The sequence below is a fragment of the Mytilus edulis genome, chromosome 14 (genome assembly GCF_963676685.1).
Source record: "Mytilus edulis chromosome 14, xbMytEdul2.2, whole genome shotgun sequence".
Taxonomy (NCBI): domain Eukaryota; kingdom Metazoa; phylum Mollusca; class Bivalvia; order Mytilida; family Mytilidae; genus Mytilus; species Mytilus edulis.
Window position 1 is genome coordinate 2209113 of NC_092357.1, and position 144179 is coordinate 2353291.

Genomic DNA, 144179 nt, shown 5'->3' on the forward strand with positions numbered 1-144179 from the left:
TCTTTTCTTGTTGGATTTTCCTGTTCTACTTGTATGTTTCTATTGTCACCTGACCTTTCTCCGTCCGAAACTAGTAGTTTTGATTGGTTTCCTGAATTACGAGTGCTATCTTGTATGACTGTCTCATAGTTTTCATCGTTGCATTGTGATTTTGCATTTTGCTTACATAACTGACGTACTAGTTGTTGGCTCATATTCCCGTCTATACTGCTAATATTAATTGGTACGGTTTCAAATTGGAATTCAGAACTGTTCAATCCTGTTTTGAAACTTTTAGTGGAAGACAAACTATCCGATTCTGAACATTCTGACCATTTTGACCATTCTGCCCCTTCTGGTGTTGTAACTGACATTGAATTTTCTTTTGATTGATGTCTTAGTTTTTCTTTGCTGGCCGGCAATGATATGGCTTGTGACATGACTGGTAGATCTTTGCTTGTTAGCGTTGTATCATCTACATTTATAGTTTTCACTCCTTTTAAAAGTGATCTGCTGAAGGTTATTTCTTCCAATGAGAAATCTAAAATGAGGCGATATGTCTAGTATTATATAATAGTATAATTCAGTATGTTCGTTCTAAATTAAATATTGTACAATGTAAATGTTTTTTCTAACTTATCTAGAACAAATGGGATGTAAAATAGTTATCATATGAGAACGCGATGTGTCATTGTAAGATCATCCCAATGGCCGGAGAAAATCAAGTCCGATATATTCTCTCCAATTAAACAGTAGTTTATTGATATAATACAAACGGATATATGTGAGCTTACAATTACTATAAATTGTCAAATTGTAAGCTGAATGTTAACCATAAATTGCTATACATGAAAAAGACTACCACTGATTTTTTTTTAAATTTTGCACACAAATTAAAGTTGTTCTTATGAAGTTAACGTGTATGCAAAATTTCATGTCAATATAAAAGCATTGCATTTTGATCATATTGTATGGGTTTCTTTCATATTGGCTGTTTCAAAATAACTCTAAAGATAATGTAAATAGATATTCCATTATCAATTGTATTGATACGTTTGCAGTAATCTAATTTATAAAAAAATGTCCTATTGTTGTTAATAATTCACATGTTCTGTTTTGCATTTATTTGAAGATTTACCTTGGTGTCCACCCAGCCAGTCTTTTGATTCACGGTCCATATATGAAAGACCATTGTATAGTTCTATTCCATCGGTCGATATCCTGAATCTAGTGGGACGTTTTCCAACCAGATATCTTGCTATTGTCGTTTTCCCTGTACCCTGCTGGCCAGCTAACATGACCCTTGCCTCAAAATGGGGATAACTTTGTTCCTCCAATAGACTAGCAAATACTTGCGCTGACTTTGTATCGAACTTTTTAACTTCAGTTGGAAGACCTAAACATCAAAATATTTGACTGGTTGATTAACAATTGATATATTTTACAAATCTAGATTTTATTATTTCTACTAATCGGGCCTTGGTATGTTTAAGAGCGGTTCGCGTATGATTTTTGAAGTATGTAATTTATTCTATTGTGTTTTCACAATAGTTGTAAACCGGTTTTGGCTGTCAGTATATAATGAAAATTTGAACGAGATTTAACTATCGAGGTTTGGGCAGTGACCATTGTCGTACGTTTCTGTTGTACTGAAGTTTAATTTTCATATAGAATTCTGTTTTTTTAATGTATTGAAGTTGTATGCAAAACATTAATGTGTTTTGTATATATTTTGTAGATGTTTGATTGCTGTCTTTTACCGGTATTGTTGATTGTTTGATGTTTATTTACAGGGATTTGTTTTCGTAGATGCATGGTTGCCGTATTCAAAACATGAACTGTTAATGATGTTTGATATACGTAATATTGTTATCTCTGGATCTATAGTTATTAAAATTGAGATGGTCATTGCGCCAGTATCTAAATATGTATTTAGATTTCTATTATGCCTTTATCGTATAAAGGTACATATCTGAATATTCTCAGATATGCATGCTTTACAAAAATCTAGAGAGAGATTTGGCACATAAATACTTTATGTTCGTTTGAACACAGTGAATTAAGAACATAATGTATTTTATCGGTAAAGCAGAGCCGCTAATCTTATATAATGAGTAATACTGATAGACCATATTTAAGAAGAACATCAGTGATTAGTCATATGTGGCTCAATAGAAATTATATGTTTCATTTTTCAAATGTTTTTTCCTCTTCTTGAGAAGAGAAAATTCCTGATTGCATGTGATATTCTTACATTTCGGGTTATATTTCGATATCTTTATATTAGTTTACTTCTGAAAGAGAGACGAGAGCTTCCAGAGGGACAGTCAAACTCATAGATCGAAAGTAAATTGACAACGCCATGACTAAAAATTATAGAACATGTCTATTTTGCAGCTATAGCAGCAATATAAAAGAAACCGCAACAGTTGTATACCGCTGTTTGAAAGTCATAAATCGATTGAGATAAAAACAAATCCAGGTAACAAACTAAAATCGAGAAAAAACATCACAACTATAAGAGGAAGTCAACGAAACAACAGAAACACTGAGGTAGACAAAAACGACAATGCAACACACACAGAAACAAACCATAAAATATCAACAACCTTCATAAACAATCAGAGAAAAAAATTACCATGTGCAATACCAAGATACAGGAGTCGACAGATTATAGTTCCATGAAAGTGCATTTGTACATAATAATAATATTTAGTTTCCTTTTAATTTATGTATTTAGAGGATTAATAAGTTTTCAAAGATCGTGTATAAATTCCCGTGCAAGGTAAAAAAAAACATCAGTGTACAAATGAAAATGTGCTGTCCCGTTTGCAATACGTTTTCTACAACCGTTTTGAACACATAATTAACTGACGGATGTACACTCATTTGTTATGGGCTTTTATTTGAATGCTATTATGTTCTCAAAAATGAGAAACAATAAGAAACATTTCAAAAATAACTTTACATTTCTTTTTTAAAATCAATTGTCTGTAATGATGGATTAGATAAGTAAATTTCTTAATTGATTAAGTTGTGTATATAGCTCAAAGTAGGCACTACTGTGCTATTTTGTGACGTTAGCTTTTATTGCTAAAGTAACCCGGAGAGCCCGTGGAAAGCCTTTAACTTTCTCTTGTAAAACTAGCAATTTAGATTCGATACATGTACGAGCAGACCTTTCACGTGTGGGACTCGATCTCAGAATCGCAGTGTTGACAGGTTTCAGAAACAGTAGTTCGACCATGAAGACACATCGGTCACGGAGTCACCCCCTCAGTTAAATAAACGCATCAACACTTTTATTAGTGCATTTGTTTGCACCGTTTCCTTTAACTTGGATGGAGAGTTGTTTAATTGTTTTATTGTCACTCATACCAAATCGTCATTTATCTGTATCGTGAGCATCACTTATACATTTGTATTTCTGACTATTCAACTTCTTCAACAAGTAAGGCTTTTCAGTATGCAACAATAGAAAAAAATACTAACCTGGTAAAAGATTCTTTTCAAATGCCTGCAATAAAAAAAATGAAATAAATGTCTTTCTTTTATATCAATAATTAAAAAATCAGAAATATATACAACCTAGGTGAGATACACCTTTATAGTATACACTGATTATGCATATTTAATTGGGAACATTAGCAGTCAGAGGTTTTACATGTTGCATCCTTTGTTTTGTTAATGTAATTACTACATTGTACTCGTTTATAAGTGTCATTGGCGAAATTGCGGATAGACGAAACATTTAAGAAGTACAGTTGTGTACAGTCATAACATGAACAGCATGTTAGCTTGGTCTAAGTAATTCGGTTACTCCCAAAAAACAGACACGATATAAATTGAACGTTTGGCTGGTGTGCTCAACACTAAAATAAATTGTTACTAGGACCGCTCTACATGTTTTTTTTTATATATATTTTTAAATGACCGTGTTCCTTGAAATATACAATACTCATTATTTTCATAGTGATTAATATGATCTAATATTATAACACAATGCTGACTGATGCACCCCTATTTTTGACATTTTTATCTTTTTATGTCTGTTTGTTTTGTTCACAAATCGTTGTCAATATATTGAAATTTGATGCAACTGTCGTACACATCACAGGTTAAGCTAGCTTTATAAACCAGGTTTAATCAACTATGTTCTACTTAAGAAAAGTCAGGAATATGACAGATGCTGTCAATTCGTTTGTTGTTTGTTGTTTTTGTTGTTTTTGATTTTGCATTATGATTAGGGACTTTCCGTTTAGTATTTTCATCGAAGTTCAGTATTTTTGTGATGCTACTTTTACTTTGAAACACAATCTTATAAATATCTAATGCACTAAATGAATATGAATCAATATAACATGAAAGTTCAAAAATTCAAAGCTTTAAATACTCAATTTCAGTTATGCATTTGCTTAAATATAAGATCTTGTTGTTCAATTTTTGAAAAGTGAATACTCTGCGAATAGGATTTTGCTTTTATTAAAAAAATATAAAAACAAATAAAAAATGTAATATTACCTCAAATAACGTTCTTATAGCCTTATAGCTGGTCAAATCTATTGGCTTCTTTCCCTGAATCACAAAAAAATATTATGATAAATCGATGTCAGCTGAAATTGAATAAAAGTTCGTTTTACAAATGCAATTGTTTCAAGAAAAAAGGGGTGGTAAAAGCAAGAAACTATATTGGGTGCCTTATTGATACTGAACAACATATAGAAAAGAGAGAGCAGGAATGTTAGTGTGCATGAGAAAAATACTTGTCAAGTTTGAAAAAAAGAGTAAAATATACCAAAAACCTCCTCAACAGTTTAAAATACAACATAACGAAACAACATTGCCATCATTAATCAATTTTATTGATTGTGCCGTAATAGGAAGAGCAGATATTTCTGTAGACTTGCATACCAAAGACAATAACAATCAAAACCAAGGAGTAAACAATGACTCATCAAACAATTAGATATTTACATCAACAGTTACAAATAATAAACTAGAAACAACAAAAACTCCACATAAAACCGAGAGTGAAATCATGTGCTCAGGAAGAGTCAGCATTTCAGCAACGAAACCCGTCGTGAAACATTTGTATTAAACTAATAAAATGTTGACATTTGCACAGTTAATTGGATGTAATTTACATTTTTCATTTTTAGCCATGGCGTTGTCAGTTTACTTTCGATTTATGTGTTTGACTGTCCTCCTGGTATTTTACATCCCTTTTTAGCTCACCTGGCCCGAAGGGCCAAAGTGAGCTTTTCTCATCACTTTGCGTCAGGCGTCCGTCGTCGTCGTTGTCGTCGTCGTCCGTCGTCGTTAACTTTTACGAAAATCAACTCCTCTGAAACTACTGGTTAAATTAAAGCAAATTTGGCCACAATCGTCATTCTTGTATCTAGTTTAAAAAATGTGTCCAGTGACCCGGCCAAACAACCACGATGGCCGTCATGGCTAAAAATAGAACATAGGGGTAAAATGCATTTGTTGGCTATAACTCAAAAACCAAAGCATTTAGAGCAAATCTGACAATGGGTAAAATTGTTTATCAGGTCAGGATCTTTCTGCCCTGAAATTTTTCAGATGAATCGAACAACCTGTTGTTGGATTGCTGCCCCACAATTGGTAATTTTAAGGAAATTTTTCTGTTTTTTTTTATTATCTTGAAGATTATTATAGATAGAGATAAACTGTAACAGCAATAATGTACAACAGAGTAAGACCTAAAAATAAATCAACATGACCAAAATGGTCAATTGACCCCCTAAGGATTTATTGTCCTGAATAGTCAATTTTTAACAATTTTCAAAAATTTGTTAATATTTACTAACATTTTCAACTGAAACTACTGGGCCAAATTATTCAAAAATTGGCCACAATCATCTTTGGGGTATCTAGTTTACAAAATGTGTCCGATGACCCGGCCATCCAACTAAGATGGCCGCCAGGTCTAAAAATAGAATATAGGGGTAAAATGTAGTTTTTGACATATAACTCAAAAACCAAAGCATTTAGAGCAAATCTGACTTGGGTTCAATTGTTGATCAGGTGAAGATCTGTATGCCCTGAAATTTTTCAGATGGATCGGACAACCCGTTGTAAGGCTCCTGCCCCTGAATTGGTTATTTTATGGAAATTTTACTGTTTTTTGTTATTATCTTGAATATTATTATAGATAGAGATAAACTGTAAACAGCAATAATGTACAACAAAGTAAGAACTAAAAAACATGACCAAAATAATTAATTGACCCCCTAAAGAGTTATTGCCTTTTATTGTCAATTTTTAACAATTTTTATAAAATTAGTAAATTTTTACTAACATTTTCCACTGAAAAAACTAGGCCAAGTTCATTATAGATAGAGATAATTGTAAGCAGCAAGAATGTTTAGTAAAGTAAAATGTACAAACACATCACCATCACCAAAATACAATTTTGTCATGAATCCATCTGCGTCCTTTGTTTAATATTCACATAGACCAAGGTGAGCGACACAGGCTCTTTAGAGCCTCTAGTTTACAGTTATAACCTTTTCTTTTTATTATTTGGATTATATACTACCATAATTCTGATATGATTTGCATATCTGCAAATACTGGAACTTGGTTGGTCCATTAACATTTTTTTGTTTTCACTTCGATACACCATGCTGCTGACACTATTTTCGTAACCTTAATTGTGATACATTCATGCGCGCTACAGAAGCCAGAAAAGAGGTTTTATCAAACTGAGATGATAGAAAAACACCAAAAACAAACAAATATCTGTCAATTCTGTTCTCATAAATAATAGAAAGACATTGAAAAATGTATTAGGCTTTTATAATGTATTAATAACCAATAACATTTACATCATTAAAGAGCGTGATGTATTAACTTGACGTCATATGAATGAATACGGTCAGGATTAAGATTATTCCGTTTCTTGTACGCCTCAAATTTGAAAATGCGTAATTTAGAATAACCATTTCACAAATGATATCGGATATGTTCCTTACTTCGTAACTACAATCCCCTTCCCTTTCATGAATTTGACCTACCGAATTAGACTATTTACTGGATTTGTAATCACATAAGCAACACGACGGGTGCCGCATGTGGAGCAGGATCTGCTTACCCTTCCGGAGCACCTGAGATCACCCCTAGTTTTTGGTGGGGTTCGTGTTGTTTATTCTTTAGTTTTCTATGTTGTGTCATGTGTACTATTGTTTTTCTGTTTTTCTGTTTGTCTTTTTCATTTTTAGCCATGGCGTTGTCAGTTTGTTTTAGATTTATGAGTTTGACTGTCCCTTTGGTATCTTTCGTCCCTCTTAAATGATGTTTTGAGGTAATGTTATTTCATTTTAGATTATTTTGCATTAATCAAATATCAAAAGTTTTCAGAAGAATGACATTTAAGCCTAAGAAAAAAAAAAACAGTACAAAATGTGCACCAAATTTGTACAGATACTTTAATCTGAACACACAATTATGAATATTTGACTTTTTTCATTTTGTTGACTATTTTGTATTAACAAGGTGGTGGCTTACTCCTAAACTACGAAATTTCAATTTAGCGTTTGAACAACACCACTTACCTCTATGGATATAACGAGCAAGTGGTCTTATACTGGACGTTAAAAACCTTAACTCAAAATGGGATAGAATCAAGCGTTTTATGTAGATAGAAAAACGAAAACAAAAGATAGAAAAAATGCATGCACTATCTTCATACATTATGCTTAGCCGCAATATTTCAAACAGACGTATAATCACATTTCCCTTAAGTGTGCATGTCATAGATACTTCAATAATAAAATTAGATGATTTCGAAACGGCACCGGGAATGTGGGTTATGAATCTGAAAACAAGTAAGACAAATGAATTTTTTAATGCATTTAAAACGTTTTGGGAATATTGGGTTACAAGTAAGGATCGATTTAAGATCAGTCAAGAGTGGTGGGATGCAACACAATCAAAGATTTAATATCTTATTACGGAAATTAGTCAAAAACTAAACCATTTATCAAAACAAAAAAAGTCATTGCTTAAGAAGAAAAAAACAGCTTGAAACATCAATCGAAAGAATCAAATAAAGCATGTGACAACATTTAGTAATCGATAATAGAATTAAGAAATATGATATAAATAAAACAGTTTCTGCAAAAATAAGATCATGAACTAAATGGGCCGCAGATAAAGAGAAGACGACCAAATACATATTCAATTTAGAAAAGAAAAGAACGGGCAAAACAAATTATGACAACGGGTAAGAAAGGAAAAACGGTAAGTATACATGTGACATTGATTCTATCTTGAATGAATAAGTAACAATGTATACTAAACATGATATACAGACGAAGCACTTTCTCACTTTTATTGGACACCATTGACTAGCGGGGCGAGTAATCGAAAAGTATCTCAATACAAATATATCGATTTTAAATCATGAAGTCACGTTTAATGCAGGAACCATTGAAAAGCTGGAATGCGTACGGTAAGTATTGGCTTCGAAAATTTGATGATAAATATAATGATGCCTTTTTTAACTGATTCTTACCTCAACATTTGTTATGTTTGGATCACAGTCTCTGTTTAATAAAAAGGTAACAACTTTCTGGCTATTTGTCTGTGCAGCTATATGTAACGCAGTCTGTCCATTCTTGGAAAAAAATAAACATGAAATTTGAACGATTGTTTTTACATTTAAAATTACATTTTCATTATTGGGGTTTTAAAACGAAGTACAAATGTATGATTACAAAATAGTATCTTTTTTAAAAACTTTTTCTAAGTATTATCTAGGTAGAGTATTCAAACTGTTTTATGTAAGATAATGTTTAAGTAACATGTCCTTCTAATGCTGTATTTACAAAATCGTTTATAGCAAAAAAAGGTGCATTGTATTTTGTAATTTGTTTTAATTCAATTGTCTGCAGAGGGAAATTGTAAATAGTTTGTTTGATTTCACTGATGATGTTTAAAGCCTTAAAAATCACTACTCGGAGTGTGACAGATTATAGGGTAAATCATTATCAGTCCGTGCTTCTGTAAGTATTTTGATACTACAGTGACGAGTAGATAATGAGGAAAAATTGTTATTGGCAAATATCTGATAGTGATATAACACAAAGTGCGACAAGTTCGAACTTGAGGTTCCAACCTCATATTTATGCCTTTTGTTTTTATTAATTTGATTAATTATATAAAGTCAAGTTACAAATAAACCCCAAATTAAAGCTATTGTCTGAACATTAATTTTGGAATAGTGGTTCTTCCAACGTAAAGGAAAATAAATAAGCTTTTGTCAGTTAAAGCATGATGTTGGAATACTCAGGTATCGACTTTGGCAGTTTCTACTGTACATACAACATGTACAAAATAAGGTTTTTATGCTGTTATGTTCGTTTCAAGATACGTTAAGGTATGCTTTGACATGCCATGATGGTAACTTAATTTGAACTTAGGATGTCAGAGTTATATCATTGTCATATAGAATGTATACCACAGAGAAATAATGTAGCATATAATACGCACTGTTCCTGCTATCGCCAGGAAACAAGTCATTCGGTTTATTGAGTACTTACAATGTCCTGCAGATTCTTTTCACATCCAAATTCAATCAAAATCTGTATTACTTCTGTTTCAGTATTACTAGCAGCATAGTGTAATGCATTCTTTCCATTCTGAAATTATATAACAATCTTTTTGTTAAGATAGAGGCAGTTATTCCTATGACATAAGTCTGTATGGAGACATACAGTATTTACGCAAATGTTTTTTTTTCTTTCTTTCTAAAATGTGCAATATATCTATTGTATCTTCAAAACACATTACACAGTTAAAATGGCTTACTTTTACCAATCGTGACTTAGATTGACAGTATTGTCATTGCCACACCACAGGTTCTGATATTTTTAAAAGGGTAATAATCTAAATGGTGTTGAGTTATTTTATTGTTTATTACATTGAGATATATTTCAAGGTAAACTGTCAGGGTACAATATATTTACAGATGTAGGTGACATTGAGAGTGTCTGCTTGCATACTTGTATCCAGTGTAACTTCAGTTAGTAGTACATATAATTACGAGAGAAGAAGGGTTTATTAACCTTACCTGTAAATATAACAAATGTTTAAAGATATGGTATACGAACGTAGATGTCTTGTACATAGATGTTTTTATGAGATTAATGTCTTAATAAAATGCATTTTTGGATTTGCGTTTGCATCAAATGCATATTCCAAGTCAAGTTTCCGTTTTAAATGTTCTTTGGAGATTCCTTTGTAATTCTACTTTTTTTCATGGCATGATTAATTGAGTCAAATATGTCTTTACCTCCAGAGTTTTACATTAACTTTCTATTATAATTTTTTTAATTTTATAATCTCCACAAAATGTTGAAACAAAATCAACATATTTTGTGAGATAATCAATAACGTGCAACACATTGTAATGCTAAAAGAAATACGGTAAAATTGAGAATGAACATGGGGAATATGCCAAGGAGACAACAACCCGACAATAGAGCAGACAACAGAAAAAGGTCACCAACAGGTCTTCAATGCAACGAGAAATTCCCGCAGACGGAGGCGTCCTTTAGCTGGCCCCTAAACATATATTTATACTAGTTCAGGGATAATGAACACCATACAAAACTCCAAAATGTACACAAGAAACACTAATAAAGGCCAGAGGCTCCTGACTTGGGACAGGCGCTAAAATGCGGCGGGGTTAAACATGTTTGTGAGATCTCAACCCTCCCCCTATACCTCTAGCTAATGCAGAAAAGTAAACGCATAACAATACGCACATTAAAATTCAATAGAAGTCTGAGTCTGATGTCAGAAGATGTAACCAAAGAAAATAAACAAAATGACAATAATACATAAATGACACCAGACTACTTGCAATTATCTGACATGCCAGCTCCAGACTTTAATTAAACTGATTGAACAATTATGTCTTTATCATATGAATATCAGGCACAATCCTCCCCGTGAGGAGTTAAGTATCATACCATCATAGCATATATGAGAGGAACATAACCCGTGTCATGCCAAAAACTGTTTTTTGAATAAATGTGTTTAGTTCCGATGCAAAGACCCTATAAGTGAATCAATATTAACGTCAAACTATGCAGTTTTTAATGACCTGACAACAGTATCGTAACTATATCCCTTCTTATTAAGTCTATTCAAAGGTTTTGTTAGTTTTTGAGGTGAATACTGACACCTTTATGCTTTATAAAGAATATTTCCATAAAAAATTGGATGTGAAATACCTGAACGTATAAGAAGTCTGCATGTTGAGCTATATTTACGAATGATGTCCTTATACCGATGATAAAATTTAGTAAATGTTTTGAATAGTTTGTGATATCGAAAACCCTGGTGTAATAATTTTTCAGTAATACATAAATTTCTCTCGTCAAAATCTAAAACAGTGTAACATACACGAGCGAAACGTACAAGTTGAGATACATAAAAACCGTAAGATGGTGACAAGGGAACGTCACCTTCTAAAAATGGATAATTAACGATAGGAAATGAGAAATCATCTTTTTTTATCATAAATTTTAGTATAAGCTTTCCGTTAATGATATAGATATCAAGATCGAAAAAAGGGCAGTGGTCATTGTTAGTATTAGCTTAGTCTAAAGGAAGTTCAGCAGGATAAATGTATTTAATATACATACTAAAGTCGTCATTATTGAGAGCCAATATATCATCCAAATATCTAAAAGTATTATAATTTTAAAAGTACACGAAAAGTAAAACACCCATATCTTGAAAATTATACAAAAATGGTGTTTATAATACCGTCTCAAATCTGAGGTACCTGCAAGCTCATTACATGTTTATTTTTATAAACTAAAGTCTCGTCAACTTGAACGTTTTCTTCTGCGTTAACATCAACAAAGTGCGTTTGATTTTAAACTGTTTGATAAAGACACGTTTAGTGTCAGTATTAAACGCATACCACTCCACTATGTCATTGTACTTAGGTCACATTGATTCGCCAAACACATGACCAGTGAAAAAATAATAATTATAAGTAACCTTAATTTAGTCATAAAGATTGAAATTGCATATATGATACAATATGTCTATCATAATACGTAAATTAGTATTTCAAAAACAAAAAAAAATAAAAAGGATTATTCTAGAGGTGGCGTGAATCAGATGTGGATACTTAAAAATTCAAAGATCTTTTAGAGTACAGACAATCTAACTCTCTTTCAGTTTGTAACAGTATTAAAACATTTGACTTTTCTACTCTTTACACAAGTATTCCACATTCCTAACTAAAATACAAATTGAAATAGTTGGTATTGCTTTGCTTCATAAAAAAGAATGGCCAACGTAGATATAAGTATCTTGTCTTTGGGAGGGATAAATCTGAAACTGATATTATCAAGATGCTTGATTTCTTGATTGACAACATATTTGTTACGTTCGGAGCACGTGTTTTTCATCAGACTGTCGGCATTCCAATGGGAACAAACTTTGCCCCTCTACCTGCCGACTTGTTTCTTTATTATTATGAGGCTGACTTCATGCAGGAACTTCTTAGGAAAACAGATAAGAAATTAGCAATATCCTTTAACTCTAATTTCCGCTATATAGATGGTGTTTCACTAAATAATTCAAAATTTGGTGACTATGTGGAACTTATCTATCCCATCGAACTAGAGATAAAGGATACTACAGATACAGTTATGTCGGCCTCAAATCTTGACTTACATATAGAAATTGACAATGAGGGTCGGTTGAAAACAAAACTTTACGACAAAAGAGATGATTTCAGCTATCCAATTGTGAACTTTCCATTTCTAAGTAGCAACATTCTAGCAGCACCAACATACGGGGTATATGTCTCCCGATTGATACGATATTTCCGTGCTTGTATTTCCTATCCTGATTTTCTTGATAGAGGGTTGCTGCTCACAAGGAAGCTATTAAACCAATAGTTCCAAATTGTGAAGTTGAAATCATCCCTTCGGAAATTTTACGGACGCCATCGTTAGTTGGTTGACCGTTATGGAATAATTGTTTCACAAATGATGTTTTTGGTGGGGTTCGTGTTGTTTATTCTTTAGTTTTCTATGTTGTGTCATGTGCACCATTGTTTGTCTGTTTGTCTGTTTGTCTTTTTCATTTTTAGCCATGGCGTTGTCAGTTTATTTTAGATTTATGAGTTTGACTGTCCCTTCGGTATATTTCGCCCCTTGTTGATGTGTATTATATGATCTTGAATAAAATGTGTAAATTAAAAAAAAAAAGACATTGCATATACATGTGTTACGAGTTTACAGTTTAAGAAGGTTATAATATTTCTATAGTTATATATAACCCGATATCTCTATGAGTTTCCCATTTAATCTTTTTATCGTTGAAAACTGTATCTAAAATCATCCCTTTATCCTTGGTTGCTATCAGACGCTTTACCTGTAAAGTTCTTGCTATGGTACTCTCTTCGAGGGCCGCGTTCGAAGTATAAATAGTAGGTAGCTATTCAGTTCAAGTTGTCATTTCTACCGTAGACAGCAGACAGTGAACATCGGAAAGGAAGTAGTTTATAGCAGACAGACGGTTTAGTTTAAGTAAAGTGAAGTGCTTGGAAACTGCGGACAGAATAAAGAAAGGGCTGAGACTTTTGGTTCGGTACAGATTGTCCAAACTGGTCTGTTGCTAAGGTTTTGCGTCTGACATCTCTCACTATTGCAATGAGTGTTAGCTGACATACCATGCCTTAGTGCTACCCTATTATTCCGACTGTTATAGACATTTTTATTAAATAAAGTTTCATACGAAAGTTTACACCAGTTTAAATTAGTTCCAAACTTTCTTTTCAATAGGTTTGAGCCCCGTTTCGTACATTCAGGCTTCAGACTAGTTCCTTACATTTAAGTTCAGACCAGTTTCATACATTTCGGTTTCAGACCAGTTTCATATATTTATTTTTCAGACCAGTTCCATACATTTAGGTGTCAGACCAGTTTCATACATCGAGGTTTCAGACTATAGTGAGTTCGAAATAGTTGGTTTAAACAGTATCGGACTGAAAGGGTTTTAAACAGTTTTTAATTTATCAGGTTCAGGTGTGGTTGATAGTTTTTGAAATTCGTTTTATGTAGTATAGTATTTGTTTTAATTTTGATAGTGATAGTGTAAACGTCCCAACCCGGTTACACGGTACGAATGGTGGCTTAGCGGTGGGATTTGTCTAGCTTTTCTGTTGAGTATTTAGTGATTGTCTATGACTGTCTGTCCGTCGGGTGGGGACGTTAAATCTGAGGTCCCTCGTTCAGGGAGTACCACGCGTTTTGCACGTTAAAGAACCCTCTACAACAACTCTTTTGAGGGGTCCGTAAGTGGCCTGTTGTGAGGCAAAATTGTTTTTGGCAACCAAATTTTTCAAGTGGTATTCCAAATAGAATATTTGAAATGGTTATCTGGTCAAAATTTGATTTTTGAAAGTTCAGTACTCAGTTGCCTATAGGTACAAATGTGAATTAAAGTAGCATATTTTGAAAATTGAAATTTAACAAACAAAACAGAAAGAATATGCTAGTCGAAAGAGGCTGACAGGTACCCTGGAACTGTGAATAGGATAAGGTATCACTAGGTCTGACGCTTGTCGACATATTGTTGTTGGAAAGCCATTAGTTGGTTATCAGGGTATAACCCACGGTGTACAAACAGTTGCTGGAAGAGGTATTCTGCGGAATGAGTAGAAAAAATCGAGATTAAAAGTAGGACCTTGGTATGGTGTTAGCTAGTGTAAACGTGGACCGTTCTGATTGTGTTTTGATTTATTGAGTACAATATTGTAAACTTATGCGATGACGCATGAAATCGGAGGCGTTGGTAGTGTTACGAATTTACAGTTTAAGAAGGTTATAATATTACTACAGTTATATATTTCCCGATATCTTTATGAGTTTCCCATTTAATCGTTTTAACGTTTAAAACTATATATAAAATCATCCCTTTATCCTTAGTTGCTATCAAACGCTTTACATGTAAATTTTTTGCTAGCGTGCTCTCTTCGAGGTCTGCGTTCGAAGTATGAATAGTAGGTAGCTATTCTGTTCAAGTTGTCATTTGTACCGATGACAGCAGACAGTGAACATCGGAAAGGAAGTAGTTTATAGGTGTTGATATTCGTTTTATGTAGTATAGTATTTGTTTTAATTTTGATAGCGATAGAGTAAACTTGTTATTGGCTTTCGAACTATTGTTCTGCTTTTAAAATCCCAGGAAACTGGTACGAACCCGAGGATAAATATATCTAAACGTCCTCGCCCAGTTACACGTTACAAATGGTGGCTTAGCGGTGGGATTTCTCCAGCATTTTTGTTGAGTATTTAGTGATTGTCTATAATTGTCTGTCCGTCGGATGGGGACGTTAAATCCGAGGTCCCGTGTTCAGGAATTACCACGCTCTGTGCACGTTAAGGAACCCTCTACAACAACTCTTTTGAGGGTCCGTAAGTGGCCTGTTGTGAAGCAAAATTGTTTAAAACCGGTTTTTGGCAACATAATTTTGCAAGTGGTATTCAAAATAGAATATTTGAAATGATAATCTGGTCAAAACTTGATTTTGGAAAGTTCAGTACTCAGTTACTTATAGGTACAAATGTGAATTAAAGTAGGATATTTTTAAAATTGAAACTTAAGTATACAATAGAATGTAATAACGACGCTTTTGTAGCGATATAAACAGAGTCCAATGATTAATTTATTGTGGAAGGAAGAGAAACGACACACAACATGACGTCTTCTCATTTAATAGTATAGATCTATGTAAAACGTAAATAATTCAGATTGTAACTTGTGCCCTTTTGTTCAGTGAATGATTTGTGTGCTCCTGCCAAGCAAGAATGAACTTTTCGGAGAAAAAATCTGATATGGTCTAGCTACTCCGGTCCATTAATAACCATAATATACAAAATCAAACATTGGTTGGAACAGCATTTAATCCATCAATGGTATGATTCCACAGAACATATACATCACCCTGATCGCTTGACTGACACGACACATCAATTGAATAAATTGAATCGTTAAGAAAATTACTTCGTATTTCTCATACTTTGCTTCACGACAATGTTGAACTTACTTAAAGTAACACTTCAAATGGACGCATGCTACAACAGGGAAGTTGTTTTGTATATCTTCTTTAAGCTCAGGGCTGATCTGATATACACGTAAGGTCAGTGAAACAATACAAAAAGTTTCTGCTGAATATTTTGACAATTTTTAAAGGTAACTAACCCCTCACAGATACTTTTCATTTGAAATTGATGATGCAACCTGAGTGTTCCAACCAATGTTTGATTTTGTTTTCTTGAAAATAATCGGCATCACACATTCATGGCTATTTAACTAACTTACATTTACTTACGGACGACAACATTTTGACCTTTTTTATACAATTGATTAACCGCCTTTTTTTCTGTGATTAAGTAAGCGATCATCAGATTGAGATATCTATTGGGTGTCCTTTTGCGACATCGTGTATAGCTAAGCAAAAGCTAAGCAAAAGCAGATGTGCGCGTGTTAATCCCCACCCGTTTATTTTTTCTGGACCAATTCAGACTTGTTTGCTCATGTTTTGGTAGATTTTCTCATAAAGTCATCAGCTCGGATTAGCTTGTTGAGGCTTCATGATAATTCATTTTGTGTTATGTTCAGGGATAACTGAAACTGAATTCATTAGATTTTACATATTTAATGATTATAATGACATTATCTACATAAGACTGTCCTCCACTCTTTTCTATGTTTATTATAAATTGTGGTACCCCGAATGTATTATGATGAGAAACTCCGGTCGTTAACCATGGATTGATATAGCTGTAATAAGAGTAATAGATGTTCAAAAAACCCTTACTGTTTGTCTCTGTGTCGCTTTTGGCTAATATATTTCCTACGTAAAGCCACACCAATTTAATTTCTTGTTCTACGGATTTTTGGACTCCAAAAATTGGGGCGAGCGAGCGATTTGAAAATTTTAATAAAAAAATATTTAATTTGCAAATTTTTGAGGCGAAGCTTGAAAAGTAAAGGCGAGCGATTATAATTTTTTTTTGTAAACATAAAATAGTAGGTTTTGACAATATTAAATCTTGATTTTACACTTGTACTTTCACATTTCTTTAATTTATGAAGTATTTTTTCCTTGTTCACCAAGAAATAATTGAATAATTAGAATTGGTATATGTTTGTGTGCCAATTAATGAGACAATTCTTCATCCAAGTCATAATCAGATTAAGAACAATTTTATAAGTATCCCTTTTATGAGGGCTCAATATAAGTTATAATGTATTTTTTTGTAAATAACACTTTTTAGTACAAAAGGGCTCATATTTTCCCAAAGAACTAAATATCTATCTGGTATTAAATGGTAAAAACATGTCCAAGAATTTTGTGATATTCCTGGACCTTAGCCATGTTTAACACATTTTATTTAATACTATTTAAAAATTAAAGTGGACCCCTCTAGTTATTTAAAATATGATGTATTTCTCCTCTTTTTAAGTAAAAAATTCTAAGTTTTTCAAATGATTTGTTTAGAACCACTATACAAATCCTTGGTATTTCTTTTCTACAACAGTAAAATGATCCCATATGTGCCCTGTCTGAGGGAGGATTGTTCCCAACCCGATTATACCAAATACAGGTCATAGTAACAGGTTGGGCTCAAGTCATGAAACATGGGGTGGTCCCAGGTTTGTGGGATAAACACGTTTTTCTGGGGTCGAAAAAACCCACAAAACTGGGGTAAAAAACTTCGTTCATAGTTTTCACATAAACTGTGAAAAACCGCACCATGTCAGCTGTTGCGGAAATCTTTATCCAACATGAACTTTTGTTTACGTTAAGTTGTTTGCCATGGCAATATTTATTCTTTTGTGCAAGTCTCAGGACAAATGGGCTTCAGAAACCGGAAGTGTCAAAATCAAGTCAATTATCAATAATATCATATCATTTCTTTACTTTCTAGACAAATTGTCTTTCTCCCTTACATTGCCGACTAACATTACTCCATCTTGAACAACAATGCATGAGTAGTATGAAACAAAGCTTTCTATTGGTTGATTAATCTTTTGACTTTTGTTAAATTCTATGGAGGGCATAATTAACAAAACAATACCAAAAACTGTTTTTTCATTTTGTATCGGAGATGCTGAAATTATCTCCCTTTGCAAGAATAAAGAATGACTCAAAATGAACTATATTACTGTGTAAGAACAGAATAATTAAGTGAAGATGTAAATGAAACTATCTTATGATGATTTAAAATATAGTTTCCAACTTACTATATATTTTATAGAATACTTTGCTATTCTTATGGAAGAATTATCGATAGAGCGGACCGTGATAGGTTTGCGTTCGGACAGTACCTGGTCATCCCGAATATGACGACAGTTTCCAAACGGATAACTTCCGTCAGCGTTGGTTCACTGTCTGGTCACTGTTTGATCTCTGTTGGGTTACATTCGGTAGAATCGGGACGCAGTCGTGACAGACTCTGTCGAATTTTACCATGCAAAATATACAAATCGGATTAGAATCGGATTGAGAATGGGATTAACGGGAAAAATTCACTTGGAAACGGTTGCATATCTACGCTTCCTGAACAATATATGATTGTTGTCGAGATTACATATTTTTGTTTACAAATTTTAATTAAAGTTTGAATTTCCATCTACGATTCACAGGATCTTTATCAGGCTTTTGACGAATTTTAATCGGGAATGGTCCGGTCAAGGACGGCAGTAAACATCGTGAATGTGCGACCCCAGCTTAACGGTCAACCAACTGGTGATGGCGTTCTTAAAATTTACGAAAGGATGATTTCAAATTCATCATTTGGAACTCTTAATTTAATAGCTTCCTAGTGAGCAGGAACTCTCTATCTAGAACATCATGATAGGAAATACAAGCACGGGAATATCGAATCAACTGGGAGATATATACCCCGTATGCAGGTGCTGCTCGAATGTTGCTATTCAGAAATGGAAAGTTCATAATTCGAAAGCTGAAATCATTTCTTTTATCGTGAAGTTTTGTTTTCAACTGACCCTCATAGCCAATTTCTAGATGTAAGTCAAGATAAGTTGTCTCAAATTCTTTTGTATTCATCCACGTGAACGTTGTTGCAGTTAATCATGTTTTTCTTTGTCTAGTATGTTCTCCTATTTATTTGTATTGTAGTCCTGTAATATTATGTTGTCATTTTAATGTTATATTTAACTTTGCCATTAAAGTGCGAGGTTTGGCATGCCACAAAACCAGGTTCAACCCACCACTTTTATTCCCCCTTTAAAAGTGTCCTGTACCAAGTCAGGAAGATGGCCATTGTTATAATATTGTTCGTTTCTGTGTGTGTTGCATTTTAACGTTGAATCGTTTGTGTTTTCTCTTATTTGTGAGATATTGAGATCAGATGTGGCACGGTACTTGTCTATCCCAAATTCATGTATTTGGTTTTCTTGTTATATTTGTTATTCTCGTGGTGTTTTGTCTGATGCTTGGTCCGTTTCTGTGTGTGTTACGTTTCGGTGTTATGTCGTTGTTCTCCTCTTATATTTAATGCGTTTCCCTCGGTTTTAGTTTGTTACCCAGATTTTGTTTTTTGTCCCTGGATTTATGAGTTTTGAACAGCGGTATACTACTGTTGCCTTTATTTTGCAGAAGAGAATTGTACATTAAAGATTAATACATATATTGACTCAATTTATTATTTCAGATATACTTAACTGAAATGTAAACATCTCGACTCAAATAGCTTCCATTTGTGATCAGCTGGAGGATAGTGTAGTTATGAACCTTGGAATTATTACATACTATGTAACCAGTTTTTTTTTTTGGGGGGGGGGAGGGGGATAGGTTATAGTTTTTACGCATCATGGATTGGGTTTACAAATACAAATGCATGAATTTCACAAATATTCCATCATAAGTGTGTGAAACTTGGAACATGATTTAGATATCAAAATAGTTCGGAATTGGTTGTCTTTGGTTTTCTCGTAATATAATTTGAACTTGAATATATGGTAAGAATCAACATAAAATATAATTAAAAAGGGTACGTACATGTATCTAAAATTATTTAAAAATTTTAATTAATTAACAGATGAAGTTTGTTTTATAAAGAATGTATTATATAGAGAGTAATTCTTTCACCCATTTGTTTTTCTCTGGCAAATGGGAGATGTTTTATAAAAGCAGGGACCTATGTGTCAGCTGCTTTATACTGCTTATATGTTAGGTATTCAATATGAAATAAAGGATACAATATAAACAATGACAAAGTTACCGACCAAATATCTCAACATGGAAAGCTACATCGAAAGCTTCAACAACACGACACATTTCATCAAAAGTAATGTTAAACTTAGATAACAGAAGGTCCATTAGATTATGTCCAACTGACAGTACTGGTGCCGTTACTCATTACAAGTAGACACTCGGTGATAAATGGAATATATTGAGTAACTTATTGTTACAATCGAGATGCAATTTATTTTAGATAAGAGCAGTATAATATATGTCATTTTTATTTAAAGCAAAAAAAATCATAATGGAGCCCTGAAAACCTGTCACTGGACGAAGTTATGATTAAATAAAACTTTGATTAAAATGTCTTATAGGCAGCAATCATGTATCATAAAAACGAAATTCGCAAAATACCCAATCAACTACAAAGTTTTGATAACATTATTTTTTGAAAGTTTCCGCCATTAAAATGTTAACAAATGAAGTCTCATTTAAAGCACAGTCCGACTAGAAAAGTTTTTTTAGAAAAGTATTTTACATTTTATATACCCTTGAAATTATGAATTCAAATCTTATTTCCTTTATTTTATTGTTTTCTAGTATTTGATTATCACAGTTTTCCCGTTTCCACTGTTGTGTTGAGCCCATGAATTGTGTTGTATTGACAACAACGATTTTATGTAGAGGCAATGATGTCTTTAAAATTGCCAACACTTAATGAATTGCGTCGGCATTACATGTGAAGACGGATTTGTTTACAAGCCTAACCAATGCAGTTAATACGATGTATTCCCTTCATCGGTATTGAAATTCTTTTGAGAAAATCATATGTCTGTGTGATGATAATGGGGGTATACTATGATGACAGAACAAATGCACAACATTTAAAGACATTACATCATAAAATGCACCAATTATGATCTAAAATGTTTATAAGTTTTTTTTGTATGCTTGTGCGACTATCTTTAACTTGTGTCACATTCACTTATTTCGATAAAAAGAAGAAACATCAATTATTATGCTATTGATTTATCGAAAAGTGCACTTTATCATATATAGTCAGAACACGAATAATAGTTTATACACAAAGCAATAAAACGCAATTGTTCATATATAGTCATTTCAAACGCAATTGTTCATATATAGTCATTACAAACGCACTCGTTTACATATATTCAATACAAGAGCTCTTCAGTTTTTATAGACAGTCGTTACAAATGCGCATGTTCATATATAGTCATTTCAACTGTTCTTGATCATATACAGTCACCGCAAACGCACTTGTATACGTATAGTCAATACAAGAACACTTTCATTTTTATACAAAGTCATCACAAACGCGCTTGTTCATATATAATCATTACAACTGCAATTCCTGATATTGTTTTGTTACATACGCACTTGTTAATGTATAGTCATCTCAAATGCACTTGCTCATATATATAGTTGAATACGCACTTGTTGATATAAAGTATTCACAAAGGCACGTGCATTATAATAGTCAATACACAAACACTTTATGACATTTTTAGTCATAATTAACCTCATTGTATCATGTTTATACATAGTCAAAACACAAAAAAAATAATTAATTGCAAACAAAAGTTCAAAAATCAAATTCAAAAACCTAAAACAAAACATATTTGATATTTAGTAGAAACAAAACAAAACAAAAATACTGGTTCATTATGTTTGACTTTGAATTAAAGTAAAAGTTCGGATATGTTTTAAGATGTTTTTTACAAGATGATAACAGCCCCAACCAAAATTTTGATGATAATGCTTTATTAGAACTAGTATAATCATTTTTAGTGTAGAAAGTTAGATAATAAAAACACCGAGCTCTGAGAATTATTAAAACGGAAAGTCCCTAATCAAATGATCAAATGTCAAAACCAAAAACCTCAAACATACCAAATGAATAGACAACAACAGTGATAAACATGATAAATGACGTGACGTTGAAGAGATGAGTTCGTTTTCCGTATGTCATACTTTTGATAAAGAACAATACATAAAAATCTGACAGTTGTTTCTTACATAAAAATGGTATCTATATGATTATTAGTCTTTAGGGAAAATAGATATAAGCAGAATAACATAATATAAAAAAAATGGTGTTCAATAGCGAAATGTTCAGGGTTGAAACAAAAAAGTGCTTGAATTGTGAGAGAAGACAATTGTTACACATGCATATGGTACACATGTTACACATGCATATGGTACACATGTTACACATGCATATGGTACACATGTCATGAAACAATTTCAAAACAACGTTTTACAGAGAATGCACTGATTACTTAGTTTATGATGGCAAAAGTTAAACATAAAAGCATTTTAAAATTTAAATGTCAAGCTTTCAGCTTACAATGAAGTACTGTAGGTTCCTTCTCTTCTTAATAATTTATTATTTTTGTAGCATTCTGCAGTTATACGTCACATGAAATTGTTGTTTAAATGAAAGGTAATCAAAACAAATCTGATAACGTGTTTTCTACCATTTTGACATGTTTACCAATGTTACTAAATGCCTGTCCGATTTTACGCAATGTTGGTTTCAGATTGTGCAACCGGCAAAACTTATTTCTCCATTCTTCTAAAATATTCTTGTTCAGTCTTACCAAATCTCTGTCTGCTTGTCTGTAACAAATCTGTTCCCACGTCTCAAACTCCATTTCAAGTTCGATCAAGAAGTGAAGAGAGCTTTTTCCAATTAATGGGGCCAATCTATCGATGTGTTCTTCCGTTGGTACTATATCCCATTTGTCATCTAAAAGACAAACGACAAAAACTGACATGTAATACACCAATTAAAGTATCACTTCTATTTTGTTTTGCGTTGACTTCGAAACTGTTATTTTGAAATTAAGATTGAATTCAAAAATAGTAGATTGCGGAAGACATTGTACATTTTATTTTGTTTTAACGATTTAAATCTGTCGACATTCGTATTTCCCTGTACTTGCCGAAAATATTGTATCGGTCACTGTGAGCTTATATTCACGAAGACATGACTTCTTTTACACACATTTGATTTGATGACAATCATTTCCTAATGATGTAAGAATATTATTATTTTTACGCTTTCTACTCTTCGTCCTTTTGTTGAAAACTTATCATTATGTCAGTTTGTATGGACTTCCCCTTTTTGGCAAAACACTTAAATAAAGTGATGAAGAAACAAACAACTTCCAAAACACTTAAATAAAACGATGAAGAAACAAACAACTTCCCAAACACTTTAATAAAGTGATGAAGAAACAAACAACTTCCAAAACACTTAAATAAAGCGACGAAGAAACAAACAACTTCCAAAACACTTAAATAAAGTGATGAAAAAACAAACAATTTCCAAAGCACTTAAATAAAGCGATGAAGAAGTAAACAACTTCCAAAACACTCCAATAAAGTGATGAAGAAACAAACAACTTCCAAAACACTTCAATAAAGTGATGACGAAACAAACAACTTCCAAAACACTTAAATAAAGCGATGAAGAAACAAACAACTTCCAAACACTTTAATAAAGTGATGAAGAAACAAACAACTTCCAACACACAGAAATAAAGCGATGAAGAAACAAACAACTTCCAAAACACTTAAATAAAACGATGAAGAAACAAACAACTTCCAAAACACTTGAATAAAGCGATGAAGAAACAAACAACTTCCAAAACACTTAAATAAAACGATGAAGAAACAAACAACTTCCAAAACACTTGAATAAAGTGATGAAGAAACAAACAACTTCCAAAACACTTAAATAAAGTGATGAAGAAACAAACAACTTCAAAAACACTGAAATAAAGCGATGAAGAAACAAACAACTTCCAAAACACTTAAATAAAGTGATGAAGAAACAAACAACTTCAAAAACACTTTAATAAAGTGATAAAGAAACAAACAACTTCAAAAACACTGAAATAAAGCAATGAAGAAACAAACAACTTCCAAAACACTTAAATAAAACGATGAAGAAACAAAAAACATCCAAAACACTTGAATAAAGTGATAAAGAAACAAACAACTTCCAAAAAACTTAAATAAAGTGATGAAGAAACAAACAACTTCAAAAACACTTAAATAGAGTGATGAAGAAACAAACAACTTTCAAAACACTTAAATAAAGTGATGAAGAAACAAACAACTTCAAAAACACTTAAATAAAGTGATGAAGAAACAAACAACTTCATATGAAATATTACTATCGAACAGACATATTGGTCATATGCTAGTGTTTTAGTTAACAGTTGGTATATTCAGTGTTTTCGTTAAGTCATAAGTGAAAATCAAACTGACATTGTTGTTACAAATATAAAAACGGCCAAAAGACAACAATTTAACAAAAAACAAGCATAGAAAAACATAGACTTAACAATGCGAACAACGCCACAAAACGTCTTAATCTCAGTTGCTCAGAAAAGGTTAACATGTCATGCTAAGCTTGTGACACCAGTCGTACAATCCTAGTTCAAACCTGATGATATTTCAATTTCTTACACTTATTTGTTACACTTCTTTAAAAGGAATATTTATACATCTGCACCCGCCTTGTCCCAAGTTTATTATTAACCGTTCTTAATTTAGAAGTATTACAAAGAACATGGTTAATAAAGGCATGTGTACTGTCTTGTTTGTTAAGTCGTAAATGATGATAACACATATCGTGTATGTCGGACATTTAAATTAAGCTAAATCAATATTTGCTCCTGAGACAACCTGTTAACAATCAAAAGAATTATCAGTAAAACAAGACAGACTGTACGTAGACGTGAATATTTCAGATTTTACACTGCATTATTATAATGTCTTAAGAGGTTTCGTGATGAATTTCTATTTTCCGAGAATGCTTTTTTCTATAATTATTACATCAAATATTCGACAAAGTGTGAGAACAGTTTAAAAATGTTAAAAATCTTTATCCTGTTAGTTATGTAAGTTATTGAAAGCTAATACACGTCAATGTATGTTTAAGTTAATGAAAAGAAATATTTAAGAACGCTGTTTTATATTATATATTGTTTTTTTCGATACAACACGATGCGTATATCAAATTAACTTATGTATTTGGTTTCAGATTGTGCGACCGGCAAAACTGATTTCTCCATTCTTCTAAAATATTCTTGTTCAGTCTTACCAAATCTCTGACTGCTTGAATGTGACAAATCTGTTCCCACGTCTCAAACTCCATATCAAGTTCAATCAAGAAGTGAAGAGAACTATTCCCAATTAGTGGGGCCAATCTTGGCAAAATAAACAACTTCCAAAACACTTAAATAAAGTGATGAAGAAACAAACAACTTCAAAAACACTTAAATAAAGTGATGAAGAAACAAACAACTTCCAAAACACAAAAAAAAAATGATGAAGAAACAAACAACTTCAAAAACACTTAAAAAAAGTGATGAAGAAACAAACAACTTCCAAAACACTTAAATAAAGTGATGAAGAAACAAACAACTTCCAAAACACTTTAATAAAACGATGAAGAAACACACAACTTCATATGAAATATTACTATGGAACAAACCTGTTGGTTATATGCTTGTGTTTTATCTAACAGGTATATTCAGTGTTTTTAAGTCATAAGTGAAAATCAAAATGACATTGTTGTTACAAATATAAAAACGACCAAAAGACAACAATTTTACAAAAAACAAGCCTTGAACACCATAGACTAACAATACGAACAACGCCACAAAACTTGTTAATCTCAGTTGCTTAGAAAAGGTAAACATGTCATACTAAGCATGTGACACCAGTTGTACAATCCTAGTTCAAACCTGATGATATTTCAATTTCTTACACTTATTTGTTACACTTCTTTAAAAGGAATATTTATACATCTGCACCGCCTTGTCCCGAGTCTATTATAAACCGTTCTTTATTTAGAATTATTACAAAGAACATGGCTAATAAAGGCATGTTTACTGTCTTGTTTGTTAAGTCGTAAATGATGATAACACATATCGTGTATGTCGGACATTTAAATTAAACTTCTACGTACCTAAATCAATATTTGCTCCTGAGACAACCTGTAAACAATCAAAAGAATTATCAGTAAAACAAGACAGACTGTACGTAGACCTGAATATTTCACATTTTACACTGCATTATCATAATGTTTTAAGAGGATTCGTGATGGAAATGTGTTTTTTGTATCTATTTTCCGAGAATGCTTTTTTCTATAATTATTCCAATTACATCAAATATTCGACAAAGTGTGAGAACATTTAAAATGTTAAATATCTTTATCCTGTTAGTTATGTAAGTTATTGAAAGCTAAAATACGTCAAATATTCGTTTAAGTTAATGAAAAGAAATATTTAAGAACGCTGTTTTATATTATATATTGTTTTTTTCGATACAACACGATGCGTATATCAAATTAACTTATGTATTATCATATTAGTACCTTGCAGATGGTATGAGGATTTTGTATATTTGCATTCTCCGTGGCATTCTTAATGCTTTTAAATGTCAACGAAAATTTGTTCCGACAATTTCTGAGAATTTCAAATTTCAGTTTCTCCGGTTCGTCACTTTGACTTTCTTGGTCACAAACATTTTCCCATTCAGCGTAAGTCAGTCCCAGGTGCGTAGCCAGTTGTCTTATCTCATCTCTGTTGTACAGCAGAGATAATCGACGTAAATGTAGATCTGATGGAATCTCTTTCAAAAACGCTTCAGTTGTAACTGTAACATATATCATAATGTCACTACACAAGTTTTGGATTTGTAATATCTTTGATAGTTGAAAACACATTTCTGGATTTGCCAATTGATAAATGTATGACACTGTGTTATACAACTACGAATTGTTAACGTTTCTTTTTATCCTTGGCTGAGAATGTTTTTCCAAAAAAAAGTTAAAAAAAATAAAATTGGAACTTCAAAGAATGTTGAGATACGCCAGATGCGCGTTCCGTCGACATTAGACACATCAGTGAATACACTCATCTTAAATACAAGGAATATATTTTGTATTTACGCCAGACGCGCTGTTCGTCTACAAAAGACTCATCAGTGATGCTCAAATCAAAAAAGGTTAAAAAGCCAAATACAGTACGAAGATGAAGAGAATTGAGGACCAAAAATTCCTAAAAGTTTTGCCAAATACAGCTAAGGTACTTTATTCCTGAGGTAGACAAGCGTTAGTATTTCAAATATATCAATGATCAGTCTTGTCAGCACAGACGTTCAGATTAAAATAGTGTGAAAGCCAAGCAAGTATAAAGTTGAAAAGCATTGAAGATCCAAAATTCCAAAATGATATGCAGGATACGACTAAAGTACTATATGGCTGGGATAAGACAATCCTAAGTATTTCAAATAATTCATACTTTTAAAAACAGTTATTTTATAAATTTATAAATAAGTATACCATATATTTGATACTCGTGTCAACACCGTAGTGTTGACTACTAGACTGGCGATACCCTCGTGGTAATCAATCGGTTCTTCAGACGATACTTTGATATTATAAATTGATTGATATCCATTCAAGCATTTGTCTATGAATGACACAGTTTCTTAATCTGTTTTCATGTGTTGTTTGTTCTGGTTTGTGTATACTCATTACAATACTATAATTAAAGCCTACATGGTAGTCCTTGGACATAATTTCAAGTGAAACAGTAACATCGTCATGGATGAGATTATACACAGGAAAAAAAGTAAAATCACAAAAAATACAAGTGATGACTATGTTTGCTTCTTACAAATACAAGTGGTAATTATGTCTGCTTCTTACAAAAGAAACTGAAAAAACAGTACCTGGACACTCTGGTTCACATTTGTCGTCTCCCTGAAAAAAACATGCGGATACACGTTGCATTCATAATACAATAGAATTGACATGAAAAGGCTATACAAACAAAAAGATGGTAGATTATTCTCTTCATAAGAAAATACCTAAACCAAGTCAGCAATATGACGTGTGTTATCCATTCGTTTGATGTGTGTAAGTTGTTGATTTTGCCATTTTGCAATTTAATTAGGAACTTTCCGTTTTAAATTTTCGTCGGAGCTCAGTATTTTGGTGATTTTTCGTTTTACTCTAAAAATCAAAGGTGCTGTATCTCCTAAAAATTAACATGTTTTGTCTTTAACTAATTTCCAAACGATGATCTATCACACATTTGTTGTCCAGTAGTAATTTTTTTTCACTTAGCTGTCAAATCCAAAGCTTATTGGATGTCTTTAGCGCATATGCTGCACTACATATTCAAGTTAGGGTGGAAGTTAATACGTCTTAACCTGTTGTATTTCTTTGCATCTGTCATAAGCAAACATTTGTACATGAACTGTTAGTTGGCTTTTCGTCGTTTGACTATATGACCATTGCATTGTTAGTATTATTTTTGACTCATGAGTTTGGGTATCCCTTTGTTATATTTTGTTTATAATTTGACACAAACTTATTCTTTATATACCTTTCCTTGAAACCATGATGTGATTATATTTATGTTATGTTCAATCCCATGTGAAGGACATATCCATATGTTGCTTATGTTTTTTAGTTGGCTGACGTCGATGATACATGGATTATCTGGTGAGTTACAGCAAATTCTTGTAACAAAGGCTGCGTCACTGGTGTGACTGGAGTCGCTGCTTGTTCTGATATACAACTGACTTATTTTTTCTAATGCAGATGTTAAACACGCAATAATGCTGTAAGCCATATCCCTCGAGATCAGTGTGTTTGTTCTAGCATGAACAAGACGGGCAATAATCATGTCATCTTCGCAAGTAATGGACATATCCAAAGAAGGATCTAGAGTGAACACCCCTGACTTGTGGAACAGCATGTCATTCTTGGACTCTCCGTAAGTTTTCACCGCCCATACATATAGACAGTAACTTATAAATCTAAATGATAATGCAGGAGGTATCATCAATGAAGAAGACTGAAAAGCTATGGCAATACTTCTGTTAGCGATGCCAGCTGACTTAAGGTACCCAGTATCATCTTTCGCTCGTACCATACTTGCGATATAATAAAAGTCAGCAGGTATACGGTTGTGGTCTGAATCGTATTTCCTTGGTTCGACCAATATATCGAGATGGGTCATGACATTCAGTAAATAATCTTTATCATTGTAAAATGTCCGATATTTCTTTTTCTTCCAAATTTGTTGGATAACTTGTTTTGAGACCACCCCTTTCTTGCCCATTACATCCCATAACTCTTCTCTTTCTTTGTCTCCTTGACAGAAACTTCTATCAGTAACAATAGACTTAAAAGCATCAATTAAATGGGTTGGAGACAAAATAACATGACGGTTTAATCTGTACTCATCAAAGTATAACACCTTGCCTATGGCGTGTTGAAATTTCAGGAATACTTTTAACTCAGATTCTGTCAAGGATCTTATAGGTTGTAGTAAGTTGATTTTCTGCAAATGCTCCATTGTAATCAGTGGAATATTGCGTTTGATTAGCGATGCAAATTCTAGTTCTAAAGGAATAAAGCATTTTGGAAGAGGTTCACCCCATGTTGGCTGCATCTTCGATTCCCTGATTATGATATTCTTTATTTTTGCCAACTCTGGATCACATTTGTCTTTAGCGTTTACAAATATCTTATCTTTAATAACCAAGTGCTGCATAAATGGTGTTTGTAAAAACATGTGTTTGATTTCTGCGAATATCTCCATTCGTCTCTGTTTAATTTCCTTCTTAAATATATCAAAACGAATATGTTTTCTTCACAAAAGTATATGTATATCGTATATATCAACTACAAATTACTTGATGTGTAAATGGGGAATATTTTATAATATATCATACCATGTAACATTCACATTATTCCAATTGACACACTATTGGTTAAAGCAAACCGAGAATATCAAATATAATTGATTAGATAAAAAGGAGTAAATAAGAACGAAAACGAACAAACATATTACGATTCAGTGGTATAATGCTAATATCAATCTATTACAAACAACTCAGGAAAATGTTTTCTATTACCGGAGCTGTAATGTTCTTAATCCGAGACAAATTGTATAGGAAACTTATACAAACGCATATCTTACAAGAGGCAAAGTATATATAATAAAGCCCTTTATAACTTGCTGTGCGGTGTGAGCCAAGGTTCCGTGTTGGGGACCTATACTAATATTTACCTTTATTAATCGTTACTTGGATGGAGAGTTGTGTCATTGGCACTCATACCCCATCTTTCTTTATCTATATAGTTTAAAAGCAAAAAGAACTTGGAATACTGATAATCTACGGGCAGTGGGTATATAATTCATAGTAACGATGGCTCTTTAATTACACTTTTACACCAAATTTATTGACTTATGTATTGTTTTGTTTTTCAATGGTGTTGATTTGAGCGTAACCTATACACACTTATGCATTGACATATCGAACACAATCAAAACATTATATCATTTAATATACTTACAGGATGTAACTTATCCTTGTGGGTCAGAACAATGATAATTCTAGGAAAACCTTCAACACTCCCTTTACAGTATGTTACAATTGTATTGATCCAAAATAGCAGATAATCTTCAAAATAAACAGAATTAAGTTTGTGTCTATATTTTCCAGACCATATAAGTATTTGGACCTCACGCGTACGGTCCGGTCCGTATACGTATATTCGTATGGTCCGACCATACGCGTACGATCGGACCGTATGAATATACCCGTATGGTCCAGTACGACAGGTGACACTTGCTACAACAAGTAACGTTATATTTTTTACATTTAAAAATGTACATGTTTGCAGTGCATGCATATTCCTTTGCATTTGCATTTTTGTTGTAAAGTCATGTTGCTAATTTCTTAAACAACTGTCCTCTCATAGTATATTTACTCCAGATATCTTCAATTTTAGTGATCATAATTCAATTAATGTGTGACTGATCGACATGCTAAATACAAGAGATTAACAGGGTTGATCAGCGTGTTTTTTAAAATATTTAGAAAATATACAATTGAACTTTTTTATATTAATTTGAGAGTTGAGTTATGTTGATCTGTAATATGCATTTGTATCTAATAAACTTGACCAACTTCTCAATATTATTCAGACCGTACGCGGAGGTTCCGACCGTATGAGTATTTTGAAAAAGTACGCATACGGTTCAGATCGTACGCGTACGGTCCAAATACTCATACAGTCATGAAAATATACACTACTTATACTTATCTTCTATCAACATACAACGCCAATGTTGATTATTGTATAATGGATCAAATTAAAAGGATTTGACAGCATAGTAGACCTTTTCAACAATTGTCTACACCTAAAGTTGAGCACGTCTACGACAGGTAAGATGTGAGGGGTCGTCTCAAAGTAAAAATTGAAAATAATACTTTACATCACTAAGAGATGTAATGCTTAAAATTTATTTGATTGACAATGATATAACTTTCCAAAAGAGTAAAATGGCAAGGATTTTTCTGTACGATGAAAAAAAACCAACAGATATTGTTTTTCTTTCTGATCGACAAAAAACGAATCAAAAATGAAGACGAAGCATAATTTCCACCGTGTGAAGGCTGTACACAGTATCAACATTTTTAGAACTTGGTTCAGGCACACAAAACATGCGACGGGGTTTTACTTATCTAATTAGATAAAAAAAAATACCTTCCTTATGCTGGTCATAGACGAAATTTTAAAAAGAATCGTTAGTACGAAAAAAATTAAAAAAAATTATAAAACCGGCAAAGATTTTTCAAGGAAAAAAGAAACAGCGAAACAATGTCGAAACAAAATATAAATATATAACCAACGATCCTTGATCAACACGGACCCCATTAAACTCTACTGCTAAGCAATTCCCGCTTCTTGCAAGAACCTCAGATCTCATTTTCGAGAACATGGGAATGGGTCTACGATAAAAATGACAGCGTCTATTGTTTTTTCTGAACACGGGCAATTATATGGGACAATCAGTTCGACCATATAATTAGATAACGAGTTTTAAAATTGACGACCGGTTGAGTAGTAATTAGCCAATGTTTACATATAGATTACACATAAAGTGAACTTTCATGATCGCAGAAATAGTTTAAATCGTCACATAAAATATGTCTCAAATACAACAACAAATAACCAGCTTTATTTCTACCGCTAAAGTCGATAAACTGTCAGGCAAAAACACAAATAATGCTGAGGAATCAGCATTTACAGAGAAAACTGGAGATAAACAAAATATCTTAATCCAGCAAAACGTCTCCACTCTTGTCTCTCTAGTTCTTCGGACCATAGTATTTGTATTGAAAACGAACTTGAACCCTGAAAAATGTGCATAAAAAATCTGACCTTACAGAGATAGTCATCGAGATATTTAAATCATTATCCGAAAACTTGAAAAAACAAATTAAAGAAAAGATTTTGTCAAGTCAAGTCAGAAGTCGAGAAATTAAACACCAATTATGATTCGAAAATATCTCACCTACATGACAAATTAAACACTATTGAGTTTGAAAATGGAAATCTCCTCGAAAAAAAGACTAGCCTGCATTCTGATCTTAGAAAAATGAGGGAAGTCGTTGATGAAAACAACAAGAAAGCCACTGAAAGTGTTCGGCTTAGTAACTGGAATGAACAATACTCACGTAAGAAAAATGTGAAAATAAACCACTTACCAGAAAATCGAAATGAAGACCTACCACATTCTCTTCTTATTGAACTAAGGAACCAAGTCAAATTAGACGTCAACCCGTCAAAATTGGTTGCAATGCATAGAATACCAGGGATAGAAGGAAGTCCAAGACCAGTTCTTATAAAATTCTAAGAATGGATACCAAAATTTCACTTCTGCGTAAAAAGAAGGCTATAAACGAAGCACTTAAAGTTAGAATTGGTGATGATATAACAAAACTCAATCAGGGTCTCCTAAATAGATTGTACCAACATAACAATATTATCAGTTCATGGTATTTTAATGGTCATGTATATGGATCAGACGAGGAAGGAACTAGACATCGGTTTGAAATATCTGACAACATAAACAAAAAACTGAAAAAATAAAATGTTTGTATAAAATCACTTGAACCTGCTTTTCATGTTTGTTTGATATTGTCAAGTACCATATGTATTTTTTATATAATTCCTGTTCATCTATAATTATTTTGTTGTCTACAACACCAACTTGAACCTTTGGATGATATTTGTCTCTTTGTCTCTCATACCAATCAACTATTTTTATTTTGTAACTATTTTCCGGAAAATATACGTTTCCTACGTATTTGGTTTAATTTTAAAAATACTCATATTTTCGGTTAGCTGTAAACATACAAATTTAATTATTTACTTCCACAGTTAACTCGTTTTTACACATGATATTTACACTCAAGTAACTGGATAATGGTTGCAATAATGAAGGGTGTCACATACATCAATATCCCTCAATATACAGTATTACCATAATCTAAAACATAGATAATCTTAATCATTTGACAAATTGTGTTTCTCACTTCTGTCTGCACTCGTAAATTGAAAATTAAGTCAAGCTAATAAACTTCTGTCAAGCATATTCTATAGATTAGTCTAGTCAATTTTACTGCGCTTTATTCAATTTTTGTCTGACATTCAGACCAAGTGTTATCCTACTTTTGCTTATTTAATTTGCTTTTGTTTTGTTTTCTACATTTCACATTATAATTACTGCCATACATCTTTGTAATTCAAAAACACAGATTATTGCATGAACACAGACGTTGCTCATTTTTTCAATAGTATTACAGTATCACAAGATAAATGTAATCTGATATCATCAACATCTGTTATTTATTAATGTTTCCCTTTTGTAGATATGTTATGTGCATGTATGTTTTGTTTTGTACTTTATCTCGTCTATGTTTGAGTGTCCTGTTAATTAATGTATACGTCAGCTTTCGGTTTCAAAGATCTGTCAAAAGTGTACATCATGTGCTTATGTTTCACTATATATTCATTATAAGTTTTGATAGTTTTGACTGATCAATGTTTTTAACATTAATCTGTAAATTTGTAAAATATATTATTATTCATAACATAATTATCCCTATAATCATAAAAAATGTTTTTATCCTAAGGCTTTTCTACCTCAGTCATAGATTACCTTAGCTGTATTTGGCACTTTTAGGAATTTTGGATCTCAATGCTCTTCAACTTCGTACTTTTTTTGGCTTTTTCAACTTTTTTTGGATTCGAGCGTCACTGATGAGTCTTTTGTAGTCGAAACGCGCGTCTGGCGTATATATAAAAATTTAGTCCTGGAATCTATGATGTGTTTATTTACAACCACTGGGTCGATGCCACTGCAGGTGGAGATTTATTTCCCCGAGGGTATCACAAGCCCAGTAGTCAGCACTTTTTGTGCTGACATGAATTATCATTGAAATTGTTATATTAATAAATTAACTGTTTACAAAATATTGAATTTTTAGAAATACTAAGGCTTTTCTACCTCAGGCATAGATTACCTTAGCTGTATTTGGCAACACTTTTAGGAATTTTTGATCTCAATGCTCTTCAACTTCGTACTTTAATTTGCTTTTTTTTCGACTTTTTTGGATTCGAGCGTCACTGATTAGTCTTCTGTAGACGAAACGCGCGTCTTACGTATATATAAAATTTAGTCCTGGAATCTATGATGAGTTTATTTACAACCACTGGGTCGATGCCACTGCTGGTGGAGATTTATTTCCCCGAGGGTATCACAAGCCCAGTAGTCAGCACTTTTTGTGCTGACATGAATTATCATTGAACTTGTTATATTTATAAATTAACTGTTTACAAAATATTGAATTGTTAGAAATACTAAGGTTTTTCTACCTCAGGCATAGATTACCTTAGCTGTATTTGCCAACACTTTTAGGAATTTTTTATCTCAATGCTCTTCAACTTCGTACTTTAATTTGCTTTTTTTTCGACTTTTTGGATTCGAGCGTCACTGATTAGTCTTTTGTAGACGAAACGCGCGTCTTACGTATATATAAAATTTAGTCCTGGAATCTATGATGAGTTTATTTACAACCACTGGGTCGATGCCACTGCTGGTGGAGATTTATTTCCCCGACGGTATCACAAGCCCAGTAGTCAGCACTTTTTGTGCTGACATGAATTATCATTGAAATTGTTATATTTATAAATTAACTGTTTACAAAATATTGAATTTTTTTAAATACTAAGGCTTTTCTACTTCAGGCATAGATTAACCTAACTGTATTTGGCAACACTTTTAGGAATTTTGGATCTCAATGCTCTTCAACTTCGTACTTTATTTGGCTTTTTTCAACTTTTTTGGATTCGAGCGTCACTGATGAGTCTTTTGTAGACGAAACGCGCTTCTGGCGTATATATAAAATTTAGTCATGGAATCTATGATGAGTTTATTTATCCTCAGTAGTATAATACAGCTTTTATTACTGGTTGCTGGAATTGAGTAAAATCCAGGTCCAGATCAGAGTAACAAAAAAAATTTGAAAATAGTACAGATCAATGTGTGTAGTTTACTTCCTAAGTTAGATCTCATTAACAATGAAATACACGAGTATGACATTATTTGTATATCAGAATCTCATCTTGACAGGTCAATTACTGATGACCAAATTAAATTAAATGGGTTTCATAAACATATGACATATCTGTAAGCAATCTTGAATTACTTTGGGTTGAAGTGAGGAATTGTAGTAATGAAAAATTTTTAGTTGGTGTTCTATACCGTCCTCCAAACTCAAATTCCAATATATGGGACTTATTTAGTGAGTCAGTAGACAAAGCACTTGATTGTAATTTGCCAATTTTCCTTTGTGGTGATTTCAAGTGTGATATGATGTCAAACTCAAGTAACTCTTTTAAAAAGTTACTTAACCGGTTAAACTTGGAAAATGTTGTTTGGGAGTGTACCAATTTTACAACCCAAACTGGAACTTGTATTGATTTATGTGTGACAAATCGCAAAAACTTAATTAAATCAGTAACTGTACTTACACCGATATGCAGTTCTCATTCTCCTGTTTCAGTCGAAATTTCATTTAAAACTTTTAAACAACATTCGTTTAAAAGACAAATTCGAGATTTTAAGCGTGCAGATTATGACGGTCTTAAAAACCAGTTGAATGATACTGACTGGGATGATGTTATTTTTAAACAAATAATATAGATAATGTTTATATGAACTTTGTCAAAACAGTCGAAAGTACTGTCAATAGATATATACCTACTAAAACTATTACAGTTAGACCAAATGATAAACCATTTATGAACAACTTCATAAGAAACAAGATAGGACATCGTAATAGAATTCACCACAAAGCGAAAACTTCAAATAATCCACTGGAAAAAAATTAGAGAAATTCGTAATGAAATTATCAGTTTATTTAGAAAGGCAAAATATGAATATAAGTGCAAACTGACATCATAACTTATTGGAAAAAATATTCCTCCTGGTAAATGGTGGCGCATTGCCAAGTCTGTATCAAATTTGACTAAAAACAGAGATCCCCCCCTTTTTTGGAACATGATGGCCACATTTTAATACAGAGATCATTTTGCTGATATAGCTAATATTGATATAGAACCATAAATTCCTGATAATAACGAGTCTCCTCAATGTCATTTAAACAAATTTGTCATCACTGAGAAAGAAATTTTAGACCAGTAAAAAATTTTGAATGTTAATAAACCAGCTGAACCTAATGGTATCAGTCCTAGAATTTTAAAAGAGGTTGCTAGCTTTATTTCTAAACCATTAACTAAGTTATTAAATATGTCTCTATCAGTTAAACAGGTTCCACTGTTATGGGAAATTGCACATGTTAATCCTATTTTTAAAGGGAAAGGTAGTCCACATTCAGCTCTAAGCTATCGTCCAATATATGTTACTAGTATTGTTTGTAAGACTATGAAAACAGTTTTATTTAAACATTTGTATAATTATATGAGGAGTAATAACCTTGTCTCAAAGTTTAAATCTGGATTCCAACCAGGTGATTCTACTGTTAATCAGTTAATCGAAATATATCATAAAATTATTAGTTATATGGATAGTGGTAGGGATGTAAGGTTTGTATTTTGTGATGTATCTAGAGCTTTCGATAAAGTTTGGCATAAAGGACTTTTATTTAAACTTAAACAATCTGGCTTAAATGATCAGCTCTTATCTTGGATAGAAAGTTATCTTTCGGATCGTCAACAAAAGGTAGTTTCAGAAGGCTTTTCGTCAACTCTAAGAAGTAAACATGCAGGTAACCCCCAGGGATCAGTTTAAGGACCATTTCTTTTTCTTATTTAAATAAATGATATAGTAAATGACATTGCTATAATATTAGATTTTTTGCAGATGACACCTCTTTATTTGTCATAGTAGATGATAATCATGCTGTAGCGGCTGCTTCTTTGACTTATGACTTGGATGTTATCTAAAATTGGGCAAAATGATGGGCTGTTCAATTTAACTCTAAGAAAACTAAAAATATTGTATTTACTAGAAGGAAAAGGGAGCATCCACCTGTATTTTTGGGGATAAATGGCGAAGAGGTTGAGAAAATAAATATTCACTGTCATCTTGGGATAACATTTCAGTCATTAGCTTCATAGCACGCGCATATTGATATTATTTATAAAAAAAACATGCTCTCGTCTTTCTGTGCTTCGTGAAGTTAACACTTATTAGATAGGAGTTCACTTATACGTATTAATTATGCTTTTATTAGACCTATATTAGAATATGGTGATGTTATTTGGGGCAATTGCTCCTAGCATGAGACTGAGCTTCTTGAAAATATTCAGATAGAAGCTGCTAGAATTATTACAGGATTACGACGTAATTCCTCCAGACAAAAACTTTATATTGAATAAGGTTTAGAAACTCTGAAGAATAGATGTAATAAACATAAGCTTATACTATTCTACAAAATATTAAATGGGATAACACCTGCATACTTATATGAGTTAGTCCAGCCATATCTTCCCGGACAAAACCCTTATACTTTGAGGAATGAAAATAATACTTTTCACCCGCCTCTTGGTAGAACTAGCTCCTATTTTAATAGTTTCATTCCTTCCACTATACGACTTTGGCATAGTCTTCCTTTGAGTTTACAACAATCACCAAGTTTGGGTATATTTAGAAGTGGACTGGATAAGTTTTATAGACTGATGATATATTTAGACCTTTCAACTATGGGATACGGAAACTTAATAGAAGTCATTGTCAACTCAGAAATAATGCTAGCTACATTAAATCTCATTTGTTTAATCAGTTCTCATCCGAGAACACTTTTTGCACAAACTGTAACCATCCTGTTGAGGATAATCAACATTTCTTTTTTTATTTGCCCTAAGTATAATGATGTAAGACAGATCCTTCTTGATTCCATTTACTCCACTGTTGATAATGTTGACATACATATTGAATTACTACTTTTTTGGAAACAGATTATTTTCATATGATATGAATATTGCTATTTTTAAATCTGTTCAGAAATATATCAGTTACACTCAACGTTTTGTTTGAAACTTACTTAATTTTTGTTTCATCTAGTTTTATTTTTTTACTTTTTTTCTACACTCCAACATTAATTCATTTATTCCACTAAGCAAGCTTAGTGTCTCTTTCAAGCCATATATATATATATATATATATATTTCTAATGACTTATAAAGGATATTTGCATGTTTCAACGTACTCTAAATAACTGATGATTAATTGCCTATCTTTTAAATATACTTTGCATTTAGTAAGTAACACTGTTAACATATATTTTCTCGTGTGTGCTCACAAGTAGCATGCATGTGCCACTATATTGCATTATTTTAAATACAGTTGTTGTAATTGAATTATACCTTGTACATCTATTATGGAGAGAGCTTTTATAGGCCGTATCTGTTGCTCAATCCTTTTCATATCTTAATGAATAAAATATGTTTAAAATCAACCCCTACTTAGCACTATCCACAAATAATTTACAATGACAAAGCTCTATACACTACAAACTCCTCAGAGTCTGAATTGACCAGTTTGTGTGCTCGACCAGTAAAATCGAGCACACATTTTACTCGACTAGTCTCGACATTGTCTCGACTGTACTTAACTGTACTTAAGTGTACTCGACTAGGTCTCGACTTTACTTAATTAGTCTGATTCAGTACTTGATGATCTTTGTGTAGTCTGAAATGGTCTTGACCAAGGCTCGACCTGTCTCGACCTGTCTCGACTAGTCTCGACTAGTCTCGACTCAGTCTCAACCAGTCTCGACCTGTCTCGACTAATCTTGACCTTCAAATTTAGTTTTGACTGGTGTAAATCAGCCCATCTAACTAAATTAAATATTGATCTTACAAAATTCAAGCGTATTAGGTAGTTTGATTTATTGCTGTGAAATGAAAGAATTTAATTTTACAATATGTAAAAAAAAATTATTATATGAAAAATCAGATAGGCATCTTTAATTTTTTTTATAACTTTTTCAAATCAACTTGGATTTTCATCAAACTATGCAGCTATCTTAGATATATGTCAAGCTTATTGAATTCTATTTCATTTAGTTTTTTGTTGTATTGCTGTAAAATGTAAGAATTAAAGTAATCTTGGTAAAAAAAGCTAGGATTTGCAATTCGAACAAAATAGAGATAGTACACTTTAATTTTTTTAATAACTTTTCCAAATCAACTTGGATTTGCATCAAACTATGCAGCAATCTTACATATATATCAAGCCTACTAAATCCCAGGTCATTTTGTTTTTTGTTGTATTGCTGTCAAATTCAAGAATTAAATTAATCTAGGTCAAAAAAGCTAGAATTTGCAGTTCGAACAAAATAGAGATAGTACACTTTAATTTTTTTTATAACTTTTTAAATTCAACTTGGATTTTATTGAAACTATATAGCTACCTTGGTGATGCATTCATCTTACTGAATCCCAGGTTGTTATAAAGTTTGTTGTATTGCTGTCAAATTTAAGAATTAATTTAATCTAGGTAAAAAAAGCTAGGATTTGCTGTTTTGACAAAATAGAGATGGTACACTTTAATTTTTTTCATAACTTTTTTAAATCAACTTAGATTTTCATCAAGCTCTACAAATATCTTTGCAATATATTGATCTTACTGAATCATAGGTTGTTATTTTGTTTGGTGTATTTCTGTCAAATTTAAGAATTTAATTAACCTAGGACAAAAATCTTCGATATTAGAAATATATCTTTTCTCATAATTTGTGAAAAAGTATATCTATAATAGTTATATAATTCCTTTAATGTTTTATTCCTTTTGGTATACACTTTATCAATATATCAAAAAGGGATGAAACATTAGAAATTATTAAAATAGTTCTTCTGATTTGTGGTGATTTATAAAGCAATACCTTCTGCTTGGAGCAAACTTATTAAAAAGATTACATCTACCAGAGAGTTTTAAATTCTAAATAACATTTATTCAAAGTTGCAACATCCTGTTAAATCTAAATCGCAGGGCTTTTAATTCACTAGATAAGTAATACACGAGTTTAAGAAAAGTAGGGCTTTCTTTTTACCTGTAAAACTCACGTGTACTGATGTAATTAAATCATGTATAGTGCCATGTCATTAAATTTGACAAAAAAATATTTTAAAACTTCATAACAACCTGGGATTTAGTAAGATCACCAAGGTAGCTATATAGTTTTAATAAAATCCAAGTTGATTGAAAAAGTTATTAAAAAGCTTAAAGTGTACTATCTTTATTTTGTTCGAACTGCAAATTCTAGCTTTTTTGACCTTGATTAATTTAATTCTTTAATTTTACAGCAATACAACAAAAAACTAAATGAAATAGAATTCAATAAGCTTGACATATATCTAAGATAGCTTCATAGTTTGATGAAAATCCTAGTTGATTTGAAAAAGTTATAAAAAAAATTAAAGTGTACTATCTCTATTTTGTCCGAATTGCAAATCCTAGCATTTTTTACCAAGATTACTTTAATTCTTAAATTTTACAGCAATACAACAAAAAACTAAATGAAATGGGATTCAGTAAGCTTGATATATATGTAAGATAGCTGCATAGTTTGATGCAAATCCAAGTTGATTTGAAAAAGTTATTAAAAAAAATAAAGTGTACTATCTCTATTTTGTCCGAATTGCAAATCCTAGCTTTTTATACCAAGATTACTTTAATTCTTAAATTTTACAGCAATACAACAAAAAACTAAATGAAATGGGATTCAGTAAGCTTGATATATATCTAAGATATCTGCATAGTTTGATGAAAATCCAAGTTGATTTGAAAAAGTTATAAAAAAAATTAAAGATGCCTATCTGAATTTTCATATAATAATTTTTATTTTACATATTGTAAAATTAAATTCTTTCATTTCACAGCAATATATCAAACTACCTAATAAGCTTGAATTTTGTAAGATCAATATTTAATTTAGTTAGATGGGCTGATTTACACCAGTTAAAACTAAATTTGAATGTCAAGATTAGTCGAGACAGGTCGAGACTGGTTGAGACTGAGTCGAGACTAGTCGAGACAGGTCGAGACAGGTCGAGCCTTGGTCAAGACCATTTCAGCCTTCACAAAGATCATCAAGAACTGAATCAGACTACTTAAGTAAAGTCGAGACCTAGTCGAGTACACTTAAGTACAGTTAAGTACAGTCGAGACAATGTCGAGACTAGTCGAGTAAAATGTGTGCTCGATTTTACTGGTCGAGCACAAAAACTGGTCAATTCAGACTCTGAGGAGTTTGTAGTGATAGTAACTAGTATGTTGAATAAATTCCATACGCAGGTATGTACTGCTTAAATGTTGATACATCTCCGCTTATTCAAAAAGTAAAGACACCAACTGTAACGCGGTATCTTGATTTTTTCCTTCGACCTTTGACATCCATATGTTTTTACCCCTCCCAAAATTGAATATGTACATCTGTTAAGGTTTAGATCGTTTTATAAAAAGTCTCGACCGTGTTGACAAGTGTGATAATAGACGGACAGACAATCTCGTCATAATGTTTCATAAATTTAGAAAATCTTTTACAGATACACATTTATTCTTATTCATGTTATTGACATGCGGCATGCTATCATAAAGTTGAAGAGAAACCTAAACAGGATGCGGAATGATTGCAATATTTTTTTAATCAATTCAACGAGAAATGTCTTGTAAATACATGTAATAAGAATATTGTATAATAGAGAATTATTTGTATTTACTGTTTATATTTTTTATATCTTCTGTAGTCATATATAACCGCCAAACCGAATTTATATATCGTAATGATAATCAGACGTGTTTGTCTTTGAGACGACCCCTCCATTATATCTGTAAACTGTAGGTGTCATTAGTCGGTGTCGAGAGTTGTTGAAAAGGTATATTAAGAATCACATATGGGAATCACGTATGAATACTATTTCTTTCCTATATTTGGCACTTATTCTAAGTAGAGCCTATTTAAATTAATGTTAATTATTTTTTTATTAGTACCTTTTGCTGTTTTCTGCCCACTCTTTCCAGGGAGATATTGTTCAGGTGGACAAGGATCCTCTAGTTTTCTACTTCCATCTAATACAATTATGTAAATCGCTCTGTAAGTCAGAAATGTCTGATGAGTTGAATAGAAAACATCCTGCCCTCCAAAATCCCAGATAATTATAGGTGCTATGTTTTTATTGTGTAACAGCTTTTTCCCAACCTTAACAGACTTCTCAAAGAATTTTTCTTTTGTGATCGACACTTTGACCTCTTTAACTTTCTTGGAAATACCAAAAAAGTGTTTTAGCTTTCTGATTATTACAGGTTTAGTAACAGTTTCTATGTGCACATCTCCAGTAAAACCTGACTCCGAATGAAGATAATCTGGGACGCTCGTCGAAGTATTTCTATCAGATAGAACTTTATGGGTGTATTTGTCATCAAAAGTGTCAATGGGTTCCTGTGTGGCAGGTAGATCATATTTGTTTGGTTCATCCACATTTATAAGGTAGTCTGATAAATTACTGTCTTCGACTGATCTACTTGACGGGCTTACTGAACAGGCATGACTACTATCATGCATACCTGCTCTATAACTGATATCTCTGTTTTCGTCTATCTCTTTGTGTTCAGGCTGGTCATCCGATAGTTGTTTGAGTTCATCGTCAGGATTGACATGCTTGTTTAGAAGGTGATGATTTGGCCGGAATGTATCATTTAGACTTTCTGTTTTGGAAGTCGTATTTGACAATTGACCTCCAAAATCCGACCATTTAGCTGTTGCATCAGACGTATGTGAATCATGCGTTTCATGTGTTTTTGCTGGTCCTCCAGATGCAGGCAAGGGAGTGTCTTCTTTATCTAATATATTTTGACTGATTCCCTTTTTAAATGTTCCTTTCTTTAGTGTTTCGTCTTGTATAAGAGATCTGGTAATGGTTAATTCTTCCATTGTAAAGTCTAAATAAAGAATAAATGTTAATACATTGAATGATACAAATATGATTGGTCGAAAATAAAATAATCCCTCTGTCTAATAGGGATACACAAAAATGAATAATAAACAACATTGTTTCTCACGATATTGATTTTTTTAGAGTAATTCCTTTTCCCCAAAATGCCCTAGATATCAATTATCTGTGACATTTCTATGTTAACCTATACAGAGATGTCTTATGACTGAAAACACATAATAAAATTGAGAATGGAAATAGGAAATGTGTCAAAGAGACAACAACTCGACCAAATCAGCAGACAACAACCAAAAAGGCCACATATGAGTCTTCAATGCAACGAGAATCTCCCGAACTCAGTGCCTTGCGAAAGCTGGAGCTGGCCCCTACACAAAAAATGCATACTTGTTCAGTGATAATGGACGTAATACTCCGGTATATACACAACAAACTAAAATTAAAAATCATACAAGACTAGCAAAGGCTTGGGACAGGCGCAAGAATGAGGCGGTGTTAACAAATAGGATCAATATGATCAATGAATATATGAAACATAACAATGTTTTTCTAATTTCAGATTTTCTTTTTTCTATTTTTATTTTTACCTTGTTGTCCACCAAGCCAGCAGTTTGTTTCTATGTCCATGAATGACAGACCATTGTATAACTCTATTCCATCAGTTGACATTCTGAATTTTGTTGGTTGTTTACCGACAAGATGTCTGGCGATAGTAGTTTTTCCAGTGCCCTGCTCGCCAGCCAACATGACTCTTGACTCAAAATGGCGATAGCTTTCTTCTTCTAAAAGACTAGAGAACACCCTCGCTGATTTCTTATCGAATTTCTTAACTTCAGCTGGAAGTCCTGAATTTTACATTAACATTTACTACTTTACAAATTTAATAGACGTGATCATAAAATATCCTTATTTTTTTTTAAAGTAAACAATATATTTTCAAAACGGTTTTGGAAAATATTTCTGCAGTCCTTGACAAGATACCCACACACTGAAGCTGGCCTAGACTACACGAAATTCAAGGCTTTTTTTTTAACTTTATACCAGACTTTGCAAATCATGCGTTATTACGTGTATATACAAACACATTGTAATTATTCATTCAATCAAAACCAAATCATAAAAACTATACATTTTCGTAACCAGAATTTTAAGATTTGTTGGCAAAATAGGTTAAAAAAACATTCAGTAAGATTGACAAAATTTGTTTAATAAGTACTAGGAATTCGACAATTTCGACTGTGTTATTACCGGTCATAAGTCATTTTGAATATGTCCAAGATTCGTCAAACTAATTAGCAAGGCCCCATTTAAAAAAGATAAAACTGATATTTATCCTTTTCAAAGTTTCTGACTTCTCGTAATGAAATGGAGAACGGTTACTCATATATATGTATCACCAAATTGTTTCACATGTTTTTGATTTAAGAATGATTCACATATCGTCAAAAAACTTACTATTTAAATGAATTAATGAAAATACGCTTAAGTAATTTAAGTAACTTATAAAAATTAAGACCCGATGTTAAAATGCAGCCAAAAGTGTATCAGTGGAATAATAATGTTTTTCTTAATTCTCCTTATGTAGTAGCTCTAGATATGAACGATTGATAAAAATGTATATGAAAATTCGTGTCATCGAAGTACTTACTATATCTCGCAATAATAGCTCAATGACATAATTGAGTTTGTCAAATTAATGTATCCCAAAATTTCACTGTTTCATTTTGTCTATGTGTTAACTTTTACTGCAATGTATCTTGTAACACGATAGTGTCGCGTTGAGAACCTTAGTAACATCTTTGATCAGTTAATATACGGCTTGTTTCAATTGTAATTTTCCCTACCTTCATCCCAGAAGGCCTCTATTACATAGCCTGCCTATTGTATTTATTGTTCATTTGTTCTCGTCCTGAAAGAGCATGCAGTATTTGCCGATGGACGTAAACCAACCAACAATCAATGTATCAACTATATGGTTAATAAACGCATCGGTTGTTTTCTGGTAGCGTGTTCACCCCGAATATGGGACGTCGTTGGTTCAAACCTCGGCCCGGTCAACCTGTAGACTTATCTATATCTCTAATATATGACCCCCGTAACCATATTATAAAAGGAGACCTTAAGATCGTTCGTCAACGAGGGTTAAAATCATCCCGCAGTAAAAGACCAAAATATCGTCCCCCGTCAATCATTATTTGGCATGAATGTCATAATATAATCCCCAATTCATCCCATACTTACTGTTCGAAATGAATAAACTGCGAAAGAGTTGACAGGAAATCCATAGATTATTTTTTAATTCAGTAATGATATACGTATACAACATTTCAAAAGAACATTTACTCATAACAACCACCATAATGGCCATATATCTCGTATAAAACATAGATTAAAAGAACATAGAGGTTTTGCAAAGGAAAATCGCGAAATCACCAACATCGAAATTGATTCCATATTTGAGATAAAACAATCTGTAACTTACAAACTGTGAGCTACATATTTTCAAGCAGCAACGAAAGTTCCTACTATATACTAGCTTCCAAAGCTTCACAAAATACCTTACAAATATATGTTTATTTCGCCTACAAGTCATTATTTTACTACTCAAATGTCTGCTCTACTTACAAGTACACTTGGTACAATCGAAAACCTTTTCCCCTGCGAACATAATGTGTGTCTATCTGACAGATATTTCAGGAAGCAGAATACAGTTTTTGTTTAAACTAAAGGTATCAATAGCAACTAGGCAAATCATTTAATCTGATGTTTACTGAATGTTGATTGAACCAATGGAGGACTTATAATTCACAAAAGGGAATCCCTGTCAAATAATATGTGTTTGCATGTGGGATTTATTGATTCCTCATTTGTTTTCGAAACTCATTCACAAGACAATTGTAATTTTAGCAAAGAGATGATAAACATGTCACACCTACTTTGTCTCTGAATACGGACATTGGTAGATCAACTTTAGAGTTGGACGTTCTATCAGAGACATGGGGGCTTCAATCAATTCTGACAAGGTGTCCAGTTCAATTTGATCTTGTTAAGCTAGAAGGACTGCTTCATACTTTGATATTTCCTCAATTTTGACACAGATGGACGATATTTAAATATATGACAAACGGAACAATTTCAGCTTCCGAATTATCCATTCCCCATTTCTCAGCAGTAACATACCCTCTGCCCCTTCGTATGGTGTCTACATATCTCAATTGATACGTTATGCACGTGTATGTTCACACTATACGGATGTCATATCAAGGAGTGTGCTCCGTACACAGAAACTGCTACAAAAACGTTATAAAAAGGAAAGATTTAAAATGACACTCCGTCAAATTTATGGACACCTACACTAATTGGTTGATCCATACAATGTGTCTGTGTCTAAACCAACTATGGTCATAATTACCACGTCTTAGATTGTAATTTACCATTTTACATCGTCTGGTCTTTTAAATACCGAACATGATCTATTCCCGTATATGACTGTTTTGCTGAGTGTGATGATCAACATAATTAAAAAGCACACTATTATTAGTTCTTGAATGAAATTTATATTGGTATTAATATTGATGTTATTCAGTAAAAAAATCAAACTAAATAATATTTGTGTACTCATATGCACATTTTTGGCTATAGAATTTGTCGACAACTGTATCGTGGCACATCATAAGGTCATGTTAAGAAAACTACTCACCAGGTACAAGTGTCTTTTCATAATCCTGCAAGGAGCGTTAAGACTTTAATATTTTTTTGTATTTTAAAAATATGTATACAAATTAGAAAACACAGGATAGTGGATATATATTTCATGACACAAAGTCAGTACACATTTTTTTTTAAAGAAAACAATATATTAAATACTATGTTGATTCAGTAACATTCTCGGTATGACACATCTTTGAGATCATTCTTAAAATTCGTTAGCACGTTTTAAATCTTCACATACTCTATACATATTTTTTTAACGTATTTAAAAAGCGATATAAATCTTACCTTTATCAACCTCACTATGACGTTGCTGTTGGCTACTTCTATTGGCCTTTTCCCCTAAATCAAACAAGTTTTTTTGTATTAAAAATTATAACACATTCATCATGTTCATTATGTGTAACATTTCAATATTGTAATTTTTGAAATACTGCTCCTGACTCAGGACAGGCACATTCATAAATAATGTGGCGGGATTGAAAATGTTAGTGGGCGCTTAACCCTTCCCTTATCCTTGAACAGTGGTACAATAAATCAATACAAGAACTGCGGAAAACAATAAACAAGCAAAGCATACGATCAACTACATCAAATAACAAGCACTCAATTACAGGCTCCTGACTTTGGATAAGCTCATATAGAATGTTGCGGGGCTAAGCATGATAGCAACCGCCAAACTCTCTCCTTATTTTGGACCGTGGTGTAGAATCTAAGAGCAAACTATAAAAATCAGTTGACATAGGCTTAACCTATACAAAAAAACGCCAAACTCTCCCCTTATCTTGGACCGTGGTGTAGAACATGAGAGCAAGCTATAAAAATATGTTGACATATGCTTAACTTATCGAAAAAATCGTCCCTTCTATTGTTAATTTTAGTATGAAGTTCCATGTGCAAAACTGACATATCTAAATATAGGAAAGGAAAGTTATAACGTCTAGAAAGTATTTCCTCATCAAGTAATCCGGCTGTATGTCCTCATAAAGTATTTTGGAAGTATGTCTTCTTCAAGTAATTCGGCAGTGTGTCCTCATAGAGTAATCCGGCAGTATTTCCTCATCAAATTATCCGGCAGTATATCCTCATAACGTTATCCGGCAGTATGTCCTCATCAATTAATCCAGCAGTATGTCCTCATCAAGTAATCCGGCAGTATGTCCTCATCAAGTAATCCGGCAGTGTGTTCTCATAAAGTAATCCAGCAGTATGTCCTCATCAAGTAATCTGGCAGGATGTCATCATCAAGTAATTCGGCAGTATGTCCTTATAAAGTAATCTGGCAGTATGTCCTCATCAACTCATCTTGCAGAATGTTTTCATCAAGTAATCTGGCAGTATGTCCTCAATAAGTAATCCAGCAGTATATCCTCTTAAAGTTATAAGGCAGTATATCGTCATCAATAAATCCAGCAGTATGTCCTCGTCATGTAATCTGGTAGAATGTCCTCATAAAGTAATCCGGCAGTATGTCCTCATAAAGTTTTCCGACAGTATGTACTCATCAAGTAATCCAGCAGTATATCCTCATCATGTAATCTAGCAGAATGTCCTTTTAAAGTAATACGGCAGTATATCCTCATAAAGAAATATGGCAGTATGTCCTCATAACGTAATCCGGCAGTATGTCCTCATCAAATAATTCGTCAGTATATCCTCATAAAAATATCCGGCAGTGTGTCCTCATTAAGTTTTTCGGCAGTATGTCCTTATAAAGTTATCCGGTAGTATGTCTTTATAAAGTAATCCAGCAGTATGTCCTCATCCAGTAATCCGGCAGTGTGTCCTCATTGAGTCATCCGACAGTATGTCCTCATTGAGTCATCCTTCAGTATGTCTTTATAAAATTGCATTGTTATTGACGTGTTTATATTAAAAAAAGAAAAACAAAATTTTCTCTTCTGACGTTTCCAAATTGAACGAATTTAACAAAAACTGTTTTTAATTTTATAATACCGTGCCAAAGGACAAGGCACGATAAGGCCCGTTTTGCCATCCCCCCCCCTTCTTTTTTTTCTTATTTCTCAAATTTTGTTTGGGAAAGCTTTTTATCACGTTAAAATATTCCCTAAGGTTTGAAGTTTGTTTTGATGAACTTAAAAACCATTACTTTCAGAAAAATGGTAAGGTGAGAGGGGTAAAAGAGCACATCAACGCCAAAAAAAGGAAAACATATGTTCTACGTGACCCAGAGAAAATTACAGCAATTAAGACAGCAAAAACAATGATAATGACAATGGAATAAAAGTATACCTGAGTCACAATGGCATAAACACTAAAAAAACTAAAAAATCGTAGTACGAAAACCCTGCTAAGTGAACAATAAATACGATATTTAAATAATATCAGAAAGTTTACCCCCCCCCCCCCCCCCCCCCACCCCTTTTCCTCATCTCACCAAGTTGTTAAAATTAGGGGATTTGAAGTTCGTCTAAACAAACTTCAAGCATCAGGGAAATTTTTAATATTATAAGTAGCTTTCCAAAACAGAATTTTAAAACTTAGAACATAGGGGGGGGGGGGGGGGGGGGGGGGAACGGGTCCTGTCGTAAACAAACCTTTGAAATTATCCTCAAATTTTTTTTTGTCTTATTAATTGCGTTATCTGTGGAACACATGTACATATTCAATACGATCCTTCCTCAATCAATTTTCGAACGAGCCGAAAGACTTAATATAAAGGTTTACCTCATAGACGTTTGGTTTAATTATAGATTTAACTTCTAATATATTCTTAAATCAATAGCAAATGTATATTCTATTTGTACTTACATGATCATTTGGTATATTTGGATCACAATTATTGTTTATCAAAGATTTGACCATCTCCGGATCTTGTTCAGCAGCTACATGAAGCACTGTGTTTCCAGCCTTAAAAATGTTCAGAGCAAAATTGAAATATATGATTTAGGAAGAACGATATTGTAACGTTATATCTGAAATAGCTATATTTCGCTATTAAGAATCTCATGTCGGATGCTTGTATCATGACTTACACAATTTAGGAACCACTTTTTTTTTTATTTTGAGAAGTGCTGCATAGGTGGCAAAGTATAGTTAAGCAAGAGAAACACATTGTGATAACTATAGGCATTGATTAATTGAGAAAATTAAGAATGGAAAAAGAAAATTTGTATAAGAGACAACAACCCGACGAAAAGCAAACAACAACAGAAGGGGCTAGTTAAGTGATGCTGGAGGCCATACTATAATTCAAAATTTATGAACTTAAATTAAAATTCACATAAGGCTTAAACATGTTAAGGTGGCTCGGGCCTGAGAAATTAAGAATGGAAAAAGAAAATTTGTATAAGAGACAAGAACCCGACGAAAAGCAAACAACAACAGAAGGGGCTAGTTAAGTGATGCTGGAGGCCATACTATAATTCAAAATTTATGAACTTAAATTAAAATTCACATAAGGCTTAAACATGTTAAGGTGGCTCGGGCCTGAGAAATTAAGAATGGAAAAAGAAAATTTGTATAAGAGACAACAACCCGACGAAGAGCAAACAACAACAGAAGGGGCTAGTTAAGTGATGCTGGAGGCCATACTATACTCCAAAATTTATGAACTTAAATTAAAATTCACATAAGGCTTAAACATGTTAAGGTGGCTCGGGCCTACTCGAAGTTTCTGTCAGAAGTGCCATATTTTTTATTATTTTAATCTTTACAGACAGTGAGTCAAATTTGTTAAAAAAAAGTATGGGGTCCCAGACCATTCAAGCTCAAAATTTTACTTTTCAACAGGTATGCAAAAGGGACCTTTTTTCAATGAAAAAAGAGTTGTTGACATATTTTCATCGGAATGTCGAAAAACTGTGTGTGATACTTGGTCCAAAACAATAATATATTAAGCTAAAATATAGCTTAAAAAATAAGCAAAATAAAAGATATAGATCACCAATAAGAAGGAAACAAAAATTGCCTTTAAACCCAAAATGTTGACGGCAAAATGGTGATCTTGGGTGAAATGTCATTTTGAGCCTTCACAGATACACATTATCAGAAAAATATTTGTTTAGTGACAAAAATACATTATTTAACATTTTTAATAAATCAAAATATTCAAAAATAATAGCGAATTTACGACAATAACTTTCTGAACATGAGTCTGCAATACGTTGTTGTAGTGTTTATCATAGGTATCGATGTTATCATAGTTGTACTCGATTAATTAAATGACCCAAAGTTCATATGTAAGCGTTATAAATTTAAAATACAGAACTACAATGGACCTCTTAATCCTTTCATGAAATTTGAACCTCGTTTGGCATACCCTTCAATAAAATCTTAATAGCTCCTTGTTTTTTTTTGCTTTTGTTGCCATGTAAACTATGATACTTGTCACATTAGATATTGATAGATAAACTCCTATTTACATGATTTATGCAGATGCAAATTTTGATTTGCTATATAACATATTTATACCATACCTTGTCCTGTAAATTAACATCAATACCATTACCAATAAGCAAATTGAACATTTCTGTGTTGCCTTCACTTGTTGCAAGATGCAGTGCAGTTGAACCATCCTTGACATAAAAGAATGTTACATTCGTAAATAATATATGAAAAAGTTACAACATTAATAGTGAATTGGTTTAGGGTTGCAGTTCTCATCCTCAAATCAGTATGGTTTTACAAAGTTAAATAAGAAAAACTTTGAAATTGACGAATAAAACCACTTACTTTCTTTTAATCTGCACAATGCAATTTGAAGTTTTGCCAATTTTTAGAAAATTTTGGAAACGTTATATCTGAAATAGCTATATTTCTCTATTAAGAATCGAATGTCAGATGCTTGTATCATGACTTACACAATTTTGGAACCACTTTTGTTTTATTTTGAGAAGTGCTGCATAGGTGGCAAAGTATAGTTAAGCAAGAGAAACACATTGTGATAACTATAGGCATTGATTAATTGAGAAAATTAAGAATGGAAAAAGAAAATGTGTATAAGAGACAACAACCCGACAAAGAGCAAAAAATAACAGAAGGGGCTAGTTAAGTGATGCTGGAGGCCATACTATACTCCAAAATATATGAACTTAAATTAAAATTCACATAAGGCATAAACATGTTAAGGTGGCTCGGGCCTTCTCGAAGTTTCTGAAAAATTTTACTTTTCAACAGGTATGCAAAAGGGACCTTTTTTTCATGAAAAAATAGTTGTTGACATATTTTCATCGGAATGTCGAAAACTGTGTGTGATACTTGGTCCAAAACAATAATATATAAAGCTGAAATATAGCTTAAAAAATAAGCGAAATAAAAGATATATTCACCAATAAGAAGGAAACAAAAATTGCCTTTAAACCCAAAATGTTGACGGCAAAATGGTGATCTTGGGTAAAATGTCATTTTGAGCCTTCACAGATGCACATTATCAGAAAAATATTTTTTTAGTGACAAAAATACATTATTTAACATTTTTAATTCATAAAAATATTCAAATATATTAGTGAATTTACGACAATAACTTTCTGAACATGAGTTTGCAATACGTTGTTGTAGTGTTTATCATAGGTATCGATGTTATCATAGTTGTACTCGATTAATTAAATGACCCAAAGTTCATATGTAAGCGTTATAAATTTGAAATACAGAACTAGAATGGACCTCTTAATTCTTTCATGGAATTTTGACCTCGTTTGGCATACCCTTCAATAAAATCTTAATAGCTCCGTGTTTTTCTTGCTTTTGTTGCCATGTAAACTATGATACTTGTCACATTAGATATTGATAGATAAACTCCTATTTACATGATTTATGCAGATGCAAATTTTGATTTGCTATATAACATATTTATACCATACCTTGTCCTGTAAATTAACATCAATACCATTACCAATAAGCAAATTGAACATTTCTGTGTTGCCTTCACTTGTTGCAAGATGCAGTGCAGTTGAACCATCCTTGACATAAAAGAATGTTACATTCGTAAATAATATATGAAAAAGTTACAACATTAATAGTGAATTGGTTTAGGGTTGCAGTTCTCATCCTCAAATCAGTATGGTTTTACAAAGTTAAATAAGAAAAACTTTGAAATTGACGAATAAAACCACTTACTTTCTTTTAATCTGCACAATGCAATTTGAAGTTTTGCCAATTTTTTAAAAATTTTGGAAACGTTATATCTGAAATAGCTATATTTCTCTATTAAGAATCGAATGTCAGATGCTTGTATCATGACTTACACAATTTTGGAACCACTTTTGTTTTATTTTGAGAAGTGCTGCATAGGTGGCAAAGTATAGTTAAGCAAGAGAAACACATTGTGATAACTATAGGCATTGATTAATTGAGAAAATTAAGAATGGAAAAAGAAAATTTGTATAAGAGACAACAACCCGACAAAGAGCAAAAAATAACAGAAGGGGCTAGTTAAGTGATGCTGGAGGCCATACTATACTCCAAAATATATGAACTTAAATTAAAATTCACATAAGGCATAAACATGTTAAGGTGGCTCGGGCCTTCTCGAAGTTTCTGAAAAATTTTACTTTTCAACAGGTATGCAAAAGGGACCTTTTTTCATGAAAAAAGAGTTGTTGACATATTTTCATCGGAATGTCGAAAACTGTGTGCGATACTTGGTCCAAAACAGTAATATATAAAGCTGAAATATAGCTTAAAAAATAAGCAAAATAAAAGATATATTCACCAATAAGAAGGAAACAAAAATTGCCTTTAAACCCAAAATGTTGACGGCAAAATGGTGATCTTGGGTAAAATGTCATTTTGAGCCTTCACAGATGCACATTATCAGAAAAATATTTTTTTAGTGACAAAAATACATTATTTAACATTTTTAATTCATAAAAATATTCAAATATATTAGTGAATTTACGACAATAACTTTCTGAACATGAGTTTGCAATACGTTGTTATAGTGTTTATCATAGGTATCGATGTTATCATAGTTGTACTCGATTAATTAAATGACCCAAAGTTCATATGTAAGCGTTATAAATTTGAAATACAGAACTAGAATGGACCTCTTAATTCTTTCATGGAATTTTGACCTCGTTTGGCATACCCTTCAATAAAATCTTAATAGCTCCGTGTTTTTCTTGCTTTTGTTGCCATGTAAACTATGATACTTGTCACATTAGATATTGATAGATAAACTCCTATTTACATGATTTATGCAGATGCAAATTTTGATTTGCTATATAACATATTTATCCATACCTTGTCCTGTAAATTAACATCAATACCATTACCAATAAGCAAATTGAGCATTTCTGTGTTGCCTTTACTTGTTGCAAGATGCAGTGCAGTTGAACCATCCTTGACATAAAAGAATTTTACATTCGTAAATAATATATGAAAAAGTTACAACATTAATAGTGAATTGGTTTAGGGTTGCAGTTCTCATCCTCAAATCAGTATTGTTTTACAAAGTTAAATAAGAAAAACTTTGAAATTGACGAATATAACCACTTACTTTCTTTTAATCTGCACAATGCAATTTCAAATTTTTGCCAAATTTCAGAAAATTTTGAACAATTACCTTTTTTTAACAAACAAAAAAAAACAAAAACACACCCAATTTATTTCTTGGTAAAAGAGTGATATATGAAGATCATTTTGTTGAACATGTCAGACCTAATCAACCCGACTGTTTAGTGCTTTAAATGTCTATAATTTATGTATATATCCTTTTAACAAAAAGCATTGATCTCCCTGTACTTTAGTGACCAGTTTAGAAAATAAATCAAGTACATGTATGGCCAATTTTTAAACAATGAAGACAAACTTACATTATTTTATAACTAGCTAGGGATTACAAAAGATGTATATAATAAAAGAAAGTACAAAAAGGAACAAAACCTTTAATCATATGAAACAATTACAACAAATCATTGAACATTACTGAATGATATATCTGATAATCAACATGTTCGAATAATGCTGAACGCAAGCCTAAAATATTTGGTTTTATTGTTAAATGAGATTCGACTTCAGGGTACAAAAGTTCAGGAAGACAACAAGACAAGTAGATCTGAATTCTTTTTAAACCTTTACTCGGTACTTTAAAAACACTATTTGTGCACGAAACACATAATCCATTTTTTGGATTTGGTTGATTTCTAATAAATATAAAATGACGTGGTATCAGTGCTAATTAGACAACCCTCCACTGATTAACAAAAATGTCTTCATCATATTAAAATAAAGAACAAATCTTCCAGTCATCGTCAAATATATAAGAAGGACATAACCCGTATCATGCCAACTACTGGTCTTGGAATAAGTTAGTTTATTTACAATAGAACGACCATATCAATAATTCAATATTAATTCCAAAATATGTACTCTTTAAAGACCTGACGTAAAGATATCATAGTAACTATATCTCTTATTAATAGATCTAATCGTAACTAAATCCCTTATTAATAAGTCTGTTTGTTAAATATAAAAAAAAGAAGATGTGATATGATTGCAAATTAGATAACTGTCCACAACAGACCAACTTGACAAAGACGTTAACAATTATAGGTCACCGTACGACCTTCAACAATGAACAAAGCCCATACCGCATAGTCAGCTATAAAAGGCCCCGATAAAACAATGTAAAACTATTAAAACGAAAAAACTAACGGCCTTATATATAAAAAAAAAATGAACGAAAAACAAATATGTAACACATAAACAAACGACAACCACTGAATTACAGGCTCCTGACTTGGGACAGGCACATACATAGATAATGTGGCGGGGTTAAACATGTAAGCGGGATTCCAACCCTCCCCCTAACCTGGGACAGTGGTATAAAAGTACAACATAAGAACGAACTATCAAAATCAGTTGAAAAAGGCTTAACTCATCAGATGGACGTGGCCGTGTACTTATACATCCCGAAATAAAAAGACACAATGAACAGATCTGAGAGTACTCGCAGTTATCTGACAGCTACTTCAAAGCCACTAACAACTAATAAACAAATCATGCTTCTAAGACTAAACTATCAATCCTTACAAATCCAACATCCAATGGATTTAGTGTAAAGACGTCATAAACAGCCAGAGAAAAACATGACCTTGTGCAATGCCAAGTTACAGGTATCGAAAGATTGTAGATTCATGAATATTTATAATATGTATATAACATACTTGTTATATTAAGTTAGCTTTTCATTTACTGATACCACAATCAATATAAATACAATAAAAACAATATTCAATGATCTAATAACAGTGTTGAATAGGTAACCTTTTAGAATAAGTTTATTTAAAGTAGCGACAAGTTTACATGGATCATTTCTAAATTTCCTGGCACGGTTAACAATATTTCCTTAAAAATGAGGATGTGCTATCCCGTTTGAAATAAGTATTCTACAGGTACATCCAAACTTCAAAACCAAATCTTTATATCTATGGAAAAATTCAGTAACGGTTTTAGGTTTAAGGATGATGGTCGAGGAAATTTGGACTGCCACTAGAAAATGAGGGTATATTAGATAGAGACAGAAATTGTGCCTTGCAACAGGCCACCTATAGACCCCTCAAAGAGTTGTTGCAATGGTTCTTGACGTGCAAAGAGCGTGGCACTCTTTTTACACGAGGTATCGGATTTAACGTCCCCCTTCTGACCGGACGTGACTGTGAACTTGATACATTCCGCACAGCAAATAGGACACCCCTTTTCGGCAAGCGTTTTACTGCCGGACGGGAGAAGACCAAGTGACCATCTTTCTATACCCCAGTCACCCTTGGGGTTGTTAAAATATGATGAAATCAACAAATTCGCTTTTTACATGTTTTAGGAGATGACTTTGAATTTTGACCGTTTGACCTTTGTAACGATCATCAGTCCACAATGTCAAAATTGAAAGTTCAAAGGTAAAGGTCAACCTGAAAACCCTTTAAAACACACTATTTTTTTTTTTAAATAAGGTCAAAAATACATAATTCGCTTTCTGGGACATGACTTAGACCTTTGACTGTGTTTACCTTTGTAAGTGTCTTTAGTCCCTTACGTCATTGCTGAAGACCTCATAGGTCTAGGACCTTTGGTTATATAGTAAAAACTGATTTTGTCTTTTCAGAAACCTAAAACAGGAGTTATGCCCTTTAGAGAAAGATAAAATCTCTGGTCAAAATGTAACAAAATTCCGTATTAATGACCCAAACGTTCACCACTATTCAATCGCTTCTGTGAGTATTTAGGCTGCTGAGATTATGCCATGACAAGGTATTAGGTCAAAGATCAAGGTCAACATACACATGTTGAGGTATTCTTCAAAGTGACTTGAATTGATGATGAATGGTGAAGATCCTAGGTGTCTACGACTTACGGTTTCTGAGTTTTGGTGGCCAACCGACACCGGTTACTTTTCATAGGTGCACAACCCTACCAATGAGTCGTTGAATATTGTTGATCCAAATGTAGCGAGGAACTGGGGTCTGGTCCTAAACAAATTTCTCCCCTCGGTTTTTTCTACCTATTACGGTTATGGTGTTTGAACGATAACAAGCTTTTTGAGTTTAAAGGGGATTACTCCCAACCGTTAAACAAATTTAGATTCAAAGAGAGAGTTCCGGATATGTATTCATAACGCCAAAAGTGTGTACACGTCTCACGGCTAAGGCTTCTAACTCCGTCAAAGTTTGGCGGAAAAAAAGATAATAATAGTTCATTTGTATTTAAAATGTCAATTGTTCTTTAACAATTGAGAGGTCTTTCCTTTTGTAATGTTAAATACATGTTCCAAAAGACGTAGAATGTATTGGACACGCAAAAAAACTGTTAAAATATACTACGTTTGTTAGGAGATGACCTTCACTCTTGACTTTGTGATCTTCTGTGAAGATCATCAGTTTACAGCGTCATAGCAAAAATCCCCGTGGGTCTAGGACCTTTGATTCAAGAGTTAAAGCTTATTTTACCTTTAGGGAACCGTTAATGGCTTTTTACTATTTCTGTAAGATTAACCGTTTTTGAGATATCGACCAAAAAGTAAAGGTCAAGCTGCAAAACCTTTAAAAAATTCCATTAAATAAAGGCAAAAATACATAATTCGTTATCTTGGACATGACCTTGACCTTTGATTGTTTTACCTTTGTGAGGGTAATTAGTCCACATGGGTCTATGACCCTTGGTTAAATAGTTAAAGCTGATTTTGTCTTTTCAGAAACCTAAAACAGGAGTCATGCCCCTTAGAGAAAGATAAAATATCTGGTCAAAATGCAACAAAGTTGCGCATTAATGACCAAAACATATATCACTATTCAACACCTCTGTAAGTAGTCAGGTTACTGAGACTATCCCATGAAAAGGTGTTAGGTCAAAGGTCAAGGTCAACATACACATTTGACCTTGATGTATTTTTCAAAGTCACATGAATTGATTATGAATGGTGAAGATCCTAGATGTCAACGACATACGGTTTCTGAGTTTCGGTATCCAACCGACACGGTTTACTATTCATATGGGCATAATCCTACATGTACCAGTGAGTCGTTGAATATTTTCGATCCAAATGTAAGGAAGAACTGGAGTCGGGTCCTAAACAAATGTTACACTTCAGTTTTGGAAGATCACCAGTTTATAATGTCAGTGCAAAAGACCCAATGAGTATCGGACCTTTGGTTCAAGAGTTAAAGCTTATTTTACCTATTGGGAACCGTTAACGGGGGGTTACGCCCTTAAAATATGTCAAATCTCTTCTGTCACTTTAACATTTTTTACTGTTTACTATTTCTGTAAAATTAACCGTTTTTGAGATATCGACCAAGAAGTTGAAAGGTCAAAGGTAAAAACTTTTAAAACATATTAAAAATGATTTAAATAAGATCAAAAACATATAATTTGCTATCTTGGACATGACCTTGAACTTTGAGTTGTTTGCCTCAAGGTCATTAGTTCTCAATGTCATTCCTAAAGACCCCATTGGTCTAGGACCTATGGTTATATAGTAGAAGCCGATTTTGTCTTCGAAGAAACCTAAAACAGGGGTTATGACCCTTAGAAAAAGGTCAAATCCCTTTGGTAAAAAATTGAACAAAAAAAAGTAGCGCTAAAATGACCCAAACATTTTCAATTATTCAACACTTCTGTAAGTACTTAGGTTGCTGAGTTTATCCAATGACAAGGTGTTAGGTCGAAGGTCAAGGGCAACATACACATTTGACCTTGAAGTAGTTTTCAAATTCACATGAATTGGTGATGAATGGAAAAAATCATAGGTGTTTACGACTAGCGATTTCTGAGCTTTGATAGCCAACCGACACCGTAAAAAGCGTATTGTATGCTAATCAAAAAAACAAACCATATGGTTTCAATTCAAAAAGATAGAAATTACGGAGATAGTTTTTACTTCCGGTTTAAAAGATGTTACTAACGGTATTGTTTGATAGTTTACTTGACACTAATTCCAAAAATATAAGGTTCTATATACTTTTACATAAACTAAGAAATAGCTACTTCCGGTTTAGAAAATGTCACTTCTGGTGTTCTTTTTCAAGGTTACATTGCTTGCAACCTAAGGCAAAAAGTCCCTTGGTTTTATTGCCGTATCACCATGGTGATACGGTCTGATTAGTCAGATGCTAGACGTCAGGTTCGGGTAAATCTGTTAATGGTATTTCATTGGTTATAAATACTATTTAATGGCTGCTTCGTGGCTGTTTCCGGAATGATTATGGGGGAAATGACATCAATTTTCGAGCTAAAATTGTATAATATTTTCTCTAATTCTTACAAGAAATATTTTTATTCTATTTTTATGGAATCAATGTGTGGTTCGTTTGATCTCAATTCCGTATTGGTCAAAATTCGATTATGACATTTTTGTTTGCTTACTTCTGAATTTCCTGTTGTGACGTCACATCAAAAGACGCCTCGCGTTTTAAATTTAAAAGTTCAACTGTATCGAGTGTATAACTATCGTATCAAACTCGAATCAGTGGTGGTAGAATCTATATTTAGCTGATTCTCAGTGTCATTAAACCGGGGAAAACATAACACCCCTTATATAAAATTAACATAATTAATTAATTACCAAATTATAAACTTGTATTTTAACATACCGAAACACTTGCCTCGTGGTGGTTATCTGAACAATGATATATAATCTAGATTTGTGAGTTGTATTTCAAAAATGAGTGCGCTCTGGGATCTGTTATACATCATGCACATAAACGCGTGAAACAAGAAAATCACACTTTATTGTGATCGAAAAAATGAGATACATTATGGTTGCACTTTGTAAAAACAGCTGTTTCACAAACCACGCCTCATATAGGGAGATATGTAATATTCAGAGATATTGTGTTTTGCCTACGTACTGTATATGTATAATTTGGGAATTCTACTAGTATAAATACAAACAAAAGCCAAGCTAGAGATACACACATACCTCAATGAAATGATTACTAAAGTGATATAATATACATATGTATTAGCTATTCCATATTCACAGAAACAACATAATATTCAGCAAATGTGATGCCCAAGTGGCAAAAACAGAGACAAATTCCCAGCCCCTAGGTAATAAAACAGATAATTTAACATGTTAAGGATATGGTTTTATCAATATAAACGTCTTCTGCAAAGAAAACAGGAGTTCGCAGTCAGTATATAACACAAGTGTCATTCAGTTGAACGAAATAATAGATTGTAAAAGAATATATTACAATGGTCAAGATTTGCGATTGGTACGTGAAGGATCTCGTATCGGACCATAAATGTAATTGAAAAAAAATTCTACTTCAAGAGATGGACGAATCATACCAAAGGGACAGTAAAACTCATAAATTTAAAATAAACTGACAACGCCATGGCTAAAAATGAAAAAGACAAACGGACAAACAATAGTACACATGACACAACATAGAAAACTAAAGAATAAACAACACGAACCCCACCAAAAACTAGGGCTGATCTCAGGTGTTCCTTGTGAGCAGCATCCCTCTATCAAGAAAACCATGATAGGAAATGCAAGCACGGGAATATCGTTTCATTTGGGAGATATATTCCCCGTATGCAGGTGGTGCTGGAATGTTGCTACTTAGAAATGGAAATTTAAAATATGTGAAAAAATCATTGAATTTTTAAAACGCTGAGCAAATCCGAAAAAAAACATGTCTGTCAAAATGATTCAACTTTCTCAACAATACTCTGCAGTCAGATTTTAAACTGATTAGACAAAAAGAATTGTACATCTTTGTATTGTTTGATATATTTACATGAACAATTGTCAGTATGCTTTCGTCTACTTCTAAATTGATCAGTCAGACTTTCCTTCCTTGTTTTGCTGTTTTCAAAAATGGTTTAATCTAACCTACTGTATAGCGATACGGCTACCACTCTTTGCTCTGATATTTATTAAATAAGATTTATCATTTTTATAATTTTAATAGTTTTGACAATATTGATAGTAACGTGTGTTTCTGTAGTTTTGTTGCTCAGTTCGTTTAATCATTTTCCGTTCTTATATGTAAACAAAATATCATATCTTGTGTTAATTTCCAAACAGTGCAGTTTATGTAATTTTGAATTCAGAAGACCTAAAAACATCCGTGACAAATTAGTGACTTCTGTATTAGCAAAGCAGCCTACTCCATCGCCCGGTTGCCACAAACAATGTGGTCGAAGGAATTGTGTGTGTTGTAAAGTTGCCAATACAAGCAGTTTTTTCATCACCTCTGTTACTTAACAAAATTATACCATCTACTCTAATTCCAACTGTAAAACGGAGAACTCAATTTATATATCAACATGTGACACTTGTGGCATGCAGTATGTGGGAGAAATAATGAACACATTTAATATTCGGCTCAATAACCATCTTTCATCGTACAAAACCAACAAAAACTGTCCTCTCACAAGACATCTTCGTTCAACGAAACATCGTTTGATAATGTTACTTTCCAAATTATAGAAGTCAACACCGAGTGGGACACCACGGCGAGAAGGAGAAGAGAACACTTTTGGATCCACCAACTCCACACTTTAGAACCTGATGGTCTTAACGAAAAAGACGAGAAAAGATACAGGAAAGATAAAGAATAATTTAAAACAAAGCATCGTCCTTTTTATCCCGTAATATTGGTCAATGGACGTTGCTTACATCAACTACCAATTATGTATTTTTAAGACAGCTAAATCCAAGTGCAACATATACATTCAGCTGCAAAATTTTCCTATTTTCAAGGCAGCTAAATTAAAATGCAACATAGACATTGAGCTGCTAAATTTTCTTATTTTCAAGGCAGCTAAGTGCAACATATACGTTGAGCTGCAAAAGTTTGTCTAGCAATGGGTGGGGGATACAAAAAATGATTTAACAAGAATCATGTACATCCCATATCAATTTGGTCTTTTTAAATTTCTTAGATATGTATTTTTTCAATCATTTATCATATTTATAACAAAAAAGTTGAAATAATATGCATTTTGTTCTTAAAACTGAGAAAAATCACAAAAATACAAATTTGACAGCATGGTAAATTTTACACAAAAAAGCATCAAAATATGATAAAACTTTCTTATATTAACACATACCTATAGTTTTTTTAAGTAAAATTTATTCAGATAGGTCCACTTCATCTTTATAGAAAGTATAAAAAAAAGTTTAATTGTGGAACTGTGATTTTTTTCACGATAATAGCCCAAAAATAGGTAAAAATCGATGAAAAATGGGGAAATCATCAAAATTGGGCTTTTTCAAAAGGCTGTATCAAAAAAAGAAGTGCACCACCATATGATTTTTTCTTCACCAATTATTTTGTTACCATCTTATAAACCCAGAAATCAGGTTAAGCAAAAAAGTTTAATTCTAGAAATTTTTGGCTCCTCAGAGGTGTACATCCTTAAGAATCGAATTTCGGATGCTTGTATCATGACTTACACAATTTAGGAACCACTTTTTTTTTATTTTGAGAAGTGCTGCATACAAAAAAAATGTAGGTGGCAAAGTATAGTTAAGCAAGATAAACACATTGTGATAACAATAGGCATTGATTAATTGAGAAAATAAGAATGGAAAAAAAAAATTTGTATAAGAGACAACAACCCGACGAAGAGCAAACAACAACAGAAGGGGCTAGTTAAGTGATGCTGGATGCCATACTATACTCTAAAATATATGAACTAAAATTAAAATTCACATAAGGCTTAAACATGTTAAGGTGGCTCGGGCCTACTCGAAGTTTCTGTCAGAAGTGCCATATTTTTTATTATTTTAATCTTTACAGACAGTGAGTCAAATTGATTAAAAAAAAGTAGGGGGTCCCAGACCATTTAAGCTCAAAATTTTACTTTTCAACAGGTATGCAAAATGGACCTTTTTTTCAATGAAAAAAGAGTTGTTGACATATTTTTATCGGAATGTCGAAAAACTGTGTGTGATACTTGGTCCAAAACAATAATATATAAAGCTGAAATATAGCTTAAAAAAATAAGCAAAATAAAAGATATAGATCACCAAATAAGAAGGAAACAACAATTGTCTTTAAACCCAAAATGTTGACGGCAAAATGGTGATCTTGGGTGAAATGTCATTTTGAGCCTTCACAGATACACATTATAAGAACAATATTTTTTAGTGACAAAAATACATTATTTAACATTTTTAATTAATCAAAATATTCAAAAATAATAGTGAATTTACGACAATAACTTTCTGAACATGAGTTTGCAATACGTTGTTATAGTGTTTATCATAGGTATCGATGTTATCATAGTTGTACTCGATTAATTAAATGACCCAAAGTTCATATGTAAGCGTTATAAATTTGAAATACAGAACTAGAATGGACATCTTAATTCTTTCATGGAATTTTGACCTCGTTTGGCATACCCTTCAATAAAATCTTAATAGCTCCGTGTTTTTCTTGCTTTTGTTGCCATGTAAACTATGATACTTGTCACATTAGATATTGATAGATAAACTCCTATTTACATGATTTATGCAGATGCAAATTTTGATTTGCTATATAACATATTTATCCATACCTTGTCCTGTAAATTAACATCAATACCATTACCAATAAGCAAATTGAGCATTTCTGTGTTGCCTTTACTTGTTGCAAGATGCAGTGCAGTTGAACCATCCTTGACATAAAAGAATGTTACATTCGTAAATAATATATGAAAAAGCTACAACATTAATAGTAAATTGGTTTAGTGTTGCAGTTCTCATCCTCAAATCAGTATTGTTTTACAAAGTTAAATAAGAAAAACTTTGAAATTGACGAATATAACCACTTACTTTCTTTTAATCTGCACAATGCAATTTCAAATTTTTGCCGAATTTCAGAAAATTTTGAACAATTACCTTTTTTTAACAAACAAAAAAAAACAAAAACACACCCAATTTATTTCTTGGTAAAAGAGTGATATATGAAGATCATTTTGTTGAACATGTCAGACCTAATCAACCCGACTGTTTAGTGCTTTAAATGTCTATAATTTATGTATATATCCTTTTAACAAAAAGCATTGATCTCCCTGTACTTTAGTGACCAGTTTAGAAAATAAATCAAGTACATGTATGGCCAATTTTTAAACAATGAAGACAAACTTACATTATTTTATAACTAGCTAGGGATTACAAAAGATGTATATAATAAAAGAAAGTACAAAAAGGAACAAAACCTTTAATCATATGAAACAATTACAACAAACCATTGAACATTACTGAATGATATATCTGATAATCAACATGTTCGAATAATGCTGAACGCAAGCCTAAAATGTTTGGTTTTATTGTTAAATGAGATTCGACTTCAGGGTACAAAAGTTCAGGAAGACAACAAGACAAGTAGATCTGAATTCTTTTTAAACCTTTACTCGGTACTTTAAAAACACTATTTGTGCACGAAACACATAATCCATTTTTTGGATTTGGTTGATTTCTAATAAATATAAAATGACGTGGTATCAGTGCTAATGAGACAACCCTCCACTGATTAACAAAAATGTCTTCATCATATTAAAATAAAGAACAAATCTTCCAGTCATCGTTAAATATATAAGAAGGACATAACCCGTATCATGCCAACTACTGGTCTTGGAATAAGTTAGTTTATTTACAATAGAACGACCATATCAATAATTCAATATTAATTCTTAAATATGTACTCTTTAAAGACCTGACGTAAAGATATCATAGTAACTATATCTCTTATTAATAGATCTAATCGTAACTAAATCCCTTATTAATAAGTCTGTTTGTTAAATATAAAAAAAAGAAGATGTGATATGATTGCAAATTAGATAACTGTCCACAACAGACCAACTTGACAAAGACGTTAACAATTATAGGTCACCGTACGACCTTCAACAATGAACAAAGCCCATACCGCATAGTCAGCTATAAAAGGCCCCGATAAAACAATGTAAAACTATTAAAACGAAAAAAATAACGGCCTTATATATAAAAAAAAAAAAAATGAACGAAAAACAAATATGTAACACATAAACAAACGACAACCACTGAATTACAGGCTCCTGACTTGGGACAGGCACATACATAGATAATGTGGCGGGGTTAAACATGTAAGCGGGATTCCAACCCTCCCCCTAACCTAGGACAGTGGTATAAAAGTACAACATAAGAACGAACTATCAAAATCAGTTGAAAAAGGCTTAACTCATCAGATGGACGTGGCCGTGTACTTATATATCCCGAAATAAAAAGACACAATGAACAGATCTGAGAGTACTCGCAGTTATCTGACAGCTACTTCAAAGCCACTAACAACTAATAAACAAATCATGCTTCTAAGACTAAACTATCAATCCTTACAAATCCAACATCCAATGGATTTAGTGTAAAGACGTCATAAACAGCCAGAGAAAAACATGACCTTGTGCAATGCCAAGTTACAGGTATCGAAAGATTGTAGATTCATGAATATTTATAATATGTATATAACATACTTGTTATATTAAGTTAGCTTTTCATTTACTGATACCACAATCAATATAAATACAATAAAAACAATATTCAATGATCTAATTACAGTGTTGAATAGGTAACCTTTTAGAATAAGTTTATTTAAAGGAGCGACAAGTTTACATGGATCATTTCTAAATTTCCTGGCACGGTTAACAATATTTCCGTAAAAATGAGGATGTGCTATCCCGTTTGAAATAAGTATTCTACAGGTACATCCAAACTTCAAAACCAAATCTTTATATCTATGGAAAAATTCAGTAACGGTTTTAGGTAATTTATGGTAACGATATCCCTGGTTTAATAATTTACCAGTAATACATAGATTGCATTCGTTAGAATCAAAAACGTCACAACTGCATAGCGAACGAACTGTGAAAAATAAACACCGTAAGATGGTGCCAAACGAACATCACCATCTAAAAATGCAAAATTAACAATAGGAATCGAAAAATCGTCTCTTTTGTCATACATTTTAGTTTGGAGTTTCCGTTTAAAACCGAAATATCTAAATCCAGAAAAGGACAGTTATTACCGAATAATTTTGATTTATTAAAAGTAAGTTCCTTGGGGTAAATTTTAGCAGTATATTGAGAAAATTCTTGATTATTTAACGAAAACATATCATCAAGATAACGGTAAGTGTTGTTGAATTAACTCCATTACCAACAAGTTCAGTTCAGTTCGTGTGGTATTTTATTTTTTTGATTACTCTAAGTAAATTCGGTTCAACGTAATGCTTCCTGCCATTTGCATTTTTGTTGTGACTATACGTCGTAAAACGACATGAAAATTAGCATAGCGGAACGAAACATACACTTGATCTGTAACTCATCATGGTAGTCTCACATATAAAAAAAAAACACGAAATCTGAAGGCGTATAGAAAAAAATCCGTAAGATTGTGATTTTTATCAATTTTCAACGTTTAAAAACCTTTATTTTCAGCAAAACGTAGCGGAGAGGAACACAACTTAAACTCGACCTGTAACTTATCATGGTCAACTTACATTCCGAAAATCAGCCCAATATCTGAGGGCGTTTTGAAAAAGTCCGTGTACTGTGATTTTCAACAATTTTTCAAAGTTCAAAGTCCGTAATTTCGGCAAAAACTAGCAGAGTGGAACGAAACTTTACCATGATTTGTATTTTATTATTGTTAACACACATATTAAAACTCAGCTCATTATTTGAAGGCGTTTAGAAAACAAGTCTGTACAATGGTTTGTTGTGGAATGAAGGAATGACGGAATTACCGACAAGGGTAAAACTATATCACCCCGACAACTGATAGAATGACTGAATGGCGAAATGACGGAATGACGAAGGTGAAACTATATGGACCCTACAACTTAGTTGCGAGGCCATAAACAAAGCGAAAAATTATGGAAACATTGGTAGAAGACGGAGGCAAAATATAGCAGGCATTTAAAACTATGTTAGAACATTCTGTTAGTATCTGGAACATACAAAACCATAAATGCTAGACTAATACGACTTCCCCGGATGGTGACAACCATGATACAGAAAATAATGAAGTCGATGATGTTTTCTAGATTTTTCTCCCGCAAGAACACTCAGACATAACTTTTAACAAACATGGATGCTCACAATATAGCTCGATTACTTTTGTCAAAGTATATATGTTGCAGTTAATAAGTAGTAAGAAAATAAAGATCTCTCAGTCAATATAAAAAGGGGGAAGTCAATTCAATTTGAAGAAATCAAACGTTATACTATGTTAACAAACATTGTTATTTGTCGTTGCATATATAAACACATAGTACATAGTGTTGTGTCGGTTTTGTTGATCATTTACTAACCTTGTCCTGTGCATTTAGATCAATACCAGCATCAATAAGCAACATGGTGATTTCCGTGTTTCTTTGTCGTGCAGCAAAGTGAAGTACAGTTTTACCATCCTATACAGTATGACATACAATAGTCTTAACATATCATTTAATCATAACGATAGCAGATTATGTCAAATAAGAGAATAAAACAACACCGTGTCAATAAAATGTTATCCGTATTTGGTACAACTTTTTTGAATTTTGGATCCTCAATGCTCTTCAACTTTGTAATTGTTTGGCTTTATAAATATTTTGACATTAGCGTCACTGATGAGACTTTTATAGACTAAACGCGCTTCTGGCGTACTAAATTATAATCCTGGTACCTTTGATAAATATTATTAAAAAAATAAACTGCAAAAAGCTTATTATCATTTACACGAATGTGTATGTGTTTGTGTATTATTTTAGTTAACGATTAACGTGCAGTGAAAATTAATTAGGTTAAGGGCGGTGATATTGTCGCCGTCATATGGTTCAAATTGGGTACAAAAAGATGTTCGATCAACGTTGACTATCGAAACATAACCAACGGCAAGATCAAATACTGGAAGTCATCTCCACCAATCAACGTCTTCCCTAATATGCAAAGCATATACGAATTTTTCACGTTTAAATTGCATTATTTGTAAGATTTAACACTAGAATTGTTATAACATTGTGTTTTTTCGATATATAGTGACCTCAACATTTGAAACATTTTAAAGTCAACAACATTTTCCATGGTTCTCCATTCTGCAGTGCTTGTTATGGAAGATATCAATTTGTCACTTATCACTTATGTTGCAACCTTAAATGATATTTTACTAAAGAGTAACCAAACACACTGCATCAAGTGTTGTCTAGTTTGAAATCATATATGATGCAGTGCATTTAGTTTTTGTCATTGCAGATACGATTGCAAGTTTAACTTATGACCCACTGACCTGATTCTGTATATTGAGATCAATACCACCATCAATCAGCAACTTGACCATTTCTGTGTTTTTTTCTAATACAGCAAAGTGCAGAGCAGTGTTACCATACTGGATAGAAAAAAAAACATAATTGTAATTTTAACAAGATATAAAATAAAAAAAGGAAACAACTTATAACATTTAAGGAAGTGAAACATCATAGACTCGGACTAAGCGTAAAGTCAAACTGGTACCCGATATATCATATTGTTGTCGTTATCTTTAAGTGCAGTATTAAAAAGGGAGATTTGGTTAAATTGTCATTTATTATCAATCGTACGATCTTCAGCGTCACTGATGAGTCTTATGTAGACGAAACGCGCGCCTTGCGTACTAAATTATAATCCTGGTACATTTGATAACTATTTACACCACTGGGTCGATGCTAGGTCGACGTTTCGTCCCCGATGGTATCACCAGCCCAGTAGTCAACACTTCGGTGTTGACATGAATATCAATATTGTGGACTTTTTTTTTTATAAATTTCCGGTTTACAAAACTTTTGATTTTTCGAAAAACTAAGGATTGTCTTATCCCAGGCATAGATTACCTTAGTCGTATTTGGTACAACTTTTTGGAATTTTTGATGTTCAATGCTTTTCAACTTTGTGCTTTTTCGGCTTTATAAATATTTTGATATGAGCGTCACTGATGAGTCTTATGTAGACGAAACGCGCGTCTAGCGTACCAAGTTCTGGTATCCTTGATAACTACTTTAACAATGAGAACAAACCATAAAGAATGTGGTGGGGTTAATCATTTTAGTAAGTGCTCAACCAGGGTCAGTAGTTTGTAACTTCAATAGTTACTACTTTACTTATGGGTATCCACACATACAATAGCAAGCATAATTTGTTTACTTTGACATGCACATATGATGCAGTATATTTGGTTTTTGTTATTGCAGATAAAGCAATATGATTATAAGTTTTACTTATAACCAATTGACCTGTCCCTATATATTGAGAACGAACAGCATCGACATATTGTATGGTGCATGGATGCAATTTGACTTGATGAAGATACATAAACAATATATTGTTTAGGGAACAACTAAAACCTGACTCAAGTGCGGTATCTTTTCGCTGTGTTAAAAACTGATTGGTGACATTGATGTTGTTAGTTTACAGAACAGTTTTAAAAGGAGATTTGGTTTGATTGCAAACGAGACAACTATCAACCTACGTTCATATGAAGTAAATGGAAACATTTATAAGCAACCGTACGGTTACAAAAAAGAGAACAAAGAATAAAAAAATGTGGCATGGTTAAATATGTTTAAACATGCGCTCAACCCTCCCATAACCTGGGACAGTGATGCAATCTCTATAATAGTAATAAAACTACATAGTGTTATCCATTGTTTTGTTTTTTTTCAAAACCATTAGCTTGGTTTATATATTGAAAGGCACTCTTTATTTGTTTGATGCATATGCTTTCATGATTATAAAGATACTGTTATACATATAAGACGATGTGGTATGAGTGCCAATGAGACAACTCTCCATCCAACCCTAGGACAAAAACATCATTATTATCAAGAATAATACGCAGATTTGCAAACAGTAAATTTTATCAAATGAATATATCATAGATATACATGATTTAATTGAAATGATGACTACCTTTAGATAAACTCATCATAGATTGCTCCTTGTTGAAGGCCGTACATTGACCTATAATGGTTTACTTTGAAAAAAAATGTTATTTGGATTGAGAGTTGTCTCATTGCCACTCATATCACATCTTCTTCTATCTAATTAAAACAAATGCTAAAAAGTCGGACGATATATATAACTATTTCTTTTAGAACAACATCACTTGACAACGGCTACAGCCCGGCTGAAATGTTGATCAGGCGAAAACTAAACACATAGGTTCCAATCTGACAATGATAAAGTTAGTAGGAAGTTGTGACACTTTTCAATTCTCACTGAAAAGCCTGATACTAAATTGTTAAACATAAATTTAAAACAATTCCTAATGAATTACAATAGTAAACTGAAAGATAACACAGCAGATGAATCTTATAAATCTAAGTGAGGGAGAACATCAAAACCTCCAGACGGCCAGGTTAAATTTATAAACACAGATCAACTGCCCCATTCATGGTAACATTTATCAGTTCTTATATCAGTAATTTCACACAACCTGAAGACGATATTATAAGTCAATGAACTACATCTAACTCTAAAGTCTTCGAAAATACCAGGGTGCATATGTTGACTATTAAGTTGCAATTCTTATTAGATGCTTACGTTACTATATATTTCTTCTTTATTTGAAAACTGTTTATAATCACTTTTGGTTGTTAATTTTATTTTGTTATAACGTATACGGGGAGGTTGATTTTAAGGGAAATAATTATGTGCAGTTCAATATTCTTTTCAAAACAAGCAGAAACATAGTTACGACATTTTACATATAGTCCAGCTGATTCGTGCATTTTTTCAAAAGAATAGTGGGTTTGATGATAAAAGCATGAAACTTTGCACAATGGTAGATCTATATATTGTAGTCAATTTAAGCTACAATATGGCGACCGTTTTCAACATGGCTGCCAATCAGTCAAAATATCAGTTACCAGTTTTAAATTACAGCAAAAAATATTCAAATCTAATATTTTTAAAGCATAACAAATGTGATTTAATGTTTACAGTAGGTCATGGCGGAATTTAAAACTTTACAAAAAAAAGGCAAACATTTCAAAATGGCTGCCAAAAATGTAAAAACATTATTTAACTTAAACATGGCTCTGTTGATATTCATTTCATTCTTCGAATTGCTATTTGCAGTTGATACTACGTTCTAAGGATTGTGTTTTGATATTTTAATCAAATAACCATAAATGGAAACATTCGAACGTTTTCATGACGCCTTTATGATTTGTTTGACTGTGTACCATCTAAATCACAAATGATGATTTGGTACGATTGCTTATGAGACTAATCTCAACAAGAGGCCAAATGTCACAAAAATAACAGCTATAAGTCACCAGACAACCTTCAACTATGAGTAAAGTCCATACCACATGTTCTACCTCTCCTTGTCGGATTCATAGTACACGGTTTTACAGATATGGCAAACCTGATTTTATTTGAAACCTTAACATTTGGTCTAATATAAGATAACAATATTAAAAAAGATATTGGTATACTTAAAGAAGATGGGGTGTCTAAATTATAATCCATAGAATCTTTTAATAATTTGCCAAATGTAGTTCATATCCTGCTTGTTTAAAAACATTAATAAAAAAATGGGTCACCGGACTTATTTTCACACTACAGGTTGTGTAAAATTGTCAAGATTTTGTATAGATTATGCATGGAAAACCCATTTTTTTCGCCATAAAACGCAAACCACACCATAGAACTTTGAGATAAAATATGAGAAGATAGCTCCAATATTATACTTTTAGATAAGAAAAAGCAAAAATGGGGTCACCGGACTCGTTTTCTTGCTACATGTAAAAATGGGTAAATGCCTAACACATTCTATCGTAAAAGTAACACTATTTGAATTATCTGCCCTTGCATTTGAGTTGCCTCCCCTTATTTGACAAAGTTGGATAAAAATGAACCAAACATAATAATTCTTATTTTTGTAAAATGCAATCATAAATATGATCAAACATGGCATTTTCTATATAATAATGAAAATTCTTACACACGAATTACCTTATACTATAAAAATTTGCACATTTCATCAAAGATCTAGACCTTGTTTTCTAGTATTTCAAAATCCAAATGGAGGAAGACACCCTATCTACCTTAACATATACCAATATGTTTCTAATTTGATTATACTGAATATGCATGACTCATCAAGCTTTTTAACCAATAACACCTGCTGTCCCTCCTTGAACACCTTAGATCATCCCCTTGTTTTATGAGAGGGTTCATGTTGCTCATGGTGTCTTCCTCATCTTCTTTAACATTTAAACAACAACATATTTTAACAGCAGTTTTAAAAATGTGTGCCAAGTTTAACCCATTTAGTTTTTGCACAACTATTCACCACATTTGAAAAAGAAATGTACATAAAATCATAATCCTCCCACATTTTTATCTACCGCTAGAGTATCTTTCAACCATATTGTATGAGCTCATTCAAAATGCTAGTACCTTTGTGATTAGTATCGAATAGGGTATATATCCACTTCCTATGTATGTGCTGTATTTGTACGGTATTATTAATAACATTCAACACCATAGCCAGGCCTTCTTATTTTACAAGTGTTTAATTATATTCATTGCTTGATCTACATATACCATTTGCAAGTCACGTTTACAACACTAGAACTGTATAGTTAATGGCATATCAAATACTATAGCACTCATACATTATGATAAACCACAGAATAAGCAGCATAATAACACCTTTATACATTAGAAGGGACCTTATCTTAATCTTCTAACATACAAATGTGTACTTCATTCATTAATGTTACAAATCAGTAGAGGTAACGTGGACTCAATTCATGCTAATTAATTCTTTCTTTGAATGTAACATAGTTTACCACTGCCTCAGTTAAAATTATTTTAGGATCTTTGTCTCAAAATGCGAAGTAAACATGCTATAACTTCATGGATATATTTTGTTCATGATTCATGAGAGCCTTTGAAAAGAATCTGCTGTTCACGAAAAACTATGTTCAATTACAGCTTTCTAACCAATCACATACTAAGCTTCTCAATGATGACATACTAAATATATATCTAAAGCAAAATGTTCACAATGTTCCACTGGTCCAATTTGGCATCAGCACTAACAAAGGAAGATTGATCACAATTAATAATTGATACATGTCAAGGAAAACAATTGACACATTGCTGGATTGTATTTAGAGAATGTCGATTCGTAGTGACATATTTGACCTCTTACTGAAACATTATTCAATGCGGATGGCCATTTGTCTTGTAGGCTTAAATGCGTGGAATGATGTCAAGACATACTTAATATTTTCATTGTCATCTGCTTCAACCCATCTTTGTTATCATTTTGTTGACTAGATGTAAGTATGAATCGCATTGTTATATTTGGTTAGTGCTAGGATAATTCTTAATCTATACAAATATTTCTTGTTAATATGTCATAGCATTAGTACAATCAGTTGTGCTGGCACCTTATATTTTGGTCAAAGTATCAGAGAATATAAGAGAAATACAAACATTTTGAACCATTTGGTAAAGACGAGTTATTCATTTTCGACAGAAAAAAATGCTGAAATAAGGCAATGTTAGTCCTACGTGTGTGTACCGATTCTCTAGCTGTAGTTGTTGGTAATTATGTCCATGGCTGGTGTTGTAAAAACACCAGAATTCGAGACAGGTTTTACATAGTAAATATTGAATAGATGGAATCTTCTAGTTCAGTAACTTAGTTGGATCAAACTAGTTCATAAACGACATCATGACTACATCATGTCTGTGTGAAATATCTGTATTTGCAGCTTATTCATGTTTCTTAGTCATACAAATACGTTGTAGTTGCCCTGTTTAATTGCATCAACAAAATAATATTTGACTAGATGAAGTAACTGCATTGCCTGTGGTTATGCCAAGCACCATATAACTTCAATTATGTTAAGATTATTACGTACTATGTCATCTTTCACCTAATCATAAAGGAGATGTTTGAGACGAGAAGTTTTTATTCTAGTTTAGATATTTAAAAACACGCCAGTGTCTACACGTCATTCCTGTTGTAGGCTACATTTCTTCAAGAAGGGTATCACAGTAAATTTTTTCGCAAATATTTTAATGTTGAGAGAGCCAATGTTGCTTTGCTTAAGTATAATATGTATAAATATGTGGCATGTAGCGACCTACGTCGTAGCCATATAGCTACCCAGCGTGCAATGCTCTGACGTTTTGTAAATAAAATGTATTCATTGAATTATTTTTAAAAGTATCGACAAAATTGATACTAAAATGTATTCCTGTAGTTTTTTTGCTCACTCTATGCAACCGTGTTTTCTGTTATTCTATGTAAACCATATCATATGTTGTGTTAAATTACCAAAATAGTGCAATTTCAGTAGTTTCGAGTACTTATACCAGTATGCTTTCATATAATTTTGATTTGGTTTAAATTTTCAGTACATGTAAGTTGAATATTGTTGATGTTTTATGTTTTTGTCGTATAATATTATCTCATCACTTTTAAATTGTCGTTGACTGTAAGCTTCACCAGTAGAATTGTTACAATTTGCACTTGTGTTTTCTCGATATATTGTGACCACAACCTTAGGGAATTTTGTTTTAGTCAGCAAACGTCTCCAGTGTTCTGCATTTTACAGTGTTTGTTATGGAAGACTCTAATTTGTCACTTTTCACTAATTTTGCAACCTTACTTTAGTAAAGAGTATCCACGCACACAATAGAAAGCTAATTGCGTCTAGTTTGACATCACGTATGATGCAGTAAATGAATGTTTTGGTATTGCCGATAATTCAATATGATTGTAAGTTTAACTGATAATTCACTGACCTCATTCTTTATATTGAGATCAATGCCACCATCAATCAGCAACTTGACGATTTCTGTGTTTTTGTGATTTACAGCAGAGTGAAGTGCAGTGTTACCAAACTGGAAAGAAAAACAAAATACAGAAAGCTAACTTTGTCTAGCTTAACATCACATATGATGCAGGTTTTTGTTATTGTAGATAATTTAATATAAATGTAAGTTTAACTTATAATCCATTGACCTTTTCTGGTATATTGACATGAATGCCACCATAAATCATCAACTTGATGATTTCTGTGTTTGTGTACATTACAGCAAAGTGAAGTGCAGTGTCACCACTTAGGATAAATAAACATAATTAGAATTTTAACATGATATGAAATAAAACAACTTATAACATTAAAGGAAGTAAAACTCAACATAGACTCGCACTTAGCGTAAAGTCAAACTGGTACCTGATATATTACATTGTTGTCGTTATCTTGAAGTGCAGTTTTAAAACGGAGATTTGGAAGATGTGGTATGATTGCCAATGAGACAATTCTCCACAATAGACCAACATGACACAGAAATTAACAACTTAGGTTACCGTATAGAAATACCTTGCAGTATATAGGCATATTTGTTTTCTATTCATTATTTTGTATATAAGTTATGCGGTTTGTTTTCTTATTTGAATTGTTTTAAATTGTTCATTTATCATTTCATATATTACCTTATATGCAGAATAGCTTTATTCATTCTTGAAGGCTGTTTTGGAGACCTATAGTTATTTCAGTGTTATTTTGTCTCTTGTAGAGTGTCTCATTTACAATAATATCACATCCTTTTATTCAATATTTCAATTTATACATTTAATAATCATTCCAATATACCAAATCAAGTAGACCTATTAGTTACACTATGTATCATAAAAAAATGGCTTTCCTAGTGCATGTACATGTACTTTTAGTATTAAAAAAACACAAACTTTCAAAACTTGACTTTGACAATAATATCCATAATCAGGTAACTTCAACCTTGATCACTTATCACTGAATTTGAAATTAGGTTGAGATTTTTGTTGCAATCTGTATCAATCTAAGTGATATCTAATTTTACAAAACAATATTCATCTGATTTTATGATCAGTAATATGGATCTTTATGATACTGTAAATTCAGAAATTATTGTGATGTTTAAATTAATGCAAATAATGCGAAAGGGTTTTTATCTCAATGATAAGAACTCGTATTCTGATAACTGAATATTAAAGATCTTTATGCAGAATTTTTGATTATTACAATAATTGAACTAAACATTTAGTCCTTTCGTAAAAAATTGTAATAATTTCAGAATTTACTATTATAGGTAAATATGTTATCAGTTATATGTAGCGTGGTTAGTGAGACACAAGATGTTTTGTTTGGTTGCTGTCTCATTGAACAAAACTAGTTTATTTCTCATTATGTCCAGAACATATAACTTTTGAAATATAAACAGAATAGCATATGGATGGACAACAAATGCCAAATGATGTAAAATAATTCAAGTGACCATTTAGGTTAGAGGTTAAAGATGAAACAAAGCATGTGCATTTACCACAACTGCCACTTGGTATTATGATTTCCAATATTTCCAAATATCATTAGCTACCTTCTGTATTAAAGACAACTGCATATCATGAATCATGTTTTCAGAAAAAATCACTACAGGCAGCTAAGCAAAATAATTAAATTAAAACAGCTCTTTAAAAATAAAATTGAAACATTTTTGATTTGTATTCCTCATATCATATGAGATCAAATTAAGGTAGCACAATACAAAGATTTTTTCACTGCCAATCAGACAACTTTAAACTGATGTAATTCATTCCATCCTTCTTTATATTTTATAAATGAGGTACCAAAAAAAAAGAAGAAAGATTAATCTTTCAAATTGTGATAATTTCATAATGACATAATTATTACATAATTAATTATTATGTAATTAGTTGCTACATTGTGATGTCCACACTTGAATACATTTAGCGTCTTTGTTCTTCATAGCATCTCAAAATATTTCATAGAATCTTGTACAACACAGCTTGACCTCCAAAACCGTGTCTCAGATTTCCAAAAACATCAAAAGAACAAATTTTATACCCAATTGAATTTAGTGGTCTCTTATGAATTGATGTTGCAAACTTCATTGGAGATTTATGAGAGAATGAAATACAATAGGAAAAATCTGAGACACGGTTTTGGAGGTCAAACTGTGTTGTGCAAGAATCTATAAAAATTTTTGGGATGCTATGAATAACAAAGAAGCTAAATTCATTCAAGTATTGACATCACAATATAGCAACTAATTACATAAGAATTAATTATGTAATAATTATGTCATAATGAAATTATCACAATTTGAAAGATTAATCCTTCTTCTTTCTTTTAGTACCTCATTTATCAATTTTAAAGAAAGATGAGTGGAATTACATCAGTTTAAAGATGTCTGATTGGGGATGAAAAATCTTTGTATTGTGCTACCTTAATAAGACATTTATTAACATTGTTAATTTCAATATAATAGTAAATGTTGAAATTAACATGTACAATCCTTAGCTGATCAGTTCCATATATATATTTTCATTACTTCATTATTTCTATATATTAATATGCTTCTTCAGTGGGGTTTTTACAAGACTCAATAATCTATTCATCATTGGGACAGGCAGATAAAGTAGGTCATTTATGATCTTGTATTTTTTTATTGATTTTGCCAGCAGTAAAGAATACAGTTCCAAACTATAATTGATCTTTGGCTTCTTGAGAGCATCGATTCTGACAACACATTGCATATAGACACCAAGTGTAGATTGATTCTCATATGGATTATGACAGTGCATGCAATTTGATTATTCTATACATGTTGATGTAGTTCCAAATATTGTTTATCTTGGCTTCTAATGTTGTTCGCACTGGTTTTTTTTAATAACGAAATATAAGTTTTGATCGAGGACAATATCGTTCATGATTCTTCTAAATACTCTTGTTTATATTACGGCTTACTTATGTACAATTTTGAAATCAAAAATGTAAGACTGCAACAACACTATCTACACACTTTAGACAAAGAGCAATGATTTTTTTATTATTCAGGAAAACATTTATTGTTATAAAATATTATTATTTTCTTCCCCCGGGCGCTTTTTTTTCTATCTCGGGCGGTTTTTCTTTTCTCCGGGTACTTTTCAGTAGGACCGTGTGTACAGACTTATCTGTGCGATTGGGTAATTTTAAATGTGTTGAGATATACAAAAATTTTAATTCATTTTGCATATCTGAAAGATATAATCGTTTCGGGTGAAGATCTGGATTTAAAATATTTTTTCGTCCTATGCTTCAACAGATATTTTTTTCAGCAATTTGGGAATTTTATTTTAGACAAAAACTATATGTTAATGTATATCATTTACTTACTATGCTCTGTGCATTTAGAAAAATACCAGCATCAATAAGCAACATGGTGATTTCCGTGTTTCTTTCTCGTGCAGCATAGTGAAGTGCAGTTTTACCATTCTATAAATAATGACATACAATAGTTTTAACATATCATTGAATGATAACGATAGCAGATTACGTCAAATAAGAGAATGAAACAACACCGTGTCAATAAAATGTCATTAACAAAATAAACTGCAAAAGCTTATTATCATTTAAATGAATGTGTATGCGTTTGTGTATTATTTTAGTTAACGATTAACGTGCAGTGAAAATTAACTATGTTAAGGGCGGTGCTATTGTCGCCGTCATCTTGTTCACATTGGTTACGAAAAGATGTTCGGTCAACGTTGACTTTCGAAACATAACCAACGGCAAGATTAACTACTGGAAGTCATCTCGACCAATCAACGTATTCCCTAATATACAAAGCCTATACGAATTTTTCACATTTAAATTGCATTATTTGTAAGCTTTAGTACTAGTATTGTTATAATATTGTGTGTTTTATTCGATACATAGTGACCTCAACATTTGGAACATTTTAAAGTCAACCACATTTTCCATGGATCTCCATACTGCAGTGCTTGTTATGGAAGATATCAATTTTCACTTATCACTCATGTTGCAGCCTTAAATGATACTTTAATTAAGAGTAACCAAACACACTGCATCAAGTGAAATCATATATGATGCAGTACATTTAGTTTTTTTTTCAAAAAAAAAGGACGTAAAACAACATAGACTGGCACTTAGCGTAAAGTCAAACTGGTACCCGATATATTACATTGTTGTCGTTATCTTTAAGTGCAGTATTAAAAAGTAAAATCACAAAAATACTGAACTTAGAGGAAAATCAATTCGGAAAGTCCATAATCACATGGCAAAATCAAATAACAAAACGCATCAAAACGAACGGATAAGAACTGTCATATTTCTGACTTGGTACAGGCATTTTGGTTAGATTGTCATTTATAACCAATCGAAAGACCTTCAGCGTCACTGATGAGTGTAATGTAGACGGCACGCGCGTCTGGGGAACTAAATTATAAACCTGGTACCTTTGATAACTATTAAAACCACTGGGTCGATGCCAGGTCGACGTTTCGTCCCCGAGAGTATCACCAGCCCAGTAGTCAACATTTCGGTGTTGACATAAATATCAATAATATGGACATTTTTTTTATAAATTTCCTGTTTACAAAAGTTTGGATTTTTCGAAAAACTAAGGATTTTCCTATCCCAGGCATAGATTACCGTAGTCGTATTTGGCGTAACTTTTTGGAATTTTTTATCCTCAATGCTCTTCAACTTTGTACTTTTTCGGCTTTATAGATATTTGATATGAGCGTCACTGATGAGCCTTATGTAGACGAAACGCACGTCTGGCGTACTATGTTCTGGTACCCTTGATAACTACTTTAACAATAAGAACAAACCATAAAGAATGTGGTGGGATTAATCAAACAATTAGACAAAATTTCTTTTCTCCGGGCGCTTTTAGTAGGACCGTGTGTACAGACTTACCTGTGCGGTTTTGGTATTTTTAAATGTTTTTAGATATATGAAAGTGTTAATTTAATTTGCATATCTGAAAGATATAATCGTTTTTAGTGAAGATCAGGATTTCAAATATTTTTTCGTCCTATGCTTCAACAGATATTTTTTCATTAATTTGGGAATTGGATTTTTTTTTTATTAAAAAGAAATATACCATACCCCTCCTGCCTTTTGAAGTTCAATGATCATTCCTTAAACATTTTCCATCTGCACTTAGTTTTTTTAATTTTAGACAAAAACTATATGTTAATGTAGCCTAGGACATGCACGAACTATTTGTCACTGGACGTTTCGCAACCAACAACCAAAGAGAATAAAGAATAAAAATTGTGGCATGGTTAAATACGTTTAAACTGCGCTCAACCCTCCCTTAACCTGGGACAGTGGTGTAATTCCTATAATCGTAATTTAACTACATAGTGTTTTCCATTGGTTTTTTTTCAAAACCAGTAGCTTGTTTTATATATTGAAAGGCACTCTTTATTTGTTTGATGCATATGCTTTCATGATTATAAAGATACTGTCATACATATAATACGATATGGTATGAGTGTCAATGAGACAACTCTCCATCTAACCCTGGGACAAAAACATCATTATTATTAAGAAAAATACACAGATCTGCAAACAGTAAATTTTATAAAATGACTATACAATAGATATACATGATTAAACTGAAATGATGACTAGCTTTATATAAACTCATCATAGATTGCTCCGTGTTGAAGGCCGAACATTGACCTATAATGGTTTACTTTAAAAAAAATTGTCATTTGGATGGAGAGTTGTCTCATTGGCACTCATATCACATCTTCCTCTACCTAATTAAAACAAATGCTAAAAAGTCGGACGACAAATATAACTATTTCTTTTAGAACAACATCGCTTGACAACGGCTATAGCCCGGTTGGAATTTTGATAAGGCGAAAACACATAGGTCCCAATCTGAAAATGATGAAGTTGGTAGGAAGTGGTGACACTTTTCAATTCTCACTGAAAACCCTGCTACTAAATTGTTAAATATCATTTTAAAACAATTCCTAATGAATTACAATAGTAAACTGAAAGATAACACAGCAGATGAATCTGATAAATCTAAGTGAGGGAGAACATCAAAACCTCCAGACGGCCAGGTTAAATTTATAAACACAGATCAACTGCCCCATTCATGGTAACATTTATCAGTTCTTATATCAGTAATATCACACAACCTGAAGACGGTATTATAAGTCAATGAATTACATGTAACTCTAAAGTCTTGGAAAACACCAGGGTGCATCTGTTGACTATTAAGTTGCAATTCTGACTAGATGCTTACGTTACTATATAGTTCTTCTTTTTTTGAAAACTGTTTATGATCACTTTTGGTTGTTAATTTTATTTTGTTATAAGGGGAGGTTGATTTTAAGGGAAATAATTATGCACAGTTCAATATTCTTTTCAAAACAAGCAGAAACATAGTAACGACATTTTACATATAGTCCAGCTGATTAGTGCATTTTTTCAAAAGAATGTTTGGTTTGATGATAAAAGCATGAAACTTTGCACAATGGTAGAACTATATATGGTAGTCAATTTAAACTATGGACCCACCCGGAATAATCCAATATGGCGGTCTTTTCTAGATGGCTGCCAATCAGTCTAAATATCAGTTACAAGTTTTAAATTACAGTAAATAATATTCAAATCTAATATTTTTAAAGCATAACAAATGTGATTCAATGTTTAAAGTAAGTCATGTCGGAATTCAAAACTTTACAAAAAAAAAAAACAAGGCGGACATTTAAAAATGGGCGCCAAAATGGTAAAACATAAATAAACTAAAACATGGCTCTGTTGATATTCATTTCATTCTTCGAATTGTTATTTGCAGTTGATACTACGTTCTAAGTATTGTGTTATTGTCGCCGTCATCTTGTTCAGATTGGTTACGAAATGATGTTCGGTCAACGTTGACTATCGAAACATAACCAACGGCAAGATCAACTACTGGAAGTCATCTCGACCATTCAACGTACTCCTTAATATGCAAAGCATATACGAATTTTTCACATTAAAATTGCGTTATTTGTGTGCTTTAGTACTAGAATTGTTATGATATTGTGTTTTTTTGATATATAGTGACCTCAACATTAGGAACATTTTAAAGTCAACAACATTTTCCATGGTTCTTCATTCTGCAGTGCTTGTTATGGAAGATATCAATTTGTCACTTATAACTTATGTTGCAATCTTAAATGATACTTTTCTAAGGAGTAATTAAACACACTGCATCAAGTGTTGTCTAGTTTGAAATCATATATGATGCAGTACATTTAGTTTTTGTCATTGCAGATAATTCAATACGTTTACAAGTTTAACTAATGATCAACTGACCTGATTCTGTATATTGAGATCAATGCCACCATCAATCAGCAACTTGATTATTTCTGTGTTTTCCTGATATACAGCAAAGTGAAGTGCAGTATCACCACTCTGGATAGAAAAAAAAACATAATGATAATGTTAATATGATATGAAATAAAACAGAAAACAACTTATAACATTAAAGGAAGTAAAACAACATAGACTCGCACTTAGCGTAAAGTCAAACTGGTACCCGATATATTACATTGTTGTCGTTATCTTGAAGTGCAGTATTAAAAAGGAGATTTGGTTAGATTGTCGTTTATAACCAATCGTACAACCTTCAGCGTCACTGATGAGTCTAATGTAGACGAAAAGCGCGTCTGGCGTACTAAATTATAATCCTGGTACCTTTGATAACTATTTACACCACTGGGTCGATGCCAGGTCGACGTTTTGTCCCCGAGGATATCATGAGCCCAGTAGTACAAAACTTTGGGATTTTTCGAAAACTAAGAATTTTCTTATCCCAGGCATAGATTACCGTAGTCGTATTTGGCAAAACTTTTTGGAATTTTTTATCCTCAATGCTCTTCAACTTTGTATTTTTCGGCTTTATAAATATTTTGATGTGAGCGTCACTGATGAGTCTAATATAGACGAAACGCGCGTCTGGCGTACTAAGTTCTGGTACCCTTGATAACTATGTTAACAATAAGAACAAACCATAAAGAATGTGGTGGGATTAATCATTTTAGTAAGCGCTCAACCAGGGTCAGTGGTTTGTAACTTCAATTGTTACTACTTTACTAATGAGTATCCACACATATAATAGCGAGTGTAATTGTTTACTTTGACATGCACATATGATGCAGTTTATTTGGTTTTTGTTATTGCAGATGAAGCAATATGATTATAAGTTTTGATTTTAACCTATTGACCTGTCCCTATATATTAGGAACGAAAACAGCATTGACATATTTTATGGTTCACGAATGCGTTTTGACTTAATGAAGATGCATAAACAATATATTGTTTAGGGGACAACTGAAACCTGACTCAAGTGCGGTATTTTTTCGCTGTGTTAAAAACTGATTGGTGACATTGATGTTTTTAGTTTGTAGAACAGTTTTAAAACGAGATTTGGTTTGATTGCTAACGAGACAACTATCAACCTACATTCATATGAAGTAAATGGAAATATTTATAAGCAACCGTACGGTTACAAAAAAGAGAACAAAGAATAAAAAGTGTGACATAGTTAAATATGTTTAAACATGCGCTCAATCCTCCCTTAACCTGTGACAGTGGTGTAACAGTACACAATAAGAACAGACCATACAATTCAGTTGAAAAAGGCTAACATGATGAGATCGATACAAACAGAAAAACATCAAACAAAAAGATAGACCAGACGTGCAGGAGTATTTATCCTGATGACAGAGCAACTAATTTGCAGCAAACGTGTTACGCCTCAAAAGTTAACTGGCGCCAATAGTTGAAGCTATAATCCCTATAATCGTAACTAAACTACATAGTGTTATCCATTGTTTTTTTTCAAAACTATTTGCTTGGTTTATATATTGAAAGGCACTCTTAATGTGTTTGATGCATATGACTTCATGGAGATGCTTTTTTTATAAATATTAGATTTAGCTTTTCCCGTTTGAATGGTTTTACACTTGTAATTTTGGGGGCCTTTATAGCTTGTTGTTCGGTGTGAGCCAAGGCTCCGTGTTGAAGGCCGTACATTGACCTATAATGTTTTACTTTTATAAATTGGTATTTGGATGGAGAGTTGTCTCATTGGCACTCATATCACATCTTCCTCTACCTAATTAAAAAAATGCTAAAAAATCGGACGACAAATATAACCATTTCTTTTAGAACAACATTGCTTGACAATGGCTACAGCCCGGCTGAAATTTGATAAGGCGAAAACTAAACACACAGGTCCCAATCTGACAATGATGAAGTTAGTAGGAAGTTGTGACACTTTTCAATTCTCACTGAAAAGCCTGATACTAAATTGTTAAACATCATTTTAAAACAATTCCTAATGAATTACAATAGTAAACTGAAAGATAACACAGCAGATAAATCTGATAAATCTAAGTGAGGGAGAACAACAAAACCTCCAGACAGCATGGTTAAATGTATAAACACAGATCAACTGCCCCATTCAAGATAACATTTGTCAGTTCATATATCTGTAATTTCACACAACCTGAAGACAGTATTATAAGTCAATGAACTACATGTAACGCTAAAGTCTTGGCAAACACCAGGGTGCATCTGTTGACTATTAAGTTGCAATTCTTAGTAGATGCTTACGTTACTATATAGTTCTTCTTTATTTGAAAACTGTTTAAGATCACTTTTGGTTGTTAATTTTACTTTGTTATAGGGGAGGTTGATTTTAAGGGAAATAATTATGTACAGTTCAATATTCTTTTCAAAACAAACAGAAACATAGTTACGACATTTTACATGCGACGTCAAATAGGTAGTGGAAAGTAAAATCACAAAAATACTGAAGCGAAACACATGATTACGCGTAATGTTCCGCAATTCTAAACATGGCACCAATGTTAGGTTTTCAGTTCTATAATTCGCATTGCTTTACGGTTACGTTGATTCTAAAGGAAACACATATTTCAATGTTATATTCAAATAAAAGCATATTTACAATATTCTACATATCAATACGTGACGTCACATATATTTACGCAGTATGTTTCTGTAATCTTCGACATGTGAGCTCAAACTTTACAGTGAACATGTATATAGCTATATTGGATCATTGGCGGATCCAGGGGGGTCCGGGGGTTGGAATCCCCCTTTTTGGTTGATCAATGCATATGCATGGAAGCATATAGCTGGAGCCCCCTCCCCTTCACTCTGGGTTGGGACCCCCTTTTTTTAAAATGGCTGGATCCGCCCCTGTGGATTAAAAGTCATAACCAGTATCATGTATAAACATATCAAAGAAATGTATTTTGGACTCGCCAGTATAACATTTGTTTTCACATGTGTATTGCTTGAAGATTTATCAGCTATTATCTTGCCTAATAATTTTTAGTTTCCCTTTGTCCGGTCCTATGTTTGTCATTAAACTAGTAAACTTTAAAGTTGTTTGACCATCTGAAGTCCGTCTACAGGTGAGGGCTTTTTCGCAGTGTTGAAGACCCACCCTTTGGTGCCCTTCAGTTTTGGTTTTTTTACTCTTGGGGCGAGTTGTTGTCTCTTTGACACATTCCTCAATTCAGTCTCTATTTTACATTGACTTATACATCGACAAAAAAAGCTTAGCAAAAGAGTTCTGTGCAGGCCATCGCACTTCAGCGTTACAATCATCGCACTTTGGCGTAGCTATCAACAAGATAGCGTCACAATGACACCATCGCACTTCGGCGTGATCATAAAAACACTTAAGGTGGATCGGCCCTTTAACAGTGCGCATATTTTAACGCATGTTTCTTACGTCGAGTGCCTTGGAAACGGTCGCTTTTCGGGATCTTCTCAAAAATAGCGATACGATGTAAACAAGCGATGCAAAACGTTCTACAACATAGAAAATACATACGGTCAGAAATATACACTGCTTTCTTCATTTTTTACATAAAAGTTTAAACCTACACAATTTTAAAAGCATAACATTTTAAAAAGGAAAATATAAGTACTGACATGAACGACGTCGACGGTATCGGATGCGTTCGCTTCCAAACACACATTCTCATCATACACGTTCGCCCCTCTAGTCTGTTCGCACTCTATTTTCATTAAACTACCGGCATAATGATGTCTTTAAGATTTATATATGATAAAATTCTCCCTCGCCATGCTCGTCCGAATTTAAAACATTTTTTTACTAAATCATTGGTATAATAAATAAAACAAAAATCTAGATATAGGTTTACTTGCTTGCAGTAACTTCGATAATTTCTACACCGTCTGTCGATAATTCGGTACTAACACCACTAGATTCTGTCGGATCTCTAACATCTAGGTCTGGATCGGAGTTTGACATAACGTTGTCAGAAAGTAAATGCAAACATTCGTGATTACTGTGAACACTTTCGATGAAATGACACCCACAACTAATAAATAGTAAAACTATAACACAGGGGAAACCCCGCGTCTCGACGAAAAGAAATTAAAAAAATATCTTGCCAATGACGCAATGTTTACCCGTAAACATATGATACGGATTATCGATATAAACAACTGCATGTTTACAGTAATCGTACGGCTTTCAAATACTAATAAAACCCGTATAGTAGGCTTTAAAGGCACCGGGGTTTATTTTAAAGCTATCTTTTAGCGTTTAATTACATTTTGTTACTGTTATATTAATTACTTTTTTTACTTGAAAGATCTACATTTCTAAGTTTTGTTAGGATTTTATTCCCGAGAATGTGAAAAAAATAAAAATATTTAGAATTACAGGACTTCAAAAAAAGACAGTCAATTTGTAAATTAAGAATAAGCACTCACTCTTTAAAAATTGAGACAGACAGATATTCCAAAAAACATATAGAAAGATCTGAGCGTCTATGTTCTACTTGCTCACTTGGTAAAATTGAAGATGAGCTTCATTTTTTATTAGAATGCTCTCTTTATGATATTCAAAGGGACGATTTTTTCCAAGACATTTCTAACAATTGTTATAATTTTATAATTTTAAATAAATCTTCTAAATTTGTATGGCTCCTGACCCAAGAAAATAATACTCTTATGGAAAAACTAGGCTGTTATATTTGTGACTGTTTTGAATTAAGAAGATCAGGTATGAACACTGACACCTAGTCAAGTAAACAATTGGAAAATAAATAAAAGCATGTAATGTAATTCTTTTATTCACAATATATATGTAGTTTTTGGCTTGATTCCGATCAATGTTTATATTCCAAATATATATGTACATGATGTATATGCCTCTATTATTGTAGTTATTACCAATTATGTAAATCAATTGTATCTGCTTTAACGCCCTTTATGGGCCCTGTAATTTAGGAAATAAAAATATTCTATTCTATTCTATTCTATTCTGTTCATCCACTGCAAAATTTATAATAATTAAGTTTTTTGTTCTTCCAAAAACAAATTTGAACATGTCAGTTTTCTTTAATAGTAACCCTAAACATTTTCATTTAATCAAATAATGGGCACGAACATATCGAGCAAATGTTCTCGTATCATAAGTCTATGAGATTCCCGAACACTAGTCCTATATAAGACCTCGGCGGCGTAAATGCTTTCTATTTAATATGATATTTTCCTATTACATATTTTGCTAATTGTTATTTTGTTAATTTGCAGTTTTTGTTGTAAAAAACAGGAAATATCAGCTATAAAAAAACTTAAGTCCTGAGGAAAGTGTAATTATAATAGACCAACAGATCCAGCAACACATTTCACTAAATTGATTATTTCTTTTACGCAGAAATAAAAGCACACTTCGATAATTTGCTGTTTTTCACTTTGTCATGTAGATGAAAATGACCAATAGTAACCGGGACGTAGTATTCCGACCTTATATCGGTCTATGATATTATACATCAATACTAAACTTTGCGGAGGACCACAAAATGTTCCGTTTGACATGCATGTCGATATTTTGACTATAGGACACACACCATCAGTTACCGGGTAGTTCCAAACACTACTAAAGACTTTATAAATAAACAAATCTACTTACTAGGTTCAGGAAAACGTTTCGATTGTAATTTAAAAAAATCGCCCAGTATACAGGGACGCTATATTTATGTAATTAGTCGGTGATGTTGGCAAACTTTAAGTTCTGTCTTACTTTTTGACATGCGTTTTTAAAAGGGAAGCTGATACGGAAAGTATTTGATTAAAACAAAATAAAGTGCAGGGTGTCATTGCGACCAAAATATGGATGACAATTTTCTTTGTGAACACTGGTTTGATCCACCTCATGCAAAGAAACGTAAAAATGTATCGATCTATGCAAAATGATATAATAAGATGTTTTTTTATGATATTGACCTTTAAATTTGAACTTTTGTGGATAGTTGTCCATTGACAATCTTCTTATTTTCATATCGTATAGGGTAAACATAGAAATATGACAAATCTAACAGATGTTCCCTTGTTTATACAGAGTGTTCATACAGCTGGATGTATAAATACGAAGCCTAGTAGTTTAAAAAGGGGATTTTGCACATACCAAGCATACATTATCGATTCATTTTCTTATGGTAGTGCATATATCGAACTCATCCTACTTTGCATAAATCTCATGATACTTATCATCTATATGTTTTCATCCGTATTATGCTTGAAATATGTTTCAGTGAAAGTTCAGTATGCACACATTAAATTGTTATTATGTGCAATACATACAAAAGAACATAATTTCTGGGACTTTTATCATAGCTACCTACGCCGTATGGATTTTTGTCATTAGTGAAGTCGGTATGGTGACCTATATCTGATATCATCTACGTAAATCGGTCTCTGGTGCAGAGTTGCCTCATAAAATTACACCACATCTTCCGTTGTTATATGTATATTTAACACTTCTCTCCAACCTTTGTAATTGAAAATTTACTTTGAGTTTGCCAAAAACAAATTTCATTGTGAAAATTTTTATTTAAGGGACCTGAACATCACAGTTGTAATATATATGCAAGAACAACTTGATGTACCAAATTTGAAAATGGTGAGTAAAAAGATTTGTTTGGATGACAATGGTATTGATTTTAACCACGATAGCTGTAAAAAAAATATGGAAAGATAATTTCTTAAAAAATGTAATGCCTAACAAGCAAACGGTGTCAACTATAATGACTTGTTCCAATACACACAAGTATCAGGATAGTCTACACATACTTATCAAGTTGTTACAACATATTCCTAGAAATATCTGCACATATGACAGTCACAGCTTTTAGCACATATATTGTTCACTAGCTGAAATGTCTCAACTGCTATACTAATTACCATTCATGATGGTTTTGTGTCTTCATATTCCCAAAGATTAAAGTTTTACTACAAATATCAGATTTGTTTTTAATTATAAATGAGAAAGAAATTGAGACAAAAGTGAGATTAATCAATCCAAGCAAGCCTTACATACACTATGGTGAAATCCAAAATTGTCATAAAGGGGGGGGGGGGGGTGTTGTCACTGATTGCCAAAGAGAGGCCAGCTCCAGTTATTCCCTGTATAATCGACCAACGAGCCCTCCCCATAAATCCGACTCTTTACAATCGTCCATCCTATCAACCAAATATTTTGAAACATACTTAATATTCAAGAAACAGACAAAACATTGAAAATGGGGTATAAAATGAAATGCTTCGCTGAGTGCAGCCTGATACAACCGAAGAGAACTTACCCTGAAAAGTTTAGGCAAATTTGGATCCAATATATAATGACCTTGGCCCAGTAATTACAGTGGAAAATATATTCTAAAAATTTACAAAAATTTACAAAAATTTATGAAAATGGTTAAAAAATTACTATAAAGGGCAATAACTCCTTAAGGGGTAAACTGACAATATTGGTCATATTGACTTATTTGTAGATCTTACTTTGCCGAATTCAAGTTAATAACTAAAAACTGCAAAATTCCCTCTAAATTACTTATTCTGGGGCAGCAACCCAACAACAGGTTGTCTGTTTTGTCTGAAAATTTCAGGGTAGATAGATCTTGACCTGATAAACAATTTTAACACCTGTCAGATTTGCTCTAAATGCTTCGGTTTCAGAGATATAAGCCAATATCTACATTTCGCCCCTATGTACTATTTTTAGCCATGGCGGCCATCTTGGTTGGCAGGGTCACGCCATACATTTTTAAAACTAGATACCCAAATGATGATTGTGGCCAAGTTTGGTTAAATTTGGCCCAGTAGTTTCAGAGGAGAAGATTTTTTAAAAGAATACTAAAATTTTAGAAAAATGGTTAAAAATTTACTATAAAGGGCAATAATTCCTTAAAGGGTGAACTGACAATTTTGGTCATTTGACTTATTTGTAGATCTTACTTTGCTGAACATTATTCCTGTTTACAGTTTATCTCTATTTATAATAATATTCAAGATAATAAGCAAACACTGCAAAATTTCCTTAAAATTACTAATTCAGGGGCAGTAACCCAACAACAGGTTGTCTGATTTGTCTGAAAATTTCAGGGCAGATAGATCTTGACCTAATATATTATTTTACCCCCGTGTCAGATTTGCTCTAAATGCTTTGGTTTTAGAGTTATAAGCCAAAATCTACATTTTACCCTAATGTTCTATTTTAAGCCAATGCAGCCATCTTGGTTGGTTGGCAGGGTCACGCCACACATTTTGTAAAGTAGATACCCAAATGATGATTGTGGCTAAGGTTTGGATTAATTTGGCCCAGTAGTTTCAGAAGAGAAGATTTTTGTAAAAGATTACGAAAAATGTTTAAAAATTTACTATAAAGGGCAATAACTCCTAAAGGGGTCAACTGACCATTTCGGTCGTGTTGACTTATTTGTAAATCTTACTTTGCTGAACATTATTGCTGTTACAGTTTATCTCTATCTATAATAATATTCAAGATAATAACCAAAAACAGTAAAATTTCCTTAGAATTACCATTTTAGGGGCAGCAACCCAACAACGGGTGTCTGATTCATCTGAAAATTTCAGGGCAGATAGATGTTGACCTAACAAACTATTTTAATCCATGTCAGACTTGCTCTAAATGCTTTGGTTTTTGAGTTATAAGCCAAAAACTGCATTTTACCCCTCTGTTCTATTTTTAGCCATAGCGGCCATCTTGGTTGGTTGGCCGGGTCACCGCACACATTTTTTAAACTAAATACCCCAGTTATGATTGTGGCCAACTTTGGTCTAATTTGGCCCAGTAGTTTCAGAGGAGAAGATTTTTGTAAAAGTTAACGACGACGGACAACGACGGACGCAAAGTGATGGGAAAATCTCACTTGGCCCTGTGGGCCAGGTGAGCTAGCAATTCCGTTTTTTTGGACCTTTTTTGGCTCCCAACTTTTACATGTTTGAGACAATTAACCCCTAATTCAATCCCAGTCTTTCCTTTATTATATGGAACATTGTGGTACAATTTCAGAGAGATCCATACACTTGCAAACAAGTTATTGTCTGGAAACTAAAAAAAAATCTGTTTTTTGGCCCAATAACCCCTAAAATAAATCCCAACCTTCTACTTGTGGTATTAAGCATTGTGGTACAAATTCAGAGCAATCAAAACAATTATACATTAGTTATTATCCTGAAACTAGAAAAATGCTTCTTTTGAGCCCTTAATTCCTAAACGGATGGGACTATCATCACCACAATCAAACCCAACCTTCCTTTTGTAGTATTGAACCTTTTGAAAAATGTTCATAAAGATCTTTTCACTTAAACAAAAGTTATTGTCTAGAAACCAGTGTGACTTCAGAACGATGACGACATCATACATTTACTATCATACGATCCTAGAATATGTGTTGCAGTCGTATAAAAAAGAAGATGTGGTATGATGGCCAATGAGACAACTCACAACAATAGACCAACATGACAAAGAAATTACCAACCATAGGTCACCGTACAGATATACCCTGCAGCATATAGGCATATTTGTTTTTCATTCATTATTTTGTACCTAAATTATGCGGTTAGTTTTCTTATTTGAATTGTGTAAAATTGTTCATTTGTCATTTCAAGGGCCTTATATGCATAATAGATTTTATTCATTGTTTAAGGCTGTTTTAGTTTTTTCTGTGTTATTTGGTCTCTTGTGGAGTCTCATTTAAAAAAAAAAATAGTTTATTTCTCATTATATCAAGTAAACATAACTTTTGAGATAGAAACAGAACAGCATATGGATGGACAGCAAATACCAAATAATACAAGTGGCCATTGAGGTCAGAGGTTAAAGATGAAACAAAGCATGTGCATTTACTACAGCTGCCACATGGTATTATGATTTCCAATATTTCCAAATAGCATTAGCTGCCTTCTGTATTAAAGACAACTGCAAATCATGAATCATGTTTTCAGAAAAATTCACTACAGGCAGCTGAGCAAAATAATTAAATTAAAACAGCTCTTTAAAAAAAAAAAATGCAAACAGTTTTGATTTTTATTCCTCATATCATATGAGATCAAATTTATAAGACATTTATTAACATGTATACATGTACAATCCTTAGCTGATCAGTTCTTTATATATATTTTCATTATTTATATATATATCAATATGCTTCTTCTGTGGGTTTTTTACAAGACTCCTTCATCTGTATTCATCATTGGGACAGGTAGATAAAGTATGTCATTTTGTGATCTTGCATTTTTTTATGGATTTTGCAAGCAGTAAAGCATACAGTTCCTAACTATAATTGATCTCTGGCTTCTTGAGAGTATGGTTTCTGACAACACTTTGCATATAGACACCAAGTGTAGATTGGTTCACATATGGATTCTGACAGTGCATCTACTTTGATTATTCTATACATGGTGATGTAGTTCCAAATATTGTTGATCTTGGCTTCTAATGTTATTCTCAAGTTTCAGCAGTTTACATATAGTTCCAAATTGCAAGATAAGATGATACTGTTTTCTGGTGTAAATTATGCCAGACTCAATACTTTGCCAATAATTTCCAAATAAAGTTGAACATTCCAGGATGTGTCACAATAAATCACTTCTTCCTCTTACATGTCATTGGAGCCTGCAATTAAATATCAGAAAAATTATTTCAGAAAATCAACAAAGATTAACCTATTAAATACGACTAAAATGTATGTGTTAATTGGTAAACTAGATAAGCCCTACTTCATTTATGTTTTATTTGATACTTGACCTTAGGCCAAATGAATTAATATTTGTGTTTCCTCATCATGCTAATACATCTTTGGATTTAAACAAAAATAGAGTAGGTATAAATAGTTTTTTTTTTATTTAACAATTTTTTACATTAAGTTTACGAGAGAGAAAATCTGACTTAAACAGGACTTGTTGATCAAGACAAACCCATCCATAAAAATGTATGCCTCTGACTGTAGCCGAATTCTTAAGAAAACAAACAAACAAACAATACTAATTGAACCCCTTGAGGTGTACAGTAGTAAGCCTACTAAAGGAACATGGGAATGAGGGATCAGCAAGTAGAAAAAAGGGGTTATAAGATATGTTAGTATCAGGGTAAAAGAACAAGAATTCGAAAAGAGGGGGAGGTTAAATGAAGATCTTGAAAACATATTTTGTCATTTTCTAGTCCATTGTTGTCTGGGAGTTAGGGGGATGGGATGAACTAGATGGAAGTATAAGTAAGGGGGAAAAGTGGGGGGAATAGGAGTTGGGGAGAGAGTGAGAATCATTGACCCCTGTTCTGATTGCCCACATAATAAAATGTACTTATTACATGTACATGTTTAACTTATTAGACGTTTACGATAAATACTTTATTGCATTTGACCCTAACGTGGCTACGAAATTAAATTTTACAAGTCAAGACTAAAATTTGAAGCTAATGGTAGCGGCAAAGGACATCGGATCCTTCATCGATCCCTTCTCTTTTGACTGTTTGACACATATATTTTTCAAAACAGGCTATACATGTTTACAACTTGCCAGTTTAGGTTCAAGTAAGCACATAAAAAAATTACCATCCATTAAGATTATATGCAGAACAAAAAAATACCCAAGCAAGGTTTCAGCCGCAGTGATTTTCTACAGTGGCGAGTATTCTGAGACAACCCCCCACTTTGTATTTTTCGTGATAATGAAAACATATGGCGGCCTAATATATCGAAATCTATTTTTTTTTATGTAATAACTCTACCTTCATCGTTGTCTATTCGCCACTATGTCTGTTATGTATGTATATGGTCGTATTCATCAGTGCGGTAGGCTGCTCAGCAATGTCGACCCTGACATTTTTGTTGTCCGATAAGAGCGCCAAGTAAGGAAACAACTCGCGCTAAAAAAAATACCGTATTTCACCAAAATAACCAAAATTTCGATTTTTTTCTAACAAATAGTAATACTTTAATAAAATTTATAAAATAACAAACATTATTTTATTAAAGCCATAAATAAAATATGTACAACAAAGTAAGTAATGGAGTGCATTGAAATCAGACCACATGGGGTAGAACATGTAGAAGGGTTAAACAAAAGATCGTAACTTTTTAAAAAGTTTGGTACCCCCCATTTTATTTTACCTTAGAATGTTCAAAATTAACATAGCTTTGACATATTGGTTTAAAAAAAATATCACACGGGAAAATTTTACGAAAAATCGATTTAACCAATATTTTTAGCCAAAAACTATCGCTCTGGCAAAAATAATCACGAATATAATGCCTACCCATGTTAAAACTACAATAAAGTATAGCTTGCATCAATTATTTCGATTCTGATTAGGACATTTACGGTAATTTCTATGTTCGCTGTGTACATGGGTACAATATTTGTGTAGGCTCTTCCATCAACCTCCCTGCCGATTTTTATCCAACTAGTTTGAACCAGTTTAATTTCGCAAAGTTGTGTATTTCTAAAATTTAAAATTAAAACAGAAATAAACAAGTTTATTAACTTAAACAATATTTGTGTCACAAAATAACAGAAAAGTTATTATTCAACGTCTTTTTCTTTGAGGTCAATTTCTGACACGCACATTTTTAAGTCAGTTGTCAATGGCGGTGGACGCACAAGGAGAATCGGGTAGGTCGATCTTTATTTACTAAATGCATTTTGTAAATGTTCCGCTGGTTATTGTAGCATTGGTAAATATGTTCACATCTGATAGAGGATTCCTTGATAAAGTTGTGCTGACATTCGAGACTTGGCAGGAGGGGCCCTTTGATAGAGATTCATTTATACTTGCGGTAGTCCAAATAATCACGACGTCTGGCAGGGCTTTTTTTTTTCTTGGACGCCTTCCTTAAACGGCGTCCCAGAAAAAAAAATAGCCTTGCCAGACGTCATAATTATTTGGACTAAACTTGCGGGAGCTACACCCTGTAAAGTTGATAAAAGGGCACGTACGCCTTTGTGCATCTGACGATTTCAAATGCTGTATTACATGATGATTAAAATTAATACTGAGAGACAATCTTGTTGCATTTGTAAAATGGATTGGAAACCTTGGTGGTATATTGGTAATTACGCCTATTTTTTTAATAGGAGAATGGGGTTCGCTTCCCTTCAATCCATTTTATCATAAATATGAAACAATTTTGTCATTTCAGTACAACAGTTATAATTAACCTATACTTTATTTTATATTTTATCGTCAGATCATGTTTCAATGAAATTATTATATACATGCCTTTTTTAAAACAAGATAGAGGAAACGTGTTTTTCAGTGGGAGGGGTTTTGAAGTTAGAACAGCCAACATGCACTTTGCGGTATCTAGGTCAAATATGTCAATTTCGAATTGTAACACATTGTTGTCATTGTAAAAGTATTAGTAACAAAATGTGTATCATATTTTAGTGTTTGAAAGTGTCCCAAGTATACCATTTTAATAAAATTCATTTTTCTGCAATAGTCAATATACGCATGTGTAAACTAATTTTATTGGATAATAAAGTATGGTTTCTTTGCAAAACTAAAGAAGCACGTCATATTAGAATGCTAAATTTTGACATAAATCTGAAAACAAAAGGATGATAAAATCTAAAATAACAAAAGGAAAACGTTACATTTCAAATTTTAATGTTTTGTCCACATAATAATCATACTGACTTGGTCCTTAAAGTCTTTGAATTTGGTTAAGCTGCTATTGTTAAAAGGGTGAACATGTATGGAAAAAGGGTCAAAATTGCACATTTCGCTTCAATTTGAAGGAAAAACGAACCTAGTTACCCCCTTTTTTCTTGCATTTTCGGATTCAGCATACAAAAATCTACAAAATATGCAGATATGGCAACAGTATCGTATCTATACCCGATCTCAATAGTTTTTTTGTTAAACTCCATTACCAACAAGGATGCCGTCAGTTTGGGTTGTAATCGGTTTTTTATTACATCACGTAAATTGGGTTAGATAAATGCTTCCTGTCATGTATCTGTTTATTTGATAGTTTTAATAAGTGATGTTAGTCCGAGGATTGTTTTGTCATATTTTGTATTGTCTTACTTTCTCATTGGTAGTATATGCAACAGAGAATACTTCGTTGAAGTCTACTCATTTCATTATTGTCCTAAACTTGGTGTACCAATAAGGGTTTAAACTGATATAAAAAAAACTATTGCAAATCTGTTTATTGTTTGATGAATTTACATTGGCAATTGTCAGTATGCTTTATTTTTACAAATATTAAAAATGAATAAGAACAAAATTTGGCATCAACCTTTCGCTATTTGTTTCCTTCTCAAAATTATTTTCACAATTTTGACTCAATCATCATCTATATCTGCATTTGTATCATTCAAATCCGTGTCTGAAAATGGATGATCGATGGTTTGAATATCGAGTTTTGAGATTTAAACAAGTGAACGTAAATTGAAAACGTTCGTGTCATAAAAAGAGTGTATTAAAGACATACAGTATAACAAACAAATACACATAAACATGTACTTTTTAAACACGTAAATAATAAATGCAAAGCAATTACCAATAGATACGTTCAGTTTGTTATCATCATATTAAAATCAAGCACAAATCTTCTCGTTAGGGTTTTAGTAGTATATCATCATGACATATATCATAGTGAACCTATTGCATGAAAGGATACAAAAGAGTAAGATTTCAGTCAAACTGGTACCCGATATCATATTTCATAAATACATTGTCAATATTACATATTGTATGACGCATGAATGAATGCATGCATTTGGTTTAAAGAATATACCTAAATAAAATATTGTTTAAGGGGCAGCTGCAGCCCAACTCATGGTGCGGGATTGTCTCACTTTGTTGCAGTCCTCTTGGTGACACTGGTGTTGTTATTTTCCAGTACAGTAATAAAATGAGATTTGATTGGTTTCCAACGAAACAAATATCCACCTTAGTTCAAATGATAATTGAAGTTAACACCTATAATCAACTGTACGGCTTTCAACAATGAAAACACACAATAAAGAACGTGGCGGGGTCAAACATGTTAGCGAGCCCTCAACCCTCCTTTAACCTCGGGCAGTGTTTAAACAGGACTAAATATGAACAGCATATACAACTCAGTTTAAAAAGACTTAACTCATCAGATCAATACCATCTTTCGTCAGCTTATATTATAGCTTCTGCACCATGATTCAACCGGCAAATTTACAACAGGCGGTGCAAGCAAAACCGACAGTTTATAAATATTTCGTAAGTCTTTCTTGTTCTTACATTTGGCTTACAGCAAGGGTCCCGGGGGTTCTTAGAGGTAAGAAGAAGCGCTTTTAGCTGTGTATATCCTACTAGTAAGGAACGTAGTTTAGAGGTAAGAAGCAGCGCAGATAGCTGAAGCCTCGCGTTTATTTACATTGAACTGTTCAAGATAATCCTGTTTGGTCCAATCAAAAGTACAAGCATTTCATTTAAGTATCTCCGTTCTGTATGTTATAGTGTTGTTAGAATATTGTACTTATCTTATCCATATCAATATCTGTTCAGGTAATGCTTTGCGTGATTGAAAAACATGCGATTCATGCATTTACATGAAACTGACTTGGGAATTTTACTGTTTTTATAACAAGAAAGGTAGTAAGCTAGCACTACAACCAGTTGATATCCAACATGTTCTACACAAGGACATATACATGTATGTACCATGTCAGGACTATGTCGGTTGTTTCTTTTTGTTTGATGTGTTTCAGCTTTTGATTTTGCCATTTAGTACTTTTCGTTTTGATTATTTATCAGAAGTCGGTATTTTTGTTACTTTACCGTTTTATTTTCCAACAAAAGAAAGCTATAATCCTTTACTATTCATATAACTTACCCCGTTTTTAAAGTTTATATTTGCTCCTCTTTTTAGACAACTCTGTAACTTTTCTGTGTGTCCGCATCGAGCGGCATCTATTAAATCCTGCATAAAATTCAAAAAATTAAAACTGAGAATTGAAATGGGGAATGTGTCAAAGCGACAACAACTCGACCATAGAGCAGACAACAGCCGAATGCCACCAATGGGTATTCAATGTAGCAAGAGACTGCCGCACCCGGAGGCGTCATTCAAGTGAACTTGAAATTAAAGATACTACCGACACAGATAAATCTGCTCCATATATAGACCTTTGTCTCGAAATGACTACTGATGGTAGGTTGAACACCAACATTTATGACAAACGCGATGATTTTAATTTTCATATAGTAAACTTTCTATAGCTGTGTAGCAATATCCCAGTGGCACCAGTACATGGAATATATGTGTCTCAATGAATACGTCACTCTAGAGCTAGCTCAAAGCACGTTAATTTTGTTAAACGAGGAATACTGCTTTCTCAAAAGTTGCTAAGACAGGGCTATGAATCAATCAACTTAAGGTGTTCCCTCAAGAAATTTCACTGTCGCCATGCATCATGAGCTGATTGGCCATGATGACAAAGGTGTGTCAGAAATCATATTCGATATTCTTCCTTAGTCATAATAACATTCCATCATTACCGAACTGAACAAAGAAATAACACGACGGGTGCCATATACGGTGCAAGAAATACTTACCCTTCCAGAGCACCTGATTTCACTCCCGGTCTTTAGTGGAGTTCGTATTGTTTCTTAATTATTATTGATAACTGTTGATGTAAATGTCCTTTAGTTTTGTGATTCTTTGTTTACTCCTTGGTTTTTATTGGTATTGTCTTCAGCTAGCCCCTCAAACAATTATCGTACTAGTTTAGTGATAATGGACGTCATACTTAACTCCGAATTATACACAAGAAACTAAAATTAAAAATCATACAAGACTAACAAAGGCCAGAGGTTCCTGACCTGGGACAGGTGCAAAATTGCAGCGAGATTTTTAAACAGCGGTATACTACTGTTGCCTTCATTTATTAAACATGTTTTTGAGATCCGTCCCCTCCCCCTATACATGTATCTCTAGACAATATAGACGAACAAACGCACAGTAAAGTGTGAATCCAGATAATACATTTTCGCTGACGTATGCGAGTATGTCTATTGTAGAATAAAGGATCATGGGAAAACTGTTATTGTTTACGTTTCTAAAATATAAAACAAAATATTTGAAACTACGTTTTGACATATTTGTATGGTGTTATGTCTTTTTAATGTACAATTACAGTGTTAAAGTTAAAAAAAATATGTTATAAAAGCAGCATAATAGAAAAAAGCAACGATTATTAAAAGCGATCAATTTCAACTATAGAGGCGATGAATTATCACTGTATGTACAATCACTTCTGATGTAGAATTTTCGAAGATGCGAAGACATTTCATTGTAGATTAATGTGATAATAAATGTAAACACTAAGTTGATTAATTAAATATTTATATCTATGTATGACTTTATATATGTCTATAAAACTAGCTAGCCACATATATACGTTTTCCAACAGTATTGATATGTTTCTCTCTTTGTGATTCGCTAGACCTTTTGAAGTTGCAAACTCCTGTTTACATAAATCCCACTGATAGTTGTTGTGGTTTTTTTTGGCAGCTTGGTGCCTCCTATTTCGAATTATGTTTGTGCAAAAATGACTTTTCGCATTTTCCATATTAATATGGGTTGTTGACATGGCCATCAAAGTTCTGTTTATGTAGAAATGATTTACTACAAAACGGGCAGGTGTGATTAAAAGCTCCCGTTACATTCTTAATATGGTAAGCCAGGCCAGTTCTGCCTTTAAATTGAATGGAACAATGAGTAAAGACCAGGACCTCTACAATGCTTGCAGCTTTTATGCCCATTAAGATGCGCGTTGTCTTGAAATGTTGATTCACAATGGTCGCATTTGTGTAATACACTATACCGACGCTCACTTCAGTGTATAGTTCCGATATACGCCGGCGTGATAGAAAATCATGTACGCTGCCAATACGCTAGAAATTGTTGATGCATTTAGCCTTTCAATCATGTCTGTATCATGTACAAAACGAGCTTTAAGCGTGAATTGGGCGTACGAAAGCGTACCTAAGCGTTTGTCGGGCGTTCAAGTAACGCATGTTGGCCTATTTCTGGCGTTTGACTTACGTAGACGGAATGCACGCTACGAAGGAAAAAAGGTTTCTTGCACGTATTTGATACGCGTCAAGGTCGTATCTAGGACGATAAACCGTGCCTTATGCCTGTCTAGGACGTCTAATTATTGGGTGTTTGTAACAAACACAACTGCATACATTTTAGTTACAGTCGAACGGTCTTATAGCGTATACAACGTGCCCTAAACGTGTCTTAAACTTATCTGTAGCGTTCTCAACGCGCGTTTAGCGTATGTATTGCGTGCGTGTAGCGTAATATGATTGACACACGCTTGAGTTGGATGAAAATTTTGAAGCTGCCTAAAAATGTCCTAGAGTTTTAGCGTTCCCAAAGCGTATACCTTTGCATATCGATGTAATTCAAAATTATGCAACGCGCGTTTAACGATTGCTTAGCGTTCCTCTGACGTTCAACTAACGTATATGGCCTTTGACATTTTTCTCTGTACGTCTTGTGTACGCCGGTCTATACAATATTGTGTGACGCAAGCATAATGCGTGACGCTGGTATAAGATGTGTGCACTGATGAAGTTGTATTGATATAAGTGATGTTAAACACCCTTGATACAAACAAAAACTAAATAAAATGATCCGTAATGTGCAGCTTGATTCTACCAAAGAGCTCAAACCCTGCACAGTTGGGGTTAAGTATGTACACAACATCTAAGCTATAATTCATTTTTGATGAAATAAAAAAAATCATTGAATGTTGGAGTCTTTGGACCTGAATGTGGAACATTTCGAATAAATTGGCCCAAAGTCCCAAATTTAAATTTAAATTTAAATACACGGTAAGCATGCCTGAGAACCCCAAATATTAAAATTGTTTTCTAGACAGTTTGATACAAATTTGAAAAATGGACCAAAACTTAATAAACAAAATGAACACAAGTCATGTTTGGATTAAGGCTACCAACGAACTTACAGAAAAATGTTTAATTTTGGACCCTGTAGGCCAATTTAAAAACGGATCCAAAATCAAACATCTTCACGGTAAGATTAAGCATATTAAGCCCCATTTAAATTAGACCAGAAAAAATTTATAAAAAACATACTAGAAAAGTAGTTTTTATCATTTTTTTGTCCAGTAACATGAGCAAGATACTAAATTAATCTTTCAGTGTTTATCTTAGGATGATATTTTAAGGTATAATTTAGTTATTTGATAACTTCGCAAGCAACTTGTTATATATCCATGCTTTTTCAGTGTCAGTGTTAAAGTGTTTCTGAATAAAATAAAACCAGATCATCATGTTGGAAAAAATAATTACTTACAAATAACTTAGATTCAACTTTTATTTAAGAAAAATAACATGCCACCATTGTGTCTACCAAACTAATTGCATTTTATAGGTAGTAACATTATATTTATTCAACTATCAATTAAATTCTATTACAACAAAACATATATTTATCTTACTTCGTCAGGCTTTCTTTCTATGGCATAGAAGTTCATTGTAAAATCTGTAAAGAAAGATGAAATCAATTTGCATGAACTAATAACTCATTAACGAGTGAACGAGGATGGTCTAAAACATGGAAACATGATGTGTACCTGTTTTATCAACGTGTTGTCTATTACATGTATAGCATTTTGCATTGTAAATAACAAACGCGGTCGATAAAATAGCAGGACACCTACCACCACAAGTTTCAGCGACTGATATAGGTTTTCATTCTCTATGAATCATTGGTGAGTGTTTTACATTTTACTTTTTGGAGAGCTTGTCACTTAACTTTTGATTAGCTGTTTGCAACACGTCACAACAGGAAAAATAAGAAGCAAACACAACAGTTTTATGTCATAATCAAATTTCGACTAATCATTTGCCTAGAACAGATATTTCAATATTCTCAAACCGCTCAGGAAATGTGAAAATAGCACAAACATTAGAGAATAGTACTTCTTCGTGTAATAAGTTCTTTAAAAGTTTTAAAATTTTCAACCCAAATAGCTAGATCAAAAGTAGATTTTTTTAATTAAAATTGACTAATTCGTCTTATTTTCAAAACATTTAGTCCCCAGTTGAAACATAGAGCGCTGGCTTCGACAAACTGAATTTTCAAATCAGATATCCTAAATGTTAATTTAGAAAATTGGTTAAAATTTGTTTTCTTGTCAACGCACGCGCTCTTTGTTTCAAGTCAATACAAATGGATGATTACATGATTTCTCGAATTATTGTCGAAAAATCAATATATGTGCTATTTCTGACATAATTCAAACAACCTTTATGCATATCTTTTCAACAACAAAGGTATATTGTCTATATAGTATATTAGTGACAAAGTAAGGAAAATTCACATGTTACCGAGTTTAATTGTCATTCGGACTAAATGGCTATAAATCGAAATACTGGTAGTTAAGGTAGCACAATACAAATATTTTATACCTCCGATTCCCAGGTTTCAAAATGCTGGAATTTTCTTTATAATGATTGGAAATTTATAAACGTGGTATTTATTGATATCTAACAGATTACTCTTTCAAATTAATGAAAAGTTAGTATTATACAACAATTATGTTATCAATTAAAATGTTTACTGTGTCTACAAAATTTTACAAAAAAATCCACTTTCAATTGAAATTAGCTTCTTCATGGTTACCCCGAGAGGGTTGATTTTATTATATGTTGTTCCTAGAGCCATTACCTACAAAAGGGTGTCTGGTTTTGGATAGAATGTAAAGATAAAATTTTAAACATAATCAAACATTATCTACTTGTTTGTGGTAAGGATGTTTACACTAATGACATATTTATGAAATAATAGAACTACATGGCGATAATTTGAGACACCATTTTGTAGCTCCTGTTGTGTTGATTAAGATTTCGGTTAGATTTCCTGTATAGTTATAGAGATGCAAGAGCTAAATTCATCATATGACCTAACCAATATTTTGCCATTAATTTCATAATAATTAATTATATAATGCTTGCATAACAAAAATATTGCATTCAAATTTTAAAAGATTGATCTTGTATCTTTCTATATATACCTATTTTATTAATGTATAGGCATTCAATAATAATATCCGTTATCTGATGTCTGTTATTTTATAAATTTATATTTTATATAAATTAGCCGTATTTGGCACAACTTTTTGGAATTTTTGATCCTCAATGCTCTTCATCTTTGTACTTGTTTGGCTTTATAAATATTTTTATATGAGCGTCACTGATGAGTCTTATGTAGACGAAACGCGCGTCTGGCGTACTAAATTATAATCCTGGTACTTTTGATAACTATTTACTTTAATCATTTTAATTGTACAATTTGAAGTAAAGTTATACAAAATTTATCCGTACTTAAAGAGTTGTTGTAGCATATTTAGCATTTAATAGAGTACGTTTCAATTCAATTTCATAATTGTATTTACAATGCATGAAAAATACGACATTCGACATGATTGAAATATTGTAGCCCTTGATTAAACAACACTATCAAAAACATCCATCTACGAAGTATGACTTCAACTTGAAATGATTTGTTGGAGTCTAAAAGAGGGTCGAAAGATACCAGAGGAAAAGTCAAACTCAAAAAATTAAAAACAAACCGACAACATCATGGCTAAAAATGAAATCAAAAGACAAACAGACAAAAGAAAAACCACACGAACCCGGCCAAAAAATTGAGGGTGATCTCAGGTGCTCCTGAAAGGTAGCAGATCTCGCTCCACATGTGGCACCGGTTGTTGTGCTCATGTTATAAAACATCCGGTAGATAGTCTAATTCGGTTTATCCCCGGCTTAGTATATGTCTAGGATTTTGATTTGATAACGCACGTCGTTACAAAATCCATAGCCCCTGGGTGTTGCTAACCCATATACCCGGACGTTGCTATCCATTACCCTGGGGGACGTCACGCGCGTTTTCCTAAGTTCCATGGTTGTTTTTTGTAAAATATAGAATTCTGTAGATTATTCATGATGTCTGTACATCAATATTTAATCCACTTACAATGTTATCTTATTTTGTCGATCATTTGCATCCATTTTAGTAAATGCAACACTTGGCCAACACATCGTCTATAAATGGGACTACTGATATCGCTATGCAAATGACCCACACTGACGTCACACAGTCTATGGTGTAACTGTCACAACATTGAGCGCCAAATTCGACCCATTCCAGTTTCTCTGTCTCCGTATTAAAATTGTCTTATATTTGACTACCTGTAGGGTTCTACCAAAGGTAGTACCCTACACTTCGTAAAAAATATGCCAAAATTCCAAATTTCAATAAAAGATTTTTAGAAAATGAAAAAAACGTTGCTTTTACGTTTGACTTTGTGATCGTATTTCTCTAAAAATCGCCCTCAACTAAGACCGGGGATAAATTCGTTAATCTACGTTCATATCGGTAGATTTTAACAATACCCTGTACACACTTCGGCTTCGCCTCAGGGTGTACTTGTATACTTCAGGGTGTTAAAATATTCATATCTACGGATATGAACGTAGATAACATATAATGTCACATTCGTGAAAGGGAAAGGGATTGTATGCACGACGTAAGGAACATATCAAATACCATCTGTGAAACGGTTATTCCATAACGGTCAACAAACTTGTGATGGCGTCATGAAAAAAATTACGAAGTGACGAAGTCATTTAAAACTCTTGGTGTAATAGCTTCCTTGTAAGCATCAACCCTCTATCCGGAAAATCATTTTAAGAAATACAAGCACAGGAATATCGTATCAATTGGGAGATATATACCCCGTATGGTGGTGCTACTCGAATGTTGCTACTTTAATGTTTATTTTTTTGTGTTTAATTTACCTTGAATTTTATTTTTTATTATAATTTAACGAGTTTGAAATCAATAGACCCCGTTTCCTAAAAGCGTAGCGAATTGTGCCACTCGAATCACCTTGGCGATTTTCCTTATTATATCAAAACAAAAAAATCCTTTTCAGTTTTTCATCAGTTGAAGCGCCATTATTCATCCCAAAAGCAAACAACACTTGATTACACAACGGATTAAAGACGCGATATTATTGTCAATCATTAAATTCCAATTGTCTTATTGATATTGATTCACTCATAGGTTTTTTGAATCTGAGATACACATTTTATTTTGAAGCAGTTGTTGGCATTAAATACAGTTTACCATTATTATTCTACATAATGTTAAGAATACAATACTAACCTCAGACGGAAATCATACTTAGTAAATGTCTAGCATGTGTCCTTTTTGTTTAGTTATAACACCATTGCATGACAACCCATCGATATACAAATGCTTGTATTCATACGATACCCATGTACTTGTGGATATAAATAGTTTAAGATTCGACAAAAAGATTTAAAAACCAGTAATTATTCTTTTAAATGACAACTGAATAGAAAACGAAAATGTTATTATAGTCGTCATCTAAAAGAATAATTACTGGTTTTTAAATCTTTTTGTCGAATCTTAAACTATTTATATTCACAAGTATGAATACAATCATATGTATATCGATGGGTTGTCATACAATGGTGTTATAACTAAACAAAAAGGACACATGCTAGACATTAACTAAGTATGATTTCCGTCTGAGGTTAGTATTGTATTCTTAACATTATGTAGATTGATAATGGTAAACTGTATTTTATATTCATACCGGTCGGTATACATTTATCGGTGAGTAGAATTCGAGATGAAATGAAGAAATAAGCATACATAGACTGAAGTAAATACATGTATATCGAGTACTAAATAAATAAAGCGTAACTTCTATCTGTGTGAGGTTTATATTGCAAATCACCGTGACGATTGTTAGGTTTCAACTCGATCCGGCAAAGTTGGCTTTAGATGAATTTGGCTATTTATTTTAGATATTTTTTTAATAAATCTTCAACGGTTTCGGTACTTATACATCTTCAGATTTCAAATGTTTGGCTTTGAGAGTACATGATAAGGGAATATCCAGAAAAGTGCTTCGGACGCAAGAAATTATTAAACGTGTTATTTCAATTTTATTTGTTACGTATAAGTATATACACTTTTCGTTAATTCTAACAATGCATGTTTCATGTGTTTACCATATGTTTAACATTTTTTGTTGAATATGTTTTAACTTGAATTATCGTTATTCACCCAAAAAGCAAACCACACTTGATGACAAGACGAATATAGACGCGATATTGATGTCAAATCATTAAATTCTCATTTTATTATAAACATTAATTCACCCATAGGTTTTTGCATCGGAGATACACATTTTATTTTAAAACCAGTTGTTGGTATGACAATGAGTTTACCATTATTAAATTACATAGTGTTAAGAATACAATACAAACCTCAGACGGAAATCATACTTAGAGTAAATAGATGTCTAGCTATATACATAGTATGTGTCCTTTTTTCTTAGTTATAACAACAGTGCATGTCCATCGATATACACATGATTGTATTGATATGATACCTATGTGCCTGTGGAAATAACTAGTTTAAAATTCGATGTAAACAAATTAATTTAAAACCCAGTAATTATTCTGTTAAATGATCACAAAATAGGACGAGACTATGGTATTGTGTTCGTCAGGTTTTAACTGGTAACTACTGAATTTACACACATTAAATCTGTCCTTATTAAATGATGTATATTTAAATATATAGTAAATCAAAACATAACTAGTTTGCATTAAGTTCATTTGTTCACTTGTTAATACAGTTAAAAAAAGATTGACTTTGTTGACTTATTATTGAAGAAACAATTATCGTTGATTTTGTTAAGTGGTTAGCAACTAGAAGAAATGTTTTGAAACATTTGTTAAAGTTACTTCCTCAGCCCGAGCTTGATGATTAACTTGAATGACATGCAACAATGTTTATAGCAATGCAGTTGTTTATGATCGGCCTTATTTCTGTTCAAAATGAAAATAAAAAAAGTAATTGTATGTGAACTTATAATACAAGGAATTATATATCTATCATTATGCATCTTCAAGGTTTTATACCAAGGACTCGTTTATAATATACATTACAATATATTGCTATTTCATCGTGGTTCCCCTGTAACAATATATAATCCAGCGTGTTAACCCGGTTACAATATATTGTTATTCCATCGTGGTACCCCTGTTACAATTTATTGTTATTCCATCATGGTACCCCTGTTACAATATATTGCTATTCCATCGTGGTTCCCCTGTTACACTATATATTCCAGCGTGTTACCCCTAGCTGTTTCATTCTATTGATATTCCATCGGGGTACCCCGCTACAATCTATAGTGTTGATGGCTCATGTTTTATATGTATCATGTCGATTTATCGAAATACATTGAGAAGAAATGTGTATTCATCATCGTTTACGCGTATAACTATCATGTCACAAATCGTACTGAACAGTCACATCACTACTCAGAACGTATCAATATAGAATATTAGACAATACTTAATATACTACACAATCTACGGCTATTACACTGTGGTGCCCCTGTTACAATATATTGCTATTCAATCGAGGTACCTCTGTTAAAATCTAACGATTTTCCATTGTGGTTCCCATGTTACAATATATTGCTATTCAAGCGTAGTTCCCTGTTACTTTCTTTTGCTATTCTATCGTGATACCCCGTGACAATTTTTGGCTATTTAATCGTGGTACGTATGTTAAAATATAACGATAGTCCATACTAGTTCCCCTGTACAATGTATGTGGTGTCAATATAATGGAATTTATTGCGACTGTCATACAAGTGAGGAATTACGCTAGCTATTAAACAAGGTTCAATCCACCATTTTCTACGTAGAAAGTGCCAGTACCAAGTCAGAAATATGACAGTTGTTATCCATTAGTTGGGTATGTTTTATCTTTTGATTTTGCCTTTTAATAAGGGAATTACTTTTTCAATTTTCCTCGCAGTTCGGTATTTCTTTTTTTTTACTTTCTAAATAGAATAAAATGAGGAATGGAAATGGGGTATGTCAAGGAGACCGTTGTTTACGATTGTTTATCTTCTTATTTGTCTGAATTGAATTAGGAAACATAATTGACCACCTATATTTTAAAATCTAAACAGACAATATATATCAAATGTTGCTAACGATTCACGTTCCTCAAAAGGAGTGCATACATGTTCGTTTAGAAACATTTCAAAGTTACCTCTGAGGTATATGCATTGATAAGCTGCGGAAATCATGATTATTTTGTGAACAAATTTACAAATGTTATTGTCAATAACAAGCCCCGTTTATTTAAAACACAATAAAATGATAAAAAGTAAAAACACAAAAATACTGAACTCCGAGGAAAATTCAAAAAGGAAAATCAAAAATCAAATGTCCAAACACATCAAACGAATGGATAACAACTGTCATATTCCTGACTTGGTACAGGCATTCTCTAATGTTGAAAATGGTGGATTGAACCTGGTTTTATAGCTAGCTAAACCTCTCACTTGTATAAAATACTTCTATTAATTTTCTAAAAAGAAAATAATCTCGGTTCGTGCTATTTTTTTTTCACGGTTTTATAAGACGGTTGATGTACAGCAAAGAAAACAACATATGTCCTGTTGCATCTTCAGGGTTTCACACATAGGACAAATACTTATACTATATCAAGACCGTAGTTGTATATGTTGTAGTGTCAAGGCTATTCTTGTATTATTTTGTTTTCGTTTTTTTCGTTTTAACAAGGGCGTTGTTAGCTTATCACATAGAAACGGACCAAGCATCAGACAAAATCCCACGAGAATAACAAATATAACATCAAAACCAAATACATGAATTTGGGATAGACAAGTACCGTGACACGTCTTATCGCAATGTCAATTTACACTCAAATATAAGAGAAAACAAGAGTTGTATATGTTGTAGTGTCAAGACTATTCTTGTTTTATTTTGTTTTCGTTTTTGCAAGGGCGTTGTTAGTTTATCTGCGACTTATGAACTGCAGTTATGTTCTCGTATAACTCGTTGAAATGCATGAGTACATCTCTCATTTGAGATATCTGTGATAGCACTTTTTACTTAGTTCACTTAGTATTTCATCAATAGTTAATTAATTTGTATATATTTTTATAAGTTTGCATTATTTTCAAAAGCGGCAACGGAGGAAATAACTCAACAACATGAACAAATGATATTATGATTGTAGTTTCTGCAATTAACATTCCTACATTAATTTACACAAAAAAGTATTTTAGCGAACTATTTTTAGCGTATACCAAAGCATTAATTACTTATTTGAAGTCATTATAAATATGGTACTGTATTGTTTACGAATAATGTAAATATTTCAGAAGAGTGATGAACTTTTGTTACGTGTGTGTTATTGCGCTCAGCATATACCATGTATCGAACGCAGGAAGTAAGTTTATTAATTTACAAAAGGGACTGCATTAATATGCATCCAACAAGATAGTTAGGTGCGATAAGAACAAGTTCCTTTTTTTTTATTTTACTGGTGTCAAAAAATCAATAACTACAATAGAAAATACTTAGAAAAAATATCTTATGAATAGCACCAAACGATCTAAACTGGTATAATTTTTTTTTATTATTAAAACCACACATTATCAATGATCCCATTTGGTTCCGTATATCTGATTCCTCAATCAAAATCATTCCCGAATGATTCTCCCCTCCCAGGACCATGACAAGTGTTTGTTTCTTAAAATAATCAGACGATGTATACATACCTTAAAGTGGCGAGGGTATCTTACATGTCAATGCCAAGGAATAACTTCCACTTAGATAGACTGTCGCACATTCGTAGACAAACTGCTTCACTGATACGTATAGTTTATTATAATTGCACCAAATCAGTCAGTTGTTTTCTATTCGTTTGATGTATTGTAGTTTTGATCTTGCCATGTGACAAGGAATTGTCTAATTAGAATTTTATTTGGCACAACATTTTTGAATTTTGGATCTTCAATGCTCTTCAACTTTGTATTTGTTTGGCTTTATGAATACTTTGATATGAGCGTCACTGATGAGTCTCATGTAGACTAAACGCGCGTCTGTCGTACTAAATTATACCCCTGGTACCTTTGATATCTATTTACACCACTGGGTCGATGCCACTGCTGGTGGACGTTTCGTCCCCGAGGGTATCACCAGCCCAGTAGTCAACATGTCGGTGTTGACCTGAATATCAATAATATGGTCATTTTTTAAAAATTCCTGTTTACAAAACTTTAAATTTTCCGAAAAAACTAAGGATTTTCTTAACTCAGCCATAGATTACCTTAGCCGTATTTGGCACAACATTTTGGAATTCGGATCCTCAATGCTCTTCAACTTTGTACTTGTTTGACCATATAAATATTTTGATATGAGCGTCACTGATGAGTCTTATGTAAACGAAACGCGTGTCTGACATACTAAGTTATAATCCTGGTACCTTTGATAACTATTTACACCACTGGGTCGATAACACTGCTGGTGGACGTTTCGTCCACGAGGGTATCACCAGCCCAGTAGCCAACATTTCGGTGTTGACATGAATATCCATAATGTGGTCATTTTAATAAATTTCCTGTTTACAAAACTTAAATTTTTTCGAAAAAAGCTAAGGATTTTTCTCAGCCCAGGAAATATTACCTTAGCAGTTTGAATCCACACAAAACACTGAAATTAAATGGCGATTCACAATTTCTTTTAAAATAAAGATATTATTACATTCATGTTTAACACAAGCCAAAGTTTAAGCGCTATTGTACTTACAATGTTATATTGATATTGATATTTATCATAACTGATTGCAATTGACGTTAAAAAAGAAGAAATATGTGCATTTATTTTAAATGCAACGCATACAAACTTTAAGTACATTTTCCTTGAAATTCAGTATAACTTATGAAAAACAACCAATCCTGAGAATTTAAAATACTGAAATAAAACGCGGTTTATAATTTTCATCAAAATAAAGAAATTATTGCATTCATATTAAACAAAAACAAAATAATTTTTTCTTCATACATTATTTAAATTGTGATAAAAAATCTTATCTTCAGAAATTTTGAAATAACTAGTTACAAATATCATTGCATTTTTTTTCTTCAAAAGAAGACAAATTGTTAATTTTAAACATGCGAATAACATTCTAGAATGTTTTCCTGATATGCTTGCGATTTTATGAAAAACAACCAGTCCTGAACCATAAAAAGTACAAAAAATCTCGTGGCGGTACAAAAACTTCCATTTAAGTAAAGAAATGATTGAATATCTATTCAACAAAAACCAACAGTGTATTCATATTCATCCTTCAATTATTCACATCTTATACACAATGTACGTATCTTAATGTATTCATGATGACTGATTGCAATTGACTTTGCATTATTTCTGATATACAAATTTTATTTTTAAGCAACACGAAAAAAGTATTTTCCCATAAATTTCAGCATATTTCATGAAAAACAACCAATCCTGATGTAAAGAAAATACTGGAAGTATATGGCTGTTCATTATTTCTATATGATGTAAATTTATAGAAACAAATCGTATCTTAAGGACTTTGAAATAAATTATTGCAAACAACATTGCATTATTTAAAAAAAAGAAGAAATATGGGTTATTTGAAACAATAGTTAAAACAACATTCTTAATCAATAAAGACAAATTACAACCCTTCCTCTAACCTGGGACAGTAGCGTGACAGTACAACATAAAATCAAACTATTCAAATCAGTTGAAATAGATTTAACTCATCAGATGAGTACAAATAGAAATGCATATAACAAAAACACAGAGTGGACGTTGACGGGTATATCTTAACAACAAAAAGACATTAGTTACAGATCTTAGAGTACTCAAAGTTACTGACAGCTAGTTCAAAGCCACTATCATTCATAAAAAAACAATCATCCATTTAAGACTAAATTCTCACCAAGATTTCTGTATATGTTGACTGAGACCCACAGGGAGAGTACGTAACTAATGGTACTATAACTTGTGCCCAACCCCTTTTACTACTTTTGCAAATACTGTATGTTTGAATTGATTCATTTGAGCTTTAAAAGGGTAAGACAATTGATTTTTTTTGTCTCGAATACCGTGTGTTGCACTTTTAAACATTTCTTTCTGTTTCAAACATGATAATTAATCAGGGAAGGTTTATAATTACAAGACTGTATGAATATGTAATCAAACATATGATGAATTACATGTATTTCAAACTTGTCATAAAACATGCACATAAAGTCGGCTGACATTAACTCAAGTCTTAATTTTTAATTCTTAAAAATTTGAAACAAGAGTGGGGGTATCAAACGTACTGTGAATAAAAGTTAGAGTATAATTTATTGAAAACTTCGGAGTCTTGTTTTCGATATTTCACAGTATTGTATTCTTATTATTCTTAAAATTCTTTAAGCACAATTATGTCGAGGCCTTAAAATAAAAAAGAAAATATATCTAACATTGGGATTTTTTTTTTAGAAAATAAGAAATATTGATAATTTTAGACAGAGATATGTTTATACATGTATGTCTCTGTTTTAAACAATTCGAACAACTTTTTTGTATTTTTTCCCCCTTATTTTCTTTTACTTTTATGAAAAACATCTAATCTTGATTTATAAAAAGTACTGAAATCAGATAGTGTCCCATTCTTTCTATAACAATAAAGAATTTTTGGATTCATCTTCAACACAAACAAAATATTCCAGTCAATCTGTTCAAAATAAGGGTCAACCTCAAACTAATTGCAACAAATCATGTTAATAGTAAAAACCTAAGTTTATATACATATACATCATATACTAAAAATATACAAAAAATATATTTTGCGGAAAAGGGTCATTTTGGGGTAAAAAATGAGATTTTGAAAGTAAAACTGCGGAAAATTGGGAAAACTCTAAAAATCATTGTTTTTTTTATAATACTGTACTGATTCTTTTTTCTCTAGAATGCAGAATTATTTAAAGATTGTAAGACATTTATCTACAAACAATTTGTTTATATATTATCATTGTTATAGTGAAAACACCATAAAAACAGCTAAAACCGGGAAAAAAATCAAAATTTAAAGATTTTGATGGGGTTTTTTTTCGTTTGAAAGTCGAATCCTACTTTTTGTAATTTTTTAATCCTTTGATGACGAGTGGATTTACGTAAGAATGTCTGCAGTGTAAATGCACAAGCGGACCTGACCTGGTAACAACAGTGTCTCCTCTTTCTATACTTGCATTATTTATTCCAATACTGCCCTTTTCTCGCATTTCAACAGTCTTGCTTCCATTTTGTATATCATCATTACTTATTATGCAAGTATCCATGTTGTCTTAATTTCAGCAACCTACAAAATATAACGAAACTCATGAATATATGTTTTATGATTGTCACAAATTATGCAGATTCTTGTATATAATACTAATATACAATCAAAGCTGTGCTGTATTTTTTAGAAATTAAATTGAAATACTAAATTGTTAGTTCCATCTAACCGTATTTTGCTAATGATAAAACATGATTTATAGAAAATCCATATCAGTCATTTTCGCTACGAATTAATGATATTTACCCATTTCTATTTTTAAATATATTTCTCTCAAAAACTGTTAAAAAGTTATTTCATTTTGAAAGTTATATCGTTTTTCTTGGGGGGTTTTTCTGAATTTATAGCATAATATCGAAATAATGACATGTTTTTGTTAATCTGGCGCTTCATACTTTTTTCCCCCGAATAGAGGACGTTAGGGTAAAACAGTTTTATCGGATTTTAATGCGTTCTTTGTAATGTATTTAGTTTTTGTTTTTCAATTTCTAGTTTTATATATTACTTAAAAAACATAGCAGTTCATTTTATTTACGGCTGTATCTATGAAAACAAAGTTTCAAATATCAAAGGGAGATAATCAAAATTCGCGGAGTAGAATGTCTTTGTTTTGAATAAAGTTACACATATATTTGGAATAATTGAGTGTGTACTGATTTCAGATTTACAACAATTATAATATCTAAGTTATCATTTGATATACATACCATTCTCTGTTGAAATTGAGAGGTTCAACATTGTTTACTTCATATCCCATTTACATGACGTCATCTTTAACTGTGCATGGTGGACGGTCTTGACAAAAATACTCGACGTTATTTTGTACATTTTATTTCCGATTTTTTAATTTGTTCCGCAAAACATATTTTTGTATATTTTCATTATGTCCTTTTTCAAGTACAACACAATGATTTACAACAAAAAAATCTTGTGATGCAATTAGTTTGAGGTTAATTTTTACATTGACTAGACTAAAAGTATTAGTATTAGTATATCTCAGGCATAGCCGCGAGCAGCTTTCAGGCAAATCATTGATGAATTTCTCTCATTTCACTAAACGCAAGATCTGTAAAGAACAAATCGACTTCGATTTGTGATTTTATGCTTTCAAATAATGCAGATATACTAGCACTGACTGAAACCTGGCTAGGAATTTCAATTGACAAACAAGTTGTATCCGAAATTGGAAAATTAATACAGTATCCCCCAAATTTCGATAAAGGAAAGACAGGTGGTGGTGTAGCTGTTATCCACAAATCAAATATTGAGATTAAGCGGTCTAAACACGCACAAACCTTCTCACATTTTGAATTGCTAGAATGCAATGTAGTAGTTAAATCACAACATTTCCGACTATGCGTCATCTACCGTCCTCCTCCATCTCGGACAAATAAACTGAAAAACATCTCATTCTTTGAGGAATGGTCCGAGTTCCTAGATCGGCTGTTTGTCATACCAAACGAGTTGCTTATAACGGGCGATCTTAACTTTCACCTAGATAATGTGAATGCGAGTGATACTCGGAAATTCAATGAAACTATTCTCGACCATGGACTGGTACAACATGTCCATGGACCAACACACAATAAGGGTCACACACTTGATGTCGTTATAACAAGAGACAACAGCATAATTTTGCAAACATCTCATTTCATTAAGGACCCATGTCTCTTCGATCAGAATGGTAATCTTTCTGGTGATCACCTTGCTTTGTTTACATCATTGAAAATCTCAAAGTCCCCGAAACAACCACATACCGTGTCTTCTCGCAAATTAAGTGACATCAAATCAACTGACTTCATACAAGATTTAAACAGCTATAAAATAGTTCAAAATCGTGAAGGGTCGGTTGAAAATATAGTAAACCTGTATAACACTGAGCTTAGTTCAATCGTCGATAGACATGCACCATTAAAGTCGAGAAAATTCATAATGCGTCCTAATACTGAGTGGTATACAGACGAACTTCGCTTTGCTAAGAGAGATCGTCGAAAAGCAGAACGACGAATGCGGAAATCAAATTTGACAGTTCATCGTCAAATATTTCGAGATACCTGTCTGAAAGCAAGCAAGCTTCTCCTTAAATCCAAGAAGTACTATTTTTCAACAAAAATATCCGAGATAGAACATGATCAAAAGCAATTGCATCGTTTGACAAATGAATTAATGGGAAATAGGCGAGAAATCATACTACCTTTGAATAATTATGAAAAAGTTCTGGCTGACAAATGTTGTAAATTTTCTATTGGAAAAATAAGTGCCATTCGTGACAATCTCACGGCTAAGAATGATGCATCAAGTTACAACCGTGATACAATGAGAGCTGATATAAAATTCGAAGGTGAACCATTAAGATCTTTATCGCCAGTTTCAAATGACGAACTTCGTAAAATTATCTTGGCTGCTCCAACAAAGTCTTGCGAACTTGATCCGTTACCAACAAAACTTCTTCAGCCTTGTGTGGATTATTTGTTGCCGTCAATCACAGATATAGTCAACAGGTCGCTATCAGGACAATGTGTACCACTGTCGTTCAAACAAGCTGTTATGAGACCATTACTTAAGAAAACCAAGTCTAGATAAAGAGGTGCTCAAAAACTACCGACCGGTCTCCAACTTACCTTTCATTTCAAAGACACTGGAAAAGGTTGTCGACATTCGACTGGAAAATCACATGAGTTTACATTCTCTACATAATAGTGTTCAGTCAGCCTACCGTACATGTCATTCCACGGAAACTGCTCTCTTACGTGTTAATCACGATATTGCCTATGCATAAGATAATAACTGTTGTGCCGTTTTGCTCATGCCCGATCTATCGGCCGCTTTTGATACCATCGACCATCAGATTCTTTTTGATCGTTTGGAAATTCTTTTGGCGTTCCCGGAGATGCTTTGCTATGTTTACAATCGTTTCTTATGAACAGGACTCAACGTATTGCTATATGATCAGTACAATCTGACAATATCAAACTCGATTTTGGTGTACCGCAGGGTTCGGTCTTAGGGCCGAAACTATATAGTATTTTTGCAAAACCAGTAGGCGAAATTTGTAGGCGCCATGGAATGTCATACCATTCGTACGCAGACGATACTCAGATTTATCAAATTCTTAGACCGAAAGGAGACTGGTGCGATCTGTCCAAACGCCTTGAAAAATGTTTATCTGATATCGGTGATTGGATGAGTGCCAACATGCCGAAACTTAATGAAACAAGACAGAATTAGTTTTCTTTACACCAAAACATCAATTGAAGCATCTTTCAGATTTTCGTCTGACATTGATGGAACAGTCGATCACAAAGGCTTGTTTTTACCGAATTTGGAATATTGGTCGAATTCGATATTTAATTTCAGTTGAAGCCTGGAAAACACTAGTGTGTTCCCTAGTAACATCAAGGCTGGACTATGGCAATGCATTGTTGTACGGTACTAACACCAACATTATCAGTAAATTGCAGCGGGTCCAAAACACAGCAGCACGTTTGATAACACGAAAAAGGAAATTTGACTCAATTACGCCTGTTTTAATATCGTTACACTGGCTACCCATACATTACCGTTGCCAATATAAACTTCTTTTATATGTGTACAAAGCACAGCAAGGCAAGGCTCCTAGTTACCTTCAAAATTTAATTACGCCATACAAGCCAAGTAGATCCCTCAGGTCGGAAAATAGTATGCTCCTACATCCTCCAAATGACGTTCTAATGAAAAGCTACGGTGAGAGGCGTTTTGACAAGGCTGCACCAATACTATGGAACAATTTGTTATCGTCTCTACGGAGTGTAAATTCTTTAGATGTTTTTGAAAAGCAACTCAAGACTCATTGTATTTCGGACTGCTTTTAAAGATTTCTTGTTGATTTTATATACTTTTAATTGACTGCATTAGTTTTAGACAGTTTTGTATATATTTTAGGGTACATGCATTTTTCGTTTTTTTTTTTTATTTCTTTTTTTTTTTTAAGTATCTTATACATTTTTATATGCTTGTTTGATTCTTTTAAGATAGTGTTTTGTAATCTATGTTTTATGTATTTTTTTGTTTTTTATATGTTTTTAAATGTGAAGCGCTTAGAGTAATGTTTGTTATTATAGATATTGTATTTATATATTATAGGTTACCTTATAATTAACCGTATTTGGCACAATTTTGGGGAATTTTGGATCCTCAATGCTCTTCAACTTTGTATTTATTTTGATATGAGCGTCACTGACGAGTTTAACGTAGACGATACGCGCGTCTGACGTACTAAATTATAATTCTGATACCTTTCATAACTATTTACACCACTGGGTCGATGTCACTGCTGGTGGACGTTTCGTCCACGAGGGTATCATCAGCGCGAGAGTACCTTTCGGTGTTGATATGAATTTCAACAATGTGGTCATTTTTATAAATTTCCTGTTTACAAAACTATGAATTTTTCGAAAAACTAAGGATTTCTTCTCCCAGGAATAGATTACCTTACCAGTATTTGGCAAAACGTTTTAGAGTTTTAGATCCTCAATGCTGTACAACTTTGTACTTGTTTGGCTTTATAAATATTTATATATGAGCGTCACTGATGAGTCTTATCTAGACTAAACACGTGTCTGGCGTACTAAATTATAATCATAATACCTTTCATAACTATTTACACCACTGGGTCGATGCCACTGCTGGTGGACGTTTCGTCCCCGAGGGTATCACCATCCTTAAAGTCAGCATTTCGGTGTTGACATGTATATCAATAATGTGGTCATTTTAATAAATTTCCTGTTTACAAAACTCTGAAATTTTCAAAAAAAGAAGTATTGTCTTATCACAGGCATGAATTTTCCAAAACCTGCTGTAGCTGCTCATTATATTCATATGAGTCGAACTTTAATTCAAGTTTGTTTGATAACAACAATTCTGTGTTTAAATAACTTCAATAAAATTTGTATTTCAAATAGTCCGATTAAAAATCCGTAGCAAGACCGGCAAAATATCAACACTCTATAAAGATATCTATTTTGCCGGAGCCGGTAAAATAGCCCCTAAGAAGATATTTTGCCGGAGCCGGCAAAATATCCACTGCCTTTTTCAAAACGAGAGGGTATTTCACCGCTACAATGTCTTTAAAAAGATACCATAACTGTAAATTGACCCTTCGAAGGTCAGTTTTCTGAGGTTTGATATTGCTTTTTTTTTCTTTTTTCTAAATCAAAGTGCCTCATTGTATAGGTTTAGGGAATTTAATGTTTAATTATAGTTTAATTTTAGTATAACGCATTGCGTATCATTCCCAGAAAAACTTTTAAGAACATATATTGAGGTCTTGTCTTTTCTCTGCATTGTTTTTGTTGTTTTTGTTTTTTACGATTGTGTTTATTAATGATTTCTCCCTTGGTATCCTCTCTATAATTAAGGTATACCCCGAATCGTTTCTCATATATCATGAGAATTAGCTTTTTACAAATATAGCTGCATGTAGATCGAATGCATAAGTTTGTCCAAGACTGAATAACAATGGAATATTCGAAACATGTTTTGAAATAAACATTACTTAACTTATGAAGATGTTGTGTGAGTGCCATTGATACAACCTTCCATCCAAGTCACAATTTGTAAATATCCATTATAGGTCAAATCACAGTCATAGGCTCGAGAGGGTTCATATCTGGAGACATTGAAGGCCAAAAGTTATTGTCAATGTCTTCTACCTTTTGGTATTCGGTTACAATCATTGCCATGTGTTGTCTAGCGTTGTCGTCCATGTACAAGGGTCTTGACACATGTGGGTGATTATCAACATGAGGGGTTACAATGTTTCTAAGCACCAAATCCCTTTTTCGCAATACTAGTAGTTACAAAAATATTGCCAGTTATATTTAGGTGGTGCAAAACTTTTGGCGAACTGTATATTTTCATTGTACTGCTAAAGAGGTACAAAAAATAAAAACAACACGAAATCTGCATGCAAGATTTAAATTAAAAGAACATCTGTCTGTACGTTTGTAAAAGTTTTATCATCTTACTTGAGAATTTATTGTGACTAAGTGACAAATTTATAAAAAATCTCCAAAATCCATGACTGAAAGATGAATAAAATGACGAATTCATTTGCCGACGACATTTTTTTTATATTTTGTTTAAATCAATTTGTTAACAATAGATAAAAGACCAAAATTAAAAGAAGTGAATATCCTCCCTAGAAAGACTTTGAAATCTTAAGCGTCTGTATGAATGTGGGCGTTAACAAACGAGTTGATCTCCTGGCTTATCCCACAACAAATGAATGGTCGGTGCATCTTAAGTGTCTGGACAAATGAGGACGTTAACAAACGAGTTGATCTCCTGGCTTATCCCACAACATATGAATGGTCGGTTCATCTTAAGCGTCTGAACGAATGAGGACGTTAACAAACGAGTTGATCTCCTGGCTTATCCCACAACAAATGAATGGTCGGTGCATCTTAAGTGTCTGGACAAATGAGGACGTTTACAAACGAGTTGATCTTCTGGCTTATCCCGTAAGAAAACTGTCTTTAGTGCGAGGCTTCAGACGAGATCGTCTAACTTGTTGAAACACAAAGATCGTCGTTCGCTTCTTTTTGCAAGAGCGCTGCTTTCAGACTAAGGATTTGGTCTGGTGCGTACTATCCATGTTTTTTTTCTCTCACAATAAAACGGTGCCACATGAAGCTACTCTCAATGCACTTTAAAATACATGATTCCTTTGCAAAAAATTTCATACTCCAAAATACCATGTGTCAAGTCAAATTTTCCCCGTCACACCCCCTTATAACATGCATCCACCTTCATTTTTCAGTAGCAGTCCTTACTTCCTAACCTTTCTTTATCTCTGTCTGTGTGCAACCTTACTTATGCAACGGCTGTTAAGTAATGTGTTATTGTCTTATACTATATATATGTTATAATGTAATATTTGCTACTGGACGTTGTACAACAAACATTCAATAAATCTTTTAAACGTTCTACCTGGGCTCTGTTGTTCATCTTGTCATTATTTAAACCATTGATTATATTTAATGACATAACGAGTCGTTCATTTTCTGTTGTTCAACAATATTTTACGACAAGTTGAACAACATGATAATCACTGGTGTTAAACTGATAACCGTAACTGGAATTACGACGATCCCAATATGGCGACAGCAGAAATAGATATTATATTTCAGTCATTTTTCTCAAATGTAGCATGTTTTTTGTCAATAGTTACTCAGTTGCAAGGTTTTTCTATACCATTACATCATATTTGAATCGTAACGGTGCACTATAATTGTCTAAGCGCCTAAATATTCCCGTCGAAAAATTCGGGATGATAATCGTAATTCTAAAAAGTGATTATCGTAATTTCGGTAGTAGAAACTGAGAAGATAATCGTAACTGTGATAGTGGTTGATTGATATTAACACTGAACACTGTCTATCTAATACATGTAATAGCATATGGTGAGGAAATAATCACGGAAACGTTCTAACATCTTATGACATTTCTTTTTGTGCATATGATATATGATTAATAGTTCTAATGTAAACAGCTACATACTAGTATATCATAATTTTGGAATGGGAAAGGGGGGACAAGCCTCAAGATATTTGGAAATGGGGAAACACGAACTATATTAAAATACAGAAAACTTCAGGACCTAGGAATATAGAAAATATGGGAATGAGCGAAACTTTTAATTTTTTTTTTGATACTTGTAAAATACCCTTAGAGTTTTATTTGGTTAATGTATGGTATAAATAGATGTTATGTTCAAATCAAGTTTAAATCCTTGAAAATTTTACAAAGTGAATCCATTAAATAAATTACATGTAAATCTGTTGTAACGTTTAAAGAAAACAAAATAAAATATTTAAAACCTTGTTTTATCAAAGGCATTGATCTTTTTTATAATATCCACTATTTTTGTTGATAGCTATACGTCAATGTATGTATTTTATTTATTGTAGATATAAGAGATCAATGGGTTTAAGCATTCATTTTTGTGGAAAATAAGGGAACGGTATGAAACAAGAACCAACGTTTATTATGTAAGTATTAAATTAAAATCGATATCCTAACATTCGCGGTTTTAGATAAATGTATGGAGGGCTGATATAAGTTAACTATATTTGATGCCCGGATGAAAATATCAAACTATAAACGATATCGTATTCATTCGCGGTTTTAGATAAATGTATGGAGGGCTGATATTAGTTAACTATATTTGATGCCCTGAGTGATGCAAGTATCAAACTATAAACGATAGCGTATACATTCGAGAATTAAATGTGTATACAGAGGGCTGATATTGGTCAGCAATATGATAGTGGTGCAAGTATTAATTGATTATAGTGGATTTGAAGGTTGCTATATTGCACACTTTTACAAATTCGTGATATGAGAATGATTCATTTGGTACCATAACCATTTCGTACCATTGCCATTTCGTACCTGAAAATAAAAATTTCGCACCAGGAACTTGTCATTTCCTTCCATGACCATAGATTATTTTGTAGCGTAAGAAACTATTTCGTACCATAATGACCAATTTCATACCGTATATGGAAAAAATGGCTGTAGCATTTCGTACCAACAAGTATAACTAATTTCAAAAATAGCTTACAATGCATTTTGGTATGAAATGTCCCGCATTATTATCTTTACATATGCAACGAAATGATATACCTTACATTCTCAAAAATGATACGAAAGGGTAAACATTATAATTCTTCCATTTGGTACGAAATGGTATAATGTTCCATATGCATAGTACGCAATGGTTTACATTTTAATTCTTTTATATGGTACGAAATGGTTTACATTTGAATTCTTTTATATGGTACGAAATGGTTTACTTTTTAATTTTTTTATATGGTACGCAATGGTTTACATTTTAATTCTTTTATATGGTACGAAATGGTTTACATTTTAATTCTTCCATATGGTACGAAATGGTATACATTTTGATTCTTCTATATGGTACGAAATGGTATACATTTTAATTCTTTTATATGGTACGAAATGGTTTACATTTTAATTCTTCCATATGGTACGAAATGGTATACATTTTAAATCTTCCATATGGTACGAAATAGTATACATTTTAATTCTTCCATATGGTACGAAATGGTTTTGGTACGAAATGACTAAGATTCACTGTACAACAATCCACTTTGATGATTTTTTTACTTCTCGAAAAATAGAAATAAAGCATGCTTTTAAAATTAACAAACATGTAATTGAATTTGAAAAAAAAACCAATCAGCGTGTCTATCCATCCGTCCATGTGTCCGTTAAGGAATCCGTCCGTCCGTCTGTCAGTGTTTACATTAATCAGCGTGTCTATCCATCCGTCCATGTGTCTTTTAATGAATCCGCCCGACCGTCTGTCAGTGTTTACATTAATCAGTGTCTATCCATCCGTCCATGTGTCTGTTAAGGAATCCGTCCGTCCATGTGTCTGTTAAGGAATCCGTCCGTCCGTCTGTCAGTGTTTACATTAATCAGCGTGTCTATCCATCCGTCCATGTGTCTGTTAAGGAATCCGTCCGTCCGTCTGTCAGTGTTTACATTAATCAGTGTCTATCCATCCGTCCATGTGTCTGTTAAGGAATCCGTCCGTCTGTCTGTCAGTGTTTACATTAATCAGCGTGTCTATCCATCCGTCCATGTGTCTGTTAAGGAATCCGTCCGTCCGTTTGTCAGTGTTTACATTAATCAGCGTGTCTATCCATCCGTCCATGTGTCCGTTAAGGAATCTGTCCGTCCGTCTGTCAGTGTTTACATTAATCAGCGTGTCTATCCATCCGTCCATGTCTCCGTTAAGGAATCCGTCCATGTGTCTGTCAGTGTTTACATTAATCAGCGTGTCTATTCATCCGCCCATGTCTCCGTTAAGGAATCCGTCCGTCCATCTGTCAGTCAATCCGTCAAAACATGTGTTTTCTACCTTTAAAACACCTTGGAGTTCGAATATGAAACTTGATAATTATGAATTAAGAATGGAAATAGTGAATATGTCAAAGAGACAACAACCCGACAAAAGAGTAGATGTATGTTGGTATGAATATTCGTCACTGTTACATGTGTTAGAGGCAGGGTATATCGCAAACACTTTGTTTAACTTAGTCACCATTTTTCAAACATTGTTTCTGTACCCTTACTGTTAAACTAATTTTGGTTTGGTAATAACACTTTACATGTTTATTTACTAAATTGGACATTGCTACAATTTGTATTGTGCACACGAAGAAAAAAACCCGTACAGTGGCAGTAAAAGTAAAAACTTGATTCAACTAGAAAATATAAATCACCACAAAAAAAAACTTATAGCTTGCTGTTTGGTATGAGCCAAGGCTCCATGTTCAAGGCCGTACTTTATACTATAATGGTTACCTTTAACAGATCGTGACTTCGATGGAGAGTTGCATACTAAATCTTCCGTATGTTTATATACATTGAAAGTCATGGTCAATTTTAAGTTAAACTTACTACAATAATTAATCATGTGCATAAATTCTCCAAACCCGCTCGTCAGGATGAGGTGGGGCTCGTGTAGTTACACATTCTTAAGTTTCTTATGTATATAGGGTTTAGTTGACTTGTTTGTTTTTTAGTCTTTTCTTTTCGAACACATGTTTTGCCGATGCATTACAAGGGTTAGTTTTCCAAATTAATGAATCTATATTCTTTACAATTGTTTTTCAGGAAGTAAGAACCGAAATTGAAACAACTTGCAATAGTCGGACTAATATTTGGGAGTTTATTTTTACAATGGAACGGTACTAAATGTTTGATAGAAGGAGAGGATCTGTTTGAGGACAAATGGACCATAAAAAGTCTCCTGGCTTCAGCAGCCATTGAACTGGTATTCATTCTAGTTGCGTTCAAAACAGAGGAGTTCCGAATTATTGTTGATAATTCCGAAGCGATTACAATTTTCTTTTTCCTCCATGTGCTATCAAGTGGTCTGTTGAAATATTACGACAATGTACCTCTTGTAGACAGAGGGACGGACATATATCCACCTCTTATACCAATCATTGTACTGATCTGTCTTGTTATTTGTAAAGGAGCTCGAATACAACATATCACCATGGTTACCACTGGCCTGCTGTCTTTAGGCGCATTGTTTGTATCGCTTGGTGTCAATAAAGATTTCACCATGAAGAGAATAGATTACTTATCGTTTTCCTTTGTTTTTGCAACTGTGTTGAAGCTGATATGCCTTAAACATTTTAAAGATCAAAACATCAAGGTCACACTACGTCTGAGAGCTATTGGTATATTCTTTGCCGGAACTATTGTTGTGATTGTACCCGTTTTAGAATTTACGAACAAATCTAACTTGGGGACGTTTATGCTAGTGTCATCTATGTCTGGTTTAGCTTCTGTGACAGTGTTATACTTATTATATAATCACGTGATGTGTACGAAAACAGTTTTAGAGACATCCGCGTATCTTATGATGGGATACCTATTGCATCAAATACTAGAAAGTGAATCTATAAACATTCTTCCTGTTTTATTTGGTACTTGTGTTTTGATTGCTGCATATATCTGGCACGTGCAGAAGCAACACGACGATTCCAAAGCACCATTTATAGGTCAGAAACGGCACTTGTCCTGCCACAATAAAAATTTTAAAAAAACTTTTAATTTCAAATTGATTGTCCTGCCAAGATAAAGAAATCGAAAATATTTCGATGTAAATTAAAATTCCAAGAAATCGTTTGCTAACGTCTATAATATACAAAAAAAAACCCACAAATTATTGATGCTGCAGAATTTAGAAACAAAACTATTCAAATGTTGTATTCTAGTTTTTGTATGCTTGTTTATTGAATTTTTTGTTTTTTTAATTTTCAGCTACAACCCAAAAAACTAAAAAAATCTTTATAAAGCACAGTACGCAACATTTAGAGAACTACAATTCAGGTTTGTCACCGTTGATAGGAAAACACGATCAACACATTTCCTTAACTGAAACATTATTCTTATGTAGTACTTTCCGTACTTTGATTTATTTTCTTTTAGTTACTTCCCTTTAAGATCAGTCTGATATGATTTATAAAAACCCCATATATTATAAAGTTATGTTATATCATTGAAAATAAACTCATTATAGATACCAGGATTGAAATTCTGTATTTGAACCAGACGCGCGTTTTGTTTACAAAATACTCACCAGTGACGCTTGAATAAAAAAAAGTTGAAACAGCCTAAATACAGTACGAAGTCGAAGAGTATTAAGAACCAAAAAATCCTAGGAGTGTTGCCAAATAAATTGTGACTTAAATCAAACATTGTGTATTTTTGTTTTTCTTTGGCTTTTATAATGTTACCATGGTCCTTGGAGAGCACATGCAGTCACATTATTTTGTTTTTCTTTGGCTTTTATAATGTTGCCATGGTCCTTGGAGAGCACATGCAGTCATATTATTTTGTTTTTCTTTGGCTTTTATAATGTTGCCATGGTCCTTGGAGAGCACATGCAGTCATATTATTTTGTTTTTCTTTAGCTTTTATAATGTTGCCATAGTCCTTGGAGAGCACATGCAGTCATATTATTTTGTTTTTCTTTGGCTTTTATAATGTTGTCATGGTCCTTGGAGAGCACATGCAGTCATACTATTTTGTTTTTCTTTGGCTTTTATAATGTTGCCATGGTCCTTGGAGAGCACATGCAGTCATATTATTTTGTTTTTCTTTGGCTTTTATAATGTTGCCATGGTCCTTGGAGAGCACATGCAGTCATATTATTTTGTTTTTCTTTGGCTTTTATAATGTTGCCATGGTCCTTGGAGAGCACATGCAGTCATATTATTTTGATTTTTCTTTGGCTTTTATAATGTTGCCATGGTCCTTGGAGAGCAAATTCAGTCATATTATTTGTTTTTCTTTGACTTTTACAATGTTGCCATGGTCCTTGAAGAGCACAGTCATGTTATTTTGTTTTTCTTTGGCTTTTATAATGTTGTCATGGTCTTTGGAGAGCACAGTCATATTATTTTGTTTTTCGTTGGCTTTTATAATGTTGTCATAATCCTTGGGGAGCACAGTCATATTATTTTGTTTTTCGTTGGCTTTTATAATGTTGTCATAATCCTTGGGGAGCACATGCAGTCATATAATTTTGTTTTTCTTTGGCTTTTATAATGTTGCCATGGTCCTTGGAGAGCACATGCAGTCATATTATTTTGTTTTTCTTTGGCTTTTATAATGTTGTCATGGTCCTTGGAGAGCACATGCAGTCATATTATTTTGTTTGTTTTTTGGCTTTTATAATGTTGCCATGGTCCTTGGAGAGCACATGCAGTCATATTATTTTGTTTTTCTTTGGCTTTTATAATGTTGCCATGGTCCTTGGAGAGCACATGCAGTCATATTATTTTGTTTTTCTTTGGCTTTTATAATATTGCCATGGTCCTTGGAGAGCACATTCAGTCATATTATTTTGTTTTTCTTTGGCTTTTATAATGTTGCCATGGTCCTTGGAGAGCACAGTCATATTATTTTGTTTTTCTTTGGCTTTTATAATGTTGTCATGGTCCTTGGAGAGCACAGTCATATTATTTTGTTTTTCTTTGGCTTTTATAATGTTGTCATGGTCCTTGGGGAGCACAGTCATATTGTTTTGTTTTTGTTTGGCTTTTATAATGTTGTCATGGTCCTTGGAGAGCACATGCAGTCATATTATTTTGTTTTTCTTTGGCTTTTATAATGTTGCCGTGGTCCTTGGAGAGCACATGCAGTCATATTATTTTGTTTTTCTTTGGCTTTTATAATGTTGTCATGGTCCTTGGAGAGCACATGCAGTCATATTATTTTGTTTTTCTTCGGCTTTTATAATGTTGCCATGGTCCTTGGAGAGCACATACAGTCATATTATTTTGTTTTTCTTTGGCTTTTATAATGTTGCCATGGTCCTTGGAGAGCACATGCAGTCATATTATTTTGTTTTTCTTTGGCTTTTATAATGTTGCCATGGTCCTTGGAGAGCACATACAGTCATATTATTTTGTTTTTCTTTGCCTTTTATAATGTTGTCATGGTCCTCTGAGAGCACATGCAGTCATATTATTTTGTTTTTCTTTGGCTTTTATAATGTTGCCATGGTCCTTGGAGAGCACATGCAGTCATATTATTTTGTTTTTCTTTGGCTTTTATAATGTTGCCATGGTCCTTGGAGAGCACATGCAGTCATATTATTTTGTTTTTCTTTGGCTTTTATAATGTTGCCATGGTCCTTGGAGAGCACATGCAGTCATATTATTTTGTTTTTCTTTGGCTTTTATAATGTTGCCATGGTCCTTGGAGAGCATATGCAGTCATATTATTTTGTTTTTCTTTTGCTTTTATAATGTTGCCATGGTCCTTGGAGAGCAAATTCAGTTATATTATTTGTTTTTCTTTGACTTTTACAATGTTGCCATGGTCCTTGAAGAGCACAGTCATGTTATTTTGTTTTTCTTTGGCTTTTATAATGTTGTCATGGTCTTTGGAGAGCACAGTCATATTATTTTGTTTTTCGTTGGCTTTTATAATGTTGTCATAATCCTTGGGGAGCACAGTCATATTATTTTGTTTTTCGTTGGCTTTTATAATGTTGTCATAATCCTTGGGGAGCACATGCAGTCATATAATTTTGTTTTTCTTTGGCTTTTATAATGTTGCCATGGTCCTTGGAGAGCACATGCAGTCATATTATTTTGTTTTTCTTTGGCTTTTATAATGTTGTCATGGTCCTTGGAGAGCACATGCAGTCATATTATTTTGTTTGTTTTTTGGCTTTTATAATGTTGCCATGGTCCTTGGAGAGCACATGCAGTCATATTATTTTGTTTTTCTTTGGCTTTTATAATGTTGCCATGGTCCTTGGAGAGCACATGCAGTCATATTATTTTGTTTTTCTTTGGCTTTTATAATATTGCCATGGTCCTTGGAGAGCACATTCAGTCATATTATTTTGTTTTTCTTTGGCTTTTATAATGTTGCCATGGTCCTTGGAGAGCACAGTCATATTATTTTGTTTTTCTTTGGCTTTTATAATGTTGTCATGGTCCTTGGAGAGCACAGTCATATTATTTTGTTTTTCTTTGGCTTTTATAATGTTGTCATGGTCCTTGGGGAGCACAGTCATATTGTTTTGTTTTTGTTTGGCTTTTATAATGTTGTCATGGTCCTTGGAGAGCACATGCAGTCATATTATTTTGTTTTTCTTTGGCTTTTATAATGTTGCCGTGGTCCTTGGAGAGCACATGCAGTCATATTATTTTGTTTTTCTTTGGCTTTTATAATGTTGTCATGGTCCTTGGAGAGCACATGCAGTCATATTATTTTGTTTTTCTTCGGCTTTTATAATGTTGCCATGGTCCTTGGAGAGCACATACAGTCATATTATTTTGTTTTTCTTTGGCTTTTATAATGTTGCCATGGTCCTTGGAGAGCACATGCAGTCATATTATTTTGTTTTTCTTTGGCTTTTATAATGTTGCCATGGTCCTTGGAGAGCACATACAGTCATATTATTTTGTTTTTCTTTGGCTTTTATAATGTTGTCATGGTCCTCTGAGAGCACATGCAGTCATATTATTTTGTTTTTCTTTGGCTTTTATAATGTTGCCATGGTCCTTGGAGAGCACATGCAGTCATATTATTTTGTTTTTCTTTGGCTTTTATAATGTTGCCATGGTCCTTGGAGAGCACATGCAGTCATATTATTTTGTTTTTCTTTGGCTTTTATAATGTTGCCATGGTCCTTGGAGAGCACATACAGTCATATTATTTTGTTTTTCTTTGCCTTTTATAATGTTGTCATGGTCCTCTGAGAGCACATGCAGTCATATTATTTTGTTTTTCTTTGGCTTTTATAATGTTGTCATGGTCCTTGGAGAGCACAGTCATATTAATTTGTTTTTCTTTGGCTTTTATAATGTTGTCATGGTCCTTGGGGAGCACAGTCATATTATTTTGTTTTTCGTTGGCTTTTATAATGTTGTCATAATCCTTGGGGAGCACATGCAGTCATATTATTTTGTTTTTCTTTGGCTTTTATAATGTTGCCATGGTCCTTGGAGAGCACATGCAGTCATATTATTTTGTTTTTCTTTGGCTTTTATAATGTTGTCATGGTCCTTGGAGAGCACATGCAGTCATATTATTTTGTTTTTTTTTTTGCTTTTATAATGTTGCCATGGTCCTTGGAGAGCACATGCAGTCATATTATTTTGTTTTTCTTTGGCTTTTATAATGTTGCCATGGTCCTTGGAGAGCACACGCAGTCATATTATTTTGTTTTTCTTTGGCTTTTATAATATTGCCATGGTCCTTGGAGAGCACATTCAGTCATATTATTTTGTTTTTCTTTGGCTTTTATAATGTTGCCATGGTCCTTGGAGAGCACAGTCATATTATTTTGTTTTTCTTTGGCTTTTATAATGTTGTCATGGTCCTTGGAGAGCACAGTCATATTATTTTGTTTTTCTTTGGCTTTTATAATGTTGTCATGGTCCTTGGGGAGCACAGTCATATTGTTTTGTTTTTGTTTGGCTTTTATAATGTTGTCATGGTCCTTGGAGAGCACATGCAGTCATATTATTTTGTTTTTCTTTGGCTTTTATAATGTTGCCATGGTCCTTGGAGAGCACATGCAGTCATATTATTTTGTTTTTCTTTGGCTTTTATAATGTTGCCATGGTCCTTGGAGAGCACATGCAGTCATATTATTTTGTTTTTCTTTGGCTTTTATAATGTTGCCATGGTCCTTGGAGAGCACATACAGTCATATTATTTTGTTTTTCTTTGCCTTTTATAATGTTGTCATGGTCCTCTGAGAGCACATGCAGTCATATTATTTTGTTTTTCTTTGGCTTTTATAATGTTGTCATGGTCCTTGGAGAGCACAGTCATATTAATTTGTTTTTCTTTGGCTTTTATAATGTTGTCATGGTCCTTGGGGAGCACAGTCATATTATTTTGTTTTTCGTTGGCTTTTATAATGTTGTCATAATCCTTGGGGAGCACATGCAGTCATATTATTTTGTTTTTCTTTGGCTTTTATAATGTTGCCATGGTCCTTGGAGAGCACATGCAGTCATATTATTTTGTTTTTCTTTGGCTTTTATAATGTTGTCATGGTCCTTGGAGAGCACATGCAGTCATATTATTTTATTTTTTTTTTTGCTTTTATAATGTTGCCATGGTCCTTGGAGAGCACATGCAGTCATATTATTTTGTTTTTCTTTGGCTTTTATAATGTTGCCATGGTCCTTGGAGAGCACATGCAGTCATATTATTTTGTTTTTCTTTGGCTTTTATAATATTGCCATGGTCCTTGGAGAGCACATTCAGTCATATTATTTTGTTTTTCTTTGGGTTTTATAATGTTGCCATGGTCCTTGGAGAGCACAGTCATATTATTTTGTTTTTCTTTGGCTTTTATAATGTTGTCATGGTCCTTGGAGAGCACAGTCATATTATTTTGTTTTTCTTTGGCTTTTATAATGTTGTCATGGTCCTTGGGGAGCACAGTCATATTGTTTTGTTTTTGTTTGGCTTTTATAATGTTGTCATGGTCCTTGGAGAGCACATGCAGTCATATTATTTTGTTTTTCTTTGGCTTTTATAATGTTGCCATGGTCCTTGGAGAGCACATGCAGTCATATTATTTTGTTTTTCTTTGGCTTTTATAATATTGCCATGGTCCTTGGAGAGCACATTCAGTCATATTATTTTGTTTTTCTTTGGCTTTTATAATGTTGCCATGGTCCTTGGAGAGCACAGTCATATTATTTTGTTTTTCTTTGGCTTTTATAATGTTGTCATGGTCCTTGGAGAGCACAGTCATATTATTTTGTTTTTCTTTGGCTTTTATAATGTTGTCATGGTCCTTGGGGAGCACAGTCATATTGTTTTGTTTTTGTTTGGCTTTTATAATGTTGTCATGGTCCTTGGAGAGCACATGCAGTCATATTATTTTGTTTTTCTTTGGCTTTTATAATGTTGCCATGGTCCTTGGAGAGCACATGCAGTCATATTATTTTGTTTTTCTTTGGCTTTTATAATGTTGCCATGGTCCTTGGAGAGCACATGCAGTCATATTATTTTGTTTTTCTTTGGCTTTTATAATGTTGCCATGGTCCTTGGAGAGCACATACAGTCATATTATTTTGTTTTTCTTTGCCTTTTATAATGTTGTCATGGTCCTCTGAGAGCACATGCAGTCATATTATTTTGTTTTTCTTTGGCTTTTATAATGTTGTCATGGTCCTTGGAGAGCACAGTCATATTAATTTGTTTTTCTTTGGCTTTTATAATGTTGTCATGGTCCTTGGGGAGCACAGTCATATTATTTTGTTTTTCGTTGGCTTTTATAATGTTGTCATAATCCTTGGGGAGCACATGCAGTCATATTATTTTGTTTTTCTTTGGCTTTTATAATGTTGCCATGGTCCTTGGAGAGCACATGCAGTCATATTATTTTGTTTTTCTTTGGCTTTTATAATGTTGTCATGGTCCTTGGAGAGCACATGCAGTCATATTATTTTTTTTTTTTTTTTGCTTTTATAATGTTGCCATGGTCCTTGGAGAGCACATGCAGTCATATTATTTTGTTTTTCTTTGGCTTTTATAATGTTGCCATGGTCCTTGGAGAGCACATGCAGTCATATTATTTTGTTTTTCTTTGGCTTTTATAATATTGCCATGGTCCTTGGAGAGCACATTCAGTCATATTATTTTGTTTTTCTTTGGGTTTTATAATGTTGCCATGGTCCTTGGAGAGCACAGTCATATTATTTTGTTTTTCTTTGGCTTTTATAATGTTGTCATGGTCCTTGGAGAGCACAGTCATATTATTTTGTTTTTCTTTGGCTTTTATAATGTTGTCATGGTCCTTGGGGAGCACAGTCATATTGTTTTGTTTTTGTTTGGCTTTTATAATGTTGTCATGGTCCTTGGAGAGCACATGCAGTCATATTATTTTGTTTTTCTTTGGCTTTTATAATGTTGCCATGGTCCTTGGAGAGCACATGCAGTCATATTATTTTGTTTTTCTTTGGCTTTTATAATGTTGCCATGGTCCTTGGAGAATACATGCAGTCATATTATTTTGTTTTTCTTTGGCTTTTATAATGTTGCCATGGTGCTTTGAGAGCACATACAGTCATATTATTTTGTTTTTCTTTGGCTTTTATAATGTTGCCATGGTCCTTGGAGAGCACATGCAGTCATATTATTTTGTTTTTCTTTGGCTTTTATAATGTTGCCATGGTCCTTGGAGAGCACATACAGTCATATTATTTTGTTTTTCTTTGCCTTTTATAATGTTGTCATGGTCCTTGGAGAGCACATGCAGTCATATTATTTTGTTTTTCTTTGGCTTTTATAATGTTGCCATGGTTCTTGGAGAACACATGCAGTCATATTATTTTGTTTTTCTTTGGCTTTTATAATGTTGCCATGGCCCTTAGAGAGCACATGCAGTCATATTATATTGTTTTTCTTTGGCTTTTATAATGTTGCCATGGCCCTTGGAGACCACATGCAGTCATATTATTTTGTTTTTCTTTAGCTTTTATAATGTTGCCACGGCCCTTGGAGAGCACATGCAGTCATATTATTTTGTTTGTATTGGCAAAGTTTGGTCTGCTCTTTGATCGGGTTGATGTTTCTTTGACATATATATTCCCCATTTCCATAATCAATTTTATCATAGAACAAAATAAACTGACAACGCCATGGCTTAAAAGAAAAAGATAAACAAAAGTACACACAACATAACATAGAAAAATTGAAGACTTAAAAACATGAACTCCACCAAAACTAGGGGTGATCTCAAAATATGTAATTGACATTGGTTTAACTGTTTTTGCTAATTCGTAGAACCTCACGAACTTATCCTCCATGCCATGCCTAAATATACCTAGAGTATAAATATTTTATGTTCTAATTTTAGATATATCGTATCCGTGGGTGCATTTCTTTCTAACCAAAATTTTGTAATCGTTGTGTGGCGTTTGTTGTTGTTTTCTAAACGCTACAAAAGTAGAAATCTTTTTTTACTAACCCTGTTTGAACTTTCAATAATGCATGCACATCTTGTTGGTAAACAGACGATTGACAAACGTATTAGCAAATACCTAGTTTAATCCGGTTGAATTTAGAAACAAATGTAGCGTTTGTTCTAACAAACGACGAACGACAAACTGTAGACGTATTTTTAGTGTTTGCATAGTTTGTCAAAGTTTATGTAAACTTTGCAAACGTATGTTAGAAAGAAATGATCAGAATATATATATAGAGTGCATTTCTTTCTAACCAAAAGTTTGTAAATGTTGTGTCGCGTTTTTAGTTGTTTTCTAAACGCTACAAAATTAGAAACAAATACATCGTTTAATAAGTCTTCACTGACCCTGTTTGAACTTTCAATAATGCATGCACATGTTGTTGGTAAACATACTTTTTACATACGTAGAAACAGATACATCATTTAATCAGGTTGAAGTTAGAAACAAATGAAGCGTTTGTACTAACAAACGACAAACTGCAGACGCATTTTTAGCTTGTGCATAGTTTGTCAAAGTTTATGTTAACTTTGCAAACGTATGTTTGAAAGAAATACGTCTACAGTTCTGCCAATTGATATTTTATCGTATGTTTTTCTTTGTTGTGATGTTATGCTATTGTTTCAGAAAAAAAGGGAGAAGGTTTGGATCCATTAAAACGTTTAATCCCGCTGCAAATGTTTGCACCTGTCCTAAGTCAGGAATCTGATGTACAGTAGTTGTCGTTTGTTTATGTAATATATACGTGTTTCTCGTTTCTCGTTTTGTTTATATAGATTAGACCGTTGGTTTTCCCGTTTGAATGGTTTTACACTAGTAATTTTGGGGCCCTTTATAGCTTGTTGTTCGGTGTGAGCTAAGGCTCCGTGTTGAAGGCCGTACTTTAACCTATAATGGTTTACTTTTTAAATTGTTATTTGTATGGAGAGTTGTCTCATTGGCACTCACACCACATCTTCCTATATCTATCAGCCGAAATGCACTCATAGATTCTACCACTGCATCGAATGTGAACGATATTTATCTATTCGAGACAGTTATATATTTTAAATTTAAAACACGAATCACGCCGAGCGTTTTACATATATATTTAAAATTTAACGAGGTTTTGTGGTGGAATCTGTTTCTCTAATGATTTTCTAACAATATGCAAGCAAACTTATTCCTTCTTTTCGATAGATCTGTTTTTTCTATGTGACGTCAATAGGCATGGTCGCCTTTTTTCATGCCGTCACAATAAGAAATTCAGAGGAAAGCAAGAAAACTCGACGTCATAGTCGGATGTTGACCAATGAAGAACTGAGATCAGACTCACAACACGGTGACCCTGATATTTGTTTTAATATACAATGTGTTCAGAAAGGGATAAACTGATGCAGAATAAAAGAAACTTTAATATACATATTTAATGTTCTAATTTCAGATATATCGTCCACGAGTCATGAGATGTTCACCCGGATGGAGTTTATAATATTCATGGGAGGTGTATTAGCCGTGTTGTTTTACGTGTTACAACTACGTGTTATTAGTAGAGATATAAATAATCTTAGTTATGTTGGACTTGACAAGATTGTAAGAAAACTATTACAAAACAAAGCCAGTTGATAAATGTATAAAACGTAGTGTGTTGATGTAAACGGTTCAGTAAAGGTATTTTGAGGGAGATTTTATCAATTAAACATAATTTATTTAGTTTGATGAATTATTTTATATATGAGTTGATCTTGTTTTTGTTTACTGTCAAGTGGCAAATATTTCACATATATTTAGGAGGAGAGCAAATTTAATTAGAATTGTCATTGTGAGCAATAGCGGATGTCACCTGGTCTGCCAATTGCCACTTAACGGCAGCCATTTCGAAATCTGTGTATATTGAATGAAAATAATATGATATGCATCAAAATAAATTTAAAGCATTTAAAAAAAATTCTAATTTGAAGTGCTTCTGTGACAACTGTGGCCATTTTGAAAATTCCAAAGATGGATGTCATGTCTTCACACTTCAAGTAACATTTACACAAAATTTCACTCAATTTGAAGGACTTTCCGATTTTTCACATTCTATCTGTTTCAATGACAATGGCAGCCATCTTGGAAATGCAAACCCCCGATTACACATTTATACATGGGGGTTAACATTACGGTAAAGTTCTATCATCATTGGTTCATATAATTCAGAGAAATATTCTGGACAAAAAACTTTTTAGAAATAAGAAAGATTACTAGATTTGCCATTGCAAGCAATAGCAGATGGCACCCAAACCACATTGTCACTAAACTTCAACCATTTTGAGAATTTTTAAACAGTCAAAACACAAAAAACATCTCAACCTATCTGCCTGTAAATTTCCTGAAGTTTGAGGTATTTTTCAATGTTTCACATTTTTGAAGTTTCCATGACAACGGCGGCCATTTTGGAAATTCAAAGTTCAAAAGTCCAATCGTTACTTGCCTGTTTAAATTTAAATCAAATTTCAATAAGTTTTGAGCATTTTAAAATTTTTGATATTTTTGCTGTTTCCATGGTAACTGTGTCAATTTCGAAAATTCCAACAACAGTTTCAACATTGAGTTATGCCATGTCACATATTCATGAATTATCTTTGAGTTTTATCTTATATTCCTTAAAAAAATGCTGCTTTAATGTTTTTTCCCAACATGCCCAATGTTTACATTTTTTTCAGTGTCCATGGCAATGGCAGCCAGTTTTCAATTGCTAAGTACTGTAAGTACCTCAAGGCACTACTTCCAACATTTGCAAAAACTGTCATTAGGTTGGCTCTTATAATAAAAGATTTAGTATTTTAATTTTATATATATTTTCTCAGTTTCCATTATAACAGAAGTCATTTTCAACCATTCCATTCCATTGCACAACTTCACTAAGTGGTCTGTATCATGGTCATTGAAATTTTCTTACCGGGACTAGGATCGAACCTGAAACCTTTGCGTTAGTAGTCCGATGCGCTAACCATTACACCACGGCTCTCATTAAAACAAACTGGTATAGAGTACAGTACATTTAAAATGCCAGTGGAAAAAGAAGTAATGTTGAATAAAGGCAAACCATTAACATAACTTAGGTTTCGATGAACACCGATAAAATATATGCCGAGTATTATAATTGTTATTTTGTTACTGTGGAAAGCAAACAAACACAGTCCTACGTAAAAAATTTTCTGAGCTATTTGTCAAATATAAAAGACAGTAGAAGGAATTATGATATATATAGTTGATGATAACAAAAAAAAATAATTGTAATTAGAACATCATATTAATAACATTGAAAACACAGCAATAAAACAACTCGCAGTTTTAGCATTATCTATGTTAACACGGTGGGTGCTGATCTGATAAGCATATGCGATTCCCCTGTTTTTTTATGGAGCTCGTGCTGCTCAGTGTTTAGTTTTCTATTTTGTGTATTGTGTACTATTGATTGTCTGTTTGGTCTTTCTCTTTATAGCCATGGGTTTGTCAGTTTGTTTTCGACTTGTCAGTTTAAATGTCTCTCTGGTATCTTTTGTCTTTAAAGAAATAACACGACGAGGGCCGTATACGGTGCAGGCAATGCTTACCCTTCCGGAGCACATTATTTCACTCCCGGTTTTTAGTGGAGTTCGTGTTGTTTATTAATTATTATTTATAACTGTTGATGTAAATGTCCTTTGGCTTTTGTGAGTCTTTGTTTACTCCTTTGTTTCGATTGTTATTGTCTTGAGTAGCTCTGAAGACTTATTAAATGTATTTCTGTGAATGTCTATCCTCCTGGTTTAAACACTGTTGTATAGGTTTGTTTATATCTTTTGCCCACATTTTTTAGGAATTATCAAGTGTAATCCTTACATATATTAAAAATATATTGCTTACAAACCAAGTTATATTGATAACTTTTTGTGTGGGTAAATATCCCTACAGACAACTGATAGATGTACAATAAAAGTTTGAATTATGGGTTCATTGATTACGAGGAATTGTTAAAAAAAAAACCAATTTCGTCTATATATACATTGTTAATACTATAAATATATGTATTGCTCTTTATCGCTGCGATATTAATGCGGCGTAAAGCAACCAACAGTCAATGTATGCTTTTTTCAGTTCTTTTCGGTCCTTGTCGGTTCTTTTTTGTTGTTGGTTAATTTCTGTTGTTTTCTTGTGTATTTCGTTGTCCTAAATGTTCTTGCATTTATTTGTACTGTAATCCTGTCATGTAATGTTGTCATTTAAGTGTTATATTTTCGACATTGCCATAAAAGGTTTGGCTAAACGCAAAACCATTTCAACTCACAATTTTCTTAAAATGGCAGTTGTTGTGTTATAGTTCGTCTCTTTGTGAATTACATTGTCGTTTTGTTTTTTTTGTAGCACTGTTTCTCTTGTTTAGTCGTTTTCCTTTTATAGTTGATGTGTTTACTTTAGTTTTAATTTGTATCCCAGATTTGTTTTCTCTCGATTTTGAAAAACGCATACTACTGTTACCTTCATTTACTTCCAAAACTAAATTATATATTCGCAAATGCTATTTTAATATATTTTTATTTATTTAATATTTGTTTTTATTGTTATATTTCTTTTCTGTAACTATGCATTTGGCTTATCAGAATAAAGATCATTCAATCATTAATGTAATAAACAATTAACGAATAAATAAAGGCAACAGTAGTATACCGCTGTTTGAAATTCCTAGATCGATATGGAAAAAACAAATCCGGGTTACAAACTAAAACTGATGGAAACGCATCAAATATGAGAGAACCTCGACACAACAGAAACACAACATTAAAATGTAACACACAGAAATGAACTATAACATAACAATGGCCATTTTCCTGACTTGGTACAAGACATTTTAAGAAAAACCTGGTTGAACCTAGTTTTGTGGCATGCCAAACAAACCTCCTGCTTTAATTGGAATGTTAATTATAACATTACAATGACAACATTACATGACAGGACTACAATAAATAAATGGGAGAAAATATAGGACAGAGAAACAAACGATTAATAGCCAACAAAAAGGTACCAGGTTATACATTCAATAAGCCAGACGTGCACAAGACTGACCAGAGACGCTCAGATGAAAAAAGTTTAAAAGCCAAAACCAAGTACAAAGTAATTGATCACTTAGGACCAAAAGTTCCAAAAAGTTGTCACCAATACGGCCAGGGTTTTCCGCCTGTGATAAAGACCATCCTTATTATTAAGAATAATTCATACTTTTGCAAACAGTTAATTTTATAAAATGACTATATAATAGATATACATGCTTAAACTGAAGTGATGACTAACTACACAATAAAAACGAATACATCACAAAAATACATAGCCCTGTTAGTCAAGGCCAGTGCAACGCCAAAAGTGACGTCACATTAGAATTTCTAAAATAACACATGTTATCTTCAATAACAAATGTGATACATAGCAACAAAGGTAAACGATATATTTGTTGCATTAGATACCCATATGTCTACAGAAAATGTCACGGTGATAATGCTTGTGTTAGACCTAAATATTTGTTGCATTAGATACCCATATGTCTACAGAAAATGTCACGGTGATAATGCTTGTGTTAGACCTAAATATTTGTTGCATTAGATACCATATGTCTACAGAAAATGTCACGGTGATAATGCTTGTGTTAGATACCCAATGTCTACAGAAAATGTCACGGTGATAATGCTCGTGTTAGACCTAACGATATTTTTGTTGCATTAGATACCCAATGTCTACAGAAAATGTCACGGTGATAATGCTCGTGTTAGCCCTAAATATTTGAAAATACAAAAGAACCAAACTATTATCAATTTAAAGTAAAGGAAACGAATTGGCACTTTGCATTAAAGCTGATACAGGAAATACTGTTCTTAAATCAAATATTTTTCAAAATATTAAAACATTCTTTTTTTAATAACAATATCCGTATTTTCGTGGCAGTCACGAAATACTGGTTACTGTTCACATACACACATACAAGGCTCCTAAACCTAATCCACTTGTATTTCGCTACATTCAAATAACCAGTACGGTCCAATTTTGTAGGACGATTCTTTGTTACATTGTACATAGCAATGTACACTATCAGAACATGTTTACAAACAGAACAGCATGTCTCCTGATGCATAGAGAAGCATTAATTATTGCGTACAATAAATTCCTATTCTAAATCTAAATAATCTTTTACATTACTTAAAGGAAAAAAATATTGAACTGAAAACTATGGTTTCGACAATACATTTCAACCTGTGAAGACAATGTTCCATAAAATTGCTATAAGGAAAAAGTATATTCCTTCTGATTTGCGATAGCATGCCATAGATTGTAGCATTAAATAAAACCTCGTGTTTACAATGTGAAGTGTGGTATAATACCGGTATTTGATTGGACGACTAAATCAGATCTCACCCGCTGACTATGAACACAGTGTAATAGTCAGCCTCGAACCAGCTTCACAAGGCTGCATGTTGAAGGCCGTTATTTGAGTTACCATCGTTTACTATTACAAATTGTGACTTGAATGGAGAGTTGTCTAATTTGCACCCATACCACATCTTCGTATATCTAAATAGAAATCCAAAAATGAACGTACTACTAGTATTATAAGAAAACATCTTATTTTATTGCTATGGACATTTGCTGGTTTTCAAAATGATATATGCATCTTTGATTTGGTATGTTTTCTTAAAATAAAAAGGGAAGGAGATAACAAAGGGACATCTCAACGACACACTGACCTTATAACTTATAAAAATGTAGATTCATAAAACGAAATAAAAGTGACAAAATATTTCGAATCAAGTATTTTCCTCCGAATGAAATGGCTGTATCAAGCCAGGAATATAACAGTAGTTTTTCATTCGTTTGATGCGTTTGGTCTTTTGATTTTGCTAATTGATAAGTGACTTTCAGCTTAGAAAATTTTTGTAGAGTTAGTACTTTTGTTATTCAACATTTTACGAATGTTAAGATGTGGTTTATTTATTAGGAAGATACCATTCGAGGTCCGTTCTTGTAATTAATAAACTGGAAAATATCATCAGCCGTAATTGGTTGTGTCGGTATTTCTTGCTATGCATGTTTCATTCTCCTTGGAAACTCAAACTCTGTCAAAATAACGTAATCGGATTTTTAGGACACGATCGACTAAATAAAGGCAACAGTAGTATACCGCTGTTCAAAACTCATAAATCCATGGACAAAAAACAAAATCGGGGTAACAAACTAAAACCGAGGGAAACGCATTAAATATAAGAGGAGAACAACGACATAACACTAAAATGTAACACACTTAGACAAAATCCCACGAGAATAACAAATATAACATATATATATAACATCAAAACCAAATACATGAATTTGGGATAGACAACTACCGTGACACGTCTTATTTACACTCAAAAATAAGAGAGAACAAACGACACAACGTAAATTGGAGAACAAAATTGACAAAGAATCACACGAACAACAGCCAACAAAATTTTAATACGCCAGAAGTGTATTTTGTCCACACAAGACCTACGTGTGACGCCCAGATAAAAAAGTTTGAAAGCCGAAACGAGTACAAACTTGAACAGCATCGAGGACCTAAAGATCAAAAAGGTTGTGCCAAAAACGGCAAGGGTTTTCTGTTAGTTACCAGAAAATCCCCATAATTAAGAATAATTTATACTTTTGCAAACAGTAAATGTTATAAAATCAATATTCAAAAGATGTACATGATAAAACTGAAGTATTAACTAATTACAGGAAACAACTGAAATACATTTACATAACCAGACATTTGAAACACAAAAGTAGACACATCCGAATAAGTTTAAACCTCTACGACCAGTGACGTCCTATTTGAAACTGAAAAATGACGAAAAAATGACGTCATTTGAATTTGTAAAACAGATCATAAAAAAATGAAAAATGACGTCACATAAGAATGAATAAGATAGAATTAGGATTGATTTAAGATTATATATTTGAACTAAATACTGATATTGCATTTAAAAACAAAGCAAATTTTAATACTTATTAATATCAAACTAAGGTAGCAATTTTTTTTAGCTAAGGTACATATTTGGGATTTAAATTTTTACTGTTTTAGTTATTTCTGTTTAGAGCTTTTATTGGCAGTACATCATTGCTCTTAGATAATTATGATAATCTCGTATTTTTATCATCTTCAAGAGCTATAACAAAACATAAATAATCAAACGGTGGTCCATTTATCATAATGAAATGATTTGTTAACAATTCAAGACATTATGTGTTAGCCAAGCATTGCTCCTTCAATTACCATCATTGCATAAACGCTAATGTTAGGTTAGATACATCTCAATATGAGATCTAGAACAACCATAAAACAACACAACAAGCGAAAGAGATCCCGATGTAGTAATAACATCTTAAATTAAAACCAAGGATATCCTTACTTTCCTCTTTTTTATTGCCTTTGTCCTTTTATCACTGGGCGGCCCACATCTATTTAACAAATAATGAATACCCAAGAGCTAGAAATCAAAGAAACCAGTAAGGTCTTGATCACTCACCTGCTGATTGAGCACCTGCTGATATAGCACCATCAGCTGGCGATACGGCACCTTTTTTGGAAAATTTGATTTGCCTCCCTTTGTTCAGAGAAAAACTATTATTGATATAATTTAAAAAAATTACCAAAAAAAAAAACATTGTGTTCTTCCACAACCATTTTTAAACTTATTAACATATATCCACAAATGTGTAGTTTTACAAACAGATCTAATTTACAGCTATTTTCTTCTCATTTTAAGATAATTTAAATTGTTTTGTCGGGATTTATTTGAATAAATACTTTGAAAATGTAAGTATTTTTTAATTGGCTTTGTAGTATCTCCTTTAGATTTAAATAATATGTAAACTATAATAAAGATAAAAAATAAATATGTAAACTATAAGCTAAAAGAATAAGATTTAATTTTCGTTCATAATATTTTTCATATAACTCACCAATAACGATGCCTGACCTGTCATATATATGAATGAAGTTCTGGATGGGATGTTTATATATATTAGAGAATAATAGACAAAGACAACAGAATTGACACAAAAAAGGGAACTACAAACAATAGGATAACAATAGAGAATAATATATGTAAACAACAACTTAAAGACAAAAATGTAAATCTCGTTCTAATTAGAAAAACAATGGTGCCTGTCATACACATGCATGAAGGTCTGGATGGGTTGTTGATATAACAGAAAATAATGGAAATAGAAGACAGAATGGACAAAAATGAATAGATAATAATATTGGGGGAAAAGAAGAGAATAATGGGATAAAATATAATGAACATATAGATAGAGCAGGAGCATTTTTTTCTATTTGAATTTAAAGCACAATGAAATAACTGCCTCTAAAGCTAGATTGATCAACAAAAATATACCTGGATATCCACAAATAGTCTAGTAAGAAGACAATCGAAAATAAATCAAGACCACTTAGAAATAACACTTGTAAGGGTTTTTTCACGGTATCTTATACAATTTTACTAACTGGGTGATAAGTTCTATTCAGACAAAAACTACAGTTACCATCATCCGCTTGTCAACAGTGAAACTGTAGACGCATTTTTATAGTTTGTCAAAGTTTATGCAAACTTTGCAAACGTATGTTAGAAACAAAGGATATAAACGTGTGCTCGCTTAACCGTTTTTATCGTTTTTGTTAGAAAGAAATGCACTCTAAATACGGAACAATTTCAGTGTTTTGAGGGGTTCGTGTTGATCAGTCTTAAGTTTTATATGTGTGTGTTTTGTGTACTTTTGTTTGTTGGTCATTTTTTCTTTTCTCCATGTTGTTGTCAGTTATTTTCGATTTGTTAGTTT

General features: G+C 32.7%; 4 protein-coding genes across 4 annotated transcripts in view; 1 reads left to right on the plus strand and 3 right to left on the minus strand.

The window, feature by feature from the left end:
* LOC139503535 (uncharacterized) overlaps positions 1 to 3501 on the minus strand; it is a 10198-nt gene extending 6697 nt beyond the window's left edge. The window contains exons 1-3 of the mRNA XM_071293334.1: positions 3472 to 3501; positions 1118 to 1375; positions 1 to 520 (exon numbers count right to left, since the gene is read on the minus strand). The exon at positions 1 to 520 is cut by the window's left edge and continues 440 nt beyond it. Of these exons, the coding sequence (XP_071149435.1) occupies positions 1 to 520; positions 1118 to 1277 (680 nt within the window). The 5' untranslated portion in view covers positions 1278 to 1375; positions 3472 to 3501. The remainder of the gene's footprint in view (positions 521 to 1117; positions 1376 to 3471) is intronic.
* Positions 3502 to 22436: 18935 nt separating this feature from the next.
* LOC139503192 (uncharacterized) lies at positions 22437 to 29917 on the minus strand. The gene is made up of 5 exons (XM_071292933.1): positions 28693 to 29917; positions 28034 to 28064; positions 26673 to 26953; positions 26265 to 26292; positions 22437 to 23027 (listed from the first exon to the last, which is right to left on the minus strand). Exons 1-5 carry the CDS (start codon positions 29914 to 29916, stop codon positions 22726 to 22728), a joined length of 1866 nt encoding a protein of 621 aa, XP_071149034.1. The 5' UTR covers position 29917; the 3' UTR covers positions 22437 to 22725.
* Positions 29918 to 30644: 727 nt separating this feature from the next.
* LOC139503373 (uncharacterized) lies at positions 30645 to 86951 on the minus strand. Its single transcript, XM_071293142.1, has 15 exons — positions 86898 to 86951; positions 82952 to 83050; positions 78995 to 79093; positions 75579 to 75677; positions 69058 to 69156; positions 68102 to 68200; positions 54564 to 54662; positions 53183 to 53281; positions 51800 to 51898; positions 50133 to 50231; positions 47649 to 47702; positions 47350 to 47374; positions 44237 to 44494; positions 42691 to 43638; positions 30645 to 30781 (listed from the first exon to the last, which is right to left on the minus strand). The coding sequence occupies exons 1-15, from the start codon at positions 86949 to 86951 to the stop codon at positions 30645 to 30647; spliced, it is 2367 nt and encodes a 788-aa protein (XP_071149243.1).
* Positions 86952 to 115380: 28429 nt separating this feature from the next.
* On the plus strand, positions 115381 to 116862 carry LOC139503375 (uncharacterized). The gene has a single exon (XM_071293145.1). It carries the CDS (start codon positions 115381 to 115383, stop codon positions 116860 to 116862), a length of 1482 nt encoding a protein of 493 aa, XP_071149246.1.
* Positions 116863 to 144179: the final 27317 nt, after the last annotated feature.

Excerpts from the sequence above, each read along its gene's own strand:
- LOC139503375 (XM_071293145.1), top strand. The coding sequence starts at position 115,381 with ATGCTTTCAAATAATGCAGATATACTAGCACTGACTGAAACCTGGCTA.
- LOC139503373 (XM_071293142.1), bottom strand. The coding sequence starts at position 86,951 with ATGTCAAACTCCGATCCAGACCTAGATGTTAGAGATCCGACAGAATCT. Across the intron at positions 50,232-51,799 it reads ATGTTAATTTACAGGACAAG|GCTGGAAACACAGTGCTTCA; the intron begins GTATGGTATAAA and ends AACATTTTTAAG. Across the intron at positions 30,782-42,690 it reads TGGGCAGAAAACAGCAAAAG|ATTATCTGCTATTTTGGATC; the intron begins GTACTAATAAAA and ends TTTATTTTGAAG.
- LOC139503192 (XM_071292933.1), bottom strand. The coding sequence starts at position 29,916 with ATGGAGATATTCGCAGAAATCAAACACATGTTTTTACAAACACCATTT. Across the intron at positions 26,954-28,033 it reads ATGTGAACCAGAGTGTCCAG|TTACAACTGAAGCGTTTTTG; the intron begins GTACTGTTTTTT and ends TATATGTTACAG. Across the intron at positions 23,028-26,264 it reads AGGAGCAAATATTGATTTAG|ATGACAAATGGGATATAGTA; the intron begins GTACGTAGAAGT and ends TTTGTCTTTTAG.